The 144,179-nt window shown below is 44.8% G+C and overlaps 3 protein-coding genes and 1 long non-coding RNA gene across 4 annotated transcripts; all 4 read right to left on the reverse strand.

Annotated features, from left to right (window-relative positions):
- Positions 1 to 21,990: 21,990 nt before the first annotated feature.
- ANKEF1 (ankyrin repeat and EF-hand domain containing 1) lies at positions 21,991 to 60,125 on the reverse strand. Its single transcript, XM_066595652.1, has 10 exons — positions 60,016 to 60,125; positions 51,145 to 51,525; positions 49,867 to 50,066; positions 48,392 to 48,541; positions 47,943 to 48,066; positions 40,553 to 41,375; positions 35,560 to 35,786; positions 32,412 to 32,608; positions 31,430 to 31,552; positions 21,991 to 26,352 (listed from the first exon to the last, which is right to left on the reverse strand). Exons 2-10 carry the CDS (start codon positions 51,500 to 51,502, stop codon positions 26,185 to 26,187), a joined length of 2,370 nt encoding a protein of 789 aa, XP_066451749.1. The 5' UTR covers positions 51,503 to 51,525; positions 60,016 to 60,125; the 3' UTR covers positions 21,991 to 26,184.
- Positions 60,126 to 67,787: 7,662 nt separating this feature from the next.
- Positions 67,788 to 87,692, reverse strand: LOC136620715 (short-chain dehydrogenase/reductase family 9C member 7-like). Its single transcript, XM_066595653.1, has 4 exons — positions 87,228 to 87,692; positions 84,011 to 84,163; positions 81,252 to 81,382; positions 67,788 to 68,576 (listed from the first exon to the last, which is right to left on the reverse strand). Exons 1-4 carry the CDS (start codon positions 87,595 to 87,597, stop codon positions 68,214 to 68,216), a joined length of 1,017 nt encoding a protein of 338 aa, XP_066451750.1. The 5' UTR covers positions 87,598 to 87,692; the 3' UTR covers positions 67,788 to 68,213.
- A 2,123-nt stretch (positions 87,693 to 89,815) lies between these two features.
- Positions 89,816 to 107,905, reverse strand: LOC136619748 (uncharacterized). The gene is made up of 4 exons (XR_010791018.1): positions 107,815 to 107,905; positions 94,784 to 94,898; positions 93,292 to 93,437; positions 89,816 to 90,473 (listed from the first exon to the last, which is right to left on the reverse strand). It is a non-coding gene; the product is annotated as an uncharacterized lncRNA (long non-coding RNA).
- Positions 107,906 to 128,814: 20,909 nt separating this feature from the next.
- Positions 128,815 to 141,303, reverse strand: LOC136620716 (retinol dehydrogenase 7-like). The gene is made up of 4 exons (XM_066595654.1): positions 140,793 to 141,303; positions 138,676 to 138,828; positions 134,634 to 134,764; positions 128,815 to 131,194 (listed from the first exon to the last, which is right to left on the reverse strand). The coding sequence occupies exons 1-4, from the start codon at positions 141,160 to 141,162 to the stop codon at positions 130,832 to 130,834; spliced, it is 1,017 nt and encodes a 338-aa protein (XP_066451751.1). The 5' UTR covers positions 141,163 to 141,303; the 3' UTR covers positions 128,815 to 130,831.
- Between the last annotated feature and the right edge of the window lie 2,876 nt (positions 141,304 to 144,179).

The raw sequence follows: 144,179 nt of genomic DNA on the forward strand, positions 1-144,179 counted from the left end.
AAGGGTTTTTATTTGCAAAAGTAGAAAAACTTTTTAAAAAATGGTATCATTGTAATCGTACCAGCCCACAGAAAAAAAAAATCATGTAATTTATGCGGTATGCTTTAGGGCTCACTCCCGCAACCCACCACTCACCCCTGCCGACACCCGAATATTTTCTGAGCAGGCAGGTACTCGAAAAGGACGATACTCGCTCGAGTATTGTACCTTAACGATTATGCTCGCTTATCTCTAGTTATGACTTTTAAAATGTGGAAGTGAAAATCCCCCCAAAATTGCAGTGCCCTTATGGCCAAAATAGGCCATGTCCTAAAGGGGTTAAAAAGTCCAAAATCGAACCAGTGTAATCCAAGTTTGTCATCCAAACAGCAGATATTAGAGAGCAGAAATAAGTAAACTATCACAGCATTGTCAAGATGACCGGTACTAATATAAGTGTTCGGCAGAAGCCCTTAAGTCATCTTATAAGTGTGTCCATTATTATGTAATGTTATCCAAATCACTTTGACAACCGAGGATTTACATCTGAGAATACATTTATATGGGGAAACTAGATTGTCAGCTTTACTGTGCCGACTGATCTTTACTCTGGCATTGCTTCACCCATTAACTGAGCAGTAACCATTATTAGGTTTTACATTATTTATATCATGCAATATATTAAGCTACAATGTATAAAGGGACTATTAAGAAAATAGCAAGCCTGCTACTAACCCAACGGTGCCTCCTATTATACTATACATATATGATACAATATTTATAAAGGACGCTACATCTAAATTACAGTGAGAGAGATTAGACATCCACATAGTTAAACCTGAAGACATTATATAGGATTGACTTTTTAGAAATATTTTCTGCTGACTCTCCGACAGAGCTTTCTGGTCAGGATTTTAAAGAACCCCGCCTCCGGGAAGCGCTGCCTCTGATTGGCTGAGCGCTGTGGCTCAGCCAATCAGAGCCAGCACTTAATGAACCAATCACAGCCATTGGCGGGGTTTTTCAAAACCCTTACCAGGAAACTCTGCCAGAGAACTTCAAGCAAGTGTCGGGGAGCTTGGGGAGACGTGTGCCGGAGCCAGACAGTGCATCTTAGGTGATGTATGTGGTTTTTTTTTATGTAGCTAGAGCTTATTTTCGGAGTAGGGCTTCTATTTCAAGCCCTTCTGCCCCCCCTCCCCCAAGAAATCCAAGCAAACGAGCGCCACAAAGTCACGCGATTTTGTAGCACCACGCGTGACTTTGAGGTGGCACAAAAGCGCAATATTGCATCGATTTTCTTGCGGTGATATCGCGGCGCCCGTGTGAAAGAGGCCTTATAGTTAGAGTAGTCAGTATACAGAATGCCCAACCCCAAGAGGCAGTAATGCTAGATACTATGTCAGCATTTAAAAAGGGCTAAATGCTTATCTGATAACAAATGGCAATGATTAGTAAAGTTAGTTAATCTTGCAAATAATGATGCATAATGGATCAAAAAAGGTTGAACTTCATGGACCAGAGTCTTGTTTTCAGCATATATACATGTAGCATCACCTCCAGTAGTCAGATACGCCATTGGAAACATCCCAATCTGACTCTTACCACTATGTTTTATTTTGCTGATACAGTACAAATGGATTAACTGTACTATGTAAATGAAATGGCACGACATGTAGCTGTGCTGCAAATCTTATGAGGATTAAATGCAAGTTCTCTAACTTTATTTTTTTGTTCAAGAACAAGGACAATCTATCTATCTATATATAAAATAGGGTGTATGTATGTGTGTGTGTATGTACCACCATAACTCATGAACGCCTGGAGCAATTTCAACCACACTTGGTACACATATAACCCATCCCATGGTGACATTTTTTTAGGGGGGGGGGGGGGCTGCCAGAATTGCACTTGAGCAGATGGTTTTTATTTCACAGTCTTTTCTAACACAGACAACCTTCTCCTCCTCATACACTAATCTATTACAAAGACAACTTCCTTCCTCCTCCTCAAATACAGATATATTACACAGACCTCCTGCTCCTCAGATAATAATATCTTACACAGACAACCTCCTCCTCTGCTCCAACTACCACACAGCTTCCCACCAGCACTGAGCCACTATGTACCACACAGAAATGAGCCCAGCATCCACTCTTATGAAAGCTGTCCAAAAGGAAATCTGTGTTGCCCATAGCAACCAATCACAGTGCAGCTTTCATTTTACCTCAGCAGTATAACAAGTGAAAGCTGAGTTGTGATTGATTGTTATTGGCAACAAAAATTACAGGGGAACTCATGAGTTTTTGATTTTTAATTATGCCAGTATTACACAGACCTCCTGCGGCTCAGATACTAATATCTTACACAGACAACTTCCTCCTCCTCAAATACTAATATTACACAGATGACCTCCTCCTAATGCAGTAAGATATTCCACAGATGGCCTCCTCCTCATGCAGTAAGATATTACACAGACAGCCTCCTCCTCGTGCAGTAAGATATTACACAGATGACCTCCTCCTAATGCAGTAAGATATTCCACAGATGACCTCCTCCTCATATACCAATATATTACATAGACGGCCTTCTCCTCATGCTGTAAGATATTACACAGACTGCCTCCTCATGCTGTAAGATATTACACAGACGGCCTCCTCCTCATGCTGTAAGATATTACACAGACGGCCTCCTCATGCAGTAAGATATTACACAGACGGCCTCCTCATGCAGTAAGATATTACACAGATACTAATATCTTACACAGACAACTTCCTCCTCCTCAAATACTAATATTACACAGACGTCCTCCTCCTAATGCAGTAAGATATTACACAGACGGCCTCCTCATGCAGTAAGATATTACACAGACGGCCTCCTCCTCATGCAGTAAGATATTACACAGATGGCCTCCTCCTCATGCAGTAAGATATTACACAGATGACCTCCTCCTAATGCAGTACAATATTCCACAGATGACCTCCTCCTCATATACCAATATATTACACAGACGGCCTTCTCCTCATGCTGTAAGATATTACACAGACTGCCTCCTCCTCATGCTGTAAGATATTACACAGACGGCCTCCTCCTCATGCAGTAAGATATTACACAGACGGCCTCCTCATGCAGTAAGATATTACACAGACGGCCTCCTCCTCATGCAGTAAGATATTACACAGACAACCTCCTCCTCAGGGCTTTTACCAGCCAGCATTTTTTTTAACCCCTTAACGACTGCCCCATCGGGAAACTACGTCCTCAGTAAGTGGGCTTTAATCCTAGAGGATGTAGTTTTATGCATCCTCTTTGGATTAATGCCCACTTGCCTGAGGACGTGACAGCTCCATGCTGTCGGTGCCCGCAGGTAGCCGACAGCATGGAGCTGTCATCCCAGGATGCGGGCAGTCCCCCCCGGCATTGCGATCGGCGCTATCCAATGGATAGCGCCGATCGCAAAAAAGTAAATAAAACAGTGAAAAAAGTTAGATATTCAGCTGCCCTGATGGAACGGATCTATCAGGGCAGCTGAAAATTCTCACCTGGCTTGTCGGCGGTATCCCGCAGAAATATCTGGTCCTCCCGGACCCGCCGCCGGCCTTCTGCGCATGCGCGCCAGACGATGACGTCACGCGCATGCGCAGAAGCCCGGGAGCCCCCGGCAAATTTAAAAACTCCTGGCTCCCGGCTCCTGAAGGTAGCTGGGAACCAGGAGGTGTTACCGGGGACCGCTGTGAGCGGTCCCTGGGCCCGCTGTGAGCGGTCCCTGGGCCCGCGATTGCCGCTATCCATTGGATAGCGGCGATCGCGAAAAAGTTTTTAAAAGTTTTAAAAAAGTAAAGTTTCACCTCCCCTCATGGATCGGATCCATGAGGGGAGGTGAAAATACTCATCTCGGGTCCTCTGCGATGTCCCGATGTCCCGGGACCCGAAGTGCCCGTCTGCGCATGTGCGCCCGATGATTGACATCGGGCGCATGCACAGAGGGGCTCGAGCCCCGGGAAATTTAAAATCCCTCTGCTCCTGGCTGCTATGTGTAGCCAGAAGCAGAGAGATGTCACCAGGGACATGATCACTGTCATCCAATGGATGACAGTGATCATGTAAAGTAAAAAAAAAGTGTAAAGAGTAAAAAAAAAAAAAAGTGTAAAAAGTAAAAAAAAAAAGTTTAAAAAAGTTTTAAAAAGTTAAAAAAGCTTACATTTCATTTCTGTGAGGGAGGATGAAATGACGTACCTAAGGCCCGCAGATTTATCCGTGGACCTTACCCCAGCTTCTGCACACGCGCCCGTCGCCACAATGGCAGGCGCATGCGCAAAAGCTGTGATAATTTAAAATCTCCCTGCTCCTGGCTACAAAACTTAGCCGAGAGCCTGGAGATTTCATGGGGGTGAGCGGTTCCTGATCACGTGTTCGCCGTTATCCAATGGATAATGGCGATCATGTAAAAGTAAAAGAAAGGTGAAGGTTCATCTCCCCTCACCGATGCGATCGGTGAGAGATGAAACTTTTTACCGGAGGCCTCCGTATTTGCACCCCGACGCGATCCTCATCCGTGAACTTTCCCGGATTCTGCGCAAGCGACCGCCGGTAAAACACCGGACACATGCGCAGGAGTCGGGGAGCCCAGGAAAATTAAAATCTCCTTGCTCTCAGGCGACCAATGGTCGCCGAGAGCCTGGAGCAGTGACGGGTGGCCTCATTGAGCGGTCCCCGGTCACGTGATAAAAAGGTAGCGATCTACTTTTGGCTGGTCTCACATGACCGGATAGGAATTACGGATTCCGCATGCGTCTGATCCATGGTAATACGCAGATCAATCGCATTGGATTACACAATTCCGCTCACATTAGTGGGTCGGAATTGCGTAATCCACTCGCAGAAAAGAGAACGCAGCATGTTCTATTTTACCGCGGATATCCGCAACATAGAGCCCATTGTGCTCCATGGTCGCGGATATACCCGCTGCCCACACGCAACTACATTGTGTACGGGCTGCGGGTACCCGCGTTATCGCTAAGCGATGGTGCAGGAAATGCAAACAAAAAAAAAGTACTGCGCATGACCGTCCGTGTGAGTAGGCAGTTATGCACAGTACATTATGCGGCCATACGCAGGGTCACAGCCGGGCTCACAGATGGGATCCGCTGCGGGCCCCCGCAAGCAGATTCCGCCTACGGCTGCGTGAGCCCGGCGTTATTCAGACCACTACCTGTAATACGCAATTTACAAGAAGCCCTGGGAACGCTCGCCTTCATGCAGTTCCAGGAGCACCTTGTTGAGCGCCTTCTGTGTGAGACCGTCGCACCTCATCAAGCTTACGGAGACTCACAGAGCACCACTTTTTACACCCCATACCCGCCACTGAGGTCAAGAAATACCCCCAAAAAGCATGAGGGGGGGGGAAACCGGTTTTATTGCCCCATGGGCCCATTCCAACCAGCCTCCGTAATTACCCCTGTCTTCGGAAATACTACATAGTTCACATTATTACTTTTATCTAAGATTTGGGGAATGCCGAAAATGGTGCGGAGTGTGTAGGGGAGGGGGGAAGGGGATATTTTTTTAAGGTGTCAATTTTTATTCCGTACAAGTGGGCAATGGGGCCTGGAATTTATTCAGTTGTACCCTGCAATCCAACGGGTGTTCCCTCCATTATGGGCCTAGCCATGTGTCCTGTAAGTAGATTAGGGCCACAATGGGTATGTTTTTGAACACGGGACAAACGGGGGGATCCATTTTGGGGTGAATGTCTTCATTCCTATGTACACTGTACAAAAAAACCTGTTTTTAAATTGACGAAATTGAAATGAAAATCGTAATTTTTTCCTTCTGCTTTGCTTAGATTTATTCAAATACTGTGGGGTCAAAATACACAGTACACCCCTAGATGAATTCGTTAAGGGGTCTAGTTTTTAAAATGGGGTCATTTGTGGGGGTTGTTTATCGTTTTGGATGCTCAATGGCTCTATAAGTGGGCGATGGGGCCTGGAATTTATTCTGTTGTACACTGAAATCCAACGGGTGCTCCTTCTATTATAGGCCTAGCCATGTGTCCTTTAAGTAGATTAGGGCCACAAGGGGTATGGTTCTGAACACGGGACAAACAGGGGTATCCATTTTGGGGTGAAAGTCTTCATCCTATGTGTGCTGTACAAAAAAAACAGTTTTTAAATTGATACAACTGCCAAAATAATGAAAATTGTAATTTTTTTCCTACTGCTTTGCTTAGATTTATTCAAAAACTGTAGTGTAAAAATACACAGTACACCCCTAGATAAATTTGTTAGGGGGTCTAGTTTTCAAAATGGGGTCATTTGTTGGGGTTCTCTGTCGTTTTAGCCGCTCAAGGGCTCTACAAGTGTGCTATGGGGCCTAAATCACCTTCATGCTAAATTTCTGTTCTGAAAGCCACCGACTACTCCTTTCATTTTGGGCCCCGTTGTGCATCCAGACAAAAGATTAGGGCCACAATGGGTATGTCTCTGAACACGGGACAAACAGGGGATCTATTTTGGGGTGCAAGTCTTCATTCATGTGTGTGCTGTACAAAAAAAGCAGTTTTTAAAATGACAGAATTGCCAAAAAAACGAAAATCACATTTTTTTCCTTTTGCTTTGCTTGAATTCATTCAAAAACTGTGGGGCAAAATGGGCAGTACACCCCTAGATAAATTCATTAAGGGGTGTAGTTTTCAAAATGGGGTCACTTGTGGGGGTTCTCTTTGGTTTTGGCCGCTCAGGAGCTCTACATATGTGCCATGGGGCCTAAAACGCCTTCAAGCAAAATTTATGTTCTGAAAGACACGGACTACTCCTTTCGTTTTGGGCCCTGTTGTGCATCCAGACATAAGATTAGGGCCACAATGGGTATGTCTCTGAACAAGGGAGAAACAGGGGTATCCATTTGGGGGTGCAAGGCTTCATTCATATGTGTGCTGTACAAAAAAAGCTGTTTTTATAATGTCAGAATTGACAAAAAAACGAAAATTAAAATTTTTTCCTTTTGCTTTGCTTGAATTCATTCAAAAACTGTGGGGTCAAAATGGGCAGTACAGCCCTAGATAAATTCGTTAAGGGGTCTAGTTTTCAAAATGGGGTCATTTGTGGGGGTTCTCTTTGGTTTTGGCTGCTCAACAGCTCTACAAAAGTGCTATGGGGCCTAAAACGCCTTAAAGCAAAATTTATGTTCTGAAAGACACCGACTACTCCTTTCATTTTGGGTCCCGTTGTGCATCCAGACATAAGATTAGGGCCACAATGGGTGTATTTCTGAACACGGGAGAAATGGGGGTATCCATTTTGGGCTGTAAATCCTCATTTTCATGGGCACTATAGGAAAAAAATATGTCTTTAAAATGACATATTTGCAAAAATATGAAATTTTATTTTTTCTCCTCTAAATTTAATTATTTTCTGAAAAAAACGGTGGGGTCAAAATACTCATGACACCCCTCAGTGGATACATTAAGGGGTGTAGTTTTTAAAATGGGGTCATTTGGGGGGGTATCTATTATTCTGACACTAATGAGCCTTTGCAAACTTGGCTTGGTGCAGGAAAACAAAGTGTTCCTCAAAATGCTGAAAAGTAATGTTAAATTTGTACGTCATCTAAATGGTTAAAAAAAACACAAAAGTTTTTCAAACATGCATTCAGAATAAAGTAAACAGATGGAAATATATATCTTATCAAAAAATTGTACAGTATATTTGGACATATTTGAGATATTACAGTTGAAAATGTGAAAAAATGACAATTTTTTCAAAATGTTCCCAATTTTGGCGCTTTTAATAAATATACACAAATTATATCGGTCTCTTTTTACAACCAAAATGAAGTACAACATGTGGCGAAAAAACAATGTCAGAATCACTTGGATATGTAAAGCCTTTACGGAGTTATGCTACGTTGAACGACACGTCAGATTTCCAAAATTTGGCTCCGTCACTAAGGCGCAAACAGGCTTCGTCACTAAGGGGTTAATGCTGCGATATCGCTGCATTTTTTTCATTTGGACTTTCTAATGTTAAAATCGCATCGCACAAAAATCGCAACAGCACAAACCGCCTGCTCTTACCCAGTGATTTCGAAGTGACTGCTTTTACAGAAGTATTACATGAAAAAATATGATGTATTATAGTTGATAATTTAACATGGAACCCTTTAAAATAAGCTGATATCAAAGTGCTGTCCTGCGAGGATCTCCAGCGATCAGGTGGGGTAACCTCAATGTAAGTGTTCAGTTTCCCTGCAGCACCACCAGAGGTGAAATTACGCATTACACATTGGCCATTCAAATCAGTGCACTGTCCACGTAATGCAGGATTGGATCTGTCCTCCAGAAAGAAAGATGGTTTTTGCAGCCTCTTTCCATTCTGAGGATGATGAACACGCTATTACGCTTTATCAGCTCTGTAAGGAGGTATATGAACGTTTGTTTTTTTTAACTCGCCATAAGCTAAGTGATAGCGCTATTGAAAGATGTGGCAGGAAGCTGTCGCCATCCGAAGATTGTACGCTTTTGAAAATCTGACTTTTTTCAGAGTCCTGTGCTCACGTTCTACTAAACAAATCTATGAAAGAAGTTGGCCACGGGACTCTGGAAACAGTCAGATTTTCCAGCACCGCCGAATCTTCGTAGGGCTACAATACTGGATCGCAAGAGCAGATGAGTATAAAAAAATACATCGCCAGCTCCCTGTCACGTCCCCTAACAGCGCCATAACTTAGTTTATTATTCTGTGGAAACGTGACAGGTTCCCTTTAAGTATTAAAGCTAAATCATAGAAAATAACTGTCAAACACAGTTGGATGAAGGGGCTCACAAATGTGGCAGCATACCATGCCGAAGGGACAGTAGATGAACGCTCAGCCATCACATCAATACAGATGCTCAAACAACTTTTACTTGGTAACTGGAACACACAACCAGTTCAGTTTTTGGACACAAGTAGAGCGGGGTCACGCAGCAGCAGTCGCAGGCCGCGGTATGTAGTTCACCCTCTCAGCATACAGGGAACCAGCAATGAGTATTTCTTGCTGCAGCTCCGCACACTTTCCAACTGTTAGGGCATTTCTGGAGTACTTCTCCAACCAGCAATCACCAGGCACGTCTGGTTTGCTTCACTTCTAGAACTGCACTGCCCTTCGTAGAAGGACCAATGCAGTCACATGACCCGCTTCACAAATAGGCTGGCACATTTCTTAAAACAAAGTTGCTAACACATTAACTAAAACAACTTTTAGCCACTAGGTGGCAGTCTTTCCTTACTAATGCTCCTTAGTAGATTTAAAAGTCCAACCAGCAACACAGTATGTAGAGTGTCTACCCCCCTACAGAACAATGACTACTCTGGACGCAAAATATTTATTATCAGAAATTCCCCATATTTTTATTACTGCTATTTCTCTTTAAATAAAACATGGCTAACTCTTTATCTTGGCTGCGGAATAAGCGCTGCGGAATAAATTGGCGCTATACAAATAAGCGTTTATTATTATCTTGGTTTCCTTGGTAGGCATAATACGTACAATGTTCCACAAACCGCATTGCTGTAGTCGTCTTTTATTTGTTAGATTATATCAGCATCTTTCTTGCAAGTACTTTCCATGCAGGCCCCCTGAGAGACAAGATACTTAATTGTGTACAGGGGCGATGTTATTGGAATGGAATGTAATAAAAGGGATAAAATTGGGTCTCACTCATATAGTTCTTTTTATGTAAATCTTCGAAATGATGCTATTCAACAATGAGTGTATCATCCTCCTTTGCAAAAGAGAAAATCTGGTAAAACGTTAAAGCAAGAGCAGGAAAATCCAATTTATATCAACTGCTCTACTCATTGCCTTTATGGTATATTTATACTCAGACTGGAGAGAGAAAAGTGCAATCTGTGGGCTGTCATGTTTAACCACTTAGTGACCAAGCCTGTTTGTGCCTTAATGACCAAGCCAAATTTTAGAAATCTGACATGTCATTTTAACATACACCCAATTACAGCAACTGAGATGCAAGCAAAAGAGGATGACGATACTTACATCCAATCCTTCATGATACAAACTTTATTCTAGACATCAGTCCACTGCAACACCAGCAACGTTTCGACTGGGCACTCTAGTCTTTGTCACTTTAACATAGGATAACTCCGTAAAGGTTTTGCATATCCAAGTGATTCTGACATCGTTTTTTCGCCACATATTGTACTTCATTTAGGTCATAAAAATAGACTGATAGAATTTGTGTAAATTTATTAAAAGTGACAAAATTGGGAAAACTTTTAAAAAATTATCATTTTTTCACATTTTTAATTGCAATATCTCATATGCAGTAAAACCTCTGCTAACGTTGGTAATCCCTCAAAAAGCAATTAGCTTTACCTGAAACCGTTGTAGTAATCAATGTAAATCCAATTAATTCATTCTAGACATTCCAAAAAAACTCACCAAACCGCATTTAATGTAGAATAAATATGAACTTTATAAGTAAATAAGAACAATAATAAATGAATATAAAAGACTACTATAAAGAATAAATGAACATTTAACAAGTTATTGAACATGTTACTGTGTGTTATCTGTGGTGTTACATAGGACTGCAGGTCACATCTACTACATCATCTGTCCTCAGCATTATCACTGTGTTCTCTGTGCTGTTACATAGGACTGCAGGTGATGTCTGCTGTACTACAGTACATCATCTGTTCTCAGCATTATCACTGTGCTCTCTGTGGTGTTGCATAGGACTACAGGTCACATCTACTGCATCATCTGTCCTCAGCATTATCTGAAGACAAAAAAATATGTATGCTCACACCTTCTTCTTATACACTCGATCTTGGCATTTCGGCTGTATATCCTATCTCTGTGATGGGACGTGTAGTCCCTCACGACATTCATATGAAGCAATCCAAGAAAAAATCATTTATCTTCGGAGGTATGAAAAAACTTTTGCCTTTATTTAATGTGTCACAGCATTGTTGATAAAAACCAGGGACGCATTTCGGTTGGTGTCCGACCTTGTAGTACTGAGCTATCAGCAGCTGGGGATTTAAAATCCATGCCTGCTGGTAGCTCTGATTGTGATTGGCTGAGCGCTTCAGCTAATCACAATCAGAGCTCCCAACAGGCAGGAATTTTAAATTCCCAGCTACTGCTAGCTGAGAACTATAGGGCCGGGGACAGAGGCAGAAGTCGCCGCTGAGCTCTGGCAGCAGTCAATGGCTTTTCAGGGAAAAGGCTTTTAAAGTAGCGTGGAAATAAAAAATCAATACTCACGTGCCGGGGCTCAGCCGCGACTTCTGGCGCTGTCCCTGGCTCTGTAGTACTGAGCTATCAGTAGCCAGGGATTTTAAATATCTACAGAGCCAGGGACAGTGGCAGAAGTCGCCACTGAGCTCCGGCAGCCATCAATGTTTATTCAGGGAAGGGCTTATGAAGGTAGTACCTGCTGGTAGCTCTGATTGTGATTGGCTGAAGCGCTCAGATAGCTCAGAACTACAGAGGCGGGGACAGCGCCAGAAGCTGTGGCTAAGCCCTGGCAACTGAAGGGAAGGGAGTAAGCTTTTTTGGTTTTTTTTACACAACTTTTCTTGGATTTTCAGGGAAGGGCTCATGTATAAAGCCCTTCCCTGAAATCCAATGAAGGGGTGCTGACAGCAGGATTCTCTACCGCAGCTGTCATGTATGACAGCTGCGATTGAGAATTGAAGAATTCCTCTGAGGCATCTACCACAATTGTCGCATCCTTAGGGCCCAAATAGACCATGTCACTAAGGGTTAAATACTGCTGTCAATTCAACAATTTAAATGTCCTGAATGACCCTGATAAAAAACGCAGGGTTGCTATGCAGATGTCATGGAAGCCTGGGCCTTCTGAAAACCCAAGGGCTGCCATGATTGTTTGCCTATTAAGATGTGCCTGTGGCAGCCTGTAAAACAGTATAAAGCAACACTATATATAGTATTGCATTATGCTGTATAAGTGATCAACCTTCAAAATAAGTACAATAAAGGCTTTTCAATTTCTACAAAAAGGAAAAAATATTAAAAGTTTTAAAAAATCCTTTCCCCAGCCGTCACAGCAAAAAATAAGAAAAAAAACAGTTAAAATTAGTATCACTGTATCTGTAAAGTGTCAATTTATTTTTATTGATTCCATATGGTGAATGCTGTCAGAACAAAAAAATGCAATGCCAGGATTGAGCTTTTCTGGTCACCCCGTCTCCACTAAAAAAATGTAATAAAAAGTTGTCATAAAAGTTGCCCCAAAATGGTACCAATAAAATCTGCAGGTCGTCCGCCAAAAAGGAGCTCTCTCGTGACCCTACTGACAGAAAAATTTAAAAAAAAGTTATGATTTTTTGAAAGTGGGAATGCCAGACTGCCTTGGTCATGAAAACGTTAACTGTAGCCAAAATTCTCAACCACCCAAAAGAGGCGAACATTGTAAACATTCTTTCGAGCTTTGACAATCGAGGGGTTAAAACAGTATTTGCAAAGCTCTTCTTCTGCATTTGTTTTTGAGGACTACTAAGTGATAATTGGAGTGAGACAACTATGTGTGGGAAGTAAAATGATCAAAGCGACAGCGCAATTTATATTCTTTTGTCATTGGCGACAAAGCTCCAGCTTAGATAATTTTCATTTTCAGTTTAAAAAGCTTCTCCTAAAATTACTTCACAGCCCCGGAATTCACAAGTGACAAATAACAGGGCTCGTGTGCCGCACTCATGGTCACAGTGTTTGCTGTTTGCTTTCCTTAGGTGAAAAGCAGGCAGCTGTTTTCCGACACCTGCGGTAAATGCAAACGAGAAAAGGAACATTTATTAATAACGGCGAAAATAATGAAACGCAGGTGAGCGAATACATCCGAAGAATAATAGGTGGGGGACGAGAATGCCATGTCGGTCACATGACAATCGTCTTTGGGGCCATTTTCCCCTGTTTGACAAATAGAAAATTAATTCTATGCTTACTTGCCTGCAGACGGGCCCTTAAAGGGGCATTGCGGGCACAGACTAATATTTTAACATCTAATGTACATCATCAGAAAACGTCATTGTGTAATACGTTCACTGTACCTGGTCTAGCTACTTTCTTCATTGTCTATCCATGTCACTTGACCCTGAAAAATATCTCCTTTGCATCTTGTCCACATTAACTACTTCCTTCTCTGTCCATAGCCTCCGGAATGGGAAGCACTGTGCTGTATTGCTAATGTGAAGTTCAGAGTGATGGAGGCTCCAGTCTGTCTGTTTCAGGTTGTTGCTGGTAAGTTGTAGGACTTGTAAGCTGTGGGCGGAGTTACAGCGCTGGCCGGGAGATAAGTTCTTTGCTGGAAGTTGTAGGTAACAATGTGTTGTGTTTACTGTAGAAGAGATGCATATAAATACAGTGGCAGATCAGAAGCTGCACAGGATAAAAAGAGGGTCCAGAGTGGCAAATAAAAGGTTCTGGTTGCTGCTAGTAAGTTGTAGAACCTGTAAACTGTGGGCGGAGTTAAAGTGCTGGCTTGGAGATAAGTTCTTTGCTAGAAGTTGTAGGTAACAATCTGTTGTTGTGTTTACTGCAGAAATGATGCATATAAACACAGTGTCAGATCAGCGGCTGCGTGGGATGAAGAAAAGGTCCAGAGTGGCAGATAAAAGGTGCGGGTTGCTGCTACTTTGCTGTATCTCCACGATTTTAGCATTTTAAAACTATATAAAATATAACATTTCAGTTGCCTGATGATGTGCCCTCTAACAGGTGCTGTCCCCCTGCCCAAAGGCCTGGTGATGTCCCGTAAACCTGCCATGTAGTTTTCATCAGCGACATCGCCGTCAGGCCTTGTATTGGCTGCAGCGGTCATGTGGGTAAACAACCTATGTAGCTGCTGCAGTGCTTGTCAACAGAAGACCGGAGGACCAGGAGTGTGCACCGGAGGAGCATCGCAGGATCGGGAGGTGAATGCTGTGTTTATTTTTTTATATATTCTCCCCATCCCCCCCCACCCCCACCCCACTGCAATCTATTTAATTGGAAAATATACAGAATATAAGGTAATAGAAGCTGGCTAGGCAGTACAGAGAACGTTATTCTCTCATACTCCTTCAGAATGAACGGTATCTCACATTATACGCATGCAGCGATTTCATGATTATTTCACCTTATTGCAGGAGCTTTCAGCAATCAGCACTCTGATCAGTTTATTTTTAGGTGACCCTACTAACAAAATGGAATTGCAAAAAGTAGACAACCCCTTTAACCCCTTAACGACCAGCCCATAGTGTTTTTACGTCCTCCCGAAGTGGGCTCTATTCTCTGAGGACGTAAAAACATGCTTCCTGCAGAGAATAGTGCCCCTCGGGCTGTGGACGTGACAGCTCCATGCTGTCGGTGTCCGCAGGTAGCTGACAGCATGGAGCTGTCATCCCGGGCTGTTCGGAGCCCCCCCCCGGCATTGCGATCGGCGCTATGCAATGTATAGCGCCGATCGCAAAAAAGTAAACAAAACTGCAAAAAAAGTGACATATTCAGCTGCTCTGATGGATCGGATCCATCGGAGCAGCTGAAACTACTTACCGAGGTCCACCGCACGGCTCCCCGCTGTCCCGATGCTCCGGGCCCCGCAGCCGTCCTTCTGCGCATGCGCGCCAGGCGGCATTACGTCAGCCGCATGCGCAGAAGGCCCGGCGGCGCGGGAAATTTAAAATCTCCTGGCTCCCGGCTCCTGTAGGTAGCCGGGAGGCAGGAGATGTCAGCGGGGACTGCGGTGAGCGGTCCCCGGTACCGCGATCGCCATTATCCAATGGATAATGGCGATCGCGAAAAAGTTAAAAAAAGTTAAAAAAAAGTAAATGTTTCAGCTGCCATCATGGATCGGATCCATGAGGGCAGCTGAAAATACTCACCTCCATCCTCCACGATGTCTCCGGTGATCTGGAGCCGCCACGGGCTTCTGCGCATGCGCGCCGAGGGGGAAATGGCGGCGCATGCGCAGAAGCCCCGAAGCGGCGCGAAATTTTAAAATCCCCTGTCTCCCGGCTACCTTCAGTAGCCGGGAGACAGGAGATGTCACCGGGGACCGCGGAGTGCGGTTCCCGAGCACGCGATCGCCGGTATCCAACGGATACCGGCGATCAAAAAAGAGTTGAAAAAAGTTGTAGTTTCATCTCCCCTCATGGATCCGATCCATGGGGGGAGATGAAAATGCTCCCCCAAGGTCCCCAAAAGCCCCCCCAAAGCACAGGGCATTACCCTCTACTGCGCATGCGCAGTAGAGCCTAAGGCAAAAATTGCCTTAGGCATAGTTACTTGCAGGGACCAAAGTAATTGGTCCCTGCTGACATGGGTGGCTGTGATAAACCTATCACAGCCACCCATGTCTTTTGTTTAATAAATATGGCACACAGTTAGTCCTGGTATCTCTCCCCTGTCACTGAGAGTGATTTGTGACAGGAGAGAGATAGCTGAGAAAAATCGTGTGCCATATAGAGAGTTAAAAAAAGAAAAAAAAAAACCCGTTATTACCCGCCTTCACCTTCCCTTATACCCCAATTACCCTATTTTATCCCTGTCCACTTTTTTGGGGGCTATTTTTTTTTTTTTACCCCCATTAAATTTTTTTTTAATAAAATGGAGCGCAGCCGCTACACCACCGAGCAAGCGTACGCGCTGCTCATCGCTTCAAGCTCCGGTAGCGATGCTACCAGCGAGTCGGAGGAGGAGGAGGTTTTTTTTGAGAGTGACAACTCTGCCTCCAGCGCTATGGAGGTAGAGGAAGTCGTTGGGGCAGCGGGGCCAAGTTATGCGGCGCCCACCACTGTGTGGAGTGCCGCAAGTTTGTTTGCGCCCCGCATCCCAGAATTTTTAGCGGCTCCAGGCGTTAATCTGGACGTCGCAAATTTCACCCCGTATCATTTTTTTTATTTATTCATTACTGACGATGTGCTGCAGTTAATTGTCCAGCAGACAAATATATACGCTGGACAATACATGACCGCGCACCCCACGTCGGTTTATTCCGTGATGTGGACCGCCGTAGATGTCCCTGAGCTAAAAAAATTTTTGGGACTTATTTTACTAATGGGACTCGTAAAAAAGTCATCAATACGGTCCTATTGGTCCACGAGCGCCATTCACGCGACGCCCGTATTTGCGTCGATAATGCCCCGACGCAGATACGAAAACATTCTGCGTTTTCTTCATTTTGCGAATAATACGCAAATCCCCCCAAGAAGTGACCCAGCATACGATAGACTGGGCAAATTAAGGCCCCTTATATCGCTATTAAGGGACGCCTTTAAAAACATTTATACCCCCCAAAAAAATCTGGCGGTGGATGAATCTCTGATGAGTTTCAAAGGGCGTTTATCTTTCCGCCAGTTTATTCCCTCAAAGCGCGCAAGATACGGCGTCAAGCTGTACAAAATCTGTGAGAGCGCCACAGGTTATACTTGCGACTTTTTTATTTACGAGGGCAGGGATCGCCAATTAAACCCCCCCAACTGCCCTGAAGACATTGGCATCAACGGGAAAATTGTGTGGGAGCTCGTGGGCCCTTTTTTAAATAAGGGGTACCACGTATATACTGACAACTATTATACGAGCGTCCCCCTTTTTAAAGCGTTACACGCCGCAGGTACAGGGGCCTGCGGAACTATCCGTAAAAATAGGGTAGGATTCCCACAGCCCCTTGTTTCCAGGCGTGTCGACAAAGGCGCGTCTTACGCACTGGCCTATGACCCCTTGCTGGCAGTTAAATGGTGTGACAGAAAGGACGTCTTTATGCTGTCCACTGTGCACGCAGACACCTCCGTTACAGTTAGGGAGAGGGGGGCTGCAGCGGAGAAAACCGGTCTGCGTCACAGATTATAATAAATTCATGGGGGGCATCGATCTGTCAGACCAGGCGCTACAGCCCTACCTTGTAAAACGTAAAACGCGAGCGTGGTACAAGAAGGTAGCCATCTACCTTATACAGATGGCTACATATAACGCTCACGTGATTTATAAATCGTCTGGGGGCACGCTGAGCTTCCTCCAATTTCAGGAGGAGCTCGTAGAAAATCTTTTATTTGGGACCACCGCACCACAAGACGCATTGCAATCGGAGGAGGTGCGGAGGCTAACGGAGCGTCATTTTATGAATCCCATCCCCGAGACTGCGAGCAAAAAATACCCCCAAAAAAAGTGTCGCGTCTGCACTAAGCAAGGGAGGAGGAGAGATACGCGTTTTTATTGTCCCACGTGCCCATCCCACCCTGGCCTTTGTAATTACCCCTGCTTTGAAATTTACCATACAGTTTTACATTATTAATTTTATTTCACATATAAAAAACGCCAAAAGGGTGTGTGGGTGGTGTGGGGGTCTTTTTAGGGAATCAGTTTTACTTTTATTATTAGTCCGTCTCCCCAGTTTTTCCTGCTTGAAACAAAAAAAACGATCCTAAAAGTGTCAAATTTGGTGAAAAAAATGAAATCACATTTATATTTCACTCACATTATAATTATTTTAAAAAATAAAAATGTAGCGTCAGAATGCCCAGTACACCCCTAGATAAATTAACTAAGGGGTCTTGATGTCAAAATTGGGTCACTAGTGAGGGGCATTTTATTATTTTGGCAGTTTACTATCTCTACTAGTGTGCAATGGGCCCTGTAAATTATTCAGTTGCGCCCTAAAATCAAACGGGTGCTCCATACACTATAGGCCTAGCCATGCGCCCTCTAAGAAAATTGGGGCTACAATGGGTATGTTTCTGAGCAAAGGACAAACAGGGGTACCCATTTTGGGGTGCAGGTCTTTATTCATATATGTGCTGTACAAAAAAAAATTTGCTTTTAAAATGACAGAATTACCAAAAAAATGAAAATCGTAATTTTTTTCTTCTGCTTGGCTTAGATTCATACAAAAACCATGAAGTCAAAAAATACATTGTACCCCTAGATAAATTCGTTAAGGGGTCTAGTTTTCAAAATGGGGTCACTTGTGGGCGTTCTCCATCGTTTTGGTCACTCAAGGGCTCTACAAGTGTACAATAGGGCCTAAATCTCATTCAAGCAAATTTTCTGTTCGAAAAGTCACCGGTTGCTCTTTTCATTTTGGGCCCCATTGTGCATTCAGACATAAGATTAGGGCCACAATGGGTATATTTCTGAAAACAGGACAAACAGGGGTATGCATTTTGGGGTGCAAGTCTTTATTCATATATGTGCTGTACAAAGAAAACGCTTTTAAAATGACAGAATTACCCAAAAAATGAAAATCGTAATTGTTTTCCTTATGCTTGGCTTACATTCATTCAAAAACCGTGAAGTCAAAAAAGACATTGTACCCCTAGATAAATTCTTTAAGGGGTCTACTTTTCAAAATGGGGTCACTTGTGGGGGTTCTCTATCGGTTTGGTCACTCAAGGGCTCTACAAGTGTACAATAGGGCCTAAGTCTCCTTCAAGCAAAATTTCTGTTCCAAAAGTCACCGGTTGCTCTTTTCATTTTTGGCCCCATTGTGCATTCAGACATAAGATCAGGGCCACAATGGGTATATTTCTGAAAACAGGACAAACAGGGGTATCCATTTTGGGGTGCAAGTCTTTATTCATATATGTGCTGTACAAATAAAATCGCTTTTAAAATGACAGAATTACCAAAAAAATGAAAATCGAAATTTTTTCCTTCTGCTTGGCTTAGATTTATTCAAAAACCGTGAAGTCAAGAAAGACATCGTACCCCTAGATAAATTCGTTAAGGGGTCTAGTTTTCAAAATGGGGTCACTTGTGGGGGTTTTCCATCGTTTTGGTCACTCAATGGCTCTACAAGCATACAATAGGGCCTAAATCTCCTCCAAGCAAAATTTCTGTTCCAAAAGTCACCGGTTGCTCTTTTCATTTTGGGCCCCATTGTGCATACAGACGTAAGATTAGGGCCACAATGGGTATATTTCTGAAAACAGGACAAACAGGGGTATCCATTTTGGGGTGCAAGTCTTCATTCATATATGTGCTGTACAAAAAAAAACTGCTTTTAAAATGACAAAATTACCAAAAAAATGAAAATCGGAATTTTTTCCTTCTGCTTGGCTTACATTCATTCAAAAACCGTGAAGTCAAAAAAGACATTGTACCCCTAGATAAATTCTTTAAGGGGTCTACTTTTCAAAATGGGGTCACTTGTGGGGATTCTCTATCGGTTTGGTCACTCAAGGGCTCTACAAGTGTACAATAGGGCCTAAGTCTCCTTCAAGCAAAATTTCTGTTCCAAAAGTCACCGGTTGCTCTTTTCATTTTTGGCCCCATTGTGAATTCAGACATAAGATCAGGGCCACAATGGGTATATTTCTGAAAACAGGACAAACAGGGGTATCCATTTTGGGGTGCAAGTCTTTATTCATATATGTGCTGTACAAAAAAAATCGCTTTTAAAATGACAGAATTACCAAAAAAATGAAAATCGAAATTTTTTCCTTCTGCTTGGCTTAGATTTATTCAAAAACCGTGAAGTCAAGAAAGACATCGTACCCCTAGATAAATTCGTTAAGGGGTCTAGTTTTCAAAATGGGGTCACTTGTGGGGGTTTTCCATCGTTTTGGTCACTCAATGGCTCTACAAGCATACAATAGGGCCTAAGTCTCCTTCAAGCAAAATTTCTGTTCCAAAAGTCACCGGTTGCTCTTTTCATTTTGGGCCCCATTGTGCATACAGACGTAAGATTAGGGCCACAATGGGTATATTTCTGAAAACAGGACAAACAGGGGTATCCATTTTGGGGTGCAAGTCTTCATTCATATATGTGCTGTACAAAAAAAAACTGCTTTTAAAATGACAAAATTACCAAAAAAATGAAAATCGGAATTTTTTCCTTCTGCTTGGCTTAGATTCATTCAAAAACCGTGAAGTCAAAAAAGACATTGTACCCCTAGATAAATTCGTTAAGGGGTCTAGTTTTCAAAATAGTGTCATTTGTGGGGGTTCTCCATCGTTTTGGTCACTCAAATGCTCTACGAGTGGGCAATGGGGACTAAATCTACTTCAAGCAAAATTTCTTTTCGAAAAGTCACCAATTGCTCCTTTCATTTTGGGCCCCATTGTGCATACAGACGTAATACTAGGACCACAATGGGTATGTTTCTGAGCACGGGACAAACAGGGGTATCCATTCTGGGGTGCAAATCCTAATTTTCATGTGTACTATAGAAAAAAGTCCTGTCTTTAAAATGACATATTTGCAAAAATATGAAATTTTAGTTTTTCTCTTCTAAATTGCATTGACTCCTGAAAAAAAACTGTGGGGTTAAAATACTCATGGCACCCCTCAGTGAATACGTTAAGGGGTGTAGTTTTTAAAATGGGGTCACTTGTGGGGGTATCTATCATTTTGACTCCTATGAACCTTTCCAATCTTGGCTTGGTGTAGGAAAACAAAGTGTTCCTCAAAATGCTGAAAAGTAATGTTAAATTTGTACGTCTCCTAAATGGTTAAAAAAAAACAAAAGTTTTTCCAATGTGCACCCAAAATAAAGTAAACTGATGGAAATATATATCTTAGCAAAAATTTCTATATTATGTTTGCACATTTTTGAGATATTGCAGTTGGAAATGTGAAAAAATGACGATTTTTTCAAAATTTTCCCTATTTTGGCGCTTTTAATAAATAAACACAAATTCTATTGGTCAATTTTTTCCGCCTAAATGAAGTACAACATGTGGCGAAAAAACAATGTCAGAATCGCTTGGCTATGCAAAACCTTTCTGGTGTTTTTCCATGTTAAAGTGACACATGTCAGATTTGCAAAATTTGGCCTGGTCATTAAGGCGCAAACAGGCTTGGTCACTAAGGGGTTAAGGCGGTATTTTCCTTCAAGCTGTTTTGGAGTAGTTGTCAAAAAATTGATCCCTATAAAAAATGATGTAAAATGGCAAAATTATCACGAACACTGCTAAAATACATATGTAATTTACTGCATAGCCAGGGTTATCATTTCTGGAATATCACGACATGTTATAATATCTTAAACACAATGTATGTTACAGACACTGATGATGTACAGTTTGTGTATATTGTGAAATACATAAAAGTAATCTATATATTTATGTAACGTACTTAAAGGGGTTGTGTGCTTTTTATATAACAATGTTTACCGGCAGGGCATGAGTTAAAATAAAGAACTAAAGCATAGACACCTGCCTTTGGTCCCCCCAGGCAACACTAACAGGCGCTAGCTGCTCCCTCCCTGTCCTTCACCACTGGAAGTCAGGTGACTGTCACATCCAATCAGAGGCCGCAGCATCACCTTCTAAACTTCTGGCATTAGCACTCACATCCTGGGCACCATGGTGCCAGAAGTTTACTGTGGCCTCTAATTGGGCGCAGTCACCCGGCTTCCGGCAACGGCAGATGGCGACAGAACATCTGGACCCGGTTTGTGGTGCACTGTGGGGGGGTGAAGGAAGGCAAGTATGCATTGTTCTTTCATTCTAATGCCCTGCTGGTAAACATTGTTAATTTGAAACCACACAACCCCTTTAAGAGAATCTGTTAAACATAAAAGCACCGTAAATATTAAAAATTCAACATCATTTTGAAATAAATTCTCTCCAGGGAATGAATGAACCATCACGCAGCTGGACAATGCGCAAGTGACAATGAGAAAGCCCAAGGGCCCATATACAACCTAGAGCTGACCCCGAATAAGGGCGTTCTAACTCATGAAGAACTTATTACATTGCATACAATTAATGTAATTACTAGCCTTGCTGAATTTAAGGTAACTTCATTTGGCAGACCTTTTATTTCATAGCAGTAATCATTCAAAGAAGCCTCTCAAGCATCAGCAACTTCTAAACCGTAAAATATGTTAGGAAATTATAACTATGAAGCTTCCTTATATAAATGATGGAAATATGTCTCTAAAAATACATTCGCAAGGAAAATAAGTATGTGAACCCATTGGAATTACCTGTGTTTCTACATGAAATGTGGCCACAATTATAGGCAAACACAATCTAAGGAAATTAATAACACGCAAACAGTTGTACTTTTCATGTCTTTAATTGAGTACATAGAGTAAACATCCATGGTGCAGGGGCAAAAAGTAAGTGAATCCTTTAATGTAATAACCTGTAGATCCCGCTAAGATTTGTACAACGTTCAATAGGAATTTTGGACCAAAACACCCTGCAAATGCCTTTCAGATCATCAATATTTCTGAGATGCCTTGCATGCACAACACTCTTCAGGTTAGGCCACAGCATCTTGATAGGATTAAAGGGGTATTCCCATCTCAAGAATCCTACTTCAATGTGTTTGAAATCGAAAAACAATGCATTCAACTTTAAGATGTTTATTTCCAAAATGCTCCGTTCTCCAGGTGTTGAAGATTTTGATTCCTGTTGTTTATTGCCTGTTCTAGAGGAACAGACCACCTTTTCAATGGAAAGAAATAGCAAAGCAGAATGGTAGCTAGTGGCCAGGTTGAAAGTTAGTGCACATGCGCTCCCGAGATTCCGGCCATCAGATTTGGATGTGAGAACTGTGCAAGCACTGACTTCCTCTGCTCCTCTGTTATTTATTTCCATAGCACAAGTGATCTGTTTCCCTGGCAACAAGCAGTAAACAACCAGAGGACAAAGGAACCAATATTTGCAATATCTGGAGAATGGAGCATTTTGTAAATAAACATCTGATGGGAATACCCCTTCAACCACTTTGCGACAAACATACAACCATTTATATCCTTATTGCACATATCTCATAAGTGAGGATGTAAATAGTTCCCCACAGCATATACTGTGTTTGCAGTGGGCCCGCAATAGCCACGATCACAGGTAACTCTGATCATGGCTCTGAATCTTTCAAATGCCACTGTCAGTTCTGTCCCAAAGGCCCCCCCATGATCTTATGCAGGGTCGCTGTCTTGGGGTCATGGCAGCCTGGAGATTTCTGAAGGCCATCAGAGCTGCCATGATAGTTTGGCTATTAAAGACCTGACTGTGGCACATCTTTAATAGGCAGGCTGTTATAATACAGTACAATGTAATACCATAGTATTGCGCTATACTGTATAAGCTATCAAGTCCAAGTCCCCTGTGGGGAAATAATGAAAAAAGTAAAAATAAGTAAAATAAACATAAAAGATTTTTTATTTAAAACCCCTTTTCCCAGTCGTTGCACAGCAAGATGGTGCAAGAGGACTAGATGTACTGCAGGTAAGCTGCCCACTGCAATATCATGCAGTCCTACACCGTGCAGCCACATGGGACAATACGTATCCCCGTTCTCAGCTCTCCGTACCCAAAGTCTAGGGTTCCTGTGCCCCACTAAGCTTCACCCCGGGAAAAGAGCTGGATGTGCAAGGTGAATAAGCCAGGCAGCTCCTTTTGCATCTCTGCAAGATCACCATATGCGGAAGGGCAGTGAACGCTCTAGCTGGGGTATCTCCTGTGTACCAGGCATCCTCCAGCAGTACATTTAGCTGCTGGGCACTGGAAGGATGGAAACCGTTTCCCGCTTGACCGGCAGCCCCTCTCTACACAGTACCCAAGATGCATTTCCAGCGGCAAGGAGAAGAACTCCAGATCCCTGTCCGAGCATGAAGCACTAGGTCCCGCTGCAAAACAGCAGCAAGAAATCTCCTCCAATGGAAGCCACTGGTTGTGAAGAAAGTCCCAGGTGAGAGCAGGACAGCTCTGTGGTAATAAGAATAGTGCAGGATTATGGAGTGGAGAAGAAGGAGCTGAGCTTGTACATAAATCTTGTTATTTGCATAGCGCCAACCTATTCCGCAGTGCTTTCAGGTAATTTTTATTTATTACCCTCCACCAAGCTAGGTACTCATTTTTCCGACCTTGGAAGAATAAATCAACCTTGAACCGGCTACCTGAACCATGCGGGGATTGAATTCGTAACCTTCTGGTCGTGAATGAGAGCTTAGCACTGCATTTTTGCTGCACAGAGGACACAGAGGAGTGTTATCTTCCTGCCAGCGCTCGATCATTCACAGCCATTCAGTAAATGACATCACTGAATGGCTGTGATTGGTTTATCGAGCACCGGCTGTGATTGGCTGGCGCTCAATCCAGTCACGGCGCTTTCTCGCACAGTGCTGATGGCAGGGGAATTCAAAACCAAGCCAAGGAGATGACAACGGGGAGAAGTCTGAAGCAGCTTGCCACACCGCCGGGGGGAGCATCGCGCCAGGAACACAGATGCCCGCTGACAGGGGAGTATTGCGTTTGTTTTTTTTTTACCTAGTGTATACTTGAGTATAGCTAGGTTTATACTTGAGTCAATAAGTTTTACCAGTTTTTTGCAGACAAACGTATTGACTCGGCTTATACTCAGGTCAGCTAATACTCAAGTATATACGGTAAGTGATTACATATAAAAGTTTATTAGGGAAAACTGTACAATTCAAAAGGAGGGTTTAGTACCGTTGGGCCACTTCTAGCCTGGATGCATGATGAGATACGGTCGGGCATGGAGACCTACAGGCTCTGGAAGTTATCCTGCAGCAAGTCTGCCCACAGATATTGTACCTCTGGCCTTTAGATCCTGCACACCCATAAATGATCGATGAGCGATAAAAATGTATTGGCCGGGCAGGCCACGTTTGTGTGACAAACAGGCAGTGACATTCCTGTGACACCCTTGTTGTATGTGACCTGTGGAAAAATAGCTGTTGGAAGCTCTGCCATGAGAGGCAACACATGTGGCCATAGGTTTCCAGCACTCTACATCAAAGGCAGGACTGAAGAGCTTACCACAAGACCTCCATTCTCAAACACAACCATCATTGGCTCCCAAACAAAACCTGGAATCATCACCAAAGATGATACGGTTCTTGTCCGGAACAGTCCAGGTTTCTTGTACATGACTCCGCTACATATGACGACGATGGTGTTGGGATGTTAATGGCTAGACACATAATGAGCAACGTAACACCAGATTTCCTTCTGTTATGCGCCTGGAAATAGCTTGGGCAGAGACAGGGTTCTTGGGTGCCACCTGTGTCTGAATGCTGGACAACGAAATTGTTGGATCAGCATGTGCTTGTCAGACGGTCAAATGATCCTCTCTACTGGTAGTCTGTCTGGGCCATCCGGAGCTTGTTTGCCAGGTGTACATGCCCTTACATAACCACTGCTCCCAACACCTCCTAACATCCTGGTCAGAAAGGCCAAGATGGTTTACAATTCATTGAAACCATCCTGCTTCTCTCATTCCAGTGATGAGTCTCCTCTCAAAGTCGGGTAACTGGGCAAAATGTCTTTGAGTGCATCATAGAGCATGTCTAGCAGTCAACAATCTGTCAACAGGAGGTCCACTGCACAAAAGCAGCCTCCGAGAGCCTTTTTATTGGGCAACAGGGAAAGCACTTTTATGGTCTCCGGTGGTAAGACCTGGTTTCTAACCAAACTACAACTGTAATGATGTACATATCTGTGTTGCAGCCGTGCTGAGGCCTGCACCTTGCCTGCAGGCCAGACCAGGTTTTGGGTGTGCTCTTGCTTCTCCTGGAGCTGAGGGGTGTTGTAGCTGCAGGAGGAAGGTCAGTCAGCACCTGGTGCTGAGTAGCCTGGCTTCTATTTAAACAGGGCCAGCACTATCTCCTGTGCTGGTCAATCACTTCAGTTTCATTTTGGACAGCGACGGAGCAACACAGCTTGGTGGAAGCTCTCCTTGCAAGCTAAGTTCTTTTCTGTTTTGTTTGGTTCTGTTTCACTTCTATTTTGTGCTAGGGCTCCCTGATAGGGACTTCTTAGTGGCCCAGGCACGCGTGCGGGCTCGCACTTGTCAGAGCGAGCGGTCCGCCGAGACAGCAGGGCCCCCTCCCGGGTTAGGGGACTATAGGGAGAGTATTCCCCATAGTGTTGTTTTTCCTTTGCACAGTTGTGCCTTTGATTTATGTTATTGAGGTTGCACGTCCGGAGGACGCAACATCTGCCTGAGACATCAATGCATGCAGAGTTCTGCAGCCATCCAACATTTCTATCTGGGTGCACGATTTTTTTGTCAGTGAGTGATTAAACATTAGACTGCATTTTAATATAGCAAAAACAATTACTTAAACGAATATATTTATAACAAAGTTGCACCTTACTACGGTAATTGGCATTGTAAAAACAGTACTGTTATAGAATGGATAGTGATAACTCTACTTTTCTATATGACATTTATTACACGTAAACTGTATGTCATGTAAACTTGCCCACTAGTATAAGTTTTCAAATGCACATTAAAGGGTCGCTATTCATCAGTGCCAACGATTTCTCCATTAAATTCTTGCTAAATGGCATCTTAAAATCTTCAAAATCAACTTCGTATGTAAATCTTTCCCTCAAATGCTCCCTCTTCCTTATGAGATCTGATGTTGAAGGTTCAGTAATCCAGACCTTGAAAAATATGAAAACATTATTAATAGAGATGAGCGAACACGTTCGGCCCCGCCCCTTTTTCGCCCGAACACCGAACTTTGCGAACACCTCGGTGTTCGGGCGAAAAAGTTCGGGGGCCGCCGTGGCAGCGCGGGGGGGTGCGGCGGGGAGCGGGGGGGAGAGGGAGAGAGAGAGGGCTCCCCCCTGTTCCCCGCTACTGCCGCCCGCGGCGCCGCGCATCTCCCCGCCCCCCGGCGGCACCCGGACACTTACGCGCGAACACTCCAGTGTTCGCTAAAGCCGGTGTCCGGGTGCGGATGTGTCCGTTACGGACACGTTCGCTCATCTCTAATTATTAATGATTAGTAAATGGGAGATATAAAAAGTATTTGCTTAAAACTTATAGATATGCAAATCATCTACTGTAAATACTGTGAAGAAAAGGAATTTTGGACTCAAGTAATATTCATGAACATATATAGTAGATACTGTACAGGTAGAGGTAAAGTCCCCTAGTGTAAGCACCGAGTCAAGACTGACTCCTAGGGTGACGTAACATTGTGAAGTTTTCTTGGCAGACTGTTTTTGTGGGATGGTTTGCCATTGCCTTCCCCAGTAATCTTTTACCCCCCAGCAAGCTGGGTACTCATTTTACCGACCTTGGAAGGATGGAAGACTGAGTCAACCTTCAGCCGGCTACCTGAAACACACGGGGATTGAACTAGCAACCTTCAGGTCGTGAGCTGGAGCTTAGGATTGCATTTCTGCTGCCTTAAGACACAAGACTCTAAGATACTGTATAGGATACCTCATTTCAGAAACACCAAAGCAGAATGGACAATGTATTAGCCCAGAATAGGTTATCAATAGTTTCAGCCCAATGACTTCACATTTCACTATACCGGACACAAGGATATCAAGAGTAATGGAGTAGCCTTTATTCTGAACAAGCGGACCTCAAAGGCAGTAGAAAGTTTTAGAACAATCAGCAACCATATCATTGCTATCCGGATATGTGGTAAGCCAGTGAACATCTCAATCTTACAGGTCTATGCCCCAACGATGGATGCGACAAGGAAACCATTGAAGATTTTTATACCGACATCCAGAAAACTCTAAACAAAGTGCCAAAGAAGGACATAATTTACATTATGGGCGACTTCAATTCCAAAGTTGGCAGCCAGCCAAAAATAACAATCACAGGAAGATTCAGGCTTGGTGAAAGAAATGAAGCCGGTGATCGCCTGGTACAGCTCTACTGAGAAAATCGGCCAAGGAAAACAAAATCATGGTTTATGCAACTCAAATGCCAACTTTACACGTGGACATCTTCAAATGGCCTTCATCGAAATCAGATTGATTATATCCTGTGTCATCATCGTTGGCAAAGTTCAGTCGTTGCCATAAAAACCTGTCCTAATGCCAACTGCGGCACCGATCCTGAACTCCTTGCAGCTTGGATCAAGATTAAATTCTGTAGCATTAAGAAAGGTGCTCCATTGAGAAAATTCAACAATCATACACTATTGAGGTAGCAAACAGATTCAAACTGCTTGACACATCAGAAAAGCATCCAGAGGAACTATGGCACGATATACAGTCTACAGTTATGGAAACAGCCAGTAAGCATCTCACCTATAAGAAGCACGAAAAATGACACTACTGGTTGTCCGAGCAAACTCTCAGAATAACCGATAAAAGAAGAGCAGCAAAGGCGCCCGGGAATAAAGACGAAGTACAGCAACTAAATGCCGATTTTCAGTGAGTGGCAAGGAAAGACAAGGAAATGGACTGGAATGAGCATTGTAAACAACTGAAAGCAGAAGCCATGAAATATCCGAGGTCTATTCTCTCAGGTTAAGATGGCCCGAAAACCTTTCATGGCACGCAATTGAATAATCAAAGGCAAAAATGGGAAAGAACTGAATGACCAACAAAATATCAAGGATAGGTGGAGGGAATACACTGAGGAACTATATGCTTTGCAGTGAAGTAAGGCGTCAAGCCCTGCATGATCTGCATATGCCACGGAGATTGCTTAACTCTGTGATAAAACTTCAGAGTTTGCGGGTGACTATGGCTCTCAGGGTCAATCATATACTACAATCCAGGAGTTACCTGAACCTGGAGCACAGCTGAAACCTAAGTGGGAAAGGAGCAGTCAAAAGCTCAGTCAGAGAGGTGTTTTAGAGAGTGAGGAGCCAGTCCAGAGAAACAGAGCGAGGAAAGTCTCTGTGGAATTGACCGGGGAAGCTGAAGAAAGCTAACCCTGAGGACAAGGTTGGGTGAGAACCCCTCTGAAAAGTTACAAGGACTGTAAAATTGTTTGAATTATGGACATTGCCTTGCTGGAGAAAGCCGGTTTATGTTTATTAAGACTTTTGCAATAAGCAACCCTGAGTTTCAGTCACCTCACTCTGCTGCCACCTAACTTTCTGATGTGGAAACAGGCCTTTTACAGGATCCTGCTTACAGCCTGCAACCACATACCTGGACCATTGCATCAGGTGGAACCTGTGGACTTGGAGCCCTCCATTATGGAGTCAGAAGTGGTCATGGTAATTAAACAACTAGCCAAAAATAAAGCACCGGGCATAGATAATATACTAGCAGAGCTACTGCTGCCAGTACCAGTAAAAACCATCACAGCGCTGTGCCAGGCAGTATGGCCATCTACGTAATGGCCATAGGACTGGAAAAGATCTGTCTTCATCCCCCTACCAAAGAAAGGCTCTCAGAATTGCTCCAACTACCGAATAGCCCTCATTGCACATGCAAGCAAGATCCTTCTCAAATTATACCAGAAAGACTGAGATCAGTAGTTGAAGCGGCACTCCCTGATGCGCAGGCAGGATTCGGGCGAGGGTGCGGCACCTGCGACCATGTTGCAAACCTGTGATGGACCATGGAAAAAGCTCAAGAATACCAAAAGAATATCTACATCATCTACTTCATCAACTACATCAAGGCCTTTGACTGTGTCAACCATGACAAGCTATGGCAGGCCCTACAAGAGCTGGGCGTATCGACACATCTAGACAAGCTGATAAAATCACTTTATACCAATCAAGAAGCCACTGTGAGAACACAGTATGGGGACACAGATTGGTTTGGGATTGGTAAAGGTGTCCGACAAGGTTGCATCGTCTCACCATTCTTGTTTAACCTATATGCAGAAGTGATCATGCGGAAAATGAACCTAGAAGAATTGGAAACCGGGGTGAGAATAGGTGGCAGAAACATCACCAATCTCTGTTATGCGGATGACACAACTCTGTTCGCAGAAACAGAAGCAGGTCTGAAGCAGCTGATATGTAGGATTAAAACTGAAAGTGAAAACATGGGCCTCTACCTGAATTTAAAGAAGACAAAAATTATTACAATTGCAAAAAAATTCCAAATTCAAATCAAAATCGACAACGAGGCCGTAGAATGTGTGCAAGACTTCATCTTCCTTGGTTTGAAAATTGACCAGGCTGGAGAATCTATGCCAGAGATAAAACATAGGATAGCATTGGGGTGAAGTGCGATGCTAAACATTGACAAAATTTGAAAAAGTAGAGATATCAGCATAGCAACTAAACGCAGGATAGTGCAAACCACCGGTTTCCCCATAGCCATGTATGGATGAGAAAGTGGGACTGCGAAAAAAGCTGATAGAAGGAGGATTGGTTAATGCGTTTGAGCTGTGGTGCTGGCAAGAGCTGCTGCATATACCCTGGATGGTGAGAGTAACAAACAGAGAAGTCCTGAATCGCATAATACCCGATACATCACTGGAGGCCAGATGACTGGACTCAGACTCACGGACTTTGGCCATGTAATGCGAGCAGAGTTGCTAGAAAAATCTATAATGCTTGGACAGATCAGTGGCAAAAGAAGACCCGGCTGCCAAAGGACACAATGGCCGATACTGTCAGAGCTGATACTGGTATGGATATCACATAACTGAAACAAGCAGGGCAAAACTGAAAAACATGGAGAGAGCATTTAGGGTTACCGAGGGTCGTGAGCGACTAACAACACTAGAGTTTGAAGCTGGACAACCCCATTAATACAATGGTTGGATAAATGCCAAATTAAACATTAAGTCTGGGAAAAAATATTAATCCATTTATTTGATACAGAAGAGAAACAAACATTTATGAATATTTAATCATGTGTTTAGGGGAGGGGTAAACGGAAAGGGCTGTAATGGGTGTATAAATCACATATCATTGCTAGATACTTAAAAACTGAAGAATCCAAATAATAACAAAGAAAAACCCCAATCCACAGCTCAAATAGCTATTTGAATGGACACTAAAAAAAGCTTGCAGATCAACTGTGTGAGGCGATGTTCTCACTTGTGTGTGCTATATAAACTGCGAAAAACTATAATAGTAGTGTTACGGTATACTACCCTTGATACGCCAGCCCGGGTGCCCTAGATCTCACCCACAACCCCTGTCCCTGCCTACTTGCCTCCACTCCTGGCTAACCCCAGGCGGGCAACTGGGCGGCGATCCCTACTCTCACTAGGGACCGAAAAAGGGACGCTGGCGTACCAGGATGGAAAGGGTAGAATGCCGACAGAAAAGGCAGATGTAAATAACCAACATGAACAATACTAAGCAGAACTGAGGCAGATGGAAAAACCTGCGGATAATAGCAAAGTATAGCGGACAAGATGACAGAAGCAGGAGAACAACAGAGGCAGACTAACTAGCACACTGAGGGAAACCAATAACTGGCAGTGATTGAAAGTCACTACCCGACCTTTAAACAAAAGCCTCCGCCCAGGGGCGGAGAGAGGGAGATAGCCAACTCCCAACAGAACATAGTAAAAGGGAGTTTGTGCACGGCAGCTGCACTCACAGGTACGCGCGCATGGTGTCGCGTGCCACCAGCACCACGCCGGCCAGGCACCTGCGCCCCCGGCATCCAGACAACAAGCTGGGGGGACCCCGCACACCGCCGCCGTGGGAGGACCAGCAACCGCCGCATGGTAACAGGTAGACTTCTACCTATTCTAGATTTTGGCTCTACACCTAATTTATAACTGTCTAAGTGGCCTAAACAATAAACATGTAAACACAAAGAAATATATTCTTACTGTTTTCGGTATAAATGTGATGTCAACTTTCTTTGCTTCTGCCAAAGCTATAAAATTATTCAGTTGAACAATGGCACTCTTCTTCTCCTTTCTTGGGAGTTCAACCTCTGTAGATTTTGAAATCTGCCAAGGATAAAAGACAAGAGTATTAGAATCATGTACAACTTTTAATATAACATGTTAACAAAAATAATCAAAAAATAGAGTAGAGTAATATGAAAGTAAAGCACTCACCCATTACATGCCCGTTTAATATATGTACCCTTCTCCCGAAAAGCTGCAGTGCTCTTTCAAGTTGTTTACTACTTGTTGCTAGGGTAACCGACAACCTCCGCTATGGAACGGAGATGGCCAGCGCTTGTGCTCTTCTAGCCTCATATGCCATGATCTGCTGGGTGGCTTGGATCTCTGTAGCGCATGCGCACTAGCTCCCTGCCCGGCCACTAGCTACCACTACGCTCTACGTTTTCTTTCCATAGAAGGCCTTCCGGGCAGCACAAGCAGGTCTCATTGTTTGCACTGCTAAGAAGGCCTGCTATGGAAAGAGAATGTAGAGCGTAGCGGCAGCTGATGGCCGGGCAGGGAGTTAGTGCGCATGCGCTACAGAGATCCAAGCCACGCATCAGATCATTGCCTATGAGGCTAGAAGAGCACAAGTGCTGGCCATCTCTGCTCCATAGCGGAGGTTGTTGGTTCCCCTAGTTTCAAGTAGTAAACAACTTCAAAGAACATGATAGTGTTTCAAGAGAAGGGGGCGTTTTTGAAATGGCATGTAATGGGTGAGTGTTTTACTTTCATATTTGCAGCACAATAGAATAGGGTTCCCAAGATGGAACTACTCCTCTAACCTACTGAGAGTCATCTGTTACAATTACGTACAGAAACTCTTCTGCTTAAGAAATTATTTTGCGTCCTGCCAGGCAATCCTGCTATATAAGCACAATCAAAAAGTCAACAAGAAAAGTAAATGACTAAATTCTACCTCTTGCTTTGCTGATACGACCTCCGGGATTGCGGGGGTTTGTGGCTTAGATGATGCTTTAGATTTGCCTTCCATTCTACCTTTCTTCTTGCCCCCTTTCTTCTCTTTTGGTTTTGGCAAGCTGTCCAATTTGGCTTGAATCAAGTCAATTAGTCTATAATCAGCATATGCTTTTGCCACATCAAGAACTGTCTGTCCTACCAATAAAGGAGAAGGTTATAGATTGGAGATTACTATGAAATTCCATGACATGGAAAAAAAACATTTTTCTGTCACTCAAAGCACCAAGGACAAATATTGATGACATCATTTACAAAGGTCAGAATGTAGAAGGGATTTCCAAAGCCTAAAGAAATGCCCATATATTGCTGAATCCCAATTTGAAGCTATACCGTTTGGTAACTGTGTTTTATGTACTTACAGAAATATTGGCATTTTCTGTTTGGTTGAGCCAAAAAATTTTTTCAAAAATGATTCTGATTTACTAAGATATGGCCGACACTATGGGGGAAATTTAAGACCAGCATTTCATAAAATGTTAAAAACTTTTAAGTGAGGTGAAATGAAGAAAACAAAATGCTATTGTGGCGTTTTTCTTTGGGGAGGATGGGGGGATTAAGAGCATTTACTGTGTAATTAAAATGACATGCACCCATTATTCTGTGGATCAGTATGACTGCAGCAATACCAAATTTATACATTTTTTTTTAATGTTTCACAACTAAAGAAACTTTCTTTAAACAAAATTTTACTTTTTGTCCTCATATTCTGAATCCCGGAAGTTTCTTATTTTTTCCTTCTCTGGACTGTGAGAGAGTTGGGTTTTTTTTTGCGGAGCGAGCTGTAGTTTCTCATTAGAACCCTTTTGGGTTACATAGATCTTTTTGGTCTCTTTTTAGTCATTTTTTGAGACAGGGTAACCAACCCCCACCACCAATCTTACCGTTCTGTACTGTTTATGTCACAGTCAGGGGCGTAACTATAGAGGATGCAGGGGATGCAGTTGCACCCGGACCCAGGAGCCTTGGGGGGCCCATAAGTACTATGAGTAAAGCATTATAGTTTGGGGCCCTGTTACAAGTTTTGCATCGGGCCCCGGGAGCTTTAAGTTACGCCTCTGGTCACAGTGTTTGCAGCGAGAGATAAGCAGTGCAATATTTTAATAGTTCAGAATTTTTCATTCTTTAGATTTTTTTATGCTAAAAGAGGGGTCTTTAAAACTTTTAATTTTTTTATATTTTTAAAAATTGCATTCAACTTTTTTCTATAGCTTTAAAAAAAAAAAAATTCACAATAGGGGACTTGAATTTGCGATCACTTGATTATTTGTACTATGTACTGCAGACTACAGTTGTTTTCAATATTGCCCGTTAAGCCCTGCTACAGATATCGATGCATGGCAGCCTTGAGAACCTTCACTAGGCTCTGAGCTGCTATGGTAATCCATCGGCAACCCATGATTGAGTCCAGAAGGTTGGTTGTCGATGGGTTACCATAGCAGCTCAGAGCCTAGTAAAGGTTCTCAGGGCTGCCATGCATATTTCCATGATGCAGTCAGGAAGTGGTTAAAAGAGAACATGACACCAGATTCATGCTGCCTAGGCCACGGTCAGCATAAACCCGGACAGACATGCCCATTCGGCCCTTGTACATTTTTTTTCTGAAAGGCAGCAGCGTTTCAGAACGAAATATACTTAACCACTTGCTACCCAAGCCAGTTTTGACCTACGTAACAAAGACCAATTTTTCAAATCTGAGATGTTTCACTTTTTGTGGTAATAATTTTGGAATGCTATGACTTATTCAAGTGATTTTTTTTGTGACAGATTTTATTTTATATCCATGGTAAATTTTGGTGTGTTTCGTGTTTATTTAGAAAACGATCAAAAATCTAGAGAAATTTGGAAAAATGTGCATTTTTCTAAATCTGACATTTTCTGCTTGTACTATAGATGGTCATACCACACAAAGTAGTTCATAGATAACAGTTACCACATGCCCACGTTATAGCCGCATCATTTTTAAACTTGCCAATTAATGAGATGAGCTACCTGACTTCCGAGGTGGAGGGACAGCAGTGCTTTATCACTGTGATGGGTGTGACTAGATGTCATGGTCATCACATCCCCGTAGACCATGTTGATTGGTCTTCAGGCAAAGCTCTATGATCGGAGCGGTCACTAGACTCTCTGATCACAGAGCTCCTGTGCAGAGTGGGGTTGTTGCTCTAAGGGATTCTCTGTGTTTTAAAATGTTCCTGAAGGAACAGATAAGTACAGCCTTGACATTTATAGTCTATCGGCGGGCCTGAAGAGGTCAAAAATTAGACTTGGAGTTTACAAGTCGAAGGGCTAGGCCGGGCTGGTCTCTCCTCACCTGCAACATCAAGATTTTTAGCCACTCTCCCTGCTTGTGTATAAGGAAAGGGCTGTCAGTCTTGATGACCCGGGCGGGGAGAGCCTGGCGCGGCTCATCTCTTTGACTCTGCTTCCTTTCCAGCTGATCTCCGAATCAAATTTCTAAGTATTTTTTTTATCCTACACGCAGCAGTAGTTCAGAATAAAACATACATGGGTCGAGTAAGCATATCTGCCCCAGGTCCATGCTGCCCGTGGTTCGGATAGCATGAACCTGGTGACAGATTTCCTTTAACCACTTCCTGACTGTACTGCATAAATTCACTTTGAAGACTCTGTGGCACACTTAAGCCCCATTTACATGGGACAAATGTCGGGCAAATGATGCCCGACACTTGTCCCTGCACATACTCGCTTCCGTGCTGCTACACAGGAGCGAGTATCGTTGGCTCGCAGCAGGGCGGTTGGAGGAGATTTCACTCCTCGCACTACCTTGCCCCTCTCCATTCACTTAACACAGCGGCCGTTCAGTACTGAACGGCTGCTGTTTACACTGAACGCTCCTGTGCAACAGCATGGGAGCGAGTACATGCAGGAACAAGTGTTGAGCATCGTTTGCCCAATATTCGTCCCGTGTTAACGGGGCTTTACACTGCCAATTCTAGCAAATGCTCCAAACCCAATGAGATGTCTATTGGTCTTAGCTCCACCCGTTTATGCTTGGGGCCCTAGTCCTGTATTTAAGCACCCTTATTACTTCTATCTATAGACTTTTTTATTCTACTATTTACCTTTCCTGTTCTCAATTTGTACTTTGGCTCCGGATTTCATTAACATCTGAACACAGTCGAGGCTTCCACTTTCCACTGCTCTCATGAGTGGTGTGGATCCATTTATGGCCACAGCATCGATTTTGGCTCCATATTTCAGCAGCAGTTCAGCAATATCACTCTGACCAGCATGACAAGCATGATGAAGAGGAGTCCACATGAAATTATCACTTACATTGACATTAGCACTATGAAGCAAACAAAACAGAGATAATTCATTATTAAGCACAACTGTTAGACTTTCAGAAAGCTAAATATCCCCCCAAAACATCAGAAAACAGCTTCATGTATTAAGGTTTTTGAAATACTTAGTCTATCAGTTCTTCACAGTTTACAAGATCATCTACTGTAATCATGCAATAGGAAGCTTCACTATTTGTGTGTGTGTTAACAACATGCGTTGACTGGGGCCAGGGCCATTCAAAAGCTGAAGAAAGTGGTAGTGGTGGTGAGGAGGGGGGATGTTGGGGTGTGTGAGGGGGGGGGGGGGGGGGCAAGTTCTGCACCCTGGCCAAACAGCATTAGAGTTGGAGGTCATCAGTGTTGAAGGTCAGTAATGTCATCAGCTCTCTAGTGATTAAATCTACTAACCAAAATATTCCTAAAAGTAGATGTAATTAGCCAAAAATACTTTTTGAATTAATGCACTTACAAAAGAGAAACCTATTTTGTGATTATCAAATCTCATAATGTGGAATTTCTAAAATTGTTTAACTAATGGTCAGAAACTCCAGACTAGTGTTAAGAAAATTTTGGCAAAAAGTTTGGTTTGGTCTGAATTAGTTTGAACCGAACTGGAACTTCACAAATACCCCTAAAAAAAGAAGGTGCGTGTGGCGGCCCTCTTGTGGCTCAGCAGTTAGCACTGGGGCCTTGCAGTTCTGAGGTCCTAGGCTTAAATCTGACTAAGGACAACATCTGTATGGAGTTTGTATGCCCTCTCTGCAAGGCAACAGTGCCAACCACTGAGCCACCATGCTTCTTGTTCCTTCTCCCCCTTTATAAAAGCATGTGCTTGATTAAAGGGGTTGTCCTGCGCCGAAACGGGTTTTTTTTTAAACCCCCCCCCCCCCCCCCCCCCCCGTTCGGCGCGAGACAACCCCGATGCAGGGGTTAAAAAAACAAACAGCACAGCGCTTACCTGAATCCCGGCGGTCCGGCGTCTTCATACTCACCTGCTGAAGATGGCCGCCGGGGTCTGCTCCCTCCGTGGACCGCAGCTCTTCTGTGCGGTCCATTGCCGATTCCAGCCTCCTGATTTGCTGGAATCGGCACGTGACGGGGCGGAGCTACACGGAGCCGGCATTCTGCACGAGCGGCTCCATTGAATACAGCAGAAGACCCGGACTGCGCAAGCACGGCTAATTTGGCCATCGGAGGCCGAAAATTAGTCGGCACCATGGAGACGAGGACGCCAGCAACGGAGCAGGTAAGTATAAAACTTTTTATAACTTCTGTATGGCTCATAATTAATGCACAATGTACATTACAAAGTGCATTATTATGGCCATGCAGAAGTGTATAGACCCACTTGCTGCCGCGGGACAACCCCTTTAATAAAAGGTGATTACTACAAACACAGGGAGCACATACTAACTCCATGAAGATCTTGTCCTTGGTCAAATTAGAACCGAGTATCCCTGAGCTGCAAGGCAACAGTGCTAACCACTGAGCCACAGGAAGACCACTACTTGGGCCTGGCCAGGACAAGCTATCTAAGGTTTAGGTTCACTCCAAACCGAACTTTTTGCAAAGTTTGACCAAACACAGGTCAACTGCTTTGGTTCGCCCAACACTAGTCTGGACAGTTTGCTTAAAATTACTTACATTTACAGGGGAGGGGACCTAAACATAACTGGTAGATGCCAGTCCAAGTCTGTTGCACCTGGGGCTTCTGCAGATTTCGGCTGTTTGACTCCATCCTTGGAGCTGAACAATGAAAATGCCAGGACCGCCGGATCCGGCACATGCTGCAGCTCAACGACACTAAAAGATTTTCTGCTGGATTTGCACCGGAGGTGAACAGGACCTAACCCACTCATATATATATACATATATATATATATATATATATATATATATATATGGTAGTATATGAGCTACCTAGTGTAAATTATAGGAATATTAGAAGGCACCAAAGAGTTGTGTCAGCATAAGCACAATGCAGAATGAATTTATACAAGTCATGGCGCTCCGAGATGACTGGCGCTCTGAGTCCCTCGGGCACAACTTGTAGTTACGGCTGTGTACCCCTAGCCTAAAGGTTATCTGTCACAGACTGCTTCTGCAGGAAGTGCTGAGCAGCGCCTATGTAACACCACTCATCTCTGTATAATCATCAGGTGTACATATATACAGTAATTCATATGCATGTCAGTGCAAACTTTCTATTGATATATAATAACGCACATGAGATATACAAAATTTGATCTGACCAGAATATATTAGAGCAAGGCCTATGCATACTGTTCTAGCTGTCCATGATCTGCTCTTTTAGCCACAATGGCCATATAGGTAGTACTATAAGGACAGGGCAGCAGACTGCGGAGACGTCCGAGAGTCTTGGGGAAAGTCTCAGGGAAAAAGCATTGCTGAGCCGTCCACACTGCAGCTACAGAGGAGGTGCGGTCCTGCAGATGAACGATGCTTCTCGCTGCTCCCACAGGCTACAGCAGCGCCAATACACCCTGCGCCCTCTGCTGGTGCCATACAGTATATCATGCATTCAAACCACTGCTTAAGCCTGCCAAATACTACCGAATATACATTATACAATATTATACATATGCTGTATAGACATGCACTCACTGTCAAAACAATCCCTCCCCTAGAAGTTGTCGGATGAAATGAAGCTTTCTCTGTGTGATTGTAACATTGATATAAGTAAGTTATATAATATCAGAGCAAAGGATCATTTATTGTAGAAAACTGATCCCTTGTAGGGAGATTCTAGTACCCTGTTGTACCTCCTCTAGCTTGGATACAAGATGTGATACAGGTGGGCATGGAGGCTCTAGTTCCCTGTTGTATCACCTCTAGCTTGGATACAAGATGTGATATGGGTGGGCATGGAGGTTCTAGTACCCTGTTGTACCATTTCTAGCTTGGATACAAGGCGTGATACAGGCGGGCATGGAGGCTGTAGTACCCTGTTGTACCGCCTCTAGCTTGGATACAAGATGTGATATGGGGGCATGGAGGCTCTAGTACCCTGTTGTACTGCTCCTAGCTTGGATACAATATGTGATACGGGTGGGCATGAAGGCATACAGGTTCTGTATGGTATCCTGCAGCATATAACTCCATATTTGCTGTGACTGAGTTTCCAACTCGTTGAGGCTGTTGAAGTTTGCGTCCCAGATGTTCCCATACATGTTCTATTAGTGATAAATCTGGTGACTGGTCAAGCCATGGAAGTGTGACAATGTTGTGGAGACATTCCTGTGACACCCTTGTGTGTGCGGCTGAGCATTATACTGCTGCCTCTTGGACGACGCGCCATGAGAGGAACATATGTGGCTACCAGATGTCCTGAACGTATCGCTGAGAAGTCATTGTACCTCGTACCACCACTAGGGGGGACCGACTGTCATATATGATGCCCCCCCCCCCCCCAAACCATCACACCAGCAGGGGCAGTGTGACATTCCACACAAAGGCAGGATTGAGTTGCTCACCCCTAGGTCTCCAGACATGACCACAGCAGTCATCAGTGCCCAAACTAAACCTGGATTCGTCACTTAAGACAACCCAGTTCCACTCTGTAGCAGTCTTGTTTCATTGTTCCTAACACTAGTGTAAACACAGGTGACAGTAGGTGTCAAAGGCAGCACGCGTAATGGGCACCATGAGACCAAATATCCTTCAGCCAAGCGCCTGGAAATAGTTCCCACAGACACAGGGGTGTAACAATGGTGCCACCCGTCTCTGGATGGTGGGCAACAAAACAGTTGGAGCTGCTCAAGCTTATCGGATAATCAGATGATTCTCTCTACTGATGGTCTGTTGAGGACATCCTGAGCCCGGTTGCCTTATGTACATGCCCTCATGCATTCACTGGTCCTTAACAGTCTGGTCAGAAAGGCCCAGATGATGAGCAGTTCATCAATACAACCACCCAGCTTCTCACATCCCAATAATGCGCCCTTCTCAAACTCTGTTAACGGGGTGACATCTCTTCTCTGCGTCGTAGAGGCATCTAGTGGTCAACAAGCTCCACACAAGTGGAAGAAGAGGTCACTACACACAAGGAGTCCGAAAGCCTTTTATAAGCCTCGGGTGGGAACCACTTTTTGGGCTTCAGATGGCAAGACCGTTCATCAAATCACCTCACAACTCTAACCCTTTCCATATCTGCTTGAGATAGAACTGCATGCCGAGTGTTGCAGTATAATAATAGCTCCTTCTACCGGGTGTTATTTTTTTTGACAATGAGTGTATATTACTAAATAGAAGATATCAGAAGCAGATTCCCCACCAATTGCATCTCCACAATAAGAAGCAGCACCTAGTGAAAGCTACAGTGAATTACCATTATACTAGGCTAATGCACAATGTTTTAACAAGTTTTTTATAGCGTTTTCATACGCATTTTTTGTTGTGTATTTTTCTACCTAAAGTGCCACTGCCACTGCAACAAATACACATTTTTCATCACTGCATTCCTCAGCTGACTGCCTGTCATACTCTGGAGATATATATGGAAGCCATCTCCATGCAGTTCGGCCTGCTGCCTGATGCTTATCAGATACCATCACCTTTCACTATTCTGTGCTTTCAACTCCATGATGCATCAGCACATAAACAGCTAGAGCCTGTACCATCTCTGCCTGCAGGGAGGACACTGCCATTATCATCTGCATTCTATATTCAACTAAATAAGCTAGAGTGAGGAGGCTAAGCTTTGATCTGCTTCGTTAGAACTTCGTTATATAAAAAAACCCAGAAATCTTACCCCTTTTCTAGAAGGAATTTGACAGCCTCCATATTCCCATAAGTGCACGCAGACATTAGGGGAGTCTTATAGAATATATCTTTCACATCCACTGATACACCCTCTTCAAAGGCCCTTTTCAGGGACTCAAAGTCTCCAGCTTTAGTGGCAAAGTTTATAGGAGTATATGCTTTTTCCTGGTCATCCATGTACCAGCCGGTATCATCTGTCAATGGGTTTTGTGGTGGGTGGTCGCAATCAAATCGGTTCACATCAGTAACGTTATGGCAAGCTTCAATCAAAAAAGTGGGTGGTCCACCATCTTCCCTGCGTGATATAAGTTGACTTGGCATTGTACATATTGGCATCAGTAGTGTACGCTTTCCTTTTTTTCCTTTTTTCCCTTTCTTTCCTTTTTTCTTTTTTGGTCCATAGGAAGATAGTAAAAAGGCTTTCTGAAGGTACTTTGACCCTTTCAAAAACTCCTCAGGACTGATAGCCCCACCTCTACCTTTTTCATGAAGTTGAACGATACTCTCCATTTGTTCTGTGGTCACTGGAGCTCCTTTCTCTGTAAGGACTTCAACAAAATTTGCATTGGTAACAGTTCCTTCTCCTTTATCCAAAGCGGCAAAAGATTCTCTAAGGGCCAACTGGTGCTCAAATGACCAGTCATGTAATGTAATGGCCCATGGTGGGTTGGGATTTTTCACACTTGGCTTGGAGTATTTTTTGAATAGGCGCATTGCTTTCCCTAGTTCTTTCATTGCAGCTTTGAAACCACCTTCTTTGGCAATGGCTTTAGGCGTCAGGGTTTTTATATTTTTCCATGTAGGATCACAACCTGTAAAAAAATACAATTACTGATTTATGGTATGTGAAAAGGTTCTGTTACACTCAACAAGGCATTTAGAGATAGATATATAATACCAAAAGCATAAACGATGCAGATAAGAGGTTTCTAAACAAACAATGGTAACACCTAGAATTTGATTATAAGGTGTGGAAATGTCTTGTGGCCTTCACCAATTTGTGGACCTATGGGACCTCACACCTACCATTCATAATGGTTTTTGGTTACTCTACCCAGCTGAGAATGGATGTAGTTCTCTCTTTCAAAGTCCAAGGGGGATCTCTTCATAACATCTATAGACTTAAGGAAATTGGGCTACACTAATACGTGGTCACTTTTTCTATATGTAGGACTGCCTGGCATATCCATGTATATAGGTGAGGTACTTTAGCTACACATACTTGTGGCCAACTCTCTTATCTGTGGCTGCAATAGCAATCAGGTGGCAATTTTGGTTCCAGAGGTGGATGAGAAGCCCCTTTCCCATGGGCCTCCTTCGAACTTCAGGAGGTTTTCCAAAACCCCAAAAATTTGGATAAGGGTAGGGATTGTATAAAATTACAAAGGAAGCATAACTGCCCATTCAATTCCCCACTGTTCTAGCACTCCAAGGCTTCCTGACAGTCTTTGTCTTCTGGCACTGTAATAAGAGTGTGCCCAACTACTCACATAGACCTGTGATTGGCCACAGTAGTCATACGGATAGTTCAGTATGTCTTTGATGCATTACCAGAAACAAAGACAGGTGGGGAGCACACAAATGGCGGCACTGAAATGCCAGGAGTTCTTTTTTTTCTTATGATGATCTCTCTTTAGTTAAATTTTAATGTTAATTACATGAAAGCAGAGTGCTACAGTAGGCATAGTCTACCTAATTCACAGCTCTCTAGAACATTTACCAGATGTTCGCAGACATAGATGGGAATAAGTGTACTCCCTCACATAGAAGAGAACACTATTGTCTAACAGTTACTAGTGTAATACCTCAGAGTTGGGTGCTACAGCACTTTTACGGCTACATTTTATAATTGGGTGCATATGCCTTTAAATGGTTTATTATGTGTTGAATTTGTGTGCTCCTGCAACCTAACCACGCATAACCTCCTGCCATGCCTCCTGTCAAACACCCCAAGCTAGCGCAGGGATTGGCTAGTTAGCTAACTAATTGTTAGGGGCCCTGGGATTGGAGGTTGAGCCCTTTCCTATGGGTTGGGTGAGAGGAGAGAGATATAAGGTAGAGGGGTGGAGCTAAGGGAGGACTGAGTAGGAAAGAGAAGAAGAAATCTCAAGAACAAGCAGTGCGGTGGGACTCACTACTACCAAATACTGTGTTATAGATTGATCTTTTGCAACTGTATTAAACATTCATTTAGGGACAAACTAGGCCTCTAGGTTCCTGATATTGTGTTTGCCCCTATCGGGGCGATCGTCTGTCAGACCTAAGTTGGTTACGAAAGGAATTGACATTCCTGTCTTTCTGTTACTATTATTTGCTATATTTTGTGTCTACGAATCTTGATGATATAATATATGTCTATATTGGTCCATTGAGGACATTAAAAATACGTCTTGGTCTGAAATCTTGGTAACGCTATCATGATCTCATATGCAGCTGGGAAAGCTTTAAGATGAAATTTTTCTTTAACCTTTTCCAATCCAATTGTATCCTGGTTTTCCTAGGGGGCTTTTTTGGCGTTATACAACGGCGCTATCTGCTGGCTAAAGCCAGTACTGCATGAGGTGACACATTGGATAGGCTCCGGCAACAGAGAGGCTGGCAATATACAGTAAGAGAATCCCGACGGAGGTCTTCCAACATCGGAGCTGTACAGCCTTAAATCATAAAGTCTTCAGACGTCAGACAGTGGATTGGAAAGGGTTAAACCAATTCTTCATATTTCTATAACATCACGAACAGAGTTATTATTATCAATATTTATACAAATATAACACATCGAAATGCAACCATGGGAAGGCGAAGACACATGCCACAACTTCTATGATAAATAAAAGGACCGGGGGTGTACATAAGGGCATGTGAGAATCACAACCGGACCATGAACCATGGAAGACGGTGACCTGGTCTAATGAATCCCATTTTCGTTTACATCATGTATGTCGCTTAGCTAGGGAAGAGATATCAGCAGGATGCACTATGGGAAAAAGGCAAATCAGCAGTTTCTATACATTATATGTACTGTACATGCCAACATTTGTTATTTACATATCATATTGCCAATTAAAGGGGTATTCCGGTTGTGAAGTGAATTTTCAAATATTCCAGATATGAAACGTATTTGCACCAGGTTTATGCACGGCTTCTTATTCTGCTTTCTATTTCTAACATTAAACCCTTTCCAATCCAATTTCGGATTCAGGGCTCCCTAAAAAAGCTTTCTCTTTTTGCTGTTATACAACTGTGCCATCTGCTGGCTAAAGCCAGTGTGTGTGTGCCAGAGAGGCTCCACCAGCAGAGTGGCTGGCAATAGACGGTAAGAATACCCTGTTGGACGTCCTCTGACATTGGAGGTGTACAAGCTTCAATCAGGATGTAGGAAGACATCAAACAGTGGATTGGGAAGGGTTAAACGTTTAAACGTTCTAACGTTTGGTCAACAATCTGATCCCGAGAGCTAGAAAAAAAAGGCCCCCCTGGTCATTCCAACTGCGCAAGTCCTACCTGTAGTGCTGGAATGCCTACAGGATGTATCCAATGGAAACCTGGGAATAAACACTTCTGAAGTGCCAGGAGAAGGAAATGGTTTTTAGAGCTACAGACACAAAAGCCAAAGTAGAACCACATCCGACAGCAACTTTGCATAAGCAGAATACCCCTTTAATGGTGTTGATACAGTATATGGTGGTATTATTTGTGTGCACGGTATATAAGGGCTCTGTGTGTCTCTAGCTGTATTATTTATGTTAACAGAATATGGAAGTATTAGACAGTGTTCACATTGACGTCAGTGGCATCCGTCAGCCATGACACATATGATGGATTTGCTGCACAAGGGAAGAGGTCTGTAATACAGGTTTGGATAATATATAGAAGCTGTGCTACAATACTGGTAGTAAAAGAAAGCAGTACAAACAATATAACCAAGAAGAGATAAGCAAACAATGATAATGTATGCCTTCCACACAGCATAAAATAAGCAACCACAAGCATAAAAAAGCCCAAAGCAACAATAAATTATAATGAATTGAGAATTCATGGTACAGAATATCTATATTTATGTAATGTAGTGTATAGGCAGCCAAATATCCAGTAGTACATCAGGGATTCAATGCCTCCCCCTTCTGTGAGAAAACAGAAAGATTGGGTCATTGCATGGAAAATTTTCAACGATGCCTATTAAAAAATCAGTCATCTATGGAATATGAGGCATTGTGTAATTCCAACCCTTAGCATTCTACAAGAAGAAATATATGCACCGCATAAAGCACAAAAACACTTGTATAAATGGTAATGACTCATTCTTGTACGAGTTTATGCTATTGGGAAAACACAGCGAGCGTATAGCCTCACACAAAGATGAAAAAACTCGCCATTTTAGGATGTCATGCACAGCATATGAATCATTTGCAAAGGCTTACATCAAAGGGTCTACAACACTATTCATGTTCCATGACAATGCCCTGTTCGGTGAGGCCAAAGCATTCAACAGGGAAAATCCTAAGCTTGGGGCTTTATGATGACTTTAGTCACTTATCAAAGTTTGCAGACGTGTTGAGTAAGTTGGGTGACGCGACAGAAGTTGCACAATTTTGTCCAGTTCATTTTCATAAAAGGGTTTATCTGGGGACAAACTTTGTTTCAAAGCCATTCGGCTTGCTGAAAAATAAAATAGAAGAAGCAATGCTCACCTAATCCCCTACCGCCAATGCCTATTCCCCGGTCACCCATCGGTCTTCACTTCAGGCTGAAATAAGATAGTAATGAGGTCTCCAAGAACAGGATCAGGTGACTACTGCAGCCAACAACCGGCTCACTTCTGCCAGCGATAAGCTGAAGCGGTCACTTGTCCCATTGTCATGACACCAGAAGTTAAGACCAGCGGGGTACCGGGCGCTGACTGACAACATAGCCCGGGATCGGATGCGATTAGTACTCGTTACTTTAATTTTTAGTAGGCTGAGCAGTTTTGAAATTTTTTTCTGTCCCCCCGTAACCCCTTTAAAACAATTATCCCGAAATCAACTTTATCACCTATCCAAAGAATAGGTTATAAAAGTCTGATCAGTGGGGGTCTTACTGAAACACCCACTGATGTCAAGGATGGAGGTCCTGTGTCCCTCCCTTCTCGTCACTGCAGGCCTACTGCACCCACCCACAGTGATGTGGAAATTGAATGGGGCGGAGGTCACGCATGTCGTGCTGCTCCATTTATTTCAATGGGGCTGATGGAAATAGCTAGCCAAGTACAAGTGCCCAGCTATCTCTGGCAGTCCCATTGAAGACAAATGAGTGGCACTATGCATGTGCGACTGACACACCATTCAAGTTCCTCCTAACTATGTGGGACACAATGAGCCTCTAGTGATGAGAAGAGGCAGACACGGGCCCCCCATTCTCGGGGTCATTGGGGTTTTAGCATGGAGGCGCTTACAGATTTTTATCACCTATCCTATAGATAGGTGATAAAAGTTGATTCCGGGATCACCCCCTTAAGTATAACAGTTAGGACTTCTTTATACGGGCGTATATGAATTGCACATGCCTCAACGCAACCTATTTGTGCCTTGAACGAGGTTTGATAAGGTAGATTTGCGTGTGTATTGGCGCATAGTAGTGTACTGTTTGCGTAGGCAGTGCCAGTTCATGTGCGTGTGCGCCAACCTCCCTGCTGTGATTTAACCCTTTGCAATCAAATTTTGGATTCAGGGTTTCCTAAGGGGCTTTCTCTTTCTGCCATTATACAATGGCGCCATCTGCTGGCTAGAGCCAATACTACGGTAATGGACATGCTGGAGAGGCCCCTGACAACAGAGTGGCCAGTAATCTACAGCAAAAATACCCTGCCGGACGTCTTCCGACATCGGAGCTGCACAGCCTTCAATCAGAATGTCTTTGGACGTCAGACAGTGGATTGGAAAGGGTTAAAAGGCTATTTAGCCTAATGAGGTCTAGATGAGTTCTTTTTTTCATGGAATCGAGCAGTGTATTGCGCATTTGCACATACACTGAGTGAGCATTCACTCACAAATAGACTTCTATGGGACCGTTGATGCGTATAAATACAGCAGGTTCTATTTTTAAGTGTGCTCAAAACACGTTCCTGACAACGAACCCACTGACAGCAATGGGTTCTATTCTCCGCACATTGTGTGCGTATATACATCCGTCTGCAGAGGCCCTTACCCAACTTTTCTACATTGTCCGATTGCAAAAGTGTTAAGTGGCATAAACAGTGTAACTATTTCTATGGGTGTCCTTGTTACATAAGCTTAAGTGCATGCAACAGTTACGTGACTAAAGCGGTAGAGTAGTCAGAGCCTTTGTTTTGTATCAGTGTACACAGTCCTGACTGTCAGAATAATGAATTTCCTTGGAGAATAAGAGTAAGGCCACACAAGAAAGTAGGTGAGGCTGGATAGAAGCAGACACAGACTTGCCCAATTAATGCCAGTACTTATGTTATCCTGATTTCCGTTCTTTAGCTTAACCCCTTAAGGACCAAGCGCGATAAATATACAGCACTTGGTCCTGGGCTTTAATTCCGTGTGATAGCAGAAGTACAGCACAGGAGTAAAGCCTCTGCTCCTGCAATCAAGCAGGAGCAGGTTGGGTCTTTGGCTGTCTGACACAGCTGAGGACCCGGAGGAGAAGGGAGAAGCATTTTTCAACTGCTTCTTCCTTCTCCTTTTCATGCTACATACCGTAGTGCTCAACAGGCACTCAACAAGCACTATGTACTAAAGAATGAAAATAGAATTATTACTTCCACTATGCGACCCAGAGATCAGGTGACTGCTGGGTGCCCCTGTCACAGCAGAGCTGAAAGGTCCTAGCAGAACCGTATAATGTGAATGACCCCAGAGGTCTTATATGACCTCATAGGGGTCATACATGGTAAAAAAAAAAGTTACAAAAAGTAAAAAAAATACGACAGAGTAAAATAAAAATAGATACATAAAAAAGAAAAATAACCCACCGTTGACACCTACCAAAACCATCGCCGTATGCGCCCTGTAATCCAAAACTATACAAATTATATATCAAAACGTCCAAAACAAAATGAGAAACCCGTTCCTGTACTTTATTTTAGCATAAATACATAAATATACTGATTTTAAAAATAAGCTATAAATGTTAAAAAATCTATTTAAAAAAATAGAAAAACATAGCCCTATATGTCACAGGGAAAAAATGCAGGAAAAATAATTTTGGTAGCTAAAGAAAAAAAAGTACGGCAGTAAAACCCCCATGTGGTAAAACTCCATAAGAGGTGTCTGGTCCTTTAGGACCTCAACACATTGGTCCTTAAGGGGTTAAAGAATGCAATGTTTAAAAAACACGATCATTGAATTGTCCTCACATTCTGAGCCATCCAATACCTCTTTGTCCAAGGAACTTGCAGCAATCAGCGAACCCCCCGGCGGCTGCATGGTGAAGAGCGGTGTTCCCGTCCATTGCAATAATTCCCATGTCTCCTTTGTATGCAGACAGCACCTTCAGGACCTGCAAAGTAGAGGGAGGCATTTCAGAAAGAAATTTCATGAGCCTTGAGGATCAATCATCCCTGAATAATATACTCATCAGCAGTTTTTTATGGTGTGCCGGGAATCCACATTGGGTTAGTGATGCATGACTGGAGCGTTGTGTTGGACAGGTATCGTACCCTACATACTGCAGGAGGAGCGGATAATCCCTCCACACTAGTTACATCCCGCATACAGGCAGTGCTGGCCAGTTACAAACTGCTCAAGTGGAAAATACAGTCATTTGATTTCTAACTGTATTAGAAGGGGATAAAACCAAGAGACATAAAGAGAGTAAGCCGTACCTCAAAAAATCCACCTTTAGCAGCCAAATGAACAGCATGGTATCGCTGGTTATCAATAGCATTCACATCGCCTCCTTTCTCCAATATACTGCGCACAACTTCCAAGGCTCCTTCTCTTGCTGCTTCCATCAGAGCAGTGACACCCGTTTTCTGAATGGAAAGATATAACATATTAAAAGGACATGATCACCAAATGCAAACCCAGGAGTCTGGTGCTGCAAGGCAACCTGTCGGTGAGCCACTCCGGATACAGTGGTGCATCTGTACAGATGACTGTCTGCTACTGATGCTCATCCTCAGGACAGCCCCATCCCGTTGAATAGGGCTGTATTGCAGTACCTTGCATAGCAGTATATAGATATACTGCTGTAACTGGATCAACAACATTAGGCAAGCACCATGGCCACCCTTCTATTGATTGGTTCCAGTCCCCCACTGATCACACATTGATGGTCTAATACTGGGGACATTAGATGAATGTCCCCCCAACCCAACAATTTCTCACCAAGCATCTAATGTCCATGGAGGGGCCTTGACTGTCCCTGTATGAAAGAAGAATTGGGATCTTAACATGTCTGCTCCTTTGTCCTCACAGGAAATAAGCTAATAGGGGTTGGTGTAATCATGCGCTGAGTTGATTTCTGCAGGAAGCAGACAGTTCTGTTCCCATTGAGTTGGTAGTGCAAGCCAAGTTCTTGTTTGACCTGCAGTACCAAGTGAGGCCACTGCAGTGGGAACAGAGCTGTCTGCTTCCTGCTGAAATCAGCACAGTGTATGAATGAATAGACATGGCAAACAGCTAAACGGGGTTCCAGGCCTATCCTTAGGATAGGCAGTAAGTACTTTACAACTAGACACTCCATTTAAGGTTAATGTGCCAGGGCGCGCCACCACTACCCACCCCGCTCACCTGCTGCTGGGGCTGTGGTCAGGCGCTGTTACCTTCCATGCTCTGCACACCGCACTCACTCCTCTCCTCGCTGCCAGGTTTCTGCCCACAGGGCCAGCACATAATGCTAAACCTTTCTTCTTCCAATCCTGTCCTTGGACCTAGGCATCCATACCCTAGGGTGGATGCCTAAGCAACTGGTCTCATAAGTCACTGTTGTGTATTTCTGGATAAGCACCTGTTCATATCAGGATTATCTGTGCGAGTAACAGCTTGGAGACCCTACAGGAAAGACAGTATCCCGCTTGGAGGGGTCGAGGGTAAAAATGGGGTTCTGCATGTGCTGCTGCCTTAAATAGCCCCAAAGCCAAACTGGTGTGTAGCAAAGTGGATCCTCATCCGCCTGACACAAGGGTCAATGGACAGTCCTAAAAAACCCATGTAACCTCTGCCACATATAAACAGACAGGTTTTAGGAGCTTGATTATCTAATATACTGTATATAGTACGTCTCTACATAAGCCGGATACCGTGTGGTGGGCATGATATGTGTGAATTGCATCAGGGACACCATGGATATTCCTACCGGATCAGAAGCATTGGGATCAGCTCCTCTCTCCAATAACCTCAGGCACATTTCTTTACAATCTCGGGCCTGTTTACATGCTGCCAGCAGCATCGGGATTCCTTCTGCCGATATATTATTGACATCAGCTCCGGAGGCCAACACTAGTTGGAAGCAGCGGAGATGTCTCTTGGTGGGTGAAATGCAGTAAAACAGAATACCTGTTGAAAAAGGAAAATAGTCGTAATTGTAAAGCTAAAAAAATAAGACTTTGGGCGCATACTTGCCAACAGGACATCAAGGAATTACTGGCATCACTTTACCAGTATCAGAAACTACGGAGCAGAACCAGTGGATTTCTGATGGATGTGAGGCCATAATAATCTCTATTTATTCCATAACATTGGAGTCTAGATCATTACAAGATTGGAATCCACGGTAAAACTCATACAAGAGGAAGGGGGGTGGGGGGGGTGGGACTCAAATGGCCGATAGGGAGCTGAGCCCAAGATTCTTGGATGCAACTTACATCACACAGAATATGGACATCGCACATTTGCATGTATTATTCTTGTACAAGACTTGTACAAAAATAGAACATGCTGCTAATCTCTCCATCTCACAGTATCGCTGCGAGGAGAAAAAAAATCCCCTATTTCAAATGATGGGTTGCATTGATGGGTGCATCTCACAACACATAAAATTTGCACAATTTTCTCGAATGTACCCTAACTTCTGCATAGTAAAAATAAGACCGCTGTCAGATTAACATGAAATAACGGAATGGTCCACTATTTTCGTAGTGGGAAGAATGCTCTAGTCAAAGTACTAACGACCACCTGTCCGTCTGTGAGTGAGTTATATGTTCCACCACTGATCACATGAGTCATTGCGGCACCAGAAATACTTGTACTATAATTTCCTAATACCTACTAGTCTAATACCATAAAGACTACAGTGTTTAGGTAATAGGAAATTTGCATTAGCTTTGGTTGTATGAAAATGTCCTATATTTGGTAATGATAATCACATTGTCCTCTCAGGAGACAGAGATGTTAATGGCTCTAGCTATCTATGTGATGCTGTGCTGATGCATTATGGGATTGCTAGCATAGCAAAGGGGAAGTGAAAGCATGTGGAAATTTACATATAGTATCTGATAAGTATCAGACAGGAGGTTGCATTGCATGGATATGACTGCAGTATACAGAGGAGACAGCAGACAATCGGGTGAGGGGTATAGTGGTTGAAAAATGTATTTTCATTGGAGTGGCCCTTTAATTTTGAAAAATATATTACCTTTTCCTTCTTTATTTACAATGGTCATGTCAGCATGGGCCTCCAGAAGAACTTCAAGCACTAAGTCGTGACCTAATTCTGTAGCTTTCATAGCAGGTGTATATCCCTTTAAGTCCTGCATATTAGGATTGGCTCCAAGGGTAAGTAAGAAGTGACACATGTCAACATTATTAGCCCCAGCCGCCAGGTGTAGAACACCGTCTCCATTGTTGGGTTCGGTGAGGTTTATAAGGTTTGAGACACCAAGTTTGGTGAGTTTTTCTATTTGTTCTTTGTCTTGCTCCTGGACACACTGAAGGACTTTGTAGATCTGTAGGGTTTCGAGTCTTCCTCTTGCTACAGATGACTCTAATGCCATTTGTTGGACAATTTGTGGTGTTTCTGTGGACACAATTCAAAGTAAAAAATACTTTTTATTAGCAACGTTATAACAAAACCAACTGTTCTTCACGTATAACCAGCAGCAGAAAATGTTCAAAATACTCTTTTCCAAGTGTTTCCAAGTAGTTTTACATTGTAAAGCACAAGACACTTGTCTTATTCCACTCCTTTCTCCACTGTCAGCAGCGTGGAAGTTACATGCAACTGGGTTATCAGCCACTGTTACACATAACAAAATACTTCTGCTTTGCAGTAAAGAAGGGACACCTCAAGGAGGGACAATGGTCTCCAACCTCTTGCTCTTCAGTTGCTTCAAACTACAACTCCCAGCAAGTTCTCCCAGCAGTATATGGCTAATAACGCATGCTCGGAGTTGTGCTCACTCAACAGCTGGAGAGCAACAGGTTGGATATCATAAAGGGGATATTGGAGCTTTTTATGTGTTACCAATTTTTTATATTAAAAACACAAATAAAATCATTTCTCTGTTGCGGCATTACAAGACCCAAAACATTTTTATTTTTTAATCGGAAAAGCTGTATAAGGACTTACTTTTGATGGACGACCTGTAGGTTTTGTTGGTACCATTTTGAGGTACAGATGGCTGTTTATAGATTAGTATAAACATAGGTGGACCAAAAACAAGAGTAACGATTGGGGGAAGACAAAGAAGGTGGGAAGAACATATAAGGAAGTATCGGGGAGGGTGGAAGCAGTAAGGCTGTACATACTGCTTATTATGTAAGTAAGCCCGAGTTGGAAAATGACAATAAACTCTACTGTTGAGCTGATCGGAAATGATGTTCCTTCTTAAACTGTTGGAGGAGTAGATGAAATACTTGCTTGTAAACGAGATTGCCTTGGAAAGGTCAAAGCTCTAGCTGTTGGGTTCCATAGGCGCATGGTCTGCAAATAATGGTGCCAGGAGACCAACATTCTCCATATAGCATAAGGGTAGCTGCCAACTTCTCAACTAGTCAATGCTAAAGCCTTATGCACACGGCCGTGATGGGCTCCACAAGTGGAATACCGCAGCGGAGTCTGTCACGGCGCCCCCTCCGGAGGTAAGTATACTTGCCTCTGGATCCGCTGCCTGAAGTCCCACATGACGCTCCAGTATGCATGCGCAGAACAGCGCATGACGCGCCGGCAATGTCATATGATGCGTCGTCGGTGTCACATGACCCGCTGGCAGCATCATATGATGCGGCCGGCGATGGGCGCGTATTCACGCTATACTTCCGCTGTGCTACAGCGTGACGGGCGGCTTCCATTGACTGCAATGGAAGCTGTCTGTGCGTATATATTTATATTCGTAGGATCCAGGAGTTGGACTGTAGAATGTTGGGATTCTGCCAAATCTGAATCCATTCAACAGTTCACAACCTCTGTCAGCGGTTCGGTGGTTAGCACTGTTGCCTTCTAGCGCTAAGGTCCTAGGTTCAAATATGACTGAAGGACAACATCATGGAGTATGTATGTCCTCTCCACATTTGCATGGATTTCCTCCCATGGTCCGAAACATATTGACAGGTTAGTTTAAACATTGTGAGTCTCAATGGGGAAAGATATAAAGTGATATATAACATGTACGTGCTATGCAAATAAAGGTTGTTTATACGAAGGGGAACTTCACAAGAAGTAGGAATCCTCTTCTGGTGGGGAGGTATTACTAGTACAGGCTTCTGTTACTAGGTGAATGTTTGCGGAGCCCTTCTGAGGCGGTATAACAACCAACATTTTGATTGAGGTTGCGTTCGGCTTGTCAGTCATTTTTTTAACAAGTTGTTCAGTTTTTCGCCTATTTTGTGATGGTTGATTCATATGAACAACGTGCAGCTGTGAAATGTAGTTTCTTTTTCCACTGCACAAAGCAGTCGTAAAAAATAGTCGCGAGAATGGGTGAATACTAAGAGTGGGGCGAGCGTGTCATAAGTTAAAAAAAGTGCTTACCACCCCCCTTTATGTGGGCAGGTGTGTTGTCATGATGGAAGAACCAGTCACCTGTTTGCCCACACAGAGTGTTAAGCAGGACATGCTCGCCTCACCTTCTGTATTCACCCGATCTCTCTCCGTGTGACTTTGTTTTACAAGTGCTTTGAGCAGTAGAAAAGGAAACAAAACTTCACAGCTGCACGATGTTCATATGAATCGGCCATCACAAAATAGGTGAAAAACTGAACAACTTGTTGAAAACAAAAAAAAATCACTGGACCGAAACACAACTTTCCCCAACAACATCAGCTGGTATAGCATCTCAGTAGGGTTCTGCAGACATTTACCCTGCAACCGAAGACTGTACTAGTAACACCGCAGCCACCAGAAGAAGATTCTGGTTTATTTCGGGTATCCCCTCATGTTATTATTACTAACCTCTGGCATGTCCATACTTTGCAAGGATTGTGCCTTGGAAATAAAGCATGGGTCACAGATCAATCAGAGATTTGTTTGCTAACTTCTGGAGTCGGATGAGGCTCCCGCTCTTCCTCACCACTATTAACGTTTTCTGATGTATTGCAAATGGAGATTTTTTTAGAGTGTATATAAAATAAAGCTTGTCATTTTACTTACATCTCCAGTTATACAGATTTATAAATGTGTTCTCTAATATCACTGTAACCGTGTTAAATATTAGAAGCTCTGGTCATAAGGTGTATACATATGAAAAAAAAAGAGTATAAAAAAATGGACTAATTTTAAAACCCTTTTGCGTTTCTATATTGTATTCTTTCTCACGACCAGCAGGTGGCACCATTATATGTGTTGCAAATTATTTCACCGTCTATAAAAGAAACTTCCATCCAAAATCTTCTAAATTAAAGGGGTTTTCTGAGAACCCCAAGGGAGTGAGGGACAAAGTATGTAATGACATTAAAACTTACATAATCCCTTCCCACTGTGCGCTGCTCCTCTGCCACTGGCCGCTTCCCCGGGTCTCTGTTTAAATTGGCTGCAGCGGAGACGTGAATGCTTCAGCCAATGGGAAGCCAGCAGGGATGTCACCAGTGACGTCCCGTAAACCTGCTTTAGGGATTTAACATGAAAGCCCATGTAACAGGTTTATGGAACATCAGCGGGCCTTTGGGCTGTCAGATGCCGTTGTAATGGATCGCTTAAATGGCAGCGCCGCCCCACGATGAGTATATTACTTTTATAGTTTTGGACATGGAGGAACCAAAACTATACAAAAGTAGTAACTCAGGAAACCCCTTTAAACTTTTGTTATTTATACTTTTGCCAAAAACCTATCAAAATGGACTTAAATAGAATATGGTTAAATAATAAAATGCCGGGGAAATCAAATCTGTTGGTGAAGATTCTTGCAAAGTTTTCTCTATATGTGGCCCATACATTAATATAGCCCTGCTGTATTGCCTGTGGTGTTCGCAGCTTGGGGTATAACCTACTGACCCTATGAAAATGATCTCTTCTGGTATCTGCACTGACTGAAATTCAAAAAAATCACAAAAATGGAAAAGAATTAAATTTGCCACAAATAACATTTAGAAAAAGTGATGAATGACAAAATGCCTGTAAGGAGCCGTAAGAAGAGCCATTTGGTCCTCTGGAATAAAAGAGGTTATGGTGGGGAGAATCAGATAGTTAAGCTGAGATAGTCTGGATTCGGGGTTTCTTTACCAGCTAGTGTAGGGTGGAGAGGTAAGGAAACAATAGGGGGCCGTTCTTTGTCTGGAAGGTATTTTTGCTATTTGTAACCAACAGGTCATCGATAGATGAGTGTCGGGGACTTGCCGCACGGATCCCTGCCGATCAGCTGATTCCTAGGCAGTCAGTGCATGAAGCAGACAGCGCTGATCACAGCACAGTGGCCTGGGTTGGTATTGCAGGTGCAGCTTTTGTTGACTGCAATGGGACTGTACATATGATGAGGGTTTCAGTACATAAGGAAGAAAAAACAAGAACCAAAAGCGAGTGACAGACTGGTAAAGAGTGAGGGAGGACCTGCCAGTCTACAAGGGATGGACACGGTAGGGGAGGGTAGAAAGTGTTCCTATGCAGATCTAGCAAAGTGTAACAGAACTGGAATAACATTCTGCGACGAGTTATCTGATCTTACGCCATTGAAACGTTATTGCTAACCTATCTTTATATCCTAAATATCTGTGCAGCGGAGCGGAGGAATGGAATTAAAACGGAAATGAACGGATGCAGTTTTGAAAAATCGGAAAGTAAACGGAAAGCATTCGGGTTATTGTAGGTTGTAGACTTTGCTGAAGAGGTGGGTTTACAGGTTGCTTTTAAAGGTTTCTAAGATGGGGAAGAGTCTGATCATTCGGGGTAGTGAGTTCCAGTATATGGGGAATACAGGGGGCGTTTGGAGAAGGAGGTCTTGTGTGAATAGTATGGGGAGGTATTGGGAATTTAGGTCGGAGGTATATGGAGGGGAGAAGTCTTTATCTTAAGGGCGCCCACCCACTGGCGCTTGCGATTTTCGTGCGTGAAAAACTCAGCGTTTTCGCGGCGTTTTTCCCGCGTTTTTCGCACGGTTTTCGCCGCGTTTTCGCGGCTTTTCCATTAATTTCCATTGACTTTCATGGGTGCATTAGGAGAAAAATAAGGACACATATGCAACTGACGGTTCCTATGTTAAAAAACGCAACGCAAAACGCCAGTGGACAGGAGTACATTCAATTCTAATTGCTCTGCAGAAAAAATGCAAAACGCAAAGAAAAAAAAATCGCCAGTGGGTGGGCGCCCTTAAAGAGGTTATCCGAGACTTTAACTATTGATGATGTATCCACGGTAAATGTCATTAATAGCTGATTAGCAGGAGTCCACAACTTAGGATCTTCGCTGATCAGTTGATCGGATGCCCTTTGTCAGCACAGCAACACACACAGGGTACGGGGCGGAAGCAGTTGGCTTCGATTTCTGTTTAGTGGCTGGCCCTTGTAATTGCAGGCACAACTGTCATTGATCTTAATGAGTGCTGCACCAGCAATTACAAGTGCCAGCCACTCTGACCGCTGTGTATTGTCGCGCTGACAGCAGGTGCCCGATCAGCTGATCAACCGGGATTCTGAGCGGCAGAGCCCAGATGATTAACTATTGATGCCATCTGTAGTATTTTCCAGGAAACCCCTTTAAAGGGGTTGTCCGAGGCTTTTAGGAACCACTCACATGGGTGTATGTATAGTCTGTCCGTGTATTTCTCAGTGCACAAATACATTATGGCCTATGGCGCTATTCACATGGGTCTGTAAAAGAAAGCATGCATGTCCTATTCTGGTCTATATCAGATTCGGATGTGCCGTGTGAATGCAGCCGTACTATTGATGATCTATCCTCAAGATAGGTCAGCAATAGTTGATTGACAGGAGTCTGCCGCTTGGGTTCCCCTCTGATCTCCAGGCCTGCTGTCAGTGTGGACAACGCCGAAAGCTGATAGCGCTGTCAGCATTCAGTGACCAGGTTTGATACTGTAGGTACATCTCCCATTGTATTTAACAGAAGCTGTGCCTGCAGTACCAAACTGAACCACTGCAACATGGATAGTGCTATCTGCTTCCAGCACTGTTCACATTGACAGCTGGCAAGGCAATCAGCTGATTGTCGGGGATTCCGAGTGGTGGACTCCTGCTGATCAACTATCCTAAAGATATGTCATCAATTACAAAAGTCCCAGACAACCCCTTTGGAAAAAAAAGTGATTGACCATACGTAAAATGATCATTATCTTTAGTGGTATTGGTGAATATAAATGTTGCGAGCCCTGATGGGGCAAAATAGTGATGCCTAATGGATGATCGGTCAGACCCTTGGGGTGAAGGGCCCTGCAGCACATGGGACGCTTCCTACCTGCAAACACTTGGCAAAAGAGAAGCATGGTGCGCTTCGAGAGGTCTGCGTATCGGGGGTAACCCAGACAAAGAAAGAAGCAGAAGCGAACAGCTAAGGTGTATGGAGCAGGCGTGAGAGTACCGCTACCCCCAGGACTGCGTAATGTAAAATCCCTGGCCAGGGTGGGGGACCAGGACTCGCAGGGACTGTTAGCATAGCGTAGTGATGATGGCACCAGTAGTTCACGGAAGGTCTTGCGGGTGAATTACTTCCTGAGTAGTAATGTTATATAGTTGCAGTGTGATGTCATGCCAAGCGTTTATACTGATGTGTACTGTGTATGATGTGTTTAGGAGGCGGGATATGTAATAAGGCACATGATGACCTGTGGATATAAAATGACATCTATGGCGCGGTATTGCGTTGTGTGTAAGGACGCTGCTCGTACGCCGCATTTGAGAGGTTGCAAAAGATGCCGGACAGTCATGTGAAGTCATGTGCCTCGTGCTGCCAAGAGATGTATTCTCAGTGTCGCAATAAATATAAGTACTGTCACTTTAAGGGTATGTTTAGACGGAGTGGAAATGCTGCGGAATGCGTGTAGCTGAAAATTGCACAACAAATTCTGCAACATTTCAGCGTCCAAATCAGCACCAGCGGAAGCGCAGCTGATGTCAGAGGATGCCACACTGCCCTCACCTCCGAAGTCTCTGCGTTTCCTTAACCCGGAAGCCTCTAATGAGCGCAGCACCACTAGTCACTTCTGCATCACGTGACCAACGCGCTGCGCTCACTAGAAGCTGCTGGTGAAGAAGGCGCCGAGAGCACGAAGACTTTGGAGGTATCTTCTGTAATCAGCACCGGCGGTACGGATCCTGATTCTGTGTCTTGAGCGGAAAAAATGCAGATTTTGCAACCAAATTTAGCGCTGTGGGAAATCCGCAGCATTTCCACTCCGCATAAACATCCCCGCAGGCTGCTTCACACGGGCGAGCAAACCGGGCTAGATTTGTGTGTTGGGAGACGCACAATTCTCGCACAAATGTGAACCTGATTCTTTTGAATGGGGTCATACACAGGAGATCGCACCGCAATGCGTGAAGCAAATCGCAGCAGGTCCTATCTTTGGGCGCGCCCTCGCATCGCCTCTACCATTGTTGTCAACGGGGACGGCAGAAGCATCGCGCCACACACGATGTGAGGTCTCCCATAGAAAACAATGGGAGAAGCTTCACGATCCTCCGCCGCCGCGATCCATACTTCCGCGAACTGATGCCAGGCGCTTTTGAGAGAAAAGCGCCTTACATCCGCAGGGCCGTGATTCACTAACGGATATCGCACTCGCCTGTGTGAACTTAGCCCTAGGCCACTTCACATGGGCGACAAAATTGTGCAATTTTCCGTCGATGCGACGGCGCTACAAACGCATGTATGTGAAGCCCACGCTGTCCTTCACATTAGCGATGTTTTCACTCATGTGATGTTGCGAGAAAAAAATAATTTGCGGGATGCTCTTTCTGCGATGTGCGATTTTTTATTTTTTTTTTCTCTCTCCCATGTTTCCCTATGGAGTCTCCTTGTTTATCGCATCACATGAACTTGCACTTTTTGTGCGATGCGATTTTAGCATTAGAAACTCCTATAGACTTTTGCGATGCGATGCGAGATTATTCTCACAACAGTGTTATCGCTGAATAATCGCGATTTTCTCTGTAGCTCGTGTAAAAGAGGCTTACGCTACAAGTCATTTGGCAACACTCAGGCCTCATGTCCACGGGGAAATTCAGGCCCGTCGCGGATTCTTCATACAGAATCCCGCAGCGGGTCCCTCCTTTCCCGCGGACATGAGGCCTAAAAAGAAGAATTACTTACCTGTCCGGACGCTGCAGATCTGCCCTCCGTCGCGGCTGGATCTTCTTTCCTTGGCCCGGCGGATGTGCTCGGCATGCTGGCAGTGTGCCATGCGCATGCGCTGGGCACTCCATTTTTTTTTTAACTCTTGCTCTCCCGCGGATCCGGACAGCTTCCATAGGCTTCAATGGAAGCCTGCGGGAGCCGTCCCCGCGGGAGACCCGCACGAAAATGGAGCATGCTGCGGGTGTTTTCCCGCAGATGCAATCCGCGCTTCAAGGGAAAATGACATCCGCAGGTATTTAACTACCTGCGGGTGTCCAATGCATCCCTATGGGGTGCGGATCACGCGTGCGGGCGACCCGCTGCAGATCTGTCCCCGTGGACATGAGGCCTAATGGCTCCAGCACACTTGCGTCTTTCTTGCGCGTTTTTTCATGCGATATTGCTGCGGGTTTTTTTTACGTGAATATCAATGGAGGTTCGTGTTTTGCGATTTTTGTGCGATGCGTTTTTAACATCAGAAAGTCCCACTAACCTTCGTCTTAAAAAAAGCAGTGATATCGCATGAAAAAAAACGCGCAAGAAAAACGCAAGTAGATGAGCCCTCCAAAATATGTTTATTGCTTGATGTTAAGTAAAGTCATTTAGAAAAAAAATGGCGCTGCCTCCGTCTGTCATCGCCACGCCACCCCGTCACCAGCCACACGGGCACATAGCACCGACCCGGGTCAGAAACACTGGTGGGTAGTTTAATTATATCCTCCATATAAAGATGGAGTCCAATCCTCACGTTTATCTTATTGTGTAAAGAAATGGGACCAGTAAGGTTGTTACCTGCTGGAGGTAAGTAGCCGCTGATGTCCTGGATGTGTCCTCCTCCTCTTACAGTAAGATGCCAGCAACAGGGAACATGCCCTCAGCCGCTGCGAAAAAGGACGCGAAGGCCGTCTCCATGGTTACCGGGATCCACCGCAGCCGCCTATCTGAGCATGCGTAAACAGCCATATACCCAGGCGCATGCGCAGAATTGATTCCCTGTGCGAGGTATTTCTGGTCACGTGGAGACCGACGCCTGCTAGCGTGCAGGCAGACTTCTGAGAGGCAACAGGCGTAAACACTGTAGTGCAGTCACCCAGCATCCTGCCGTACCGCTCCTGTGTGAAGGGCTGATGTATACACATTACAGCCATTGTTGGGAAAAAGGTTACTATTCGTTTGGGCTTCATAATTAATTCCTTTATGATTGGGAAGTGTAGTAATAAACTCCCTCCAGCAGGTGGCAGTCATATTTACACGCAACACGGACTGATATCGCGCTTAAAGGCCAGCGTCACGCAGGTGTATTTTCACGCGCAATACGCAGAGGATAGAACATATTGATTTCAATGGCTACGTTTACTTGAGCGTTTCAGTCATGCCAAAAAAACAATATTCTCTTTTTTCCTATTTAGTGATTTCAATTATTATTTTTTGGGCGGGGCACGAATGCACATGCCCTGCGCGCGCAAAAAATATATGCCGACGCACGCGCCAAAAAAGCATCTTTCGTTCCGTGTGGGTACCCTTAGGCTGCGCTTGCATTTCACAGCCATTACTGCAGTGTCCCGAGCGCAACGCTATTCGCGATCTAACACTCCCGTTGATTTCAATAAGGCCTCACAGACCTGCGCTGGAACATGGCGCTTCTAACGCTGCGATTTTTTTTTTTTAGCGCTGTCCTATATTTCCACGTTTTGTAACGCACCTCATCAGCCATCACAATGACAAGGTGCGCTAAAAAGCGCAATCTAACTCTGACACGCTTTAGTAGACACGCTGCTAAACTCCCTCCCACCTCCATTCTCCGGCAGCTACAATAGGCTCCCATAGGAGTCTATGGGAGCCGCTGCCATGTTCAGGACAGAAGATAGTTCCTGAACTATCTTTCCTGGCCGACATGCGCTCCTATGCCCTATCTTGGCGGCCGGGTGCTTTTACATTGCGGAAATACGCCCATCTGAACTGATGCATTGTAAACCAATGCATCAGATGGGCAGCGTATATCCGCCAGTCGTGAAAGCGCAGCCAATATCCTTAGGGCTTCTTCACGCTTGCGATCCTGAAAAATCACAGTTTTGTTCCAGTGATTTTTGAGCGTCAGCAATGCTCCTTCTTGTGAAAAATCGTGCTCCGCTGCTATTTGGGTTTTTTGGGGTTTTTTTGAGCAAAGGTCAATAGAAGTTTGTAATGCTAAAAATGCATCACACGAAAATCACAAGGTCGTGTGTTGCGATGTGATAAAAGGGAGTCTCTATAGGGAAGCATGGGCTCGAAAAAACTCGCAAAACGCAGAAAGAGAGGACATGCTGCGATTTTTTTTAACGCCACATCTCATGAGTGAAAACATCGCAAATGAGAATGAAACCACTAAAAATCGTTGGTTTCATAATTCTGAGTTTTCACTCACTCTCGCATCGCACTATTTTATCGCAAGTGTGAAGGCAGCCTTAAAGGGGCAGCGCCACGTTATAAAGCTATTCTCTAGCCACAGTGAAAGTGCTCTGCAATCTTCGTTACTCCAATTAAAATGGACCGGCATCACTCAGGACCTCCCTTTTGGTAAGTTCCGGTAAAGTGGCCATTCAAGTGAAGCATGGACCCAAATTTGATGAATAAACATATGCTAGTATTGTTCTCCTCATTGCAGGCTCTGCTTATTTCCTAGGGACTTTAGAACAGTAGTTCCTCCTGCAGGCTTTTGCCACTGCTGCCCCATGATTAAGGAATCAGTCAATGGTGTGCAGCGGTGGGCTGTAGCTGTAGGGCCCCAACATCCCTTCTAGGGCCACCAGCATTGGACAGCAGAACCCTCTTCTAGTAAGACCTTTCAGCTCTCCTGCCACGTCTGTAGATACTTGCATTTCTCAGATCTTTTTTTAAAGCTGTGTGTTGTGTCATCCCTCTGTTATTTCTCAGGGAAATTCATGAGCAAATTGCCATCTGGGTGTTACCATATGGGCTTATGTTCCTGCACAGTTTGACATTGTCCAATCAGTGCTGCGAGTGTCAGAACGTGCAGGGATATGCCTTATTGCAGAAAGGAATAGTAACACCCAGTTGTCAATTTATTGAATTTCAGAGGAACAGTACGACGTAGAATTGTAAGAAAGGATGCCCCAGAACTGTCCTTACATGAGGAATGCTTGTACTTTATTTACTAAAGCTGACAAGTCATTAAAGGGGTTGTCCCGCGAAACAAAGTTGGGGTATACACTTCTGTATGGCCATATTAATGCACTTTGTAATGTACATTGTGCATTAATTATGAGCCATACAGAAGTTATTCACTTACCTGTTCCGTTGCTAGCGTCCCCGTCTCCATGGTGCCGTCTAATTTTCAGCGTCTAATCGCCCGATTAGACGCGCTTGCGCAGTCCGGTCTTCTCCCTTCTGAATGGGGCCGCTCGTGCTGGAGAGCTGCCCTCGTAGCTCCGCCCCGTCACGTGTGCCGATTCCAGCCAATCAGGAGGCTGGAATCGGCAATGGACCGCACAGAAGACCTGCGGTCCACCGAGGGTGAAGATCCCGGCGGCCATCTTCGCAAGGTAAGTAAGAAGTCACCGGAGCGCGGGGATTCGGGTAAGTACTATCGTTTTTTTTTTATCAACACATGCATCGGGTTTGTCTCGCGCCGAACGGGGGGGCTATTGAAAAAAAAAAAACCCCGTTTCAGCGCGGGACAACCCCTTTAACCTCTTAATGACCAGGCCAAATTTTGAAAAGCTGACATGTCACTTTAACCTAGAATAACTCCGTAAAGGTTTTGCATATCCAAGTGATTCTGACGTTTTTTCGCCACATATTGTACTTCATTTAGGTGGTAAAAACAGACTGATAGAATGTGTATATTTATAAAAAGTGCCAAAATTGGGAACAATTTGAAAAAAAGTTATTTTTTCACATTTTCAACTGTAATGTCCCTAACGTGTAAATATACTGTACAAATTTTTGATAAGATATATATTTCCAGCTCTATACTTTATTCTGGATGCATGTTTGAACATCTTTAGTTTTTTTTTTTTTAACCATGAAGGAGACGCACAAATTTAACATTACTTATCAACAGTTTGAGGAACATTTTGTTTTCCTATACCAAGCTAAGATTGCAAAGACTCGTAGGTGTCAGAATGATAGCTAACCCTACAAATGACCACATTTTAAAAACGACACCCCTTAATGTATTCACTGAGGGGTGTCATGAGTATTTTGACCCCACAGTTTTTTTTTTCAGGAGTTAATGCAATTCAGAGAAGAAAAAAAAAATCAAATTTCATATTTTTGCAAATATGTCATCTTAAAGACATATTTTTCTATACATTTACATTTCATGAAAATGAGGATTTGCACCCCAAAATGGATACCCCCTGGGTTCAGAAACATACCCATTGTGGCCCTAATATTATGTCTGGCTGCACAACGGGGCCAACCTGTTTTTTAACTTTTATATGACCGCAATAATCCATTGGATAACAGCGATCACTCACTTGACCAGGGACCGCTCACCGCGGCCCTCTGTCACTGCTCGAGACTCTCGCCTACCATTAGTGGCCAGCTTCGGCGCTTGCGTCAGCCATTTTGGCAACGAACACATGCGGTGAAGCTAGGGAAAAGTCAGTGGGTAGAGATCCCATCGGGGGACATCACTGGAGGCCTTAGGTAAGTAATTTCACCTCCCCTCATGGAGACAGGAGGTGAAAATAACTTTTTAAAAAACTTTTACGTGATTGCCGTTATCCATTAGATGACAGTGATCACGTGACCAAGGACCATGTACCGCAGCCCCAGTGAAATTTTCTGGCTCTTGGCTATGTTTGGTAGCCAGGAGCAAGGAGAATTTATATTATCCCGTCAATCTGCGACTTTTGCGCATGCGTCCATCATTTTGGCGTCAGGCAAGTGCGCAGAAGATGGGGTAAGGTCTGCGAATAAATCCGTGGGCCTTAGGTACGTAAGTACGTAATTTCATCTCCCCTAATGTATATGATCCGTGAGGGGAATTGAAACTTAAACTTTATTAAAACTTTTTGGTTTTTTTCACACTTTTTGTATACTGTGGTTCCCAGTGAGATCTCACTGCCCTCGGCTACTCATACTAGCCGGGAGCTAGGTGATTATAAATTTCCCGGACCTCACTGGAAGGACCAGAACGCCCCGAGACATTGCGGAGGACAGAAGTGAGTACTCTCAACTCCCCTCATGGATCGGAGCCCGCGGCCCCCCATAACAGCTTCATGCTCTTGACTACCTCCAGCAGCCGATAGCATGGCGCTGTTACATCCACGGCCCCTGCAGCTTTAATCCTCAGGGTGAGCGTGTTTTTACGGCCTGAGGATTAAAGCCCACAAAGCCAGGACGTAAAAAGGCAATGGGGCGGTCACTAAGGGGTTAAATAGAAGTTATTTATACTTTAAGATTGTGAAAAAAAATCTGCAAATTACATAAAAACAAACAATATAATATTTAGATAAAGAGAAAGGGTACAGCTCATCAACCCACGGATCATCTTCTGATCTACTGGTTTCCAGGCATTGAATGAGGTGGTGCACAGACTGCTTGTGGACCTTGAAGCATAGTAAACAACAACAAAAATCAATTAGTGAAATCCAGTACTACGAAGTAAAAGACAATTCTTTATTTCTTTATATTTAAAAATGGCAATTACTCATTTAGAGCATAATTAGTATATACAAATATGAAAGAACAAAAGACATGAAAACAATGTGCGCAATGAAAAAGTACCAGTCTTCATATCACAGTTCCTTCATATCACGTTAGGTGACCAGGAACTGTGATTAGAAGAACCAATATTACAGTCATGCAAATTGATTAACTCTAAAACCATGTTTCCCCAAAAATAAGACCTACTATGTTTTTTCTTACATTTTTTCAAGAAGGCTTGAAATATAACTCTGAAAATAAGCCCTAGCTGGACTACATTAAAACTAAATGAATACATTACCTAGTAGCCATGGTCTGGATTCCTCCCACTGCTCTCCGAAGTTCTATAGCTCCGCCTTGTGTGTCCTGCACTTCTTCAGCCCCTGACAGAACATCACTTGCTGGTTGCGGGATTCATAAATCCCGCCTCTAGGAAGCAATGGCTCTGATTGGCTAAAAGCATCACTCGCTGAACCATTCAATGCAGCGTTCGCTGAACCAACACGACAGCTGTGATTGGTTCAGCGAGCGCTGCATTGATTGGCTGAAAGCGGCTCTCGCTGAACCAATCAGAGCCATTGCTTCCTGGAGGCGAGATTTATGAATCCCATGACCAGCAAGTGATGTTCTGTCAGCGGCTGAGGAGTGCAGGACGCACGGGGGAGCTACGGAACCACAGAGACCAGCGGGAGGGACCCAGACTGCAGCCGCTAGATAAGTAAAATAAGCCATTTTCTCGGAAAATAAGACTTAGTGCCTCTTTTGGGACAAAAGTAATATAAGACAGGGTCTGATTTTCGGGGAAACACAGTATGTCTTTGGCACGTTTCATGTTTGTACATGACTACGAGTTATAATGCCCGAAATGCATACGGTTTTCCAATGTTGCCATATTTAAATATGAAGAAATAAGGAATCGTATTTTACGTTGCTGGTGCTGAATTGTACTAATTGATTTTTGCTGGCATGTACTTCGATCGGGAGGTCCAGAAGCAGTCTGTGCACTGACATATTCAATGGCCGGAGACCAGGCATTGATTCATGGTGTGGTGGATATGGTGTGGGAAAAGGAGTGGAGGTACCTCAGTGGAGGTCCTTGTCCTAATTAGGTATCCTGATGGTGAAGTAGCAACAGAGGTATAGGCATGGGGTGCCAATTTCAGCTAATCCAGGAAACGTTCAATCAGTGAGTAGACATATGTAGAACCGAATGGTATGAACCAAAAGGCTGGGAATAATGTGCAGCCCTTTAAAAGACATAAAAACTTTAATGACAACATCTGTGTATTTGGTATAAGCAGCTTAAAAAACATGTTTCAAAGCTTCGCAATGCTTCTTCTGCAGTACTGCTGGAGGCACACACTAGTTAACCCTTTCCAATCCACTGTCTGACGACATTACGATTTAAAGCTGGATTCACACGAACATATATTGGCTCGGTTTTCACGCCGAGCCGATATACGGTGTCCTCATCTGCAGGGGGGGGGGGATGGAAGAGCCAGGAGGAGTGCTCTGAGCTCCCGCCCCCTCTCTGCCTCCTCTCCGCCCCTCTGCACTATTTGCAATCAAAGCAGGCGGGACAGGGGGGTGGGGCTAAGTTCCGAGAATTAGCCCCACCCCCATCCCACCTCTCTCCATTGCAAATAGTGCAGAGGGGTGGAGAGGAGGCAGAGAGGGGGCGGGAGCTCAGAGCACTCCTCCTGGCTCTTCCAGGCTCCCCCCTTGCAGAGAGAGACGACGTTTATCGGCCGGCGTGAAAACCGAGCCGATATACGTTCGTGTGAATCCAGCCTAAGGCTGTACAGCTCCGATGTTGGAAGACATCCGTCGGGGTTCTCTTACTGTATATTGCCAGCCTTTCTGCTGTCAGAGCCTATCCAACGTGTCACCTCATGCAGTACTGGCTTTAGCCAGCAGATCGTGCCTTTGTATAATGGCAGAAAAAGAGTAAGCCCCCTGGGAAAACCAGGATACAAATTGGATTGGAAAGGGTTAATAAGATGATGGGAGCTGGGCGCGTATATAATAGAGACTACTTCTTTCTGCTGGATTCACTTATAATAATAATAATCTTTATTTGTATAGCGCCAACTTATTCCGCAGCGCTTTCAGGCATGGATAAATGCAAAACAATACAACAATTACAATGTGAGATACATTGGGTTAGACACAAATGGGTTGGGGGAGGTACAGGAGGTGCAGGGGGTGGGGAACACAGGCAATAGGAAATATTATGTACAGATCATTTATCAGAAGGCAACCAGGGTGGAGCACCATAGGGAGGGGCGAGGGACTAGGTCAGGAGATTTGGTAGGCTTCCCTGAAGAGGTGCGTTTTTAAGGCACGTCTGAAATTTCGTGCATCGGGAATTGTCCGGATGCCTTGGGGTAGAGCGTTCCAGAGGATGGGTGCTGCTCTGGTGAAGTCCTGTAGGCGAGCATGAGAGGTTCGTATTACAGGGGTGTTTAGTCTGAGTGTATTTGCCGATCGGAGTGAGCGGGCTGGGTGGTATACTGACAGGAGGGAGGTGATGTATGGTGGTGCAGCGCCATGCAGAGCTTTGTGAGTGAGGTAGAGGAGTTTAAATTTAGTTCTGCAGTGGATGGGCAGCCAATGCAGCGACTGGCATAATGCAGAGGCGTCTGAATAACGACTGGATAGAAAAATGAGTCTAGCTGCTGCATTTAGTATGGATTGGAGCGGAGCGAGTCTAGTGCGGGGGAGGCCGATGAGTAGCGAGTTGCAGTAGTCAAGCCGGGAGTGGATGAGCGCAACCACGAGCGTCTTTAGCGTGTCCGTGGTTAGGAACGGACGTATTTTAGCAATATTTTTGAGGTGCATGTGGCATGTTTGGGCCAGAGATTGGATATGGGGGGCAAAGGAGAGGTCAGAGTCCAGTGTGACCCCAACTGGCTTTGTTTGCTAAAATAAAAAAAAGCATCAAAAACTGCGCATCCAAAAAATGCTGTGTGTGCAATCATCCTTACTAGTTTTGTAAAATATCCAAAGTTTAGTCTTAAGGTGCATTCAGACACAAAGATGATCGCTTAAAAAATGGCTTTTGAGCGAATTTTGAGTGATAATCGTTGTGTCTAAATGGGCCTTTAGAACTTTAGGTCATTCTGTGTAATCTCAAACACACTCAATGATGTTTTGAGGTCTGGACTCTAAGGTGGCCCGAGATGGTCTACTACACTAGAAATCAATTACCCTGCCACCACATGGAAGGTGTGTTTGCTGATTGTTTTTTTTTCATTTTGGCATTATTGACAGTAGGAGATATAGCTTTTTATATCTTCTTGATTCCTGAAGTAGACATCATGGTTCTCAGGCCCTTACGTATCACTATGTGGCCCATTCACATAGTTACTTATTGACGAAAGTATAATTTGATCAAAAAGAAATGTTGGAAGCCATAAATGTAAGTAAACAGCAACTTTTTCTTTTAGACTGGCTACCAGATAACGAGCTTTTGGTGTAGGTGATGTGAGAGCGTCTACAATGGCGTCCACAACTTCATGGCCTTTTCTGCTGCCACCATCAAGCTTCTCATTTAGAAGGTTTGTTAGATATTTTATGAGTTCTTTGCCGTAGCCCTCCTTCGCATCTGCAGGAAGAGAATCCCAGACTTGTTCTGCATCCGCATGTGGTTGGATGTGTGTGGCTCGAGCATAGTTGCCAGGCTCAATAATACATACCTGCAACAATAAGTGAATTATAAGAGGCTCTAGAATGTTTTAGGTCACCGTGTGTTTTTATGGTTGTAGGTAACTTGAACATCAAGTGCCTCAATCAAAACTGTAGCGCAATAGTTTGAGGGCGCATACACGCTGGCATGGAGTCTGTACAGCTGCTGTATTACTGAGCCGTATAGTATATCCTCTATGCACTGCTGTTCAAGCTTCGTACTTACGGAGGCCAATAGACCAGGACACATTTATTTCTCAGTCAGATACATATGGAAAAAAATCAAAACCAATAATAATAATAATCTTTATTTGTATAGCGCCAACTTATTCCGCAGCGCTTTCAGGCATGGATAAATGCAAAACAATACAACAATTGCAACAATTACAATGTGAGATACATTGGGTTAGTCACAAATGGGTTGGGGGTGGTACAGGAGGTGCAGGGGTTGGGGAACACAGGCAATAGGAAATTTCATGTACAGATCATTTATCAGAAGGCAAACAGGGTGGGGCACCATAGGGAGGGGCGAGGAACTAGGTCAGGGGATTTGGTATGCTTCCCTGAAGAGGTGCGCTTTTAAGGCACGTCTGAAATTTCGTGCATCGGGAATTGTCCGGATGCCTTGGGGTAGAGCATTCCAGAGGATGGGTGCTGCTCTGGTGAAGTCCTGTAGGCGAGCATGAGAGGTTCGTATTACAGGGGTGTTTAGTCTGAGTGTGTTAGCCGATCGGAGTGAGCGGGCTGGGTGGTGTACTGACAGTAGGGAGGCGATGTATGGTGGCGCAGCCCCATGCAGAGCTTTGTGAGTGAGGTAGAGGAGTTTAAATTTAGTTCTGCAGTGGATGGGCAGCCAATGCAGCGACTGGCATAATGCAGAGGCGTCTGAATAACGACTTTGAATGCGCCTCTGCAGAGGCCTCATACACCTTTATGGTAGCCCTATTACGTCTGTGTCCAATAGGAGTCGTAATATGTCTGTGAGCATGAGACCAAGTGACCCGAGCAACTCAAATTTGGTGAGAAATTGTTTTCATTCCATGTCAATCTGATACTTTGTCACATGATATTGGAATGGTAGACACATACACATCCAAATATCACATGTGTTCCTATGGACTGCAACTATTGCATTACAAAGTCTATATTTTGCTAAGGCTTAAAGGGAAACTGCCAAATACCCACAACACCGTAAAGTAAGTTATGGTACTGTTGAGCATTTGACAAGAAACCGTGTGATGTATTTTTTTATACTCACCCGATCCCTTGATAAAGTGCTATTACCTGCCAAAGATCACGTGTCTCTCTTCAGATACCCATGCTCTTCCATACAAGTCTATGGGAGAGAGCACACAAGATAACCTGAAGAGAGTCAGATTTCCGTGCCACGCACTAACTTTACTGGGTGACAGTGTTGGATCGTAAGAGTGGGTGAGTTTAAAAAAAAAACATCACCTGGTTCCCTGTCATGTCCTCTAACAGCACCATAACTTGGTTTATGGTGTTGTCGGGACATGCCAGGTTCCTTTTAGGAATTTTTGACTTACTGCTTTGTTTTCTTAAATCCATTATCAGGATTGTCCATAATGTAGTTGCATTACCATTTCTGCGTTGTTTCGTAAGACCTCCGGCTGTAGTGGCCCAGTACATGCTTTCCTTGCCCCCTCCATAATATCATATATGTATGTCTTATGTAGATGCTCTGTGCAAAACTATCTTGTCATTCTTTTATGTGTATTGCAAGTGAGAGGTTTAGTGTTTGCAAAGTCTGGAGACTGTCTGTAAATGTATCAATTTATGTCACATGGTATGAGAGAGGTTATAAAAGTGAGTATTTGAGAGTTGGGAGGAGAGAGTCCATGTCTTCTGGAGTTGTAGTCAAGAGATCCAGCTACATGGGGGTACCTTTAGCCCTCATGTAGTGAAGCATGGAAGAGGAGAGGTTTTCCCAGCTTGGATGTGAATGTGAGGAGGAAGGAGTGAGCCCCACCTAAGCAGAGTGAGAACAACCATGAGTGAGTGCTTGTAAAGGCCCAGTGCAGAGGTACTGTCTTTGTGATAGTTTCCTACATGGCTGTCCAGATCTAGTGGATCACTGTGTCTTTTACACCCAGCCGTCCTGAAGTCTGGATCACCGGGTGGAGGTACTACTGTTCAAGTCTATTAATTTCCTGCACTGTCATTGCTCTAAATTGTGCCCTGTATTGTTGAAGTTTGCCAAGTAAAGTTTATTCTAGGCCCTGACCTTTCCCAGGGACCTGAGGTACTTCATATCTGTCTGTGGCTCATTTTATTTTCTACCGGAGGTATTCTGCTGTGTACCGGAATGGTGGAGTCACCTGTGACAAACTTTTTCCCTGTTCTACCATCTATTAGGCATCCCTATTCTAGGGGTGTCCGGAAGAGGCCCAGCGCTGCCCTGGCCTTGGTTGCATGCGTCCCTCTGGGAGGGAGCGTGGTAAGTGCCGCTGTGACAAGCCAGCATCTTGCCCTCCCAGCTCCTCAGCATATGCCATGCATCCGGGGGTCACCCTACGGGACGCTGCACAGCCACCATATGACCCTGCTGTATGGCAATTTCAGATGTTCCGCCATAGTCACAACCAATGGCACACTTCTAGTCCTATCCACAACGGGTCCCTGGACCCCCCCCCCCCCACAGTCAGCACCCTTCCTTTCTTATTCCTCTTGTCATTGTAGGCCAGAGATGGGGAATACAGCACCTACCCAATGACATCACCGTCTAATAACAGAACAGGGGTCCAGCTGAGAGAGCCCTGGCTTTTTTTGTGTGTCACTGAGAGTTCTAGCCTCAGGGCACACTGCTGCTACTTCAGTGCCAGGGATGTGCTGCTCGCAGACCCATGGCAGAAATTGGCAGTGCAGCATGTGAAGAGTGAGGTGAGCAGTAGAGGAGGGCAACAGGCATGACAGCTGTTGTCAGCCGCCGGCTGGCAGAGGTGAGAAAAAATAAGGAGGTTAAAGCTGATAAATATCATCCAGAACACTGTAACCTATCAGAAGGTTACTAACATTCAAAAGAAAGTGTTATTCTTTGCCAGGATCAGGTCAGAGTTATTGATCCCTGGGGCAGTTAGGAGAGGAGCATTTATAGATATGTCATGATGAGCAGTATGTAAGTCACCCTGGAGGTGGCCATCCATTGTGTGTATATTGTTTATATATACTCCTATATGCCATGCCCTCCCATCTTTATATAGGTGCCTGTGTAGTGGCCCGAAGTTGCAGTGTTAATGAGTGTGAATGACCATTGTGGTTAAATCGTGCGCCCATTTGGTTTTGTTTTTTACTGTATTTTTATATGAGATTTTCAAATTTTACAATAATGTAATAATCATTTAACTGAATTGCATCACAGTCTCATTAATATACAACAAGAGCAGTTTGCAGTGATATAGATTGGGAGGAAAGAGAGGAGAAAACATGGCTGAAAGTCAAATTTTGAGCAGTCTTCTCTTTAGTGTCCCAGACCAATCTTGAAGCTAGACTGTTAATTGAAAGTAACAGAATACTAACGGCCTAACCTGAATTAAGGGGGGGGGGGGGGGAATAGGGATGATTTAGGAAAAGATAGGGATGGGGGAAGAAGTGACTTCTGAGACAGGGGGAGTTTTTCCCATGGGGTGGAAGCTACCAAAGACAGTTTTGGGCTATAGGGTGGTAATTTAGTAGGCATTTAATATTATTTTTCTTTTTACAGGGAGGCTAGGGATCTATTACTTTGCGAGGGGAGTAAACTAGCCATGAGGTCTATATTTTTAAAAATTTCTCGTGCCTATCATCTAGAATAGAGGTCAGTTTTTAATTTATTAAATACCAGTCCACCCTGCGCTTGACCTCGGTAAAGTCAAAGGAAGCTTTGCACCATGAACGGGCAATATCTTCCGAAACCAAACATCCACGGAAACAGTTGGGAGAGCTGTCTGGGGTTAAATACCAGCAGAACAAGATTTTAAATGAAGTTTTTAGCATTAATATATTTCTGGTGCTACTGTTAGTAGACTCCCATATCTGAATCCAATCTTCTTCGGAGAGTGTTTTGCCGAGGTCCTTTTTCCAGCGCGTTACATACGGTAATTGCGTACGGTAGGGGGAATGCACCAATCCCAAGTAAATCTGCGAAATGAGGCCTCTTGCATGTGGGTATTTATAGCAGTATCTCTCAAATGGAGTTAAGGTCAATGGAGAGTGTGTGTTCTTAAGGAGAGAGGATATAAAATGTTTTTTACTTGCAGGTATCGGAAGGCTGTAAGTTAAATCTTTCCTGTAGGATAGGAAAAGGGGTAGGTCCATTTATTGAAAGCAAATGATACAATTTGATGAGGCCTGATTTTGTTCAATTTCCAAACTATCGGGGTGATTCCATTCCTGGCGGAAACAAAGGATTTCGCAGAAGTGGCGTAAGAGGTAGGTGAGGGGATATTAGCTTCCCTGAATACTTTATAGAGTCCCAGATATAAAGGAAGTGGCTAGTAATGGGATTGCTGATTAGCGGCCTATGTTTAGACGGTATCCATAAAATGGAGTCGGTAGTAAGGAGATGTATTTCAGTCGCTTCTAAGGACATCTAGAGGAGGAGTGCAAGAGGGCTAGCTGAGCCACCTGATAGTATTTCAAATAATTAGGAATTCCCAAACCTCTCTTCTGTCTTTGTCTATACAAGGTGGATTACGAGACCCTAGGAACCAAGTCACTCCGTACAAATCGAAGGGACTTCTGCTAAAGAGTCTTCAGCTTAAATCCAGGTACCCATATCGGGGAGCTCTAAAATAGTATAATAGCTTAGGAATAAGTAACATCTTTAAGGCATTAAAGGGGTTGTCCCGCGCCGAAACGGCTTTTTTTTTTTTTCAATAGGCCCCCCCCGTTCGGCGCGAGACAAACACAAGGGATGGGTTAAAAAAAAAAAAGTTTAGTACTTACCCGAATCCCCGCTCTGCGGCGACTTCTTACTTACCTTACCAAGATGGCCGCCGGGATCTTCACCCACAATGCACCGCGGGTCTTCTCCCATGGTGCACCGTGGGCTCTGTGCGGTCCATTGCCGATTCCAGCCTCCTGATTGGCTGGAATCGGCACACGTGATGGGGCGGAGCTACGCGATGACGCGTAGAAGGGGGCGGAGCCAGAACGCCGCTCGTGCCGAGACCCAAGAGAAGGGAGAAGACCCTTCTGCGCAAGCGCGTCTAATCGGGAGATTAGACGCTGAAATTAGACGGCACCATGGAGACGGGGACGCCAGCAACGGAGCAGGTAAGTGAATAACTTCTGTATGGCTCATATTTAATGCACGATGTATATTACAAAGTGCATTAATATGGCCATACAGAAGTGCTTACCCCCACGTGCTTTCTCGGGACAACCCCTTTAACTCTCCCAATCGAGGAAATGTGTTAATAGCTCCAACTCTCCAGGAGTACCCTTGTGGAGGAGGGGAATGTAGTTTTGACTATATAAGGATGCATAGGAGTTTGTCAATTGGATGCCCAAGTAGCCCAAAGAGCCCGTCGCCCACTGAAAGGAAAAGTTTTTCTGGAGCAAATCTATCAACTCAGGAAATGGCGTGAGGTTAAATGCTTTGGATTTTGTATGGTTAATTGTTAACCCAGCGAGAGACCCGAATCTATATAGTTCCACCATTAGGTTGGGTATGGTAGTGTGTGGGGAAGATATGAGCATTAGCAGGTCATCTGCAAATATTGAGAGTTTGTGGTGAACCGAAGCAACTTAGAGCCCCTTTATATTAGGATTATTATGAATTTTAATAGCCAGAGGTTCTATGGCCAGGATGAAGAGTAATGGGGACAGTGGGCAACCTTGTTGTGTCCCTCGATGGATCGGGAATGTATCGGAGCAGAAGCCCTTATAACATACAAAGGCCCTTGGGGTGGGCATATAATATCCGTAGCCATGAGAGGAACTCGCTAGGGAACCTCCTCCGGTCAAGGAGCTAGAATAGCTAGTCCCAGCCTAAAGTGTCAAAAGCTTTGTGTATGTCTAGGGATAGTAGCATGGCTGGGATACCTTTGGTTCTATAGAGGTGTGTGAGATGGATTACTCTTCGAATACTATCGGGCCTGATGGCCTGGGACAAATCCAACTTGATCTTTACCAACTAGTGAAGGAAGGGCCATATTTAAACACACTGCTAGGATTGTGGTGAGGAGCTTTACGTCCAATTTATTAAGGAAATGGGGTGGTAATTTTGTTTGTCCAATGAGTCTCTATCTGGCTTAGGTATCATTGATATTGAAGCCAGAAGGGTTGTCTGGCCGATTTGGTGTCCATCTCACATTGCACTGAAGTAATCTGCTAGATAGGAGCACAGAATTGATGAGAATTTTTTATAATACAGGGCAGAAAAGCCATCTGGGCCAAGTCTTTTATTGGTCTTCAGTGCTTTACTGGCGTTTGTCACTTTTTCTTGGGTAATTTTAGATGCAAATTTGTCAAGGAATGTTTCTTTAAGTGTAGGCAGTGGTATTTCTTGGAGAGAAGAGGTGATTTGGTTTATAAGGAGGGAACATTGCTGTGCGTACAATTTGACTAGGAACTTCTGGAATTCTCGTGTTATCGTGACTGGGTTTGCAGGGACTTCATTTTGGTTTGTACATAGTTTGTAAAAGGGATTTATGTTGGTGTGTAAGCGAAGTCTGCGGGCTAGGGGAGTGGAGGGTTTATTGCTAAGTACGTAACATCGCTGACGGGATCAGCGCTATTTCTGTTCTATTGAGTCAGTAAGGCAAAGATCCAGTTCAGTTCTAGCTTGAGATAATGCTATTTTTAGATGGATGTTTTTTGGCCACCTGTTCAAGCTGAGAGACTCATTCTAATTTCAGTTGCTGTGGCATACGTTCCCGTTTACGGCAAGTGGATATTTGTATTAGGAGACCTCGAATCACTAATTTGTGTGCTTCCCAAAAGAGAAATGAGGGAGGAGGTGGACGGACTGTTAATTTGAAAATATTCTTCCAGTCATGGCGTTAATAGAGATACAACCTCAGGGATCGATAAAAGAGAGTTGATAAGGATCCAAGATGTATTTATGCATTTAGACATCAACGAATTAAAAGGTGATGGACATCGGGCTATGGTCAAACCCTGGGACCGACAGAATTTTAGACTGCAGTATTTGAGGTAAAAAGTGTTGCAGCCGTTCGGAGGTTCCCACCTTGCTTTCAGGCCAGACCAGGGCTTAGCAGTATTCCTACTCTCCTGGAGCTGAGGGGTGTGGTGGTTGCAAGAGTAATGTCAGTCCTCACCTGGTGCTGAGTAGCTCTGCTCCTATTTAAGCAGTGCTAGTATTGACCGCTGTGCTGGTCAATGCTTCAGTTGCCGCTGGACAGCTGCTGAGGAACACATCCTGGCTGAAGCTCCTCTGTGCTAGCTAAGTTCCTATTTCTGCTTTGTTTGGTTTTCTGTTTCCCTTTCTTTTGTTCTAGGGCTCCCTGATAGGGACTTGTCAGTGGCCCAGGCACGCGTGTGGGTCCGCACCTGTCGGAGCAATCGGCCCGCCGAGTAGGCAGGGCCTCCTCCCAGGTTAGGGGTTTATAGGGAGAGGATTTCCCGTAGTTTTATGTTTCCTTTGCACAGTTGTGCCTTTTCGTTTGTTTTGGATATTGCATGTCCGGTTGGATGCAACACAAAGGTGTCGGGAACTAGAATATAGTCTATTCTCTTGCATAGGGAGTGCAGAGCAGAAAAATGTGTATAATCTTTAATCATTGGGTTTAGTTCCCGCCAAGTGTCTGCTAAGTGGTATTTTTGAAGGAGGGACTTAAAGTTGTGCGAGATCGAATGTTGGGGCACTAGAGAATGGGCTAGGAGAGTGATAGAGTTGTAATCCAGGATTCGGGTTAAGAATGCAGTTTGAGTCACCACAGAGAATTACTGTGCCCGTTTTATTGGCCTCAACCAGTTCAAAAAGTTTTGTGAAATATTGAATTTGCCTTGAATTCGGAGCGTAGTAGGAGATGATGGTTACTGGGACATCTTGGATGGAGCTTGTTAATAATAGGTAGAGACCCTCTGGGTCCGCAATAGTGGAGACGTGTGTGAAAGGAACTGACTTACTGAAGCAGATGGTGGTGACTCCCTTGGTTTTAGTTGGTGCTTTTGCTGAATAAAATGTGGGGTATGGGGAGAAAGGCAACATGGGGCAGAGTTGGTGGAGAAGTGGGTTTCTTGCAGGCACACTATATCTGCGTGTCTGCTCTTGTAGTATCGGAATGCCTTTGAACGCTTTTGCGGAGAATTAAAGCCCTGTATATTGTGAGAAATTATTTTTAGGTCCATAGGCAGAAGTAAGGAGTGTTAAAAATGAAAACTGTCTCAGAGCTTCCACCCCATGGGAGGGGAGGTTTGGGGCAAGTAGGGAAAGGGAAGGAGCAGGAAAAAGGGGGTGCAGCCAGCAAATACAATTAGTTCTAGGAACAATGGATGGGACTACCTTAGTGGCAGCAACTAATAAAGACCTCATTGTTACGGGAGGGTTTACAGGTGGAAAGCTGCGTCAGCTCCAAAATGGGGTGGTTTATAGAGCTGATGGCTAAAGATAGAAAAGGTAAGAGAAGATCCTATGGGGGGTAGCGAGGGGAAGGGGGAAAGCAGACAGGAGGGAGAGAGAGGGAAGCGGACCAAAAAACAGAAAACAAAACAAAACCTAGTGGTGATACTTGAACGTCACTTGTTTGTAGGTATTAATCTGTTTAGAAGGTGCATTGTTCCATTCTCCTAAAGATTTGACCATCTCCCGATGAATTAAGTTAATACTAAAGATTTGTTGTATTCCCTTCTCCTTGTTTGTTGGGTGGGAACTCATAAATATTGTCATGAGGTGATTTTCCACTCATTTGGATTCAAAGAAATGCTCACAAGAGGCAAGGGAGAAAGAGCCCGCAGAAGAGTTCCAGGTCGCGTTATCTCGAAAGTCTTATATAATCGCGACACCAGGAAATTATGGATCATTTCTGGGAGTTGCGGCATTTTTCCCTCTGACTCCAGGTGTAGATATAGGAGGGGGGGGGGGGGGGATGTAGAAGATAAAGATGTGGAGCCCGGCTGAGGTGGAGGTTGTTGAAGGTTTAATTCCTTGAAGCAGCGTCGGGCGTCCTCAGGAGATAAGATGTGTACTTTATCCTGATATGAAAATGTCAGATTAAATGGAAAGCCCCATCTGTACTGGATCTTTTCCCATTGCAGGATCAATAAGTACGGCTTGAGGGCTATCCTCTTGGATAGTGTTGATGGTGCCAAGTCAGGAAACAACTGATACTCAAAGCCCTGGAATGTTAGCTTGTGGGAGGAGCGAGCAGCATGCATCAATTGCTTTTTAGTGTGGTGGAAGTGGAGTTTTAACACAATGTCCCTAGGGGGGCCGTTTGGGTTTGGCGCTTGCAAAGCTCTATGAACTCTGTCAAGTTCCAATCGGTCAATTGGAATGCTCAGGCAGAGCTCCTGGAACAGTGCCATCGCTGTTGATTGTAGATCTTTGATGGACTCGGGTACTCCACGGATGCGTATGTTATCCCGATGTGCCCCCTGTTTTCAACATCTACCAACTTATCATGAAGAAAATGTAGCTCTTCGTGGAGCTGCTCCATTTCCTTTTCGTGGGATAATGCAGTAGCATTATCCATGCTGTCTTCAAGAGCCATTGTCCTCTGAGTAAGCTCTCAGAATTTGTTGGAAAGTTTAGTCGTTATTTTGGAGGAGATTTTGGAGAGTTCTTTCTGTAATAATATTTGTATTTGGGCTAGGAGATTTTCCTGGCAGGGTGGAGGTTGAACTCTTTGGAGGGTTATGGTTAGGACTCCCAGTGTTGGTATTTGACGGAAGCTGTAAGTCCTCCATCGACGAGTGAGATGTATCATCAGAGGAAATGGGGCCCTCCTGCAGCTTTGATAATTTTTTAGCACCCTGCTGCGAGTTTAGGCTATTTTCCCCTGCTCTGGATTGAACGGGGCACATGGTTGTTGTGTTAGAGGTAAGTAGGCTAAAAGATGCTTCCTTCACGTTCCTGGGTAGGGTGGGTCTTAGGGTCTTTCCAGTGTTGTGACTACTATTCGGAGCCGTATGTGGTTAACATTGCATTAGTAAGACGACATTCTATTTAGAGTCTTTCTTGATACACTTTCAATAGGACGCACTGGTGCGGCAATGCGTGCGTTATATGAATGTTGTACTGCAGAGGCTAAGACAACCTTTCGTCTGCGCTGTAACTAAAGCACAATCACGTTGTATTGCTTTGTGATAATTATATCTATACCAACCACTACGTGGCAGCAGGGTCTACCTACTGTGTATATCTAGCAAGGTGTACTGCAGTTGGAGAAAACTTGGTGCTTTGCAGTGGGTCCTGAGCTACCAGCACTGACCAATGTAGGTGAGGTATTGTTCACAGCACTGCGAGGGATATGGAAGCCTGCACGGGTCCACACAAGATGGAGAATGTACTTTTACTGAGCTGTCACTGGTTATGTTCAAAGGTTGTGGGGTGGAGCCAACTAGGAATGGTGGGGGAGTCCTGGCTTTATGTAGTTGGTGGCCATACAAGGCTTGTAGGTATTGCAGCAACAGGAAATCTATTATAAGAGGCAATATGCAGGGTGCTTTCTGTCCTATGTGGTGACCCTGTGGTACTGGGTGGCCTTGTGTGTGTGCGCTGACGGCTCTGCTGTGCGGGTGCAGCAGAGCAGCAGGGGACTCACCCTGGAAGATGCTGTGGTCCTTTTACCGGCACTCTGCAGATCTAGCTGCCGTACCTCCATGGTGAAGCTTTCTTCTCCCGGGGTCAGGGGATCTCTCTGGCGCCTGGGGGTACCTCCTCCTACAGATAAGTGCTGTGAGCGTCTCCCACTCTGTCCTGATGGGGGGCCGCGGGATCGCAGGTCCCGCACACGTGGCCCCCTGAGCCTCTTCTAGCCGCCGGAGCTCACGCTATCAGCAGTGTGAGGACTGCGGTGTGCAGCTTACTTTTACTCACTCTGTGCGAACCTGCAGCTGTCTTTCCGGGTATTTGGCAGATGAAGTCAATCGTGTGCCTCTTTAACTGTGTGAGTGACATTGATTGTAAGTGTTGGGTAGTTAGGAGGTGGAGCTACAGAGAGTTGATGGTAGAGAGAAGAGCAAGAGGAGAATGCAGTCGGAGGAGGTGGACGTCTCAGCGTGAGGTTGAGGCATTGAGTAACGGTACTCCTGCTACCACAAAGAGAAGGAAAGTAATCAAAGGAGCCAAAGAAAAGAGAAGCTTGAATGAATGCTTGTACTGTGTCAGGAGATCAAACTCCATGGACAGTCTATAAGATAACTGGGACTGGGGACATCTGGAGTTCAGAAGGAAAAGTGTCTCCTAGTAAGTGTGTGAAGCTGATAGTGTGAAAAAGGAATGGAAGCTTGTAAAGGAAATGTTATATCTGAGAAGTGTACTACACAAGTGTTTTGTTGGAGAACCAAAGCTTAAAAAGTGTGAGTGAAGTATAGCCGTGCACCTCCGGTTGTTTTCTTAAAACTTTAATATTGGACTGTGGACTCTATTTCACGCCATGTGAATAGTGGCCTAGTCGAGGTGCTGACGTCACTAGACATTTATTTTTAAAGTTAGGAACATTTAAAGCCTGGATGCTCCGTTAATGTTCACTGTACGCGCAACTGAGCTAGGCCAAGAGGATGCCGCCGTTGGGATAAATCATAGAGCCACCCGTGACTGCCATCCGAGTTTCCCCATGGTCTTCCCTGTGACAGTGGGCCTCCCACTCGGGCCACCGCATCTGCCCAGTGCCCCTCTTATATGGGGTGTGCCCGTCTCTTTATATGTGACTAGCTTGTTACCCACGACTTTGTCCGCGTGGAATTTGTATTTTTTTAATCTAATCTGTGTTTTGCTGTATATTGAAACATAAAAAGTTGAAATAGGGAAAGGAATGTAACTGAAATATGCTGTCAGCACAGTTTTTGGTCTTGTCATCTTTTGCTAGGATATAAAGGTTTTGTGGGCTGTATACACGTGAGCATGCCACATATAGTTGCCCATGATAAAAAAATGTTTTCTCTGAATGTACACCTGCTACCTTAAGTGTTTGCCCTTGAGCCTTATTGATAGTTATCGCAAATGCTATTTTTAGAGAGAATTGCAGCCTTTTGAATTGAAAAGGCAAACCCGTTGGTATTATGGGAATGCGCGGCCTATTAAAAGAAGACCTAAAAATGGATAGGAAATACGATCAAAAGGAAACCATTCCTTACACAGCTGAGCTAAAATAAAAGCAGCGCTGTGATTGGTTGGATATTTCTTATACTGCTGCGGTAAAATTAAAGCTGCAAAGTGATTGGTTACTATGGGCAACACAGATTTTTTTAAAACTCTTAATCCATGTTAATGTGTCTTTTGTTCACGTTTTAATCCTGGGCAACGCCGGGTATCCCTGCAAGCTTAATAATCGCATACGTGCAGTAATGAGGTCTGCCCTCACGTGTCTGCCCGTTTGGGGATTGTGGCAGAATTTTAAAAGTAAGCCACTAAGAAAGTGGTTTCTTGTTAGTATTAATGCACAGAGAAAAGAAAAATGAATCTGACATCATATATCCTATTCACATTTAGGGTGTACGGTAGTTTTACATTTACCACTGCTAGTAAGTGATAAACAGCAAAAATTCATGATGCTTACCTGCACTCCAAAGCGCTTCATTTCTAGTCGGAGGCAATCACAGAACTTCTCCAGCCCGGCTTTTGTCAGTGAATAAACGCTATTCATGAAGCTTACGTATGCGTTGGTGCTCGATAAAAACACCATCCGTCCTAAAATCATGGGGAGCAAAATTAATGTTAAGTAAATAATGTAGCAGAATAGGTGCACCAAGGCTGGGGCACATGGACAAGTAAGGTCACGTTCACGTCTGCGTTTGGAGCCTCTGTTCACAGGTTCTGTCGCAGATCCAACATAAAACACTAGAAAAAAAAGTCCTGCATGAAGGAATTTTCCATCTGGTAAAATGGCAGACAACCGACCACAAACCAAACCTGTATTGCCTTACTTTCCAGAGGAAAAAGTCTGGAGCTCTTGTCATTTTCATGCCAGCCTGCATTTTTGAATATTGGTGACCAACCTAGGAAATATTACATCCACCAAAATAACTAACATCTTACAAATAATGGCAAGGATGACATTTAAAGGAACTTTTTGGCCTAAGTTCCTTTAAATTTCATCCTTGCCATTATCTGTAAGATGTTAGTTATGGATATGCAGTTTTAGTTTTATCTCCATTAAATGATAATTATAGGCTCCTGCCTAGAATATCACCACTCTCTATAGTACCAGTCTAATCTTCTGGCCAGCAAAACCCTTTGGGCTGGTTTAGACAACGATTATCGCTCAAAAAAAATCTTTTGAGCGATTATCATTGTGTTCTTTTTACAGTGCAAGGTGATCGCTCAAATGTTGAGTGATCACCTTGCACTCCAAGCGGAGGATGCAGAAGACAAGCGGGGTGTCCCTGCTTGTCTTCTGCATCCAGCTATTCTCTGCTTGGAGCGCCCGGCTGTTATACAGCCGAGCGGGGTATGAAGAATGCAGCTGGACCGCTCTGTTTTTCATACCCAGCCTGTCATCAGGGAGTGGTATACATCGGAAACAATAGTATCAGCTGTATCCTGCTGTGAATCCCTGATAACTGATCGCTGATCTTTCAGCATGCTGAAAGACAATAGCTTTTGAGCGATTTTTGAGCAAAAAAAAAAAAAAATCGTTGTGTCTAAAAGGGCCTTCAAGACAACAAACTTCAGCGACAGCATTAACCCCTTCCCGCTCCAGGACGTACCGGTACGTCCTGGGAGCCTGGTACTGCCCGCAACAGGACGTACCGGTACGTCCTGGGGATAGCGCGGGATCACATATGATCCCGCGATATCCCGCAGCGGGAGTCGGCTGTCAGTCACAGCCGGCGTCCCACTGCAACAGCGGGGGGGCATCGGAGATGCGCCCCCCCCCCCGCTGTTAACCCCTTCCCTGCCGCGATCTAAGTAGATCGCGGCAGGGAAAGAGTTCACAGAGGGATCGCGCTCCCTCTGTGTCTCCGGCCGGCTATCGCGATGTCATCGCGAGAGCCCGGCCTGTCACCATGGCAACAGGACGCCAGACACTGGCGTCCTGTATTGCCTGTGCCTATAATCTCTGTACAAGCGATAAGGCATGGCAGAGCAGTAGCTCTGCCATGCCTTATGACAGCGATCATAGACATAGTGCTGCAAGTCCCTCAGAGGGACTCGAATAGTATAAAAAAAGAAAAATGTAAAAAAAATATTAAAAAACCCTTTTTTATGCTTTTTCTAATATTAGCATAAAAAAAGGGAAAAAAAATGAAAACCCCACATATTGGGTATGGACGTGTCCGTAACGACGTGTACAAAAAGTTGAACACACTTTTTATTTTGTACGACAAAAAGCGTTAAAAAAAAACGCTAAAAAACAGAGGCAAAATGCTAATTTTTAGCATTTTGCCTCACAAAAAATGCAATAAAAGTGATAAAAAAAAGGCGTACATTCCCCAAAATAGTACCAATAAAAACTACAGCTCGTCTCACAAAAAATAAGCTCTTAAAGAGCTCGGTACATTGAAAAATAAAAAAGTTACAGGACTTTGAATGCAGCTATAGAGAAAAAAAATAGATTTCCAAAAAAAAGGGGGTTTTATTGCAAAAAAGTGTAAAAACCTAAAAAAAATATAACAATTTTGGTATCGTTGTTACCGTACCGACCCGCAGAAAAAATTTAGTGTGTCATTTATGCTGCATGAATAACGCTGTAAAAAAAGAAAAAGAAATCTATGGCAGAATTGATGCGTTTTCTCTCCGTTATCATAAAAAAAAAAAAAATTTTTACGATATTGTCTATGTACCCAAAAGTGGCACCGATAAAAACTACAGATCGCCACGCAAAAAACAAGCCCTTATATGGCCACGTCCACGGAAAAATAAAAAAAAGTTATGGCTTTTGAAAAATGGAGATGGAAAAATACCAAAAAAAAAAAAATCGCTTGGTCCTCAACGCCAAAATAGGCTGTGTCATTAAGGGGTTAATATGGTGCAAAAAATATAAAAAGATCCTTATTCTTCCATGATAAAATGCAACGTTTTGACCGCCATGCGGTCTTTTCATATTTTTTGCACCCTACTACTGCTGCTGCTGAAGTTTGTTGTCTTGGATTGCTGTATGGGGATTTATTGTCCATGATCCCTGCAGTGGCTTTGTAGATATACTGCCTCCCCCAGTAAGGGTGCTGGAACGGAGTGCTGCTGATAACCTGCTTGGGATACTTAAAAGGGCCTTTAGTCATTAATGGCCCCAGGCTTCAACTGCATGCCTTTTACCGAGATGTGCAGTTGGTTTAAGTGTAATAAGAAATGTTTTTTTTTCAATATTGATCGCACCTTTGTTTTTTCTGATAAGTGGAGCAAAAGCCAGGACAGTCCTAATGCTTCCCAGTAGGTTGACATCAATTGATTTCTGGAATTTATCTATTGTTTGCCATTCGACCAATCCCCAAAGGGATATGCCAGCATTGTTTACCAGCCCCCACAGCCCTGGAAGAAAAAAAATAAACGGGCAGTTTGTTACCATAGCATAAAAGTGACAACTACAACTAATGCCAAATATAACAAAAATAAATCTATCTGCTCAGTTCTACTCATATCAGTAATTGAATGTTAAGTCTTGTGATTTTTTTTGGAGGTAGGAGATACCTCTCCATTGATTTGGGTTGTCAAGAGGATCTATTGCAGAGATGCTCAGCCCTGTGATCACATACACCTAATGAGTTCTGATTAGAAGTGAAGGCGATCCCCATTCTCCTAATAGAGGAGAGTTCTGGAAGCGGAACTGTAGTAACCCAGAGGGTCCTACAGGGTAGTAAAAAAGATAACAAGTCCCAGATACCTTGCTATGTGCTCCTAGGGAGACATAGGAGGCATCCTGCAGGAGAAAAACACTGTTTTCCCAGTACTTCAGGCTAGAAGCTAGTCTGCCCGGCAGCCGCTCATTCTGATTGGTGGAGTGGGAGGAGACAAGTCAAGCCCAGGAAAGTGAGTAGGGTGGAGGAGAAAGTGAGTCAGAGAAAGTGTGGGAAACGACAGGAAGTAGAGGAGGGAGTCGGAGATTGAGAAGCTGCAGCAGCTATGTCTTTACCCAGAGGTTGGGAGGAGACGGAAAGTAAGGAACAAGCCACAGGGAGGAGAGGAATACAGGAAAGAAAAGACTCCTCAACTATGAGTGTACATTTCACCGTGAGTTTAAGAAAAAGTGGAAGTATAGTCGGCCCAGCACTAGTCCCTTCAACCTTCCGGAGTACACCCACAGATAACTGAGACTGGTGGGTTCATTTCTCAAAACCAAGCTTCAAAAAAAAAAAAAAAAAAAGAAGAAAAACTTAAAGTTAAATCACCTCCTTTTGTCATATCTCTAATAAAAAATCTAAGTCATGAAACAAAAAGACATATTTTGTATCGCCAGAACTGTAAGAATCTGATTTATCAAAGTAACATTTACGTTAAAGATCGTCCGAAAAAAGACACAAACAAAAAAATTAAAAAAAGCTAGGAATGCAGTTTTCGGTCACCCTGTAAAAAAAAAAAAAGCGGTCAAAAAATAAAATCATATGTATTCCAAAATGGTACCAACGTAAACTACAGGATGTCTCGCAACAAATGAGCCCTCGCACAACTACGTCAACAGAAAAATAAAAAAAGTTACTGCACGCAGAATATGGCTGCAAAAAAATAATTTTAAAAAATTAAATGTCTGTGAAAAAAATATAATAGTAGCACAGCAAGAAAAAAAAAAAGAAAAAAAACTATACAAGTTAAGTATCGAAGTAATCATACTGATCCATAGAAGAAAGCCATCATGTCATTTTTGTTGCAGTTTGGGCACCATAGGAACAAGCTACGTCAATGGATAAATAAAGGAGTAACGATTTTTTAAAAGGGGAGAAAAAAAAACAATATGGGGGAAAAAAGGGTCTGCATCTTTAAGGGGTTGAAATTGTGACTGCACTGAAAATCTACAAAGTGTGCATTGTTCAAGCAATTGTTTAACAAGTGTTGAGTAAACTGTGTACCTTTGATTTACCCCTGAAGCATTGTCGATTTGTCTCAGTATTCTTGCAACACAAACACGAGCCCACCTTTAAAAAAGGTACTGGCGTCACGGTCTGACAATCCCTTTAGCCTACAGAGGTTTATTGCAATCCTTTTACTGCCGATTTGCCATTTTAGACAGATTAGCCATCATCGTTAACCACGCTAAAATTAGTACCTTCACTCAGGCTATCTCGGCACCCTTCTGCTCACTGCAGAACCTACACTCAGACATTTATGGCTTATACTTTTGATATGCCATAATTGTCTGAAATGGTAACACCCTTTTAAGTTTTATTGTGGCCTTAAGGAATACGGTACTTCAGTATGACAATGTGGCCCTCTGACTCAAAAATATTGGAAACACCTCAGAGATGTAACTAGGTTTTCTTTCACCTGGGACAAATATGCAGTCTGGTGTCACCCCATGTGAAATGTAAAGGGATTTTCTGGAACTCACCGTAGCTACTGATGACCCATCCTCAGGATAGGTCATCAATAGTTGATTGGCAGGATCTGGCACCTGGGATCCCCACTGATCAGCTGACTGAAGAGCCTGTGGTGCCCTGTTGCTCTTCTCAGGCCAGTGCCATCTTGTGGCCTAAGAAAAAAAATTAGTCCCACTCAAGTGAATAGGACTGAACTGTAATACCAGGCACAGCCACTGTACAATGTACAGCACTGTGTCTGGTAGGCATAGTAATAAGATGGGTCATAGCCACGTCTTAATAGGTAGAAATATATGGCAGCCCTGGAGGCTTTCACAAAGTCCTAGACTGCCATGACACCCGAAATGCACCCCACTATCTTGCTGCTGGGAACCATACAAGACATTTAAAATTCTACTGTTAGAATTGACAGCAGCATTTAAATAATTAACAGACGTGATTAGCATTATCTCTGAACGTGGCTGCTGTTGGCGGGTGTTCGCTTTCAAAGACAGCTGACACCCGCCGTATACGGAGTAGGCTAGGCTGATTAGGCTGCTCTATATAATCCCAATGCACACCCACCATGTTTGTATGGTAGATGTTGCTAAGCGGTTAAAATACCATATTTAGGCCTCATACACATGGGTAGATTTGATTTGCGGAATCCGCAATCGACACCCGCACGGGAGATCCGCTGTTCTAGTCGCCCATAGGAAAGCATGGCATTTCCTCAGCTCCATGCACACATGCAGATTTGATTTGCAGATTCCGCATGTTTAAAGGAAATAGCAGCATGCTCCATTTTACTGCAGATTCCACGAGGACAGGCTCCATTGATCTCTATGGAAGCGAGCGATCCACAATTTAATTTTCGCACTGACTTGCAGATCTTCCACTGCGCAAATCCACATGTGCATGATGCCTAATAGTATATTCAGATGTATTGGCCATATTGCTGTTTTTTACCATGACTACAGGTAAGACTTAGCTGATTACTGCAATTTTGCAGTAGTCACAGTAAAAAAAAAAAAATATTGTAACATTACTGCTACAAGTTCATTAATACATTATAACCACCTTACCTTTGTCAGGGAGGTGATCCTGCACATACTGTTTCACCTGTTCGATCTCCTTATCGCTGGTCACATCCAGCTTGATGACTTTCACCTGCCCTGGGGATGAATGGGTTAACAGAGCCTGAGCTCCTTCTCCATCTGGAAACAGACAAGCAGCAAACACAGTGAAACCCAGATCAAGCAGCCTGTGTGCCAGCAGGTTGCCAAATCCTGAATCACAGCCTGTAATGAGCACCGCTCTTCCCCGTGGATCCAGAAAGACTGGTTTCTTTCTCAGCCTTTTGTGGATTGCAAGACCCAACAGTCCGAAGAGCAATATATATACAAGGGTCTGTGTGTCCAGGCAGCAAGACCACAGCCAAGGGATGGACACCATGTCTCCAGCCTCAGTGCACAATCATAAGACAAGGGTGATGAATGTTCAACTTCAGCCACAGGAAAGAGAGCACTCCCCTTTCACAGGGTTAGGGCTCTATTACATGGGCGTGTTTTTCATCAGTATTTTATGAGCTGAAACTAGAAGTGGCTCACAAAATACTGATGAAAAACACGCCCATGTGAAAGAGCCCTCACATCTGGAATCACATTGTGGGAGGATGGTGTGCACTTGTGTATTGAGATAAAATCACTGTTGCGCATTAATAAATATGACTTTACTCTGTTTGGTTGTATTCACATGTAGCTGATTTGTTGCAGATTTTGTCACAGATTTTGTTGCAGATCTGCAGCATATTTCCCCCCTTTCAATTGAATTGCAAATTAATGATGTGTGAACGCATCCTTAGGGTGCATTCCCACGACCATATATTGGCTCGGTTTTCACGCCGAGCCGATATACGTTGTCCTCGTGTGCAGGGGGGGGGGGGGGGAGGATGGAAGAGCCAGGAGCAGGAACTGAGCTCCCGCCCCCACTCTGCCTCCTCTCCACCCCTCTGCACTATTTGCAATGGGGAGAGGCGGGGCGGGGCTAATTCTCAGAATGTAGTCCCGCCCCCGTCCCACCTCCTTTCATTGCAAATAGTGCAGAGGGGCGGAGAGGAGGCAGAGAGGGAGCGGGAGCTCAGTTCCTGCTCCTGGCTCTTCCGTCCTCCCCCCTCCTGCACACGAGGACAACGTATATCGGCTCGGCGTAAAAACCGAGCCAATATACGTTCGTGTGAATCCAGCCTTAGATCACATAAAACAGAACTTCGCAATTGGAATCATTAAAAGCACTCTCCTTTGTCTAGATTGTGGCCCTTGGTGTACTTTTGATTTCTGCTCTGAATTTTCACCCAATGTGTCCAGTACTGGTAGTCACACATGCTCAGTGCCACCTGCAGGATCTTCTCATACACAAGCATTGAAATTATTTCTGTTATTATGAAAACCCCCTGCTGATATACGCTTGTGTGAATAAGCCCTTAGCCCCCCTTCACACTGCCGACACACCATCACCGCAAGAAAATCGCAGCGATATCGCATTGCTGGTCTGTGCGATATCGCTGCGGTTTCTTGAGCAATAGTGCGACTTTGTAGCACAGAAATAAGAGCTGACCTCCAGTACGATACCCAGGGACATAGGAAGTAAACAAAATGAATGTGCCGACACAGATGATACTCTCAAATCTCAATCTAATTCATTACATTATAGACATAGCCTTAAATACTAGATGGGCGGTCTTATTAGAAGCTAACATTTATTGGTTCATCTTATCTCTTAAACCTGTTACAAATACAGAAAGTAAGTGGTAGTCAGAGCTAGGGGTGAAACAAGGGGGATCGTAGCTGCATCCTATTTACACTCTGTTCCTCAGCTTTCCATATAGGAGCCTCGTTACGTAATTTCTGGACAGGCTCCTAGTACAGCATAGCACGATCTTCTTGACTACCACTTGCATCACACAAAAGTTTACATTCATGAGAAAAGGAGATTGCATACACAACCAATATGTTCATAGTTAGGGAACTTAAAAGAAGGTGAAGTTAGTATACAGTAGCTATATTTCATTTGTTAGATACTTATAATTACATTTATACTTATGTGTAACAGAATAATATATAATATGCTTCAGCCTTCGGGCTGATGACAGAGAAACAATAGCTTATTGGTCCTCGTACCACAGCACCACGTACAAGGATTTTCGTAGGGAGGGGTGGGGGCTTGAAATATAAGCCCTATCCCGAAAAATGCCCTAGCTTCAGGAAAAAAAAAAAGTATACATCACCTAGAAGCGCTAGGTCCCGACTCATCACACAAAAGTTTACATTCATGAGAAAAGGAGATTGCATACACAACCAATATGTTCATAGTTAGGGAACTTAAAAGAAGGTGAAGTTAGTATACAGTAGCTATATTTCATTTGTTAGATACTTATAATTACATTTATACTTATGTGTAACAGAATAATATATAATATGCTTCAGCCTTCGGGCTGATGACAGAGAAACAATAGCTTATTGGTCCTCGTACCACAGCACCACGTACAAGGATTTTCGTAGGGAGGGGTGGGGGCTTGAAATATAAGCCCTATCCCGAAAAATGCCCTAGCTTCAGGAAAAAAAAAAAGTATACATCACCTAGAAGCGCTGTCTGGGGTTCCGCCGCAGCTTCTTCTTGGTCCCGACTCTTCTTCTTCTGGCTGTGATTGCCTGACACTTAGCCAATCACAGCCAGTGCTCGATGAATGGCTGTGATTGGTTCATCGAGTGCTGGCTGTGATTGGCTGATGCTTAGCCAATCATAGCCAGCGCTTCCAGAAGGAGGGGATTTTTCAATCCCCGGCCAGAAAAGATGAAGAGTGTGATGTAACAGAGAAGAAGGCTCCATAGGAAAACATGGGCTACAAAATCTCACGAGTCACAGGCGTATGGCCAGGCCCGCAAAGTTTTTGTGTTGCGTTGTGGCATGCTACAAAACATCGCACGTGTGAATTATCCCATTAGAAAGCATGGGCTTCACTTACATGCGATTTGTAGCATTGTCGCAATGCGACAAAACCATGCGACTTTGTCGCCCGTGTGAAGGAGGCCTTAACGCGCATGCATGGGGTCTTGGCGCTATACATACTACAAAAACAATAGCGGCAAGACCATGCGCTAAAGCAGGGTGACAAGTGACGTAGTGTGCACTGACCTGCAGGAAGCAGAATGCCGGCAATGTATGCTTCATCACAGGAAGAAGAGGATTGGGATGGCTGGAGGTGATGTGACCCGGGGGACTGGAGGAGCCAGGAGAAGACAGAACCCCTTTAACACTCTCGTGCCAAATAGCTTGAACAAAGTATTAGGGAAAATATAATAACAGTGATCTTTATGTTTTTATATATGTATTTTTACTATATACTTTTTCAGTTACTTCTTAATCCCTACATTCCCCATTTTTTACTTTTCTACTTTATTTTTATTACAGTACCTAAATAGTGTTTTTTAATACTACTATCCATAATCCCCATGGCCCTTTTTTCATACTTTTCACATTTTAAATATCGTATATACTCGAGTTTAAGCCTAGTTTTTCAGCACATTTTTTTATGCTGAAAAAGCCCCCCTCTGCTTATACTCGAGTGAGGTAAAAAAAACAAAAACAAAAAAAACAGCAATACTCACCTCCCAGCCGGCATCTGTGTTCCCGGCGCGATGGTCTCACCGGCGGTGCAGCAAGCTGTTTGAGAATTCTCCCTGCTGTCATCTCTATGCTCTGCTTTAAATTCCCTCGCCCTAGGATCTAAACCGAGGGTTAAATACAAGACGCTTATCAGAAGGAAGGGAGACGGAGGGGTAGGCGTACCCTGCTTTTCCACATACTACAAGGCGTCTATATGTAGATGCGTTCTTGACATCATACATAACAACCCAACCAAGCTCTGGGTAGACTTAGAACGGGAAGAGTTTCCTGCTTTGACAACGGGCTCCTTCTGGCTGCTGCCATCAAGGGTGAGTGAAACGGACCTGATCCCGCCTTTATTGAAGTGAATCTTGGAGGCCTGGAACGGGTTCGCCCCACATTTGGGCCTGTTCTCCCACCCCGGCCCCCTCACACTGATTACAGGCAACCCAGAACAGCCAGCTCTACTGAGGGGCACTACGCCCTTCTCAGTGGGGTCCCCACCGCCCCCTAGGGTTAGGGATGTGGTGTCAACATCAGGGGTCCGACCAATGGGTGAGTTGCTGGAGGGTGGTGGCCCCCGGACCAGAGCGTGGTTTCAGTACTTGCAGATTAGGCACTTTGTCCTATCCCTGGGTCCCCTGACCTCCCTACAGGCCCCACTCTCTCGCTTCAAACAATTATGCACTTCCCAGGCCCCTAGCCCAGCCAAAGTCTCAGCTCTATACAGCCTCCTTCTGGAAGAAGAGACACGGGAGGACCCACCGGGCTTTGTTGCGAGTTGGGAGAGGGAGCTTGGGAAAACTTTCCAGGACGACGTCTGGAAAAACGCCTATACACTAACCCACTCAATGGCAACCGCCTCCAAATTTCAGGAAACCAATTATAAGATACTGTCTAGATGGTATAGAACTCCGGCACAACTAGCCAGAATGTACCCGCAGACCCCGGACGCCTGCTGGAGATGCCAGGGCGGGAGGGGGGAATCTCACCCATATTTGGTGGTCCTGCCCTCTGGTTATGTCCCTGGGGCAGGAAATCACAAATCTTTACAACGCAATCTACAAAGACAATGTGGCCCTGACGCCCGAGGCGGCCCTGCTGTCCATAGTCCGGAGACCTATCTCCAAATCAAAGAAAAGCATCTTTAGATTCTTTCTGATAGCCATGAGACAGAACATACCAAGACTCTGGAAGACAACTTTGTCTCCCACGAGGACTTCTTGGCTGGAAATCATGGATAACATTTGCCACATGGAGGACCTGGGTGCCGCAGACAAAGGAAACTCTCCAAAGTACTTCGCCGCTTTTACGGCCTGGATTTTGTTCAGGAATTCCCCTAACCTAAAGATATGGCTTCTAACAGGTACACTACCCTCTTAACCTAAAATAGTTGTTCCATTGTCACGCAACTTCTGGAATCCGATACAGGGCGCGGGCTGCTGACAGCCGTCCCCCTTCCCCTCCCCTTCTCCTCCTCTTCGTTATATCTCCTCGGCCTCAACCTTCCCCCCCTTGCCTTCCCTCACCCCTCCATCTCATATACCTGTTACTATCAGTGTTCTCACAATGTTGCAACACCAATTTTACCAGGCAGTAGCCTCAGTTACATAGCTTTCGTACCGTTGGCGATGGCATCCGGTGGGGTTGGCACGAGAGTTGGCTTGCCCTGTCTCCCAGCCACCACACCCTGACCAACAGGCTGCCCAATTTTCTTTATCGTAACACTTTGCCATTTTGTTGATGATGTTAACATGCTCTTTATTATAAAACCAATGAATACATTTTGAACCATAAATTCCCCCGCCCTCAGCACTGTGTAGGTAAGCGCTGTGATTGGATCAAGCACCAGCCAATCACAGCCGGAGCGCGATCATTCACAGCCATTTAGTGAATGACATCACTGAATGGCTGTGAGTGTTTTATAGAGCGCCAACTGTGATTGGCTGGCGCTCGATCCAATCACAGCTCTTAGTTACACAGCGCTGACAGCGGGGGAATTTATTTAAAAGCGAGCCAGGGAGATGACCGCGTGGAGAAGTCTGAAGCAGCTTGCTGCACTGCCGGGGAGAGCATCGTGCTGGGGACAGCGACACCAGCTGGGAGGTGAGTATTGCGTTTTTTTTTACCTAGTATATGCTCGAGTCTAGTTAGGCTTATACTCAAATAAGTTTTACCAGTTTTTTGTGGTAAAACTTAATGACTCGGCTTATACTCGGGTCGGCTAATACTCGAGTATATACGGTATATATATATTTGACTTTTTTATCCATATCTTTATGTATTCCTCCCTGATCACTCCTGGTCTGTCCGTATCTGCATTCATCATTAAAGATCACTAATTATCTCAGGTATCCCCAGCAATCTTTTTTTCATATTCCTTTTTATATTTCATAGTCTATTATATAATTTTTGCCTGATCACAGGGGTCCCAATTTCAATTTCCATAGTTTTTATTATACTTGCATAAATTGAGATACAAACCTGGAACGCACAGGATGTAACTGTACATTCTGTGTCCTTAAGGGGTTAATCTTGTTTGAAAGAATAAATCATGGATATCTCTTTTAAAAATAAAAGAACTACAAGGAGAAGGTAACCAATGTGGCTCCACAACACCGTAAGGGGGGCTATAAGCAAAAAAAGAAAGCATTTCAATTATTAAAACAATAAAGCAGTGAGGAAGCGCTAAAAACATACTGGGTAAAAAAAAAACAAATTATGTAAGGAAAAGATCAAAACTGCCAAGGAGGAGGCAGAGAGACTGATCGCCAAAGAGAGCAAAAACCCTACATTATTTTTCAATTATGTAAACGGTAAAAAGATTTGCACCGAAAGCACTGGCCCTTTAACAAATAATGCAGGAGAAATCATAGAAGATGATGGGGAAGGCAAATCTATTAAATAGTTTTTTCTGAAGTGTATTCACAAAGGAAAAATAAATGTCACACGAGATGCAGGGGAATAAAACAAACCCATCACAAAATAACACCTGCCTAACGGGCTCAGATGGAATATTCCTGAGGGTCCTGAGGGAACTAAGTGACGTGATAGACAGACTGCTATTTCTTATATTTAGGGACATTATTAAGACCGGGGCTGTACCACTGGATTGGCGTATTGCCAATGTGGTTCCAATATACAAAAAGAGGTCAAGAAGAGGGGTTTCTGAGAGATTCTATCCTGGAATACCTCAAGGAAAACAACAGTACAACTCCTCATCAGCATGGGTTCATGAGGGGTCGATCATATCAGACCAATTTGATCAGCTCTTCAATGAAGAGCTAGGTTCTAGCTCTTCGTTCTAGGGTGGACCTGGGAGAGTCTATTGATCTCGTATATCTGGATTTTTCTAAAGCATTTGACACCGTGCCCCATAATAGGTTGATATATAAAATGAGACAGCTCGGTCTGGGTAAAAACGTGTGTAGCTGGGTAAAGAACTGTCTCGGAGATAGAAAACAGAGGGCAGTGTCTGAGTTATTATCAGTCTCTGTTAGGTCCGTATTCACTTACCTTCCAAGAAGATAGGGACAGGGGTTAATTCGTGGTAGTTTCACCTGGTGTTTCCTATCTCCGGTAACATTCGTGTGGGCCCAGTGAGCCTCACTTGCCCACACGAACGTAACACAAATCTTTTGGAATGGGCCAATCCAGGACGGCTTCAATCTTGCTGGGATCCATGCTTAAGCCCACCGGGGAGATAATGTGTCCCAGAAATTGTATGTGGGTCTGTTTCAACTCACATTTCTCAAATTTTTGAACTAGATGTTTTTAATAAAGTTTTAGCATATAAAAACACATACTACACATATAAACCCTCCCAACTTCCATCCCCCCATCCCTCCCCCCCAAGGTCTCAGTCATATTAACTTTCCCAAAGTCCATGGAAGACAACATAAGCGGTGGAACCTGTTTTATATTGTCTTCCGCCTTAAGGATCCAAGTACCATTGAAAATAATGTCATCAGCAAACCTTATTTGTAGTCTGCATGCTCCTTTCCTTTTTGTCTTCACACTTTCCGTGACATCTTATAGATCATGAGTTGTCAGTCATTGGGTGCATGGAAGATGGAAAAGTAGTAATATCACTGCGAAAAGGAATTGTCTATGTTCATTTCAGGGGACAAAAAAAAAATATATTGTTCATTTGTCTGGTCTCTCTCCCCATCTTATGTGTCAAATTTTGATATTATCTCATTATTAAACAGAATACACCTCAATTGAATTGTTGGTCTCTTTATCACCCTTTTCCTCTCCCTCCTGTGAGTTAGATTCTTAGCACTCAGCCTTCAACCCACACAGTGTATTGTAGTTTGTTCTACGTATATGTCCCAACTGATGACTACAAGCTAGAGATGAGCGAGTATACCCGCTAAGGCACACTACTCGAGCGAGTAGTGCCTTAGCTGAGTATCTCCCGACTCATCTCTAAAGATCTTTAGAGACGAGCGGGGAGATACTCGCTCGAGTAATGTGCCTTAGCGAGTATACTCGCTCATCTCTACTACAAGCCATCATGCCATGTGCCTGTATCTATTTGAGCCACATATAGTATTTCTGGCTCATCTTAGATTTAGAGTATATATTCCTTTTCCAGGGAAGGATTTGGTTAATTTTATTTTTGAATTCCCACAGTGTAGGAGGAGCCTCATCCAACCAGAGTTGGCCTATCGTTTTTCTAGCTAGATACAATAGCCTGGCTACTGCAAGTTTTTCATGCTCATCTAGTGCCAAGTCATGTATGTAGCCCAGAATACACACAAATGGCGTGAGATCTATAACTACACCAAACACTGTGCCAACAAAATCACATACCCCTGTCCAATATCGGCACATTATTTGGCGCCGCCACATCATGTCAATTAAGTCCGCCGTGTGAGTCTTACAGCATGCACATAAGGGTAAGTTCCTTACCCCAATACTGTGCAGAAATGCCGGCATGCGGTACACCCTGTGCATCAAGTATAACTGTGATAATCTATGTGACTCGCTCAGAGACAGTCTGGGCGTCATCTGCTGGATTTCCTCCCAGTGTGACTCCTCGATAGGCCCAACATCCACCTCCCATTTTACTTTAGTCGAGATTGGGTTGTGCTCATTCACCACATCTTAAATATATGAGTATATCTGCGAGATTTTCCTCGCAGTGGTGGCTGCTTTACCTATTATGTCTGCTACTAGATATATTGATACTGTTACTTCCGCCAAATTTATTTCTGCTCGGAGAGCATGTCTAAGCTACAAATATTTATAAAATTCACTGTTCGGTATATCAAATACTTGTCTCAGTTGCTCAAAAGTTTTTATTCTCCCCTCTTCTAACAGCTGAGGTACTCTCCTGATACCTTTATTCCTCCACTCTTGAAAGCCCCGCAGTTCATAGATTTCTGGCAAACACGGGTTATACCATATTGGAGTGAATTGTGTGCAGCTATCTATTCCCGCCATGCTCCTGGCTTTCCACCATATTTTATGCACGAGCAGCAATGTTAAAAGGGTCTGTCCATTTTTCTTGAAGGTATGTCTCTCTAGGGCATCAAACCGGTGTGACCCGGCAAGCATCCCCTCAGCATTCGAAAACTAGCCTTCCGTGTTTCCTCTGTCTCCCAACCCCTGAAATGTTGTAATTGGGAGGCAATAAAATATGAAGTGGGATTAGGTAGGGCCAGACCGCCCTTAACCTTAGGGTTGCATAACGTCTCTAGTTTAATACGGGCCCCTTTTCCACACCATATAAGTTCCCTAAACAGTGCATTGACTCATCATTGCGTTATCCAGTGGGGGGAGTTGTGCATCAGGTAGAGGAGCTGTGGCAACCACACCATTTTAATTAGATTCACCCTCCCTATAACAGATAGGGGACGTTTGCGCCATACTTGGAGTTTTTGTTTCCATTTAACAAGCAGGGGTTCCAGATTTATTTTCCCATAATCTGCAACATTTCTAGTAACATTAACCCCCAGGTATTTAAATGTCTCAGTACATTGCATAGGTATCTCGTCATTGGCTATTTGTAGTTCTGGCACGTCTATCGGCAGCACCATTGATTTGGACCAATTTATAGCTAGTCCTGAGAAAAGTCCAAATTCCTTAATGGTTTGCATAGCTGTCCCCAGAGATGCTCCTGCATCTCCTAAAAATAACAGAATATAATCTGCGTATAGGGCGATTTAAGCCCACTATTCCAGGGTGCGAGCCTCTTTTACAAGCTAGGGGCTCTACTGCCAGCGCGAAAAGAAGCGGTGACAGCATGCACCCCAGCCGTGTCCCTCTATGCAGTGGGAAAGTATCCGAGGACCCCCCGTTGATGAGCACCTCGGCCCGCACATCAGTGTATAATAATTTTACCAGTCGAATGAGGGTGGGTCCACAACCCATTTTCTCTAAGACTTTCCATAAAAATAGCCATTCTACGCTGTCAAACGCCTTGGTGGCATCTAATGAGCATATTATCTTACCACCCGGATTATCCACTGGTAGGTGTATATTTAGGAATAATCTACGGATGTTTATCGCTGTGGATCTCGCTGGTATAAATCCGCTCTGGTCTGGGTGCACCAGGGTAGATACCACTCTGGACAATCGGTTTGCTAATACTTTTGCTATTATTTTAACATCTGTATTCAATAAGGATATTGGTCTGTATGAGTCCATCAACAGGGGGTCCTTTTCTGGTTTTAATAGTATAGTTATTATCGTTTTTTTCCCCTCGATTGTGGCAATTCTCTACAACAGTGTCAAGAAGGCGCGGCAGGAGAACGTCTGCAAATTGCTTATAGTATTCCACAGGGAGCCCATCTTCTCTAGGTGCCTTATTGTTCTGCATGTTATTCACCACTTCCCGTAACTCCTCCAATTCTATCGGCGCATCGAGAAAATCCTGTTGCTCATCCGACAAAGTAGGTGTCTTTATTTCCGCCAAGTATTGTTTAATTTGTTCAGGTGACTTGTCTAACTTGGTTGAGTACAGGGAGGCGTAGAATGCCCGAGCAGTTTCTTTAATGGAAGGTGTATCTCTCATGGTGTTTCCTTGTGCATTTCTTAATTCTATAATATAGGTAGGGTCATTCTGTGCGCGGGTTATAACCGCCAGCTTCTGCCCTGTACGCCCCCCCTCCTCATAGTAGGCTTGTTTACGAAACCCGTTCTTAGTGGCTGCTGCATCTATGTAATATGTATTAAGCTACCTGAGCTTTTTTCCACGCACTTAACGCTACCATAGTGCCTTCTTCTACAAATTTGGCCTCCGTGTTTCCAATTGTTGCTGTAAGGTTCGTCTCATATCTCTATGTCTTTTTTTAGCCTGAGTAATTTGTTGCATAAACATCCCTCTAATGTAAGCTTTCATGGCTTCCCAGCACATAAAAGTATCTGTTGTACCCCTGTTTAATTCGAAATACTCTACTAGTAATTCCTTGATGCTTTTTTCTCCAATATAGTTAGCCAATGAGAGTTTAGTTTCCATCTTCTATGTAAATGGACATCATCACTACAGTGTTGTAGCTCTACCAACAGGGGGGAGTGATCAGATACCGCCCTTGGCAGGTATTCGATTGAGGCTATATTGCTGTATAATTTAGTGTTACCCACCGCCATGTCAATTCTCGATAAAGATCGGTATGTAGTAGAATGACAGGAATAATGTCTGTCCGTGGGATGCCGCGTCCGCCACAGGTATAGTAATAGCATTTCTCCCAATAGCCGGCCTAGCGGCGTCAACCCACCCTCTCTGGGTGTAGTCTCTGCACGCATCCTATCCTGTGAGGGATCAATAACTGAATTAAAATCTCCAACAATGAGAACCAGGGTATTTGGTATTTCTGCCGCAAACCCCAGCACCTGGCGCACAACCGTACAATTATATGGGGGTGGTATATACACTGAAATAAGGACGCAAACATAATTATATATTTTGCAGTGTAAGCAAACAAACCTCCCTTCCGTATCAATTTTGCGTAAAAACCGTATCTCATCCCCCCCCATTTTAAAAATCTTTAGAGTTTCACTAGACAGGTGTGTTTCTGTATGCACAAAATAACCGGACCTTGTTTTCTGACTATCCAGAGTACTGCTGAACGCTTTGCTGGGTCACCCAGCCCGCTCACATTCCATGAGAGAATTTTAACCTTTCCACTCATTTTCATTATTTATTACATTATTAATATACATGGGAGAGAGACCAAACAACGAACATCCCCAACAAAAAACTCTCAGATCCGTCGTATCACGAACAGTCTGGGGTACCAGTTCTTCATAATCCAGGGAGTGTGGCACGAACTTTAAAATTTGATGATCTTCGCTTCATCGGTCTGCTGATCCTTATAGTATGCCGGGTGTCAGGAACTGAATTTTAGCAGGATCCCTTTACTTCAACTTTTGTCATTTCTACTTGGAGAACTACATGGTGATCTTTCCATCCTTATTTGGACTTCATTGCATTCCAGCCAGGAGTTAACCTCTTTCGGAGTTTCGAAGAAGTGTGTTGTTCCTAATGCGACGACCCTTTGTTTAGCAGGATATATCATTGCATAGGGAATATGTAGATTTCGTAGTTTCCTCTTGATTTCAATAAATGTTGCCCGTTTTTCGTGTAATTCAGTAGAAAAGTCTGGAAACAATGAGACTCTGGCTCCATTAAACCGAACTTCGCCTTTTTGTGGGCTTTTTGCAGAATAGTGTCACAGTCTTTAAAGTGCAGCAGTTTGAGAAGTATGGGTCTTGCAGGAGCTCCGGGGGGAGGGGGTCTTGTAGGCACACGATGGGCTCTTTCTATAGCAAATAAAGTTGTGTGGGGATATAGCTCGGTAGGCGTGCGGGTTTCTCGATACACAGAGACGGAACACCAGCGGATGCAGTCCAAATACAGGCGTGGCCTGTGTTTAATTTTTATACCAGGAACAAAAAAAGTGCAACCTTAATTTCAGGCAAACAAATAATAATCCATAACCCAGATATCAGGTAAACAGGCAATAGTCCAGAGCCCAGCGCTCAGGTCGCACTTAGCCGGTGCAGGGTACCACAGAGCTTCTCTCTCCAGCCCATCACACAGACTGCCCGGGATCAGGTCACACGTTACAGGTGCAGGGCACAGCAGGGCTTCTCTCTCCAGCCGGTCACACAGGCTGCGTGGGTCCAGCAGCCTTCTTAGTTCAGTCTGGTCCTCCCAGACACACACCTCTGCTGGGTGTTGAGGTGAGGGGCATCTCCCTGTCCACCTCTGGCCTATTCAGCCACACACTTGGGCTAACAGCCTTGCAGCTCCACTGCGCTGTCTACCTGGCCCTCAGCTAGACACTCTCCTCCTTTCCTTGGTAGGAACTGGCTTTTTATCTTGTTCTTGCTCCACCCCTTGGTTAACCCTTGCAATAGAGGTCCTGTCTCTGGCCCTCTACAGGCCCTCCTGTGTACTGCACTACTACATACCCTCCCCCTTTCATATAGGCCGTAGGCCGTATCACCTTTTCTACTTGGCCCTCCCGGGTCAAAGCTCCAGGCTCGGGGGTCTCTTTCTAGTTCAAGAACCTTATCTCTGTATTCTTCCTGTTCCTCTTGCAGTTTATGCTCCAGCATGGACTTGCTACGGATTACAGTCTTCACTTTGTTTTTCAATTCATTCAGGCTTACAATTATCATCTTTTTCTCCCTTTGTAACCATTCTATTTTTTCTCTTAGTACAGTGTTGTCATCGGTTAGAATGAATAGCATTCTTCGAAGTTCCTTTACCTCTGACTGACTTTTGCTTGGCAGTGTGCAGTTCCCTGATGAGTGGGTCCTTGGAGCCAGCATCCCGATAGGCTTCTCCCATTTGGACAAACTGTTTCTTTACTCTCTGGGTTTGCTTCTTTACGTCATTATTCTTTGGCTGCAGTTCTTCCAAGACTTCTGCCACCACTTGTGAAACCTTCTCAGATTCAGTAGCTTCACTTTCTGCCTTCTTCTTGGCTTTTTGTACTTCAGAGGTCTGTTTAGTCTGTATCTTTTGCTCAGGTCTCACCTTAACAACTTTTCTTTTGTTTACAGAAGTGATGTCTTTCTTCCAGACCGTCCACGTCTTTACAAACTGTTCACCTGGAGTGCCCAGGTCACCTTCATCTAATTTGGTATATGTCACCACTTGCGTCCTGCTTTTGTAGAATTGGCTCATCCTCCGCACCTGGGCTGATTGGGCTTGTCCGCACCCTGGAGTGGAGGAGGTGGAATGGACGGACCCACTACCAACCGGCCATCCATTCCAAAAAAAAAAGTCCCCGATACTTTTAAAGAACGGATCTCCAGCAACTGCTTGCGGGAGACCACATTACATTCCTGGTTTCTTAAGTCTCCGAGGGTGGGACATGACCCTCTTCCAGTCCCCTGATGCCTAATACCGGAACCTAGGGACGACGTACAATTCTTCAGACCTGCCACCGGTTGTTGGACTACGCCCTTGCGGTCTCTTTGTACCAGAGTTCGCATTCCAGCATCATTATCGGGACTCTTCCACAAGCCCTTCTCTTTTACTTGCTGTCTAAACTGGCTCCTAGACCGCAGTAGTCTCTGAACCCTCTTTTCAGCAATAGGACTCTGACTTCCAGAGCTTCACTTTTGCATTTTACTTCTTAGCGGACTTTTGCAATACCACTTTTTCTTCTGACACCACCTTCAAGGGGCGCTTCAAGGTTAGCGCCTCTTTCTCAATATTCTCCAACAGGATCTCCTTTTCTTCTACCGGCCGTTGGGCTACACCTTTTGGCTTTTCCTGTATCAGGGTTCTCTTCTCAGCATCCGTCTTGGTGCTAATCCAGTCTGGTACTTGAGTGCACACCCGCTGGTTACGCCTTTCTTTTGCAACTTTAGGGAACCCCGACTTCCCCTCAGTAAGTCACTGTTCACCTATCTTTTGTTTCTTCTCCCAGTTGGACACTATCTGACATTGGTAACCAAGCTCCACACTAATGTCTTCTACTTCCTGTTGAAGATTCACTGTAAACTTCTCAAGTTCATCATAGACATCAGTTTGAAAACGAAACAGCGGATTTATCGCTTCCACTTCTTTTAGGATTTCACCGTCATGCTCCTCAACCGTGACCCTGCATGTCGGGTGCTCATACCGTTTCTCTTCCATCTCTGATATCATTTTCAGGGTGGGTGTTAAAGTTAACACTTCGGTCTCTTTCATACAGATCCTTTCTTCAGCGCGCTCACATTCAGTGCCATATCTTGCAGGCCTGATTTTCTCCTCTGTAAGCTGCTGTTCACATAGTTGCTGCGTCTTTCTTAGTCTGGACACAAGCTCCTTTTGAAAACCCAGCTTCACAGAAGCATCTTCTAACTCTTGCTGCAAATGTACTTTAACCTTCTCAAGCTTATCACAGGCAGCTGTCTTCTCTTCATACTGCTGCCTTGTAGCTTTTAACTCCTCTTGTACTTCTCTTTTCTGCTCTTCCACAGAATCCAAACACAAAGCACTCTTCTCCAGTCTATCTTCCAGATCTACCACCTCAGCCTGGAGTGTTGTAATCTGCTCTGCTAGGTCTCTCTTTGCTTCTGCATCCTCCTCTACTTGCTTGAGGAGCACATTTTTCTCATCTTGCTTAGTCTTCAGGTGTGCACTGAGACCAAGCCTCTGCTGCGTCTTTTCTTGCAGTAACTTCTGGAACTCTTCACTCTGAGCCTCCAGCTTCACCTGCAGTCTGCTCACCTGCTCAGACAACGCTGTCTGCACACAGTCACCTTCAGTTATTTTTATTTGTAGCTCTTGAAGCTACATCTTTACTGTATTTTTCTTGCATTCATATGCACACTTGTCTTCCAACAACCCCTTTACCTTTTGGGTGAGCTCAAGACACTCACTTTTCAAGGTTTCTTTCACTTTTCCAAGTTGTTTCAACTGCTTGGACAGTTTCCTCACAACCACAGCATGACTCCGTTCCAGCTCCTTGATTTGGGTTCCATGTACTTCAGCTTTCTCATCCAAGCTCATCTGTAGCTGGGACACCAGTCGCTCATGCAGTGCTTCTGGGTTTTTCTTGTCACCCAGTAAGTCTTTCAAGAACTCTGCTTGCTTTTCTGCCTGATTGCACGCAGCTTTCTGTATTTCCAGCTCTTCCTTGAGCTGACTTATCTGGCACTCCAAGTCACCATTTTTCTTTGCTAAAAGCATTTTCAACTCTGCAACTTGATTCTGCAAACCTGTAGTTTGATTACGTGCATCTGTAGAAGCCCTTTCTAACTCACAACACGTCATCTCCAACTCTTGGGTTTTCATTTGCAGTTTTTTACAGACCTGTTCATTCTGCACAGATCGTGCTTCCAGACATACTCTGCATTCAGCCTCCTCTCTGAGGTCCTTTAAGCTCTGTTCACACTGAACATTCTTCTGTTCCAGCAACACCCGGTGATCAGCTTCCTCCTTAGCCAATTTCTCAAAATGCTCCTTCTCCTTTAAGAGAGCTGTACTCTTTGCCTTCAGCTGCTCAACGTCTTGAAGAATACTTTCTTTTTCTTTTAGGAATTTATCTGTCTGCTCCTCTGCTAGTAGACTTTGCCTCTTGGCCTCTTCTCCAAGCAGACACAAGTTAGACCTTTCTTTCTCCTACTGTGCATCAAGTCTCCTATTAGCAGTTTAACATGCTTCTTCCAGAAACTTTATATACGCTTGCATTGGTGCAAATCCCTCCTGACTTTGACCCAAGCGTTCTCTTTCTGAAAGCATAGTACTACTCCCCCATCTTCACTATTCCTTCCCTCTCTTACTAGAGGAATACTCACACAGGCTCCCACATGGGCGTTGGCTGCACTCATTGCACCCTGTTCACCCCCTGACTGCATTTGGGAAACATAACACATATTAAGCACATCATACATTCCACCATCCCCCACACATGACCTGCTGGGGTTAACTAACTTTTCTTGCCCCACCTGGTCAGCAACACAATTTATAGACACCTTTCCTTTAAATGTCCGTGCAGATTGTGCGGCTTTCATGGTGTCATTGTGCAGCACATTATCCCCCATACAGTCAAGCCCATTTCGCGCAAAGCACACAGTCTTTTTAGGAGTCTCACCACAGTCCTTTGGCGGGAACGCCCACACTCGGCCTCCTGGCCTTTGAGACGCAGCTTTGGCCTCCTGGCCCTTTGTGCGCCATTCTGGAACCTGCCCGCATCCGAAACACCATATGTGGGGATATAGCTCGGTAGGCGTGCGGGTTTCTCAATACACAGAGACGGAACACCAGCGGATGCAGTCCAAATACAGGCGTGGCCTGTGTTTATTTGTTATACCAGCAACAAAAAAAGTCCAACCTTAATTTCAGGCAAACAAATAATAATCCATAACCCAGATATCAGGTAAACAGGCAATAGTCCAGAGCCCAGCGCTCAGGTCGCACTTAGCCGGTGCAGGGTACCACAGAGCTTCTCTCTCCAGCCGGTCACACAGGCTGCCCGGGATCAGGTCACACGTTACAGGTGCAGCGCACAGCAGGGCTTCTCTCTCCAGCCGGTCACACAGGCTGCGTGGGTCCAGCAGCCTTCTTAGTTCAGTCTGGTCCTCACAGACACACACCCCTGCTGGGTGTTGAGGTGAGGGGCATCTCCCTGTCCACCTCTGGCCTATTCAGCCACACACTTGAGCTAACAGCCTTGCAGCTCCACTTCGCTGTCTACCTGGCCCTCAGCTAGACACTCTCCTCCTTTCCTTCGTAGGAACTGGCTTTTTATCTTGTTCTTGCAATAGAGGTCCCGTCTCTGGCCCTCTACAGGCCCTCCTGTGTACTGCACTACTACAGTTGTTAATGAGTTTTTGACAAAGATTTTAGGAAGCCATGTTTCAAAGAATTCTGATGGGTTGTTGCCTTCTGCTTTTTACGGGAAACTCACTATTCGTTATACATTATCCCATCTTGAGCGGTTTTCCAAATCGTCAATTTTATTTTGGAGAGCTCGTACATTGTGCGAGGTGTTTTCAACCTCCCGTTGGAGCGGTTGCACCGCGTCCTCGATGTTACTCAAACGTATTTCGGTTTCTGTCATACATCCAGATATCTTCTGCATATCATGGCACAACATTCCTATATTTGCTTGCATAGATCCCACTTGTGCATTAAGGGTATTCAGAGTTGCGTTACATTTAGTAACTTTGCCAAAAATATCTTTCAGGGTGGGTTCAGCTGTGTCATGGCTGCTCTCTTGTGTGTTATTGTCATGGTCCTCACCCTGTCCTGCTGCATAATCTTCTCCACATACCATATCCTCCTCTCCTCTTACTATGCTTGGGGGCTATATTATGGCATGGGATCTCTCCTGCTCCGTTATGCTGCTCTCCTGCTTTGTGGGGCTTTGAGATGCCTCCTCTTTCCCCTGGTCTCCCCTTGCGTACCTTGCCAATTTTCTTGCTGCCTCGCCACTGCTGCTGTGGGGCCGCGGGATCAGCGTTTTCAACCCCGGCTGACTGGTGCCGGCGCCAGCGCTGGCGCCATCTTGGATTTTTTAGGCTGCCGGCCTCCCCGCTCTTCCCCTTGTCTCTCCTCTGTGTCATGGCCACGCTGATCACCAGGTCCACCTCCGCTGGTCTCCTTGATATATGAGCCCTGTATGTGGTGCTTTCCGGGGCTTCTATAACCTGGTTGCAGGGTGTTTTTCAGGATGGTGTGCGGAGCTGAAGTGAAGCGCGGCCGATCACATCCCGGGTCAGGCTCCGCCCCGACATTTTTCTAACTAGATGTAGAGGTTATTCCTTTGGAGTCGTTCCAAGACCACCTGAACATGTCTGCGATGTTCCTCCAAAATGTCAGAAAATGTGAGGTTGTCATCGAGATATGCCACTACGAATTGATCCAACGGATCTTGAAACACATATAAAGGATTGATAAAGTGCTGCAAGGTAGTGGGAGCATTGCAAAGACCAAACGGCATCAATAGGGATTCAAAGTGTCCTAGTTAACCAGCATGATTACCACAGCATTCTGCAGCGACTTGCCATCCTATCTGCTTTGCACTTAGCGGGAGCATAATTTATTTCTCAACAGGACAGTGGCTGACACCCCTTGAGACTATGTAAGGGCTATTTGACCAAGAAGGAGAGTGATGGAGTGTGGTATCAGATGGCATGCACTACACAGCCATCTGATTTAAGCCCAAATGGCATTATTTTGGATGAGTTGGACTGCAGAGTGAAAGAAAAGCAACCAACAAGGGCTCAGCAACTGAACTCCTTCAAAACTGTTGGCAAACCATTCCAGGTTACTATTTAATGAAGCTGAATGAGACAATGATGCCAGGAGGAGGTTTTTTAAACTGGCCACTATAGGTTACTAAAACACCATATATTTTTTTTTTTATACCAACTAAACTAGGGAAGTGCCTTAGTGGTGAGTCCCTTACAGAAGGGAGAAAGCCTGAAACAGTCTGTCTGTACATGGTTATATTTTTCCTATGGAGAAGATTCTGCTTTGGCTTATATTCCCAGTCATGTTGCAAGGCTTGTTAGAAAGTCAGGCATTGATTTGTAAGAAATGTAATAATAATAATCTGTATTTGTATAGCGCCAACTTATTCCGCAGCGTTTTTGATGACAGGGAGCGTGATTTGAGGATGGGGGACTAAATCAGGAGAGTTTCTTCTTTGAAGAGGTAACAACCAATGTCGGAAAGAAAATATACCCCGCGCTGCAGAGGACTATGAGTGAACAGTTTCTTCAATTCATAAAACAATCCAGGTTTCAATGTTGAATGACGCCGCATGTGTTAGCCAATCACAGCATTAGCTTTCTGGAGGCGGGAATTTCAATCCCCACATCCAGAAAGCAATGCTCTGTTGGGGATAGGAGGGAGTGACAGCCTACAGCAGTGCCGCAGAACGCCGGGGGAGGTGAGTACTGATTTTTTTTTTTTTTGAGCAGATTTTTTGGGGTTAAAAGGTTGTCTTATACGCCGGAATATTCGGTAGTTAATTGAGACCCAATTATGTATTAAAGCATAATTAAATTTGTTATAAAATTTCATTTCAAGACTATTTGTAAATTGTAAACGTATAAAAAAAATATATAAAAAGGTGTATGTAAATAGATATATATAAAAATGTTAAACTCATATGAGTATTAAAATATATGTAATAATAATTGTTAATATTAGAGTAATGGCTCTTTTATTTTATTTTCATGTGTTATCGCTAAATCAATAAGACATATTTTTTTCTTAGGCCTCGGTCACACGGGCGATTTTCCGTGCGATCTGCGCATGCGATGTGTGATTTTATAAAACCATTGCTTTGCAATGGTATCGGACACATGAGCGCTTTTTATGCGCTCGTCCGATAAATTATAGAACAGAGATCGCAGATCGCACCTATCTGCGATCTGCGATTCCTGTTCTCTTCTCTATATGCGCTCAATGGGGCCGGCGGCAGCAGCGCCGACCCCATTGAGAACATATACTAGACAAATCATTCTCCTCTGCCACAGCTGTTACAGCTGTGGCAGAGAAAAATGATGTTTGCCCATTGAATTCAATGGAGCCGGCAATACAGCCGGCTCCATTGAAAGCAATGGGCTGCCGGCGATCGCACGATGAATTTTCGGGAAGGGCTTAAAAATATAAGCCCTTCCCTGAAATTCATCCAGAAATGTGTAAAAAGTTTAAAAAAATATATACTCACCTTGTCCCAGCAGACAGAGTTCAGCCGCGGCCGGCCGGCAGTTCTTCTGAACTGCTATGAGTAGTATTCAGCAGCCGGGGATTTAAAATGAATGACAGCTGAGAGCTGCCCCTGATCGGTCCCTGCGCTGAGCCAATCAGAGCATAGGCGTATCGTGAGGGGGAGCAGGGGTCGCCGTTGCGACCCGGCCCTTGCTCTGCAGGTGGCCCAGAAGCCCCGCCATATTCAAAATGCACACTTGTGCATTCTATAGAAGGCGGAGCAGGGCAACCAGCATTACACTACCAGCCGCGTGATTGGTGCGGCTCAGGTGTGTGGCTGCTGGAGGGGAGGAGCGAGGAGGGGAGGCAAGGCAAGGCTGACTTACCCACGCAGTGAACACTGCAGCCGTGGCTCCTCTTGGGTTACTTCTCCTCCAGCAGTGTGTCGGCAGACAACAGTGAGACGTCCCAGGAACAGCGGGTGCATTGGAGATGCGCCCCCCTCCCCCCTGCTGTAAACCCCTTCCCTGCCGCGATCTATGTAGATCGCAGCAGGGAAAGGGTTCACAGAGGGAGCGCGCTCCCTCTGTGACTTCAGCCGGCTCTCGCAATGTTATCGCAGAGCCCGGCTGGTTGTTATGGCAACAGGACGCCAGATACCGGCGTCCTGTATTGCCAGCGCCTAAGATCGCTATAGTAAGCATTTTAGCATTTTGCCTCACAAAAAAACACAATAAAAGTGATTAAAAAAGCTGTATGTACCCCAAAATGGTAACAATAAAAACTACATCTTGTCTCGCAAAAAATAAGCCCTCACGGAGCTCCGTCCATGGAAAAATAAAAAAGTTATAGGACTTTGAATGCAGCGAGTTGTTAAAAAAATAATAATTTCCAAAAAAAGGCTTTTTATTGTGGAAAAGTGGAAAAACCTAAAAAAAATATAAGAATTTTGGTATCGTTGTAACCGTACCATCCGGCAGAAAAAAATAAAGTGTGTCATTTATGCTGCATAATTAACGCTTTAAAAAAACCTCAAAATTCTATGGCTCAATTGATGCATTTTCTCTCCCTGCGATCATAAAAAAAGATGTGATACGGGCAGCCATGGAGGCTCTAGTACTTTGTTGTACAGCCCCTAGCTTGGATACAAGATGTGATACGGGCAGGCATGGAGGCTCTAGTACCCTGCTGTACCGCCTCTAGCTTGGATACAAGATGTGATACGGGGGGCATGGAGGCTCTAGTACCCTGTTGTACCACCTCTAGCTTGGATACAAGATGTGATACGGGCAGGCATGAAGGCTCTAGTACCCTGTTGTACTGCCTCCAGCTTGGATACAAGATGTGATACGGACGGGCATGGAGGCTCTAGTACCCTGTTGTACCGCCTCTTGCTTGGATACAAGATGTAATACATGTGGGCATGCAGGCTCTAGTACCCTGCTGTACCGCCTCTAGCTTGGATACAAGATGTGATATGGGTGTACATGGAGGCTCTAGTACCCTGTTGTGCCGCCTCTAGCTTGGATACAAGATGTGATATGGGGGGCAATTGAGGCATACAGGTTCCATATGGTATTATGTGTCCACATTTGCTGTGACTGAGCCTCTAGATCATACAAACTTCTAGGCTGTGGGTGTTGCCATCCTAAATGCGCAGACCGGTGCCAGCAGCCGGGGAGTGACGTTTCTGTGCGGGGCTCTGCGATCCCCGCACAGAAATAGAGCATGCCGCGGTTTGTTTTCCACATGTGATTTTGCATGGACAAACCGCGGCCGTCTGCCAAGGATTGCGTTTTCTAACGCAATCCTATGGCAGCTTCCATGGGTGGAAATTCTGCAGGAAATCCGGCAGCGGAATTTCCGCCCGTGTGCAGGGGGCCTAAGGCCTCATGTCCACGGGCAAAAGAAGAATTAAAATCCGCAGCGGATTTTAACTCTTCTCCTGTCCGCGGATCCGCATCCCATAGGGATGCATTGACCACCCGCGGGTAGATAAATACCCGCGGATGGTCAATAAAAGTGATTTTTTTTTAAAATGGAGCATGAAAAAATCTGGACCATGCTCCATTTTCGTGCGTGTCTCCCGCGGGGACGGCTCCCGCGGGCTTCTATTGAAGCCTATGGAAGCCGTCCAGATCCGCGGGAGACAAAAATCGGAATTTACTCACCCGCTCCGGTTCTTCCCTTCGCCGCGGCTCCATCTTCTCTCCGTCGTGGCCGGATCTTTTTTCTTCGGGACGGCGCATGCGCAGGGCACCTCACCGACGTGCCCTGCGCATCCGCTGGGCCGAAGAAAGAAGATTTGGCCGCGACGCAGAGAACATGACGCCGCGGCGAAGGGAAGATCCTGAGCGGGCGAGAGGTAAGTTTATTCTTCTTTTTAGTGCTCATGTCCGCGGGGCAGGAGGGACCCGCTACTGAGTCTCCATGGAGAATCCGGAGCGGGCCTGATTTTCCCCGTGGACATGAGGCCTTAGGCTGCTCTAAGACGTGCATTCAGAAAATACAGCTTAAAATCGTGGGTTTTTTACCTCAATTTTGAGCAGCATTTTTGAACGCATGGTAAAGCGGTTTTAATGCACCCCATAATTGTGGTGGGTGGGGAGGTGCGTTAGAAAACGCAAATATAGGACAGATAGCGTATAAAAATCACCGCTTCTGAGCTCACGTCTGAGTAATCGCATTCAAATTAATGGAAGCAGTATACCGCAATAAAAAGCAGTGTGTGTGTGTGTGTGTGATTTTCATCTAGTGCAGGAAACGCATTAATAGGGCTAATTCATGTATGGAAATTCGTTTTGCAGCTGTATGCAGCATGATTTAGGTATGGGTACGTGGTGAGAAAGGGAGGGGGGGGGGCCCTGAGCTGAACTTTTGCACCCGGGCCCTTGAGCCTTTAGTTACGCCCCTGAATCAGAGGTAGCACTCACTGATCCATTCATGAATTCATGAATGGGTGAGTGAGAGCTGCCTCTGATTGGTGAGGCTGTGACCAATCAGAGGCAGCTCATTCAGCAGGCGGGGATTTTAAATCCCCGGCTGCTGAATACTACTCGCAGCAGTTCAGGAGAACTGGCGGCCGGCCGCGGCTGAACTCCGTCTGCAGGGACAAGGTGAGTATATATTTTTTTTAAACTTTTTACACATTTCTGGATGAATTTCAGGGAAGGGCTTATATTTTTAAGCCCTTCCCGAAAATTCATTGCGAGATCGCCGGCAGCCCATTGCTTTCAATGGAGCCGGCTGTATTGCCGCCTCCATTGAATTCAATGCGCTGGACAGCATTGCACTGCTCCGGCCCATTTCTAATGAAACACGGCTAGGAGCAGATTTTAGGGCGATTTTTCGGCCCCGGTCACGCGATTTGCAGATGCGTATCAGTCATGCGATCCGCAAATCGCAGGAAAAAACGCCCGTGTGACCGAGGCCTTATAGTGCACATGAAAATGAGGATTGATATCCTAAAATTGATACCCCTGTTTATCCCGTGTTCAGAGACATACCCATTGTGGCCCTAATCTTATGTCTGGATGCACAACATGGCCCAAAATGAAAGAAGTAGTCGGTGGCTTTCAGAACATAGATTTTGCTTGAAGACCTTTTAGGCCCCATAGCACACTTGTAGAGCTCTTGAGCGGCCAAAACCATAGAGGAACCCCACAAATGACCCCATTTTGAAAACTAGACCCCTTAATGAATTTATCTAGGGGTGTACTGCCCATTTTGACGCAACGGTTTTTGAATGAATTCAAGCAAAGCAAAAGGAAAAAATTATGACTTTCATTTTTTTGGCAATTCTGTCATTTTAAAAAACAGCACTCATATGAATGAAGACTTGCACCCAAAAATGGATACCCCTGTCTGTCCTGTTTTCAGAAATATGCCCATTATGGCCCTAATCTACCTTCAGGAGCCGGGAGCCAGGAGATTTTAAATTTACCGGAGTTCCCGGCCTTCTGCGCCATCCGTCTGTGCGCATGCGCAGAAGGCCAGCGTCTGGTCCCGGAGGACCAGATCAGCGGTGGACAGCGCGGAGGACGCGGGTGAGTAGTGTCAGCTACCCCCATAGATCCGATCCATAAGGGCAGCTGAATCTTTTACTTTTTTAAAATTTTTATGCGATTGGCGCTATCCATCGGATAACGTTGATTACATTGCGGGGGGGGGGGGGGGGAGGGACTCCCTGCAGCTCGGGATGACAGCTCCAGGCTGTCAGCTACCTGCGGGCACCAACAGCATGGAGCTGTCACATCCATAGCCCACGTGGCTTTAATCCCTGCAGGAAGCATGCTTTTATGTCCTCAGGTATTAAAGCCCACTTTGCTAGGACGTAAAAACACTATGGACTGGTCACTAAGGGGTTAAGGTCCAAGCCTATTTTGGATGCACTTTAGTTAAGGACCTCGGGAATTTTGTTTTGGTCAACACACTTATGAGGTTGTAACTAGAGATGAGCGAACGTGTTCTTCCGAGCTTGATATTCGTGCGAATATTAGGGTGTTCGTGATGTTCGTTATTCGTAACGAACACCATGCGGTGTTCGGGTTACTTTCACTTCCTTCCCTGAGACGTTAGCGCGCTTTTCTGGCCAATTGAAAGACAGGGAAGGCATTACAACTTCCCCCTGTGACGTTCAAGCCCTATACCACCCCCCTGCAGTGAGTGGCTGGAAAGATCAGGTGTCCGCCTAATATAAAAGTCGGCCCCTCCCGCGGCTCGCCTCAGATGCCTGGTGAGTTAGATGAGGGACAGTGCTGTTTGTACCGGAGCTGCTGTAGGGAAAGAATTGGTAGTTAGTGTAGGCTTTAAGACCCCCCAAAGGTCCTTATTAGGGCCACTGATAGCTGTGTGTTGGCTGCTGTTAGCAGTGGCAATTTTTTTTTTCTCAAAATCGCCTCTGCAGAGCATTGCACCCGGCATTAGGGACAGAAGTGCTGCATAGGCAGGGAGAGTGTTAGGAGTGAGTGTAGCCTTCAAGAACCTCAACGGTCCTTTCTAGGGCCATATTTAACCGTGTGCAGTACTGTCCAGGCTGCTGTTAGCTGTGCTGCATTTTTTTTTACTTCTCAAAATCGCCTCTGCAGAGCATTGCACCCTCCATTGATACTGCAGGGAAAGAATTGTGTAGGCAGGGCCACAACACAGTTATTATTCATTGAATATATGCAGTGCTGCCTTTTGGTGCAAAAAAACGGAAAATATTTCTATTTGTCCTGCCTCTGTCCGTCCTAAGGGCGGTGGACACGTGTTGGCTGCGTGTGCAACCTTTAAAAATCAGACGCACCCAGCTACGTTTTACTCCTGGCTTCGCCATTTGCTTTCCTTAATTGGGAAAAAAATACCTGCTCTGCCACAGTTAATAACTCTGCTACCCTCACGTTCTGTGACACATTAGCAGGAAAACAGCACAGTTATTAAACTTCTCATGTTCATTGAATATACGCAGTGCTGCCTTTTGGTGCAAAAAAACGGAAAATAATTCTATTTGTCCTGCCTCTGTCCGTCCTAAGGGCGGTGGACACGTGTCGGCTGCGTGTGCAACCTTTAAAAATCAGACGCACCCAGCTACGTTTTACTCCTGGCTTCGCCATTTGCTTTCCTTAATTGGGAAAAAAATACCTGCTCTGCCACAGTTAATAACTCTGCTACCCTCACGTTCTGTGACACATTAGCAGGAAAACAGCACAGTTATTAAACTTCTCATGTTCATAGAATATACGCAGTGCTGCCTTTTGGTGCAAAAAAACGGAAAATAATTCTATTTGTCCTGCCTCTGTCCGTCCTAAGGGCGGTGGACACGTGTCGGCTGCGTGTGCAACCTTTAAAAATCAGACGCACCCAGCTACGTTTTACTCCTGGCTTCGCCATTTGCTTTCCTTAATTGGGAAAAAAAATACCTGCTCTGCCACAGTTAATAACTCTGCTACCCTCACGTTCTGTGACACATTAGCAGGAAAACAGCACAGTTATTAAACTTAGATTATTCATTCACTAGAGGCAGTGGGGCCTTTCGTTTTCAAAAAAGGCAAAAAATTATATTTGGCCTGCAGTCTTGCGCCAATTTATTAGCTGCCTGTGAAATCAAATCACTGGTAATACAGCATGCTGAGGGGTAGGGGTAGGCCTAGAGGACGTGGACGCGGCCGAGGACGCGGAGGGCCAAGTCAGGGTGTGGGCACAGGCCGAGCTCCTGATCCAGGTGTGTCGCAGCCGACTGCTGCGCGATTAGGAGAGAGGCACGTTTCTGGCGTCCCCACATTCATCGCCCAATTAATGGGTCCACGCGGGAGACGGTTATTAGAAAATGAGCAGTGTGAGCAGGTCCTGTCCTGGATGGCAGAAAGTGCTTCGAGCAACCTTTCGTCAACCCGCAGTTCTGCGCCGTCCACTGCTGCAAATCCGAATCCTCTGTCTGCTGCTCCTCCTTCCTCCCAGCCTCCTCACTCCACTACAATGACACCTGCTCAGGAGCGGGAACACTCCCAGGAACTGTTCTCGGGCCCCTGCTTAGATTGGGCAGCAGCGGTTCCTCTCCCACCAGAGGAGTTTATCGTCACTGATGCCCAACCATTCGAAAGTTCCCGGGCTCCGGGGGAAGAGGCTGGGGACTTCCGCCAACTGTCTCAACAACTTTCTGTGGGTGAGGAGGACGATGACGATCAGACACAGTTGTCTTGCAGTGAGGTAGTAGTAAGGGCAGTAAGTCCGAGGGAGCAGCGCACAGAGGATTTGGAGGAAGAGCAGCAGGACGATGAGGTGACTGACCCCACCTGGTGTGCAACGCTTACTCAGGAGGACAGGTCTTCAGAGGGGGAGTCAAGGGCATCAGCAGGGCAGGTTGCAAGAGGCAGTGCGGTGGCCAGGGGTAGAGGCAGGGCCAGACCGAATAATCCACCAAGTGTTTCCCAAAGCGCCCCCTTGCGCCATGCCACCCTGCAGAGGCCGAGGTGCTCTAAGGTCTGGCAGTTTTTCACAGAGACGCCTGACGACCGACGAACAGTGGTGTGCAACCTTTGTCGCGCAAAGCTCAGCCGGGGAGCCAACACCAACAGCCTCACCACCACCACCATGCGCAGACATATGATGGCCAAGCACCCCACAAGGTGGGACGAAGGCCGTTCAGCGCCTCCGGTTTGCACCCCTGCCTCTCCCCCTGTGCCCCAACCTGCCACTGAGATGCAACCCCCCTCTCAGGACACAGGCACTACCGTCTCCTGGCCTGCACCCACACCCTCACCTCCGCTGTCTTCGGCCCCATCCAGCAGTGTAGTTCAGCGCACTGTCCAGCCGTCGCTTGCGCAACTGTTGGAGCGCAAGCGCAAGTACGCCGCCACGCACCCGCACGCTCAAACGTTAACCGTCCGCATAGCAAAATTCATCAGCCTTGAGATGCTGCCGTATAGGGTTGTGGAAACGGAGTCCTTCAAAAGTATCATGGAGGCGGCGGCCCCGCGCTACTCAGTTCCCAGTCGCCACTACTTTTCCCGATGTGCCGTCCCAGCCCTGCACGACCACGTCTCCCGCAACATTGTACGCGCCCTCACCAACGCGGTTACTGCCACGGTCCACTTAACTACGGACACGTGGACAAGCACAGGCGGGCAGGGCCACTACATCTCCCTGACGGCACATTGGGTGAATTTAGTGGAGGCTGGGACAGAGTCAGAGCCCGGGACCCCTCAAGCCCTACCCACCCCCAGTATTGCGGGCCCCAGCTCGGTGGTGGTATCTGCGGAGGTGTATGCTTCCTCCACTAAAGCACCCTCCTCCTCCTCCTCTGTCTCGCAATCAAGATGTGTTAGCAGCAGCATGTCGCCAGCAGTCGGTGTCGCGCGGTGTGGCAGCACAGCGGTGGGCAAGCGTCAGCAGGCCGTGCTGAAACTACTCAGCTTAGGCGATAAGAGGCACACGGCCCACGAACTGCTGCAGGGTCTGACACAGCAGACCGACCGCTGGCTTGCGCCGCTGAGCCTCCAACCAGGCATGGTCGTGTGTGACAACGGCCGTAACCTGGTGGCGGCTCTGCAGCTCGGCAGCCTCACGCACGTGCCATGCCTGGCCCACGTCTTTTATTTGGTGGTTCAGCGCTTTCTGAAAAGCTACCCACGCTTGTCAGACCTGCTCGTAAAGGCGCGCCGGCTCTGCGCACATTTTCGCAAGTCCCACACGGACGCTGCCACCCTGCACACCCTGCAACATCACTTTAAGCTGCCAGTGCACCGACTGCTGTGCGACGTGCCCACACGGTGGAACTCTACGCTCCACATGTTGGCCAGGCTCTATGAACAGCGTAGAGCTATAGTCGAATACCAACTCCAACATGGGCGGCGCAGTGGGAGTCAGCCTCCTCAATTCCTTTCAGAAGAGTGGGCCTGGTTGGCAGACATCTGCCATGTCCTTGGTAATTTTGAGGAGTCTACCCAGGTGGTGAGCGGCGATGCTACAATCATTAGCGTCACCATTCCTCTGCTATGCATCTTGAGAAATTCCCTGCAAACCATAAAGGCAGCTGCTTTGCGCTCGGAAACGGGGGCGGGGGAAGACAGTATGCCGCTGGATAGTCAGGGCACCCTCCTGTCTATTTCTCAGCGCGTACAGGAGGAGGAGGAGGAGCATGAGGAGGATGAGGAGGAGGGGGAAGAGACAGCTTGGCCCGCTGCTGACGGTACACCGGCTGATTGCCTGTCATCCTTTCAGCGTGTATGGCCTGAGGAGGAGGAGGAGGAGGAGGATCCTGAAAGTGATCTTCCTAGTGAAGACAGCCATGTGTTGCGTACAGGTACCCTGGCACACATGGCTGACTTCATGTTAGGATGCCTTTCTCGTGACCCTCGCGTTGCACGCATTCTGGCCACGACGGATTACTGGGTGTACACACTGCTCGATCCACGGTATAAGGAGAACCTGCCCACTCTCATTCCCGAAGAGGAAAGGGGTTCGAGAGTGTTGCTATACCACAGGACCCTTGCGGACAAGCTGATGGTAAAATTCCCAGCCGACAGCGCTAGTGGCAGAAGGCGCAGTACCGAGGGCAAGGTAGCAGGGGATGTGCGTAGATCGAGCAGCATGTACATCCCAGGCAGTGCAACAGTCTTTAAGGGCCTGGCCAGCTTTATGGCTCCCCACCAAGACTGTGTCACCGCTCCCCAGTCACGGCTGAGTCGGCGGGAGCACTGTAAAAGGATGGTGAGGGAGTACGTAGCGGATCGCACGACCATCCTTGGTGACGCCTCTGCCCCCTACAACTACTGGGTGTCGAAGCTGGACACGTGGCCTGAACTAGCGCTGTATGCCCTGGAGGTGCTTGCTTGTCCTGCGGCTAGCGTCTTGTCGGAGAGGGTGTTTAGTGCGGCTGGGGGAATCATCACAGATAAGCGTAGCCGCTTGTCAACCGACAGTGCCGACAGGCTAACACTCATCAAGATGAACAAAGGCTGGATTTCCCCAGACTTCTGTTCTCCACCAGCGGACAGCAGCGATACGTAAGCAATACGTAGGCTGCACCCGCGGATGGAAGCTACGTTCTCTCTCACCATCCAAAACGGGGACATTTCTGCTTCATCAATCTGTGTCTAATATTCCTCCTCCTCCTCCTGCTCCTCCTCCTGAAACCTCACGTAATCACGCTGAACGGGCAATTTTTCTTAGGGCCACAAGGCTCACTCAAATAATTTTTCTGAACAATTTTTATAAGTTTCAATGCGCTTAAAAGCGTTGGAACTTTAACTTGAACCAATTTTTCGTTACACTGGGCTGCCTCCAGGCCTAGTTACCACTTAAGCCACATTAACCAAAGCGATTCACCTGCCATCTTGGTTGGGCATGGCCAATTTTTACTGAGGAACATTAGTACTGTTGGTACACCAAATTTTTGGGGCCCTCACCTACAGTGTAATCATAGCAATTTGTATGTTCTTCGCCTGCACTCATGGTACAGAAAGGTGTGTGGGGTTGGCGTACACTTTAGCTACATAAATGTAACTTGGGCCTTGGCTATACTAAGGCTACTGAAATGGAACTAAGACTGCGCTCCCGCTATACTGCTGCTTCGGAATTGTTACTGGGGCCTGTCTTGAGTGCTACTATTGCTGACATGGAACGAAGACTGCGCTCCTCCTATAATGCTGCTTCGGAATTGTTACTGGGGCCTGTCTTGAGTGCTACTATTGCTGACATGGAACGAAGACTGCGCTCCTCCTATAATGCTGCTAGTGATATGTTAGTGGGGCCTGTCCTAATGCTACGGCTGAAATGTTACGAATTCTGGGCTCTGCCTATACCGCTGCTAATGGTATGTCTCTGGGGTGTGGAAACAGAGGCTTCCCAAAGACATGATGGCGGCGAGGCCATTTCCCACCAACGCGGTTACTGTAAAGGTGCATATAACCACGGACACGTGGAGAGGACACGTAGTGCCTCAAAAACATCCCCCTCCTCCTCCAACAGGGAAAACATTCTTGGCAAATGTCTTTGCATTGGTTCGTCTGGTGGCAGTCCAAGAATTTCACCTTTACCGACACAACAAGAGAGCCCCCACACCATCCCCCCACCACGGCCCACTTAATCCTGGCCACATTCCGAAAACCAACAAAATACAACCGTGCTACTAGGTCCGCAGTCACCACCACATTACCACCAACGCGGTTACTGTAAAGGTGCATATAACCACGGACACGTGGAGAGGACACGTAGTGCCTCAAAAACATCCCCCTCCTCCTCCAACAGGGAAAACATTCTTGGCAAATGCCTTTGCATTGGTTCGTCTGGTGGCAGTCCAAGAATTTCACCTTTACCGACACAACAAGAGAGCCCCCACACCATCCCCCCGCCACGGCCCACTTAATCCTGGCCGCATTCCGAAAACCAACAAAATACAACCGTGCTACTAGGTCCGCAGTCACCACCACATTACCACCAACGCGGTTACTGTTAAGGTGCATATTACCAGTCTGACTGGGGCATGCAGACACCTTGACAGAATGAATAGTGTGTGGCACATAGCTTCCCCATTGCTATGCCCACGTGTGCAGCTCCTGATGGCGGTGGCACAGGATTCTATTTCTCATTGCTTCTGTACAGCATTGTGGGCTATCGCCCCGCCCCTTTTAAAGAGGGTCGCTGCCTAGCCATGCCAACCCTCTGCAGTGTGTGCCTGCGGTTCCTCCTCATGGCAGACGCACTTCTAAATAGAAATGAGTGTGGCGTGGCATGAGGGCAGCTGAAGGCTGCGCAGGGACACTTTGGTGTGCGCTGTGGGGGGGAGGGGGGCGGTTGGTCAGCATGTAACCCAGGAGAACTGGCAGCGGAGTGTCATCCAGGCAGTGATTGTGCTTTGTTGTAGCTAGTGTGGTGCTTAGCAAAGGTATGCCATGCTAATGAGGGCTTTTCAGAAGTAAAAGTTGTTGGGAGGGGGGGGGGGGGGCCCACTCTTGCCGGTATTGTGGCTTAATAGTGGGACCTGCGAACTTGAGATGCAGCCCAACATGTAGCCCCTCGCCTGCCCTATCCGTTTCTGTGTCATTCCCATCACTTTCTTGAATTGCCCAGATTTTCACACATGAAAACCTTAGCGAGCATCGGCGAAATACAAAAATGCTCTGGTCGCCCATTGACTTCAATGGGGTTCGTTGTTCGAAACGAACCCTCGAACATCGCGGGAAGTTCGTTCCGAATAACGAACACCCGAACATTTTGGTGTTCGCTCATCTCTAGTTGTAACATATTTAATTTTTCTGTTGATATATCTCTAAAGAGGGTTGTTTTTTGCATGATAAATTTTATTTTTTCAGTGGTACTCGCTGGTCACTCTCAGAAGGCCCCTACTATGTGATGCAGTGTGAATTGAAAGTATATCTTATAGTAGATAAATAAGGAGGAGCATTAATGTGAAGAGAAGATAGCGGGGTATTCCATCATCATCAGTCAACTCATGCTGGCTACAAATGTAATATCTTGTTCACATGTAACTAACCAAACAAGGATGCGGAGTCACAAGTACACAGAATCTACATGAGCTTAAGGCCTCTTTCACACGGGCAACAGCAATATCTCTGCAAGAAAATTGCAGCGATATCGCATCTGTTTTCTGTGCGATGTCGCTGCATTTTCTCACGGAGATATCACGATGTTATAACTTTGTAGCGTTCTTTTTTGCTGGGATTTTTGTGCGGGGCTTGAAATATAAGCCCTACCCCGAAAATAAGTCCTGGCTGCAGTAAAAAAGCAAAACACAGTACATTACCTAAGAGGTGCTGTCTGGCTCTGCCACACGTCTCCTCAGCAGCTCTGGCAGACTTCCTTGTAGTTTTCACCCAGCGCTTCCTGGTCAGGGGTTCAAAATCCCTGCCTCTAGGTAGCGCTGGCTTTGATTGGCTGAGCCAAGGGGTTCGAGAACCAATCAGAGCCAGCACTCGATGAACCAATCACAGCTATTCAATGTAATAGCTGTGATTGATTCGAGGGCTGCAGTGATTGGCTGAGCCGTGGTGCTAAGGAACCAATCACAAACAGCGCTTCAAGGAGATGTGAAGTTTGAACCCCTTGACCAGGAAGCACTGAGTGAAAACTACAAGCAAGTCTGACAGAGCTGCAGAGGAGATGGGCTCTACCATCTCCTTCCGTGGGGGTAGCACGGGGCCCAGTCCACGTTACTGCTGGGGGTGTTTTACAGGGTAACCCAAGTAGCAGTTTACCTTTAGGTCCTTTTGTCACTCGTGACACCACCATTCCATCCTCTGCTGTGAATCTAGATGTTGTTAATAAAGAGTCCACACACAGGGATAACGTTTTCAGAGCAGAACCAGGAACAGTCGGCTAAGTTAGTTTACTTGTACCAACGGTTAACAGTCCAATTTATACAATCCATCAGGACACTGATGCAAACAAATTAGTGGTGTGACAGGGAGGAATCACAGGATGACATATGAGTCCACAGTCCAAGTTATCTGTGGGGTTCTGTTCCCGGTTATTCTCCTTTTTCTCTCCAGCTCTCTACCAGTCAACACTCACATCTAGGGAAGGGCACTCAGCGCTACATGGCGGTTCCTCTCACTCTCTCAGTCCTCCAGGTCAATAGCAGGAAGGCCTGGGTGAATTGGGTCCAGGGCACACGCAAAGCAATCGCTCAGCCTCTTCCATCATGGGGCTCCTCACAAGAGAAGGCACAGTCCTACTCAATAAACGTTTCTTGCTTCCTCCACACTGCTGCTAAACTGTGTCAGGAAGAAGACTACCCCTCGCACTACACTTTGCAATCACATATATATATAAAACATGGTCACATGACACACAACAAGATACATTTTCCAGACAGTAACCCAATCAGTGCTGCAGAGGTGCAATACACATCAAATTCATGCACATAGAAGACACTGACAATACATAGGCACTAGAGATGAGCGAACATGTCCGTTACGGACACATCCGCACCCGGACACCGGCTTTGCCGAACACTGCAGTGTTCGCGCGTAAAGGTCCGGGTGCCGCCGGGGGGCGGGGAGATGCGCGGCGGCGCGGGCGGCAGTAGCGGGGAACAGGGGGGAGCCCTCTCTCTCTCCCTCTCCCCCCCACTCCCCGCCGCACCCCCCCGCGCTGCCACGGCGGCCCCCGAACTTTTTCGCCTGAACACTGAAGTGTTCGCAAAGTTCGGTGTTCGGGCGAAAAAGGGGCGGGGCCGAACGTGTTCGCTCATCTCTAATAGGCACAAAACAAACACAACCAAACTTATTAACTCTGGGCCCCTACACCATCATGGCCAAGATAAGGACAGCCCTCTGAATACTGGCCAGCAGTACAAAAATAGTTGAGGCTACACTTTTTGCTTGAATTTTATTTACATGCAAATAAGTCTAAGGGATTGTTTTTATCACTGATCAATCACAAAAGGGTAACAATGAAACCATCAGCTCATCCTGCAAGAAACAAACCCTAACACAGCAACGTTGTCGGGAAAAAAAAACTATGGCTGCCTAAGTGTAAACCCTAATAAATGTTCAACAGGTTTAATGATGGAAATTACAGTGAAAAACAATAACAATCCTCATATTGTTTATTGATTGTATCAACTCTGAAGTGATTTGTCACATACGGTAATGGAATTCTGATAATAAGTTTGTATTTTTGAATAAGATTTATAAATATTACCTTCTGCGGTCAAATATTGTATGTAGTATATAATGTTCCTTCCTCATTACTGCTCACCTGGTGCCACCTGCTGGAGCACTGGAGGACTGCATCAGCACTATACTACAGGGTTATTACAAATGATCTTCCACCTTCGGAACCCCCGTTTAATGCTGCTGAGATACAGAAATTTGATATCAATGGAAACAGAAATTCAAACATTTTTATTTAGCAAAACTCTCTACCAGTGAGACGTCCTTGTTGCCCATAGCAACCAATCACAGCGAAGCTTGCATTTCCGTCAACAGGGCCATACGAGGGCTTGTTTTTTGTGTGGTGAACTTTAGTTTTTTATTGGTACTATTTTTGGGTACATATAATGCATTCTATAACTTTTATTAATTTTTTGGAGGACAGGGAGAGTAAACATGTCATTTCTGTAATTGGTTTTTTTTTCTACAGCATTAATTCTGCAGCATAACTGACATAATAAATTATTTTCTGCGGGCTGGTACAATTACGATGATACCAAACTTTTTTTTAAAGTTTTTTCCCGGCCCCATTGAAAGCAATGCTGCGCAGAGCAGTGACGACACCGATCTCCAGTGGAATGCTGAAGCAGGCTCATAACCTGAGTTTTTGCTCTTAAATCAGAGCAAAAATTCGGGAGAGAGCCCGCTCGGAAGCTGAGGCACTCGCAAGCCAAAGTAAGACTACTAAGGATTAGTAAAAATACAAACATTTCAAAAGTATTGTTAGACCACTGAAAGACAAGCATATTCCAGTGGCATTTATGCGTTTGCAGTACAGACGGGTGTCCCGGCCTGACCGCGGGTCTCCTGACTTGAACTCTGAGCATCATCGGGATGTTTTTTGTAGCTTGTGTTCTATATGTATGGAATCGTTCCATCCTGTGGGTTGTCACAGCAAATACTGATGAGAGAAAGAGGTGATTCTTGCCGCCTACTTACCACAGGAATATCCCTGGAACAAATGTTCCTATGACTCAGACCCAAGACAGCTAATGTTGGTGGAAATATGTGTGAGATGATCAAAGGGAATATATGGGAGTGCATTAGCATGAAGCTTTAGAACTGTTGACCGCCATGTCACTGAACTTGTTAGAAGATCATATCCGTGCCCACTGCACTCTACGAAGAGCGGGACCACTACAGGATTGAGGGTGGAGATTTCCAACATCTCGAAAACTCTATTGATAGAAATTCCTTTTACCGTCAAAGGAACAGTTACTCTTTGTTTCTTGATCCCCACTTAAAAAAAATCATTACGTTTTTATTTTTCCGTCGACAAAGCTGTATGAGGGCTTGTTCTATGCGGGTCAGGATGCAATTTTTATTGGCATCATTTAATGTAACTAAAATTGTTTTAAATTGGGGTGACATGGGAAAAAATCATGTGATATTTTGATATTTCAGACAGATACAACGATACAAATTATGTTCATTTTTTATTGTTTTGATTTCTTTACATAAAAACTGGGAAACTTTTTACTTTTAATTTGTATTTTTTCTAATATTTAATTTTTGTATTAAACTTATTTTTTTGCAGTCCCTATAGAGTGCTTGAGTTTGTGATTGTTTGATTACTTGTACAATATATTGCAATTAGAGATGATCGAACATGTTCGGCCCCGCCCCTTTTCGCCCGAACACCGAACTTTGCGAGTACTTCCGTGTTCGGGCGAAAAATGTTCGGCGGTCGCCGTGGCAGCGCGGGGGGGTGCGGCGGGGAGTGGGGGGGAGAGGGAGAGAGAGAGGGCTCCCCCCTGTTCCCCGCTGCTGCCGCCCGCGCTGCCACGGCGACCCCCGCCCCCCGGCGGCCCCCGAACATTTACGCCCAAACACTGAAGTGTTCGGGAAAGCCGGTGTCCGGGTGCGTAAGTGTCCGTAACGGACACGTTCGATCATCTCTAATTGCAATACATGCAGTATATTGTAAATGTTACATGTTTCTCACTCGAGGAGATCAGCGGGATCCATGGCCTCAGAATACTGTTATGGATTTACGGAATGTGTATCCACTGGACCAACCAACCAACCAAACTTAGACCAGGCCTGGGGGGGTTGGCAGCTGATTCCTCAGGTAGAGGGACTGTAGCCAGGAATTCAGAACAAACTCAGATTCAGGAGTACAGACAGAACTCAGACTGCATATGCAGAACTCAGAGAGCAAGGCAGAACTGAGAAGGCATAGACAGAACTATGGAACAAACTCAGAACACAGACTTAGGCTGCATTCCGACGAACGTATATCGGCTCGGTTTTCACGTCGAGCCGATATACGTTGTCCTGGTGTGCAGGGGGGGGGGGGGTGGATGGAAGAGCCAGGAGCAGGAACTGAGCTCCCGCCCCCTCTCTGCCTCCTCTCCGCCCCTCTGCACTATTTGCAATGGGGAGAGGCAGGGCGGGGCTAATTCGCGGAACTCCGCAGAGGGGCAGAGAGGAAGCAGAGAGGGGGCGGGAGCTCAGTTCCTGCTCCTGGCTCTTCCATTCCCCCCCCCTGCACACGAGGACAACGTATATCGGCTCGGCGTGAAAACCGAGCCGATATACGTTCGTGGGAATGTAGCCCTAGCAACTCAGACAGAACTCGGAACAGAGAGACGGATTACATACTCGCAGACAGGCAAAGGCAAGACAGACAGCCAGATACCAACAACACTGTCCAGCGTACTCACATGAATAAACAGATGGAATTGCTATAATAAGTACGAGGAATTAGTTCGTGGATTGGCCAAGTCACTTAAGCCATGAGCCCACTTCAAGGGTCCTTGTTGTCTCACTGTCCCTACTCTAATGAGACAGCTAACTGCAGGATACCTGCCTGCAAACAGGGAGATTGCCCCAATAGGGACGGCCCTGCACTGGAACCTAAAGACCTAACTAGCCCTAGATGGTAAATGATCCAAGCAGCACAGGTATATGTGCACAAATATACAGATACAGAATCAGAACTGGTGACCATGCCAGCATGGACAGATCAGAAGGCCTAGAACTTACCCAAGACAGGGGTCAGCCAACACTGACAAAGGAGCTGGTATATATAAGCAACAGACCTGAGAGATTGGCTCACTGGAGCAAACTACATCCAGCCAGCACCATCAACCACACCTATGAAGCTGAACTGCTGGGAAAACATGTACAACAGATTCCAGCATATCGCTCTAGCAGTAATTTTACTAACAGTCTGTTAAGACCTTTCTTCGGAAACTTCAGAGGGCTGTCACACATACCAGATTTTCAATATCTGGCTTTGTCATTACGGGATTAAGGGCTGGAGTCACTCATGCAGCCGTTAATGCAGTTTGCGGTGCAGTTCTTTATGCAATTTTTGAGCTGACTATAACAGGGTATATTACTAAGTTGAACTTGTTTTATGTGGTTTTATACAAGTTTGTTGTAACTGTGTCTTTAAGGAGGGGAAAAGGGGAAGGCACCAAGATGGAGTGGCATGGTTTGGGTTTTTTTTTATTGCAAGGAGGAGTGTTGTTGAGCAGCAGAAAAGCCATCTTTTGTTTTGGGTACATTTTCCCATGCTGCATTGGAGAAGTCTGAAAATTTGGGCCTTTCGTTCTGCAAGATGCCAAACATACGGACTGTTGAGAATAAATTAACTAGGTTATTTCACTGTTTTTCCATCAGTTTGACCATGCCATCGGTACCGCTGGTCTCCGTACTCAAGCCCTAGCTCTTGAAAATACTAAAGTGACCAGTAGAAAGAGCAGTTAAGTTGTTTTCGTTATGCTCAATAAAGACCATTTTAAGCTAATTAAAATGTGAAACAAGCCTGTGCTCCTTATTGCTTTGTCCCAGCCGAGACACGTGAAGTGTGAGTGGCGGTATTATGTGAGCTTGTCATCGACCTATAGAATCTGGATCTTCCTGGAGCGGGAATCCCAGACTCCGGCTCCTGCACCAGAGGTAGGACCTCAGCTGAATGACAAACAAAGGCTTATCTCTTCATAATCAAAGGAAGAACCTGAAGGTCCTGACTCGGACGTTACACTAAAGCCAGAAGTGGATCCTTTATATTTCCTGTATATTTTGAATCCACTTTGGGTTTTGGCTCAAAAAAACTGCAGCAAATACTGCCTGACGACATATTGCTGGTAAACCACTCTTTTTATTTGCTCTTCAGCAGTACAACAAAATGAAGTGGTGGAAGCAATTTTTGGTGACACTTGGGCCTCATGTATCTGAGCTGCGACAGTCTCTACTGCTTCCCCATGCACAGTTCCTCTGGGAAGACACAGAGGGTCTCCTTGGATCCCGCTGGCACCCTTAGGGTGACTAACCACTAGCGTTTGCGAATTTGCTGTTTTTTTTTTCAAGGTGTCTATGGGGCTTTCTAATGTTAAAAATGCATCGCGTCAAAAATCGCAATTTACCGCGAAATCGTGATTTTGCGTGATGCGATTTTAACATGAACAAGTCCCATAGACCCCCGGAGAAAAAAAAACGCTGCGAATTTCGCAGTGAAAAAACACTGTAGTGGGTAGTCACCCTTACAGGGTGATCAACGCAATGCCTGGCCTGGAACTCCACACATATCTCTTTCCCTGTCAGCACATGTGCAGCATCCAAGGAGCGGGCCCACAGCCGCAGAGATAGCAGGGGAGATTGCGGCCTTGTCATGGGGCTCTACCATCTCCTCCCCTGGGGGTACACAGGACCTGACCAAGTAACTGCTGCGGGAGTGTCACAGGGTAACCCAGTAGGTGGTTTACTTTAAGTCCTTTTTGTCACTCGTGACACCACCGTTCCATCCTCTATGGTGAATCCAGAAGTTGTGAATAATGAGTCCACACACAGGGATAAAGTTTCAGAGCAAAACCAGGAATGGTCAGTTGAGCTCATTTACTTATAGAAAATAGTTAAAGTCCAGAACTTTACACATGCCAGCATGGTATCGGTGCCAACACAATGGTGGTGCGACAGGGAGAATTCACAGAATGTCGGATGAGTCCACTGTCCCAGTTATCTGTGGGGTTCTGCTCCCAGACACTCTCTTTCTCTCTTCAGCTCCCTAGCAGTCAACACTCACATTTAGAAGTTGCACTCAGCACTGCATTGCTGCTCATTTCACTCAGTGCTTAGTGGTAGCACTGGCACATCCTGGGTAGGCTGGTCCCAGGCCAAGCAGAGGGGAAACACTCAGCTTCTTCCATTCTGTCCACACATAGACCAATTAGTGTCTGTGGGGTTCACTCACTTGCGGACAAGGCTCTCTCTCTCGTGCTGACTCTCAGACCTTCTGCTAGACTGCACACTGACTCATGCAGGAAGCCGAACTCACTTGCACTCACCTTGCAAACACATATATACCACATGATCACGTGACACGTAACAAGATACATTTTCCAGAAATAACCCAGGCGTTAACCCATTCAGTGCTGCAGAGGTGCAATACACATCAAATTCACTCACATAGAAGACACTGACAATACCAATGCACAAGCCAAACACATTCATACTTATGGAGAGGCTCCGTTAACTCTGGGCCACTACACATGCTCACTTAATGATGTCTTGTCACAACAGGCTGCAATTAGCCCCAGTTAAAAACTGTACCCTCCTGTCTGCATGGGAACAGCACATAATGCTCATTCTACTTACAGTGATTATGACCATATTCTACCTAGTGGCCTGTTTCTGCCATTACAACTTTGTCGTGCAACGTATTAAACCAAAAATACAAGTATATGATAGCATTATAAACTGGTTTGCTACTGGCACGCCCTTACATGGCCTTCCCAAGTGAATAACTCAGAGGTACAAGATGTGTGTCCTTACAGCAGTATGATAGTATTAATCACACACTATGTGGTCATGACATGGTATATTATTTGAGCATTGGTGCACTGTCCTATCTCTATCATCTCTGTCTGCCACCCTACCTGCCAATGATCTTAGACTATACGCCCTTTTACATGCAACATCATAGTTTAGGAAAACATTAAAATGAGCTAAAATGAACGATAACCGTTCAATGTAAATGCAGTCAACAATCAAATGACGAACGATAAATTGTTTGCATTCATTCATTTTCTGTAGGCATAAAAACCATTGTTGGCTCATTCACTAATCACTCGGTTTAGATACCATAGATCATTCAGTTGTTCTCATTTTCTTATACAGTGAATGTGAAAGATTGAATGATTTCTTGTTTGAATTAGCCGACAATGTATCTGCCAGACTATGTGTGCAAACGACTGAACTCTGACATTGTTTACTTGTTCAAATGGTATATCGTTTGGTGTAAATGAACCCTAAGCTCCTCTGTGATCTGAATCTCACACTTCCATCTCCAAGACTTTTCCTGAGCTGCACCAGATCTCTGGATTGTGCTACCCCAGAAAATCAGGTTACTCCCCAGCATCCACAGTTTTACGTGTACCCTAAAAACATCTCTCTTTAGGGAGATTCCCTAAATTAACTCCGCTCCATTGACCACTCTCTTATTTGCTCCCTCAGAACCTGATCTCTTTATTGCCAATAGCATCACCCACACTCCATGCACTTAAAGGAACTTCATATCCATACATACACAGAAAATGGCTGGTGACCAGATCATGCATCTTATATATAGTTGAGTACACAATTTAGTAAAAGTTGGTTGAACCATTGCACAAAATACTCTTCTATCACCCCTATTCCCTCATCGGTTGTAAGCGCTTGCCAGCAGGGGCCTCACCCCTATTGTGCAAATTATTGGTTTCCTACTGTATGCAATGTACTTTCTGATTTGTAAAGTACTGTGGAATATATTGGCTCTATATTTAGATAACTATTACCATGCGGAAATTTTATTTACTGGAACTGCTGCTGTGGTCTAAATATACAACATTTATTTATGCCAGAGTTTTTTCCTAAGTTATAGCATTGGAGATTGTTTGTTACAGACTTTTTTTCTTAGTTTAGTATCTGTAAAACTATAATATAGCATTTTACAAACTTTATTCGTATACATTTTGTTACTAGCAATTTTTTGCACCCTGGATTAAAGGCACATGGGAGGGGTTGATCTCTCGGATCGCTTGCTAAATAGAGATGAGCGAGCACGCTCGGATAAAGCAGTTACTCGAGCGAGCATCGCTTTTCTTGAGTAACTGCTTACTGGTCCGAGCAGGCTCCCCCCTTACCCTCGCTACCCCCTGACGCCCCCCGCTCACCCCCGCCAGCCTGTTCTGACCAGTAAGCAGTTACTCGAGAAGAGCGATGCTCGCTCGAGTAACTGCTTTATCCAAGCGTGTTCGCTCATCTCTATTGCTGAAACCATATAGTGCCATGCATAAAATGAAGCTGTGATCCAAACGCTAACTTCAACATCATTCAGATGACATTGTACAATGCAGATGTGCTATCTTAATCTGCAGGGCAGATGGGAATATTACTTCAGTTTCAAATGGTAGTTAGCAAGGCCCTAATATTTGGGAAGCAGGTGGGTGAAGGACCCCAATAATTCTAGAATCAAAGCCTTTAATATTATTATACTAGGGCAGCATTTCTTACACTGGAAAAAAGGGAATGGCTCAGAAAAGATGCAGAGCTTGCGCTAAAAAGGGAGTAAGAGAGAACACCATTTATCCGTGTGACATCTGCCTTGAAAAACATGACCTTGTGCATAAAAGATTGCTTTAAAGTGTACTATGTATCTATGTATTATTCAATTTATTCTATATTTACCCCATTACAAGGCTTTACTATGCCATGATGTCATTTGTGCTATCCATACTACAAGTCTGCAACAAATCCACCACATTTAAAAACTTATATTTATAGTAGCTTCATTTTAAGTTATATATAGGTTAGTATAAAAAGTTGAAAACATGTAAGCGCACATTACAGAGACGCCTTAAAAAAACCAATGATGTATTACTTGCTTCAATTATTTCATTTTTCCACCACGTGCAATTGTCGGTTTCGATTTTCTTGGCAGATATTCAAGGATATTTTCCTTGAGTATTGCAACATAGTATATTAGGCTAAAAGAAAGACATATGTCCACTGGCGTAACTATAGGGGATGCAGGGGATGCGGTTGCACCCGGGCCGAGGAGCTTAGGGGGCCCATAAGGCCTCTCTTCTCCATATAGGGAGCCTAGTACTATGAATAAAACATTACAGTTGGGGGCCCTGTTACAGGTTTTGCATTGGGGCCCAGAAGCTTCAAGTTACGCCTCTGCATATGTCCATCTAGTTCAGGCAATTAACCCCCAAACACAAACACACTGTGGATCTAGAGGAAGGCAAAGATCTCTCAAAGCAACCCTCCAGGCCTGGACAAACAAAGATGACCACACCAGCTTCTCTGACTACCTGATGTACACTGTGTATTAGTATAAATTATTAGTCCAAGACGTTACACCTGCTTTGATTAACCAATGCTGCCCACATGAGCGGTGCTGGCCAATCCAAGTAGTCCTAGACTACCAATACATACTAACGTACAGTGTGCATCAAGTAGTCACAGAAGCATTATGGACATCATTGTTCATCCAGGCCCAGAGAGTCGCTTTAAGTTACCTTTACATGGGACGATTATCAGCAAAAGCCTTGCTGGAAACAGCGAATTCGGGGGCTAATCGTCCCATGAATATGCGGGGGCTGACTGGACACTAAGTGAGAAATCACACATGTCTAAGTCGCTTGATTTTTAGCAGAACTGAAAACCAAGTAACTGTTGGGCTGTGTTAACAGGAACCACTCAAGTGACTTCTGTTTGCTGTTAATGGAAGCGGGAGGGCTGGAAAGGTCCACCGGCACTCCATTCACTTGAACGACTACTGCTCCTATGTAAAGCACAGAAATGTTAGCTGGGTGGTAGCCAGTGGGACAGCTGTTAGCCGCTTATGTGTCCAACAGTCGTTCCATTTAAAGATACCTAGAAGTTGGACTATTTTTTGCTTTTCATAATCTAAGTAATCCAAAACACACATGTTGAGATCTGGGCTTGTTCATTGCTGAAAAGGTCTAGCACTCTTGAAATCAACTACTCTACCCTCACAAATGATGGCCAATAGAAGGTAAATTTTCCAAATCAGGTTTTTTCCTTTTCCAAAACCAGGACCAGCTCCAACAGGAAGGAGAGATATAAAGCTTTCCTTCATATTTTTCAACCCTGTTCCAGTTCACGGATGTTCTGCAGCAACGATGATGTGTGACGGCTAGCTTACTTCATTTTCATTTAAAATCTAATTATAGTCCAACCCATTGAGGAACCCGCTATTCCTGAAGTGGACTTCATCCTTCTCAAGTCACTAGTTGTCATTATGTTGCCAACTCTTCAATTTTCTTGTTGGAATAAGTAAAATTTGATCAAAAAGAAATGTTGGAAGCCATAAATATAAGTAAATACTTAGTTTATCTATAAAACTGGCGACCAGGTAACGAGGTTTTGGTGTAGGTGATGTGAGAGCGTCTACAATGGCGTCCACAACTTCATAGCTTTTTCTGCTGCCACCATCAAGTCGCTCCTTTATAAACTTTGTTGTATCCTCTATAAGTTCTTTGCTGTAGACCTCCTTTGCCTCTGCAGAAAGAGAATTCCAGACTTTTTCTGAAGATACATGTGGTAGAATGTGTGTGGCTGGAGCATAGTTGCCAGGCTCAATAATACATACCTGCGAGTATATACAACAATAAAAGAATTAGAGTAGTTCCAGGATGTTTTATATGAGTACATCTTTTTAAAGTTGGAGGTTTACGTCTGTACTGCGACAGCTAAAGAGTTTTCAGCACAATATTTAGTGTAACCATTCTTTGCCTTACAGCATCAGTTCTTCTAGGTACTTTTGCACAAAGTCTGGGATTTTGTAGGATTACAGTCAGGTGTATGATTAACCAAATTCAGGTTGAAACATAGTCATTAACTGAAGCAAAAACAGCTAAGTAGGAGGTTTTAAAGTAGGCGAGGAACAGCCAAACTCTGCTACAAGGGCACAGTTTCCTGTCACAGGTTTTACATTATGGCAAGACTGAACACAACAAGACACAAGGTAGTTAGGGCTCTTACCCACTGGCGATAGACTTTCCAGTGATGCGAGAGAGAGTGAAAACGCAAGATAATGAAACCAATGATTTTCAATGGTTTCATTCTAATTTCTGATGTGCTTACTAAGAAACATCTCTGAAATCGCCCCTTGTCTTCAATGGGGCCGGCGGTAATAGCCCTCATTCTGCATGCAAGCAAGAACCTTCTCAAAATTATACAGGAAAGACTGAGATCAGTGGTTGAAGTGGCACTCCCTGATGCGCGACCATATTTGCAAACCCACGATGGACGTTGGAAAAAGCTCAAGAATACCAAAAGAATATCTACATGCGCTTCATCGACTACATCAAGGCCATTGACTGCGTCAACTATGACCAGCTATGGCACACTCTACAAGAGCTGGGCATATCGGCACATATAGCCAAGCTAATAAAATCACTTTATACCAATCAAGAAGCCACTGTGAGAGCACAGTATGGGGACACAGATTGGTTTGGGATTGGTAAAGGTGTCCGACAAGGTTGCATCCTCTCACCCTTCTTGTTTAACCTTCATGCAGAAGTGATCATGTGGAAAATGAACCTAGACGAATTGGAAATCAGGGTAAAAATAAGTTGCAGAAACATCAACAGTCTCTATTATGCACAACTCTGTTTACAGAAACAGGTCTGAAGCAGCTGATATAGAAGATTAAGGCTAGGGTCACACAGGGCGGATTTGCCGCGGTTTTGCCGCAGCAGATCCGCCCGCGGCAAACCGCCCGCGGCCGCTAATCCCGGGATTAGCCAGCCATGTGGATGAGATTTCTCAGAAATCTCGTCCACACGGGACGGCTAATCCGCTGCGGTAAATCCGGTTGAAACCGCGGCTGCAGCCGCGGTTTCAAAAGAAGCAGCATGTCCATTCTTTTCTTCATTCCGCTGCGGCCGCGCTCTCCTCTTAAACCGCGGCGGTTCTCCCGGCAGAAATCTTGCGGTTTTTGCTGCTGCCAAACTGCGAGATTTCCGACGAAAATCCGCCCCGTGTGAACCCAGCCTAAAACTGAACGTGAAAAAAAAGGGCCCTGAATTTAAAGAACACTAAAATTATGACAACTGCAAAAAAAGGCCAAATTCAAATCAAAACTGATAATGAGGTCATAGAATGCGTGCGAGACTTCATCTTCTTTGGCTCGAAAATTGGCACGGCTGGAGAATCTATGCCAGATATAAAACGTAGGATAGCATTGGGGGGGGAAGTGCGATGCTAAATATGGACAAAATCTGGAAACTTAGGGATTTCAGCATCACAACTAAACGCAAGATAGTGCAAACCACTGTTTTCCCCACAGCCATGTATGGATGAGAAAGCAGGACTGCGAAAAAAGCTGATAGAAGGAGGATTGATGCGTTTGAGCTGTGGTGCTGGTGAAAGCTGCTGTGCATGTCCTGTATGGCGAGAGTAACAAACAGAGAAGTCCGGAATCGTATAAGACCCGATATATCACTGGAGGGCAAGATGACCGGACTCAGACTCGCGTATCTTGGCCATGCAATGTGAGAAGAGTCATTAGAAAAATCTATAATGCTTGGACAGCTCAGTGGTAAAAGAAGACCCGGCTGCCAAAGAACACGATGGCTGATACTGTCAGAGCAGATACTGGCATGGATATCAAATAACTGAAAGAAACAGTGCAAAACATGGAGGGAGCTCGCCTTTAGGGTCGCCGAGGGTCGTGAATGACTAATTGGCTAACAACAAAAGCAATGCTGGAATGCATCCGATTGGCCCCAAATTTATTCTGCAGCAAGACAAGGACCCCAAACATGCAGCCAATGTGATTAACGATCTTCAGTATAAAGAAGAACAAGGAATCCTGGAAGTGATGATATATCGCCACAGTGCCGTGATCTCACATCATCCAGTCTGTCTGGGATTCCATGAAGAGACAGAAGGATTTGAGCAAGCTACATCCACAGAAGATCTGTGCTTATTTCTCCAAGATTTGTGGAACAACCTCCCTGCCGAGTTCCTTCAAGAACTGCGTGCAAGTGTACCTAGAAGAACTGATGCTGTTTTAAAGATAAAGAGTGGTCACACCAAATATCGATTTGCTTTAGATTTCACTTTTGTTTGTTCACCTTCATTTTGTTAATTGCCAAAAATAAACTAACACTTCTATTTCTGAAAGCATTCTTACTTTGCAGCATTTTTTCCACACCTGCCTGAAACTTTTGCACAGTACAGTATATATATATACACACATATACATATACACACACATATGCGCCAACTTTTCTGCTCTGAGGTTCACAGCACAGCATATCACGCTACTTGGCTAACGTGCCATTCTAATGTGCTTTGAGTATCACGCCATCAGTCTGATTGCCATATCTGTGTATTAAATATAGAGGAATGCCAACATTATCAATGTGCTTTTTACTTGGGTCCAGTGGAAAAGTCTGTAGATATTTGCAAAGCATGGTAAAGCATAAAGTAGGCAACACTATACATACGGTATATCCACAATGTGCTGTGGTTGTTACAGATACTAAGAATTCTTACTAAATACTGTGTGAGGGTTAACATTTTTATGGATTTGACCCCTGAAGAATGCTTTAGAATTTCGCCCTTGTGAGATAAGAAGGGCTGATAACCAGCAGGCCAGATCTAGTTGTATCACAGCAGAGGGCTTTATTTCTATTCTGGGGATGTTCTGCTAGCTTTGACTCGGGGGTATATAGGGAAGAATTTGCTATTTCCAGTATTCTTCTATTACTTTTATATTATCCAGTAAACAGCATTTTATCACTAAGGGCTTATTCAGGTCGTTCGGCTCTGTCCTTGCAAAAGCGTAAGTGGCAGATCTGGCATAAGCTGGACCCAAACGGTGCTGAATGTAACCCATTAACTACTGTATAACATGTTTCAGTTGGCACCGTTATGCACCCCAGTGGTTTCACAGATGTAGTAGTGTTGCATGCAGCCCCTGACTGATGTTAATGGAGGTCTGTATGGGCGTGCGGACATTTTTTTTTCTGGCATGCATTTACCATGAATCCACAAAATAACAAATATTAAAATCTTACCCGAACTCCAAACAGCCCCATTTCTAGTCGGAGGCAATCACAGAACTTCTCCAGCCCGGCTTTTGTCAGTGAATAAATGCTATTCATGAAACTTAGGTATGCATTGATGCTCGATAAAAACACCATCCGTCCTAAGAGTGCGGGAGAAAAATGAGCAAAAACTGATAATAAAGTAGTAATACAACAGAACACATGCACTAAAGCACATAAACTCTATTAAAAAGTATTTGTGTCAACCGCTAAAGATGGTGTAAAGTTCACTGGACGTGCGCCAAATCTTCATAATGGTAACACGGATACATTTGACAAACATTCAAAAAGACAAACAAATCGATGCGAGGAGAAATGCACAAACAGGCTGTGAGACGTTTTATACATATGACGCAAACGCACCATATGCAAATTCAAATTTATTTTACACCCGAGAGCTCTGGCCCCTTTAATGAGGGCAAAAAGTAACAGAGGCATCACCATTTTTTACAATAGTATATTTATAGTTTTCCCACTAATGTAAAACCACTATTGGTGATCAGTTGTGGGACAAATCAGGTTAAAAAGTATACGCAAATGGTTGTAGAGGGGAAGAAAAAAGGTTCATATTCTTTTTGATGGAATATGATTCAATATATAGCAGTAATTCAGTTCTCTGCACTGAATATATGGCTCCAGTACAATTGTTGTAGTGAATTGTATCACGTTTAGGCTGGGTTCACACAGGGCGGATTCCCGTCGGAAATCTCGCGGTTTGGCCGCAGCAAAAACCGCAAGATTTCCACCGGGAGAACCGCGGCGGCTTTGAAGCGGCCCGGCCACTTGCTTTTCCGTTGCGGCAAATCCGCCCTGTGTGAACCCAGCCTTAATGGCACATCATAAATTTGGAGTATGTTGGACTGTCCAAAAGAAATCTAGATTTGCACCAGAATTTGTGCCATTTTGTAGCTTTAATTTTAATCAATCTGTCTGAGGCTATGTCCACACTGGAAAATATGATATTAAGGGCTGACTGCTCCTTAACCCCTTAGGGACATGGCCTATTTTGGCGTTGAGGAAGCAACACTTTTTAGGTGATTTTCATCTCCACTTTTCAAAGGCCATAACTTTTATTTTTCCGTCAACGTGGCTGTATGAGGGCTTGTTTTTTGCGTGGTGAACTGTAGTTTTTATTGCTGCCATTTTTAGGTTCATAGACTAGATTATAAAACTTTTATTAATTAGCAGGAAAGGAAAAACACCTCAATTCTGCCATTGTTTTTTTTTTCCACAGCGTTAATCACACAGCATAAGGACTTAATCACACTAGCATATATCGGACGCCATTTTCACGGCTGGCCGATATACGCAACCATCTGAGTTGATTTTCCCCTTCTCTTCCCCTTGTTGACTTTCTGCCTCCCTCCTCCCCTCCGAGTGTTTGCAATGGAAGGGGGCTGAGCTAAGTTCTGCCTGTCCCACCCCTCCCATTGCTAACTGCTGGGAGGGGGCAGGAATTTAGCTTCACCCCCTCCCATTTCAAACAACTGGAGGGGAGGAGAGAGGCAAAGAGCCGGCGAGGGAAGGGGAAAGACAGCTCAGATGGTAGCGTAGATATACACTCCTGTGAATAAGCCCTAATTGACACAATACATTTTTTTTCTGCGGGTTTGTACGATTATAACAATACCAATATTCTTATTTTTTTAGGTTTTTCAAATTTTTCACAATAAAAACCTTTTTTTTGGAAATTATTTTTTTCTGAATTACGGCATTCAAAGTTCTTTAACTTTTTTTATTTTTCCTTGGACGGAGCTCTGTGAGGGCTTGTTTTTTGTGTCATGAGCTGTAGTTTTTATGGGTACCATTTTGGAATACATATGGCTTTTTTGATCACGTGTATTTTTTCAGAGGCAAATTGAAAAAATCATTTTGCCTCAGTTTTTTAGGAGCTTTTTTTACGTTTTTTTGCCATGCGGGGTAAAATGTGTGTCCAATTTATTGCACGAGTCGTTATGGATATGACAATACCAACTACGTGGGATTTACATTTTTTTTTAATACTAATAGGGGGAAAAGCACAAAAAGTGTTTTTTCTCACTTTTTTATTATTGTTTTACACTATTTTTATCTTTTTTTTTTTTTTACACTTTTTATGTCCCTGTGGGGGACTTGTACCATAACAGCTATGATTGCTGTGACAAAGCATTGCAGCCAGTCGGCCTACCGTGATTACATCGTGGAGGTCAGATGACATCACAGAGGGAGTGCGCTCTTTCCGCGAACCCTTTACATGCCGCAATCTATATAGATCGGGGCATGTAAGGCGTTAACAGCGGGAGTTGCTGTCCTTATTCACCTCCGCTGTTGCAGTCTAAAGCCGACTATCGATAACAGCTGGGTCCCGCTGCCAGATGGCATGGAATCTCTTCTGATTTTGCGCTATCCACAGGGCGTAAGCGTGCGTCCTGTTGCCTTAAGTACCACGCAGCGGGGCGTATGTCCTGTGGCGTTAAGGGGCTAATAAGGTGGTAAACCAGTAACCATCCTTAGTCCAAATGAAGGTCTTGCCATGAGTCCAGCAACAAATAATCCAGAGATAAAAAAAATTCCTGGGCATCTTCTTCTTTATTTACATATTCGTTAAAACATCCTGATAAAGTGCATCCGCACATAACCTTATGGCCCCGCAGCATACGTGTTTCAAAGCTCTATAGGCTGCTTGATCACAGCATGGTTTTACCGCAGCGCAAAACTACAAGATTTTTGCAGGATAAGCGCAGCTTCAAAACCCGCGGGTTTTGGAGCAGCTTTGCCACATACTTTTCCGTTGCGGCCGGCTCTCCCATAGAGAGCGAGGCCGGGGTTCTCATGGGACGGAAATCTTGCGGCTTGGCCGCACCGAAACACCGCAAAATTTCTGCGGGATGAGCACAGCTTCAAAACCCGCGGCCTTTAACCACGTGTTTTGGAGCGGCTTCAGCACCTGCATCTCCGCTGCAGCCATCTCTTCCCATAGAGAGGAGAGAGGCCGCTGCGGAATTTAAAAAAAAGAAATGACATGCTGCGTCTTTGTTTTCCATGTAGCATGTCAATTTCAGTGCGGCTTGGCCGCAGCATGTGGATGAGATTTTTGCAAAATCTTGGCCACTTTGCTGGCTAATCCCGGGATTAGGAGCCGCGGGCAGAAATGTCTGCACGGAAAATCCCGTGTGAACCCAGCCTAAATCCTGTAAAATGTCTGTGCAGGAAATCTGTGGCTAATCCTCTCCATGTGGACGTAGTGTAAAAGTTGTAGACCACATTGCGACTTTTTTTTGCCACTTTTCAAGTGGTGAGTACCTAGAAGGGTGAAAAGTGTGTTGCAGTAAAATGGCGTAAGCAATTATGTGCAATCTTTTTTAACACTAAATTAATATATTTTGGGCCCAAGACTTGCTTCATTTGCGCGTGCCCAAACGCTGCGTTTTTGCTGAATGAGCAATGCTTTTTGCGTGCGCATCGACATATTTTATTGTACTTTTTGCCCCTGACAGGCATGTTCATTTGCATGTGGCAAACAAAAGCACCGATTGAAATGGCTAATGAAGTCCAAATGTGTTCTTTTTCCAGCGCAAATACGCAGTGTTTCAAGCATCTCCTTGCGTATTGCACGTGCATTTGCGCATCTCCATTGACTTCTATTGGGACTATTGATGCGCAAATATACAAAAAATAGAGCATGTTCTTTTTTTTTTTTGTGACCACAATTTGCGTGCAAAATATGGAAATGCGAACAAACCCGTTGAAATCAACGGGTTCTATTCTCTGTGTATTGCAGGCACAAGTACGCCCGTGTGACGCCGGCCTACGGCTATGTTTCATGTAGAGGCTGTGAAATCTCCAGCAAATCCACAGCATTTCTGCATAATGGATTTTCAGGAGAAGTGCAGCGGATTTGCGCCATGGGAATGTGCTCCGAGTCTTTCCTCCTATATGTTACATGGCTGTGTATGCATTTGGATTACCCCTGGTGTAATACAACATGCTAACTACTATGTGTAACATTTTTCCCTTTTATCACAGATTTCACCTTTGCATTCTCTGATGAGTGGAGCAAAAGCCAGAGTTGTCCTGATGCTTCCCAGCAGGTTGACATCAAGAACTTTCTGGAATTTTTCTATTGTCAGCCATTCAACCATTCCCGTCATGCATATACCGGCGTTGTTTACAAGTCCCCACAGCCCTAGAAGAAAAAATTAAAATTAGCTGTAACCAATATGGAAAAAGTAATAATTACAAATAATACTGCAGCTGCTGGGCGGTATTCATGACAATGATAAAATGTTACGTCAGGACTAGGATGAATGGTGTAGAAGCAAAAAATGCTATTTTTTGATGTTTTTGGAGCGAATAGCTGCCCCATCATTGATTTCTGCTGTCAACAGGGTCTATGTTGTAGTTAAAGTGAATGTCCAGTTATGACCCCAAAAGTACTATGTACATCTATACCTATAAGTCATACTTACCTGCTATTTATTTTGCTCACATCTTGTTCCTTGGCTGCTTTTTAGCTCATCTCCATTAAGGCAGGGCTGTGATCTGGGACTCCAGTTTATCTACAGGGAGTCTGAAGTCATTGAGACACCCCCCCCCCTCTCTTCATTGGTTTAGACTTCAGCTCCCTCCCTACAGCTCTCCCTCTGATTGGCTGCTGTGCATAAAAAAGTCTATCAGAGGCTCCCCTGGCAGTTAGCATATGGAGTGACACTGGAGGGTCATTTTGCTTTAACCCCTTGACAATATAGAGCGTACAGTTACATCCCGTGCCGGCTGCTTCTTACGGCTGACACCCGCCAGCAACAGCTACAATCAGCGATCATCATGTCATTTTTGCTGCAATGTGTACAACGTAGAAACAAGACCCCTCTCCCCCCAAAGATGGCAGAATTGTGATTTTTTTTTTCCCCATTTCACTCCACTTAGAATTATTTTAAAGTTTTTCAGTACATTATATGGTACAGTACAAGGTGCCATTGAAAAATACAACGCGTCTCGCAAAACTCAAGCCCTTAGACATCTACGTGAATAGATAAATAAAAGTCAGGATTTTTTAAAAATGGGGAACAAAAAACGAAAATTTAAATTAAAAACAAAGAAGTGGTCCTTAAGGGGTTAAAGATTATTAAGGTGTTTGTGAGAATTCAGATGTGTAATATTTCCTACCATTGGGCACACTCTAGTGTCTATGAAGTACATCGCATGAACCAGAGCCATACTGTGCACCATAGTGCTGCTGCTTAGTGCTACTTCATGGATCAAGTGGGACCCAGAAGAAGAACGGTGGCCACAATACAGCAGGATGTTGCCAGCCACACAAACGCATTGTATTGCACATGCAATATGCACTGAATAGAACTCATTGATTTCCATTGGGTTCGTCCACTTCAGTGTATTTTGCGTGTGCATTTCGTTCACGCAAAAAAAAAAAATACGCAGCATGCTCTATTTTTGGGTATTTTAAGCTAATTTAACTTAATTGCTTATCAATGGGAGCATGGTCACATGGCTTTTTGCGCACGCAAAAAATACAATAAATTACGCACATGTGTGAACAAAAGCCCATATAAAGCCGCCCTTAGAAGTAGCAGTGAGCAAATAGCAGTCAGGTCAGGACTTTGATCACCCGGTAAGGAATGAGAGGAACTGATTAATGATCAGACACAGGTGAATCAGAGAAGAGTCCAGGGGCAGGGCGGTATTAACTATTAACCTGCTGGTGGAGAGCACTGCATAGAAGGCCTATTGACAGGGTGCAGAAGGATGGTGCTAGAAATGTAGGCAGCGTACAGCAATGAGATTGGCGCTGTACGTAATACTGTGGCAAGTGGCCCAAGTACTGTAGATATTCTAATCTGTCGCCCCTACAGGTGGAAGCTAGGTGCAGTATATTCTGACAATGAGATTTATCTGTGGATGAACATGGTGATATAATGCAAATTGTCAAACTCAACTCTACACCTGTCAAATACCTATTAGACCAAGTACACACATGACATTTTACTGCATTACCAAGTGGCCATTAACACTGAAACTACTTGTAACTGCATTCAATGTGAAAACTGCGCCAATCTCCATATCGGTGCGGCTATAAACTGTGGACCCAGCATTATACTCTATATATTTGTTAATACATTATAATCACCTTACCTTTGTCAGGGAGGTGATCCTGCACATACTGTTTCACCTGTTCGATCTCCTTATCGCTGGTCACATCCAGCTTGATGACTTTCACCTGCCCTGGGGATGAATGGGTTAACAGAGCCTGAGCTCCTTCTCCATCTGGAAACAGACAAGCAGCAAACACAGTGAAACCCAGATCAAGCAGCCTGTGTGCCAGCAGGTTGCCAAATCCTGAATCACAGCCTGTAATGAGCACCGCTCTTCCCCGTGGATCCAGAAAAACTGGTTTCTTTCTCAGCCTTGTGTGGATTGCAAGACCCAACAGTCCGAAGAGCAATATATATACAAGGGTCTGTGGGTCCAGGCAGCAAGACCACAGCCAAGGGATGGACACCATGTCTCCAGCCTCAGTGCAGAATCATAAGACAAGGGTGATGAATGTTCAACTTCAGCCACAGGAAAGAGAGCACTCCCCTTTTACATGTTACACCTGGAATCACATTGTGGGAGGACGGTGTAGACTTGTGCCTTGAGATAAAACCCACTGTTCTACAGCATATTGCCATTCTCTGACATGGAATTCCATAATCTTTCATCAAAGCCATATATAATGTGTATATGTAGAAAGGTTGGAATTCGATGTATCAGTATGGCCAACCACTCATTCCTGTATCCTTGGGCGGTCAATAGTTGACCATTGTTATTCATTCCATGCATTTGCTGTGTCGGTGATGTCACTGCTGTCAAATGTATATTCTACACTGAGATAATGACCTATAGCTTTAAAATGGAAAAGTTCTGCAAGTGCAAAGAGTAGAAAGGCGTTTACATAACTCATCAACCCGCACCTTCCAGTAAAGTGGGAGTTGCCCCGCTCCCTTAGTATATCTCCTCAACCCGCACCTTCCAATAAAAGTGACAGGTGCCATCTCCCTTAGCATATCTCACCAACCCGCTCCTTCCGGTAAAATCACATATGGCCCGCCCCTCCAGCTTATCTCATCAATCTGATCCCTCCCTGTAGTATTGACAGGTGGCCCCACCCCTAAGTACAACTAATCAACCCGCCCCCATCCCTGTAAGGGCTCCCACACACTTGCGTTTTTGTAAGGCTGCGTTCTTTGTTAACGCGATTGTCAATGGGACTTTCTAATGTTAAAAACGCAATGCACCAAAAACACAAGCTGTGTTGCATTGCACTGCCTTTTTAACATTAGAAGGTCCCATTGACAATCACATTAACAAAGAACGCAGCCTTACAAAAATGCAAGTGTGTGGGAGCCCTAGTAGTGATAGCTCCACCCCATGATGTCTCATGATTCTCTTGACACAATAGTTACTCATTTTCCACTCAGGAGCCTTCCCCATTTTTTACGCCCCCAATTACTATTATAGTAGCTGTAGTATAAAAACATACAGTGCACCGATATGTCAGCTAGAATTTATAGGTGAACGTCATATGGCCTGCTCCAGAACGGACCCTCCTATGTCTTCTGCGCATGCGCAGAAGCCCAGATTGCCCGTGAGGTTTCAAATTTCTTGGCTCCCGGCTATATACAAGTAGCTGGAAGACAGGAAATGTCACTGGGGACCGCAGTGACTGGTCCCCGGGCCCGTGATCGCCGTTAACCAATGGTTAACGGCAATCACAGAAAAGTTAAAAAAGTTAAAGTTTCACCTCCCCTCATGGTTCGGATCCATGAGGGGAGGTAAAAATACCCCCGTCCTCCGTTATGTCCCGCGGCGATATGGTCCTTCCAGGACCTCACGTCGCCTTCTGCTCATGCGTTTCCGTGCTCAGAAAGGCTCAAGCTCCAGAAACTAGCATGTGTAGTCGGGAGCAGAGAGATGTCACTGGGGACCGCTGCATGTGGTTCCCCGTCACATGATCACTATTATCCGATGGAAAAAAAAGTGTAAAAAAAAAAAGTTTAAAAAGGTAAAGTTTCATCTCTCCTCACAAATCATATCCATGACGAAGGATGAAATTACATACCTAAGGCCCCCGGATTTATCCATAGACCTTACCCAGGCTTCTGTGCACGTGCCCATCGCCAAAGGGGTGCACGAAAGCGCAAAAGCCGCAGATTGCCTGAATAATTTGAAATCTCCCTGCTTCTGGCTACCAAACCTAGCCAAGAGCCTGGAGATTTCTAGGGGTGCCAATGTATAACAGTGATCACGTAGAAGTAAAAAGATGTTAAAATTTCACCTCTCATCAAGGATCCGATCCATGAGGGGAGGTGAAATTACTTGCCTAAGGCCTCCTGCAAATGGGTGTATTTGCATTGCAGAGTCCGCGGCGGGCGTCCGCCTCCAGACTCTGCAGCAAATACAGCCCATAGTATTCAATGGCAAAACGCCATTTCATCTTCATGAGAGGAAATCGATTGCGATTTTCAGCTCGCGGAGAATAAGTCGCAGCATGCTGCGATACTGTGCGGGTTATGCACGTCCGGCTGCCATTAAAGTCAATTGAAGTCGTCCGTCCCACGGCACTACCGCAGTGAGCACACTGCAGGATATGTGTCAACCCCCCAGCGCCAGCGGCTACTGCGCATGTGCAACACCCCAGAGGGATGAGCCCGGACACTTGCTTACTGTGCAGAGCTGGGAGGGATAACTGTTGGCTTGCCACGGTGGCACTTACCAGGCTCTGGTCCCTGAGGGACATCACATAGCCATGGCCATAGCAGGATTGCAGGCCACCTTCGACACCCCTAGGATAGGGAATGCCAATAAACAGGTTGATGGGGGTAGTAGTAGTTATCACTCGTGATGCCACTGTTCCCACACACCGGTATGCTATGCAGTGGAGAAAAGAACACACAGACTTGTGTATAGTATCTCAGGTTCCCAGGAATAGTTAGGGCCCGGTATAACTTTAACTTAAGGATAACTTTTACAACACAGGTATTCAGACAATGCAGGTACAATTCTTTTAGTTACAGAAGGCTAGAGCACAGAGGTCAGGGAGGATACACAGGATGAAAACTGGTCCTACAGTCCACGTTATCTGTATGGCACCACTCCTAGACTGGGAGCACTCCAGAGGAGGAAGGGGTAGGGGTCACTCCACAGAAACTCCGGCAGACAATTATTCAAAAGGAAGGCTTACACAATAAACACCCTGCATGGCAGGCATGTGGATGGGACTCAGTAACGTACCTCTATGCGGTGATCCTGACTTTGGATGGCCACACAGGAAAAGCCTGTAGTATGAATTGGTACCTGCACGGAGTTCCTCTATACAGAATTGTTAAAATTTGCTCTCACTCTTAGATCTTAGGGCTCACTCCATTCACACCCACCCTATAAGCACTACAAGATATCGCTCCTCTTCCTCCATCTTCACCTACATGGAAGCCGAAGGTGCTTCCATGTGGCTCTGTGTTAGCACTCTTTTGGGTCCCT

The sequence above is a fragment of the Eleutherodactylus coqui genome, chromosome 3 (assembly GCF_035609145.1).
Source record: "Eleutherodactylus coqui strain aEleCoq1 chromosome 3, aEleCoq1.hap1, whole genome shotgun sequence".
NCBI lineage: Eukaryota > Metazoa > Chordata > Amphibia > Anura > Eleutherodactylidae > Eleutherodactylus > Eleutherodactylus coqui.

What these genes read in the sequence shown, in the direction of transcription:
- ANKEF1 (XM_066595652.1), bottom strand. Translation starts at nt 51,502, where the DNA reads ATGGCATTAGAGTCATCTGTAGCAAGAGGAAGACTCGAAACCCTACAG. An exon ending in ACAAATTGAGAACAGGAAAG is followed by an intron (nt 32,609 to 35,559) that starts GTAAATAGTAGA and finishes CTTTATTGGTAG; the next exon opens with GACAGACAGTTCTTGATGTG. An exon ending in TCGTATCAGCAAAGCAAGAG is followed by an intron (nt 31,553 to 32,411) that starts GTAGAATTTAGT and finishes TATCCTTGGCAG; the next exon opens with ATTTCAAAATCTACAGAGGT.
- LOC136620715 (XM_066595653.1), bottom strand. Translation starts at nt 87,597, where the DNA reads ATGGTGTCCATCCCTTGGCTGTGGTCTTGCTGCCTGGACACACAGACC. An exon ending in GGATCACCTCCCTGACAAAG is followed by an intron (nt 84,164 to 87,227) that starts GTAAGGTGGTTA and finishes TTTTTCTTCCAG; the next exon opens with GGCTGTGGGGGCTGGTAAAC. An exon ending in TGAAGCGCTTTGGAGTGCAG is followed by an intron (nt 68,577 to 81,251) that starts GTAAGCATCATG and finishes TTATTGTTGCAG; the next exon opens with GTATGTATTATTGAGCCTGG.
- LOC136620716 (XM_066595654.1), bottom strand. Translation starts at nt 141,162, where the DNA reads ATGGTGTCCATCCCTTGGCTGTGGTCTTGCTGCCTGGACCCACAGACC. An exon ending in ACTCATCAGAGAATGCAAAG is followed by an intron (nt 134,765 to 138,675) that starts GTGAAATCTGTG and finishes CCGCACTCTTAG; the next exon opens with GACGGATGGTGTTTTTATCG. An exon ending in TGGGGCTGTTTGGAGTTCGG is followed by an intron (nt 131,195 to 134,633) that starts GTAAGATTTTAA and finishes ATATACTCGCAG; the next exon opens with GTATGTATTATTGAGCCTGG.